Consider the following 120,892-nt stretch of genomic DNA (forward strand, 5'->3'; position numbering starts at 1 on the left):
ATTTTTAAATTGACCTAATATGTTAATATGTTTTTGTCTTATCTTGTCATGGGGCACCAAGTGAGTAGGACATGTACATGACAACTTTTATTTTATGTAATAATAATGCGATTCTTAATTTGGCACTTGTTTTCAAAATTTTCATTGTCCTCAGCTGTAAATAACAAGGGAGTTAAGGGGTTTTCTGCTGTGTGGCATTACACAAGAGAAGTTAAGTTATTGTGAGAGAATAAACACGAAAATCAATAGCAACAAACCAGGCACTTACGAGCTGTCTGGACGAGATGTTTTTCTGATTCATGGACGTGGAGTGTCCCTACGCTTCATAACCGCATTTCGCCGAAGGGGGCAATAGTGTTTATTGATTTTCTGCCTGGGCTGAAGCACGATCCAAACATGAGGAGACTGACCTCAGGTTGTTTTGTGAATGAAAAGGCGGTAAACAGCAGGAACACGGGAGGCATACAGACACTGCTGTGTCAAGTCATGAGCAAGCATCCCTTCATCTTTAGTGTCACGTTGAACGTGAAAATACTATGCCATTACTGTACATAACTTCATAGGTTTTGATTTCAATATTTCTTCACCCTTAATGCTCAGAGCTTGCTCCGGAGAGTCTTTTAGAGACATATAAATGGACAATAACATGCCTCGCTCTGACAATTTGATCTTGAAAGAATCTGACGAGAAATATTTCATGTCGTTCATGTTCATGTTGAAATCTCTGACTTTGGACTGCAAACTTTGATGATGTAATCTTTTCTGAAACTCTGCGGGCTTGTATCAGAAGAGAAAAATGTACACATGATTTTTTCTTTTCCTATAAACAGTATAAGGCAGTTTAAAAGTATTTGCTTTATTTTGTCAAGTCAAATGTCTTCGGACAAATTTAATTTAATTATAGGCATGCAGGAGTATACTGTGAATATATCAATATCACCACGAGTGATTATTTTACCCAAACAAAAGGGACCTGTTTTTATTGACAGCAGGCTTTTCTCTCTGTTGGCAAAATATTGACTGTGATCTTTATTAAAGCAACACACATATTAATGAAAAAAATAAAACATGACCATGGAATACAAAACCAAGTTCTCCTGTTTTTTTTTATAAGCCTCTATTATATCTGTAACAGAGCCTTTGTATTTCATAATGAGAGCTCCTTTTACCCGCCAGGGAGAAATACGTCCCAATTTGCCGTCCCGCCAGACGAGATTACACGAATAATTGTTCTTTAGGTAGCACTCAAAGTCAGGAATAAAACGCACATATGTTTCCAAGTGTGAATGTTGACATTTGCATGGCGAGGAGCCACTCAGGGTCATTGTTTGGTAACAATATTTGAGTATGTCCTCAGGGGTTTTTCTCTTTTGTGCCGAACCATTTTCCACGAAGGCCATTTGGCCACATAATGACACCTCCAATGCACTTTCTCCCTCTAATAACTTTTTTTCACACTTGAAGTCTCAACTACACCCCTTTTGTGCCTGAGAGCCTGTTCATTTTTTATGATAAAAAGCAAGTAAGGTTCACTAATGCCGAGAAAAGTGGCATTTACTGTATTACGCACCCCTCGCTGAATACAAGCCTAGTTTTGATATTAACACCGTGAGGTGTCAATCACCCCATTAAATGAACTAATTCACAACCGGCGAGTTTTGTCATGTGCCATGTGACTAATTCGCGATTAAAGACTTGCTTATAGCCTACATTGCATTAACATAAAATATTCAATAGTGCTTGCATTGCGTTAAATACAAAGTTTGTTATTGTGCAACCTTTTGATGAATCTATACAGTCAGTGGTCGATTAATATTACATGTGATCACCTGCAAATGTTTTTGTACTTCGATATATTATTGTCCTCTTTGTTCTGTAAATTTGTCATGTTTCATTGAATTCTGTACATACTACAACCCCTCCTTCTAAAATGACAGGTGGCACAGGGCTGTAACTGTTCTCTACAATGACCATACAATGACTGAACTATCTCTCTAATAGCTGGTAAGAGCATCTCTGCTCTCCGAATCCAGATGCCCTGAGCTCTATGGCAGACATATCCAGATTGCAAATGCACTTGTGATTCAACACATTTTAAAAATATGCAGTAAGACACGTATCCTTATAATTCTGCTTATAATCCTTTGCTCATTTCTCTCTAATATCACTCAGCTTCTTGAATTTCTATTTACTTTTATAGCTGTACTATAAAATGCATACGAATTGTTATATATTGATTTAATTTACTACTTAAATAACAACTTAAACAAATGCAGATCAATGATGCAATACACATTCTTGGTATGTGGCTGTAAGAGACAAGTTACAAACTAGAATCTATAAGAGCTAAACAGCTGAAGAAAAGAAGCAAAAAAATGCAGCTTTTTAGCTCTTTGCATTCATACGCTGTTTTTGAAAGCTGTCACCGAGCATCAACAGGAGGGGAATTGAAGAGAATAGAGCAAATAGTCAGACAAAGTGAACAATGGCAGCAATGAGGGCTCTTCAGAAATATGGCGAGGAAGAGTTGGCCGCAGTGGCGTGCGTGAGTGGACAGATGTGCTCTAATGTGTTTTGGCTGGAGATCAACCGCATGGCTACACCCAGAAACGAGCTAAAACAAAGATAAAGATGTGGTAATTCTTCTGCAAGCATCATTCAGAGACACTAATAACTCCTGCTACAACAGGGTTATGAGAATATTTTGGACTTAAAAGCGCCACATGTGTTAGCGGCATATTGTACGAGTGACTGGAGATTTTGAGATTTTTACATACTTGTCACATTCTATTTTTGAAGTGAGCGCGTTTGTCTGCGTGTGTATTTGAGCGTCACCGTGTGTAATGATACCAAAAATATGTATATATTTTTTATTTTGGTTTTTACTTGCTTAACTTTTTCCCTTGCACTAAAGCATCAACTCTTCAACTCTCCAAAACAACAACTACCACAATTGTGACAAAAGAACACAATTATTACAATTACAGTGTCTCTTTCATTAGCTCCAGTGTATTCCAGTGTAATTGATGTTGTAGCTGACACACCAGACATGAATATACTCTGCTTTCTTTTGTTTGGGAGTGGGGGGTCTGATTTGCATTCTGCGTGCATTTCGGGTGATGAAGACTTCAGTCTATCAGTCTATTAGACCATTAGAGAGAGAGAGAGAGAGAGAGAAATAGAGAGAGTTAGAGAGGTTGAGAGAAAGTAAGACTGAGAGAGAGCTCCACAATCTGCAACTCGCCGCTTGTTTGAGACTCTGACCCCCTTTAGAAATGCCACTTTGCTTCACACATTAGCTGCTTACAAAGAAAGAAAGCTAATGTATCATCTAATTGGGTGAGCCACTGCATCTGATTCCTCTCAATCAGAGTATTAGTTCGGTAATTACCCATCTGCCTCGGGTGGAAAATGGCAAGGCGAACACCAAGCTAATAACACGCTCAAGGGCTCTCCAGAGCCGACAAGATGAGGCTGATGTTGTGCGATGCAGTCTCAAACTATTTCAGCACCAGGGTGAAAACATTACCTAGACCCAGTTTGCCAACTTTCCCAAATTGAGTTTATTCAATTATTTACTTAAACACAGATTGTTCCATTTCCTGTTCTTTTTTTCCTTTTCTCTCATATATTCTCACTGCTGTAAACCACGTCCACGGTAATAAGTGTAAAAAAGGAAGGTTTATGAAGTGCTTTTAGGATGGAAGAGATGGAATTATCAAATTTTTCATAATTTGGCACATTGTTTTAGCATTTCCCTCCTCTTTTCTGTGATGCCAAAAAGTAGTTAGCATTTTCTTTTATAAATATATTCTTTTCTAAATGTTTTTTTCTTAAAGAAGTTTAAAGAACTCTATTTCCAGCACAGGACTAATTCGACTTAATAACTCGGTGAATCTGTAAAATGTATATATTTTCTCTCATGTTAATCTATCATATTTGCAGTCAACTTTGCCTTAAATGTTTCTCTTAAATTTGCTTAGAAACTGAAAAAAGATACATAATTAGGGTTGTGCAACGATTAATCGCGATTAATCACATACAGAATAAAAGTTTGTGTTTACAAAACATTTGTCTGTCTACTGTGCATATTAATTTTGTATTTACAAAGACATACGTGGACATCTAGGCTATACATGTAAGAAAAAATATAAATCAATAAATGTTTGTTTATCATTTAATTTTATATATAAATATAAATAAATACATGTAAATATATCTGTATGTGTACACGTATGCATTTATAAAAGCAAAATTATTATGCACAGTACACAGACATATATTATGTTAACACAAACTTTTATTCTGGATTATACGCGATTAATCGTTGCACAACCCTTATTGTTTATATACAGATTATGACAATTGCTTAAGCACTTAGCACAGAGTTAAAAAAAATAATGTAGATATTAGGGATGCCATCATGCCACAATACTCAATATAATATTAAACCGTTCGGTACGACCTCCACGGTTCAGTGTAAGTGGATTGCGGTTTTCCAGTTTTGCGTTTAAATTATTTCCGTGCGCTCAATTACACTGTAAACTGGCTCTGTCCGTGTTTGTCTGTATCTAATAGCGAGTGGTGGTCGGGCGGTGAAGTGACACTGCCTGCAATGTGCTGTTGAGAGACGCGGGCTGACTTTATTGTATGCCCGTTGTACGAAAGTGATAATCTCCGAATTTATCACATCAAGAATGTATTTTTACACTGCATACGAAAGCAGCACGCCCGCGTTGCTCTCACCAAGCACATGTAGAAAGAGCGTCTATGCCACCATGCCAAAGTCCATTTATTGAAAGTCATGCCACTCGGAGGTCTTTCGGACAGCTATTTACATCATAGCAAGAGCGCCTCCAGGCAGCTATTTAGCATTGCATTTCTACCAATTTATTGCAATCGCAGTGGCGCACCTTGTCAATATATTATCTTTGGCCTTGCCCATTGAGCGCTGGTGTTTGCAGTGTTACGCGCACCGCACGTTTACTTCCATTACAGCAATCACAAGTTTTGCATTACGTTGTTTTAAATACTCTGATGAGCAAAACCTCTTCAAGAAGCTTATTTTACTGGCATGTTGATGAACAGTAAACCAAAAACTGCTGTGAGCTTGAAGTTGATTTTTGCTTAAAGATAATCAAATAAGTAAAGTTAAATAAAGCGAATTTCAGTAAAATCGTTTTTTTTTCTTCTAAACTTTTTACTGTTCCTGTCACATAAGCATAGAACAATGAAAAAGCACTTTAATGTGCCAAGCCATCAGAACCGAAACGAAAACCGTGGGTGAAAAACCGAGGTTCGTATTGAACCGTGGGTGAGCTGTATTGTTGTATCCCTAGTAGATATCTTATCTGCGATATTTCTTTTTTGGGGGGTACATATGGGATGCATCATTTGTAAGTTGTATGATTTATAAGTCGCTTTGGAAAAAAGCGTCTGCTAAATGACTGAATGTAAATGTTAATAAACCAATAAAAGCGGGCATCACAGAAGTCAAATCTGCCACCATATTTTAATAACAACTATTTTATTGAATTACATTTTGGTCTGTTCCACACATAAAGCTATTGCATGATTGCAGAAGGCAGTAAGTATACATACAAACGCTAACGTCTTTATGGACTACTTCGATGAACTTTTGAATCAGACAGCTCCCTATTCATTTTCTTTGCATGGAAAAAAAGCAACAACAAAATTCTCCTTTTGTCTTCCACAGAATAAAGAAAGTCATACATATTTAAAACGACATTGAAATTGTCCTGTTTGGCTGAACTACTGCATAACTTGAAGCATTATAAATGACCACTCACTGATCTGAGGCAAGTGCTAAATTAGGCTAATTTGTTACTGTACATGCAGAACGAAACAAACAGCTTTGATTTACAAGTTGAGCTAACCTGTGGAAAACATGCACAAACAAACACCCCCAGCACACCCGTAAATCCCACTGGTCATCATAAATGTGACAGTGATGTAAACCAAAATTAGTCTCAGTATTAATTATTTTCAATTAACCACTTGACAAATGTGCAATTAATGTAATAATAGATTATCACCATAAATGAAATTCCCTTCATCATGGTGGTCTCTAGTTTGATGGCACTGGAACAGGCAATATTCTTGCATAATATCATAGGGGCAATTCATAAGTGTTTATTCTATGAATGTATCCACCATAAAGGTGTTTTTAAAAGGCTTGATGAGGGAACCACAAAATCCACTCATAGATAAATTGCAGTCCAACTTGGACAGCACACCGCACACCATCGTAGATCAATATCCACAAATTGCTCAAACAAAGGCCAATAACAAGACCTTTTGGTTACCTTAAATCATGCCTATGTCTTTCTCTTCTATTTGCCCATAATTAACAACAGTGAATTTCAAACGATTAGATCACTCAGATGCAATCTCTTATCGAGGGACACACAATGTCATTTAGTTGTCAATGAAGATATTATCTATTTTCCTCCCTCTCCAAAACAAGTATAGATTTTCTTAAGAATGTCCATGTGAGAGTGAAGTGAAGGAGAAGAGAGGCTGAGGTGAGATGGGAGATCTGAATTAGGTCTCACAACACTGTTTATTAGGTGATGAAGGTGTGTTAAGATAGGATACATACAGCAGTCCTGTCAATGGAACCGGCTCAAAATAAGCAAAGCACTGCACAAAACACTTACTGTATTTGTGGTTAACTGGTGCATTTAGGGGTTAAGAGTGTAAATGTAGCATAGGCACGATATGTACCGATTATAATAACCGACACTGAAATAATTTACTTTGCACAAAGCTCACACAAAATATAAAGCAACTTACATGTGGATTCTAACCAGAATTAGACAGAAACTTATACAACACCGTTTACGTGATCCCGTTCAAGCCTACTCAGCAGTTTTGTCATCGCGTAACTACGTCATCAATATGTAATATAACGTCACATGCATGTTTACACCCTCAAGCATATGTTTAAATTACGAATATAGCAAGTTTTGCATCTTAAGTATCCAATAGACACAACGATAATCAAACACGGATATGTTCATCGCATCTAAACAATATAAGTAAGTTAAATGAGTTTTAAAACTCACCTCATGTCCCTGGTAGACGCATGTCCAGGATCAGCAGCTCCTAGGCCATTTTAAGACTCCTCCACAATCCTAGGCAAAATGTTCGTGTTGCAAACAGTTAATATGGTCATGTTTTGTTGCGACCGAAGAACGGACTTGTAGATTTGACCTTGGGTTCGTTCGTTTCCAACAGGTGCTTTAAATTGGGTTCACCCGGCCTAGTTACCCGTAAGAGCCGCCTGACTGTATGAGCCCAAACCGTAGTTTCGTTTCGAGCGATATTGTTGATTAAGAATGATACTTCTAATACGAACTAATAAAAGCCATATTCAGTGCCACACTTAGCTATACAGATTTCATTAAGCTTAATTCACAAAATACAAAGCTAATACAAAGTTCGATTATGTGAACCGGCTCGACCGGTTCCTTGGGAGTCGGTTCATAAGAACGATTCTTTAAAGAATCGGACATCGCACTTTTTCGGCTACAGTCAGATCCGTGGGCGTGGCTTGTTGGTTTTGACTAAATCCTTGGTGTTTTAAGTCTTACGAAACCTCTTACTCTAACCATCTAAACTACCTGTGATTGTTAAAATCACAAAAAAAAACACTGTTGCGTGATGACGTCAGACTCGAAACACCAAGGATTTAGTGAGATTGTTAAAATCGCCAAAAAAAAAACACTGTTGCGTGATGACGTCAGACTCGAAACACCAAGGATTTAGTGAGAGCCTTTCAAACAGTGAGCTCAGCTTCCGGCTTGACGTATTATCTGCTTGAATGCTCCTTAGACCCTGTCCCAAATGGCGCACTCCGGTCTTGTGGACCTCCTCCGAGTCCACACTTGGTGACGTCAGGAAGTGCAGACCTATAGGGCACTAGGAACGAGTCCATAACGGTACATGGGAGTGCATTTTGGGACAAACTTGACGACATCACGCCGGAAAGAGCAAGCGGTGCGTTCTAATCACTTTCACGGTACTTTTTTGTGATTCGCTGATCAGTCTTGCGCAGCACCGCGTGAAGTCGACCACACTTGTCCCGTTGTTGTTATTTGGGACTGGAGCTGCGGTTTTTATTGTTCTGTATTTCATATGTTGATATGCCTCCCGAGCAATTATAATGCATTCATTTGTCATGACGTAAATGCAACTGCTTATGTATATTTATTTATTTGTATACACTATACTTAATGTGCATAATGGGTTCTTAATATGCATATATGTTGTTATTCAATATTTCTCTATAATACAGAAGCTGTGTTGTTCAGCTTTACAGAGCCCAGAGACAACTAGATATAAATCTACAACAAAACATGGCTTATTACCTTAAAGGCGGGGTGTCCGATTTCTCTTAGCTGTTGTGGATGTTCAAATCACCAAAACAAACACACCCCTACCCCCATCTGTCGCTTTCGTCAGCGTTTGGCTAGGCTAATGTCCGTCCTGTGCACCTTACTGCTGATTGGCTACAAGGTTGTTTTGGTACTCGGCCCGACTCAGTTGTCTAAAGCGTAATTCGGAAATCGGTTACCCCGCCTTTAAGTAAGAAAATGCACTGCATTAAAAGATTTTATTCTTGAATAGCTGGCTTAATAGAAAATAAATAAGCAACAATGCGAATAAGTAACGAAAATAAATTAATTTAGAATTTTATCAAAACATACATTTAAAAACGTATCCGTCATGTTTACATATATGTCTGACATCCACGACAGTCCTCCCATCCGTTCTGTGATTAGGCGTTCGCAAGGATTCCTGGGTAGGGGACTTCAGTGGAGTCTGCATCAATGCAGGCTTCGCCGAAGACCGCACAGAGGGCACAAAGGAGGCACTCGCGAGCAGACTTCTGAGCTCTAAAAAGACAAATGGGACACCCTACGGACTCGTAGACTTGGCGAGCACGAGCAATTTAAGTCCACGAGACCACAAGTCCACATGAAGTGCGTCATTTGGGACAGGGCCTTAGATGCAATAAGAAAATAATCTTAAACCATTGTTATCTCTAAAAAATAAAAAATATAAATCCATAAAATATGCTCACCTTTGGACTAAGTAAAAGGTTGCTCAGCGAAACAGGACACATTATTTATGGCTTGTTATTTCAAAATACAGGTAGGATTTTGTTTGTTTTTCCTCAACATGTTTTGTTGTATGTCCATCGTAGAAATGAATAAATTGCTATTGCTGCCACATTGTTATCATGAAACAGTCCGAAAATATCAAAGGTTAAATGTTATAAGTTTATGTTATGAGTTTATAATCATGTGGAAACAAACAAACCTCCCATGCATGGCTGCAGGTGCTTTAACAGGCTGTATCTTTCACAATTATATTGGCTCAAAATTAGTGTCAACTATACTACCTTTAGTATATAGCAACTAAAAACAGGAGGTAGGATGTAAATCTCCCCTGTCAAACAATGAGCCATCTTGCTTCATTTAAGGTCAAAGCTAATATGTATACTAGCACAAGTGAGTGTGCTTCTTGTGCTGTGCACTAGTATGAGTACAGCTTCCTGTGATTGAGTGCTCAATGCTTACTCAACCTATGGGGGTGTACAGACTCTGGCACCATTATCTGTTAAAATACATGATAAACACTACAGTAAGAGGTTACTAAGGCCCTGGATAGACAGATAATCTGTGCTTGGACGGCATCTTCAGATAACATTTATCAGATTTATCAATATCTATTTAGCATACTTACTGTAATGCTCTGAGACCTCCTGTAGCTCACGTCAATCTGTTGTCTGATTTGTGGGTGGGAAAGAAGGTAGCAGTTCTGGATTAGACAAATCTGAGTTAATCTGATGAAGCTCAAAAGCTTGAGATGTCTAGAGTATGATCTTGTTATTAATTCATTATTTTTAGGAGGTTTGCAGCACAATTAAAGCTGCAGAGACTCAATAGAAAGCACAGATATTGAGGATTGACAAACTGTATTGACAGTATGGAAATAGCATTGAATGGTTCTGTTTTACTGCTCTTTAATAGAGCACATGATTTGACCTCTACAGGTCTTGATGACAGCTATTTGGACCCGATCATTGTCCTTGTCATGCCTGTGTCTACAGAGTATCTTTTTTTAATAGCTAGTCAATTAAAAAAATAAATAACATGAATGCAGAGTTACATTTTGTGTGTTTAGGTTATTATCACAAAAATAACCATATGGATTTAAAAAAGACTGAAATGATTATGTAAAAGTTCTTGGACAGTTATAATAATATCAGTTTGAAGATCATTTAGAAGCTTAAAAAAAATCTTCCGTCAACATCTGACCCATTAGTAAAGTCTTCTACTTCTTTTCTACTTTCCTACCCCCCCAAAAATAAATAAAAAAATTCTTAGCTTCGTATACTGTGATAGGCTGACTGAGACCAGTTTTTACTGCACCTATGCATTGTTGTTCTTTTGTTGCACAAATTGCTTCTATTGTTTTCCCCTACTTTGTACGTCGCTTTGGATAAAAGCGTCTGCTAAATGACTAAATGTAAATGTAAAACAAAAGGCCAAAACAAAGGTAAGTCAATTTGCATGTTTGTGTTTTGTAATAGCCTTAAAACTATGGAGCGATTTTAGTCTCATTAATTATTCACACATAAAACACGATGTACACTTGCGTAGCCAGTTTCACATGCATAAAATCTAATTCACGTGCACAAATTATATATATACATTCACAAAAAACAATTCACGTGCGTAAAATAAAATTATATCCTCATAAAATATGTTTCACAAACGCTTAATACAATTCACAGACGTACAACTGTGCACAAATATTTCGAAAATTTAAAATGTACAAGTTTATCATTGAATGTGAATGTGCAAATTGTCACTCACGTGTGAATCGCCCTGGATTTATATGTGTGAATTTTGAGACTCTATTGGCAACGCTGTCCCTCCCACTTGAGTTGTCATCCTGTTTAGCCAATCAGATACAAGCTTACCATTCAACCAATCATAATCGTGGAGAGCACAGAACTCAAGGAGCACTAGTGTTAGCACTAAAGGCTCATTTGTATAGCTTCGCTACTCTACTCTCTGAGCTGTATTAAAACATAATACAGCCACACAATAAATATGTTTTTATTAACTTATTTTGTAGAAAAAAGTATGAAATAGTGAGTGAACATGACCACTTAAAACTACACAACCAGCAGTCACTTCAACTGAACTACTAAAATCCGTCTGGGTAACAAACTGTGCCTGTTTGAGATGTGTTCATGTTTGTATGTCTATACAATGTATATTTTAAATGAACAAGGGCAAACAAGGACAATAAATGACTAGTTCTTGGAAACATTGTTTTGTATGGGCGCATAGATTTGTAGCTAGCCGCCTTTCGGAAAATATCTGAAAAATCACTAAATTGGCAACACATGAAATGAGTCAAACTGCGCAAAAGGTGCGCAGAGTCGTTTTCCTTGAGTCCTGTGCTCTCCGCGTTTATGATTGGTTGAATGGTAAGGTGGAATCTGATTGGCTAAAGTGTACGACAACCCACGTGGGAGGGGTTGCGCTGCCAGGAGAGTCTCAAAACACACACACACACATCCAAGGCGATTTTCACGTGAGTGACAATTTGCACATTCACATAACACGATAAACGTGTACATTTTAAACTTTCGAAATATTTGTGCACATTCGTATGTTTGCGAAACGTACTTTATGAGAAAATAGTTTTGTTTTACGCACGTGAATAGCTTTTTTTAAATGTATATTTATACTTTGTGCACGTAAATTAGGTTTTATTCATGTGAAACTGTTTACGCATGTGTGTATCTTGTTTCACGCGTGAATAATTAATGAGCCTAAAATCGCTCCATATAAAACAACCAAAGACATTATATTTAGAAGGACAAAACGTGTAATTCCTTCAAAGGAAATAGCAGTGTAAAATGTGAGAATGCTTATGAGATTACAGTTTGGATTAGTAAATGACACTTAATTCACATAAGGATCTTATCCAAAGACCTCGAGCGATACTTTCTGTTGCTTAAGATTTTCTAGCTAAAAGCCTTTTTGAGATGGTTTATAATGAGACTTTTAATGGCATTAGGGGATTGCTAAGGACAGACAATTACTTGCAGGAAGCATTTGAATGGAAGAGAGCATCTTGCTGGAGGCTAAAATATCCTCCTTAGCGTGTCTTAGAGATGCTTACTGAAGAAGCCATTGTGATTTGTTCAAATGGTCCCTGGTGACTTGGGGTTGAGCTGCAACCAAAGGTCTTAGGATGGAGAGAGAAGGGTAATAATGATCGTAAAAGGCCTCTTCATGAACGTAAGAAGTGCTCTGGTTGGGTTGATCTGACTCGTTATATTCATATCTGCAGTCTTTATCCTTTTGCAGTCCAACAACCCCCAACCTGCATAAAGGGGCAAGCCAATGACCCAGAGACAATTGGATTTGCTGTGTCACTCTGTAGCAGTGGTTTATGTTCATTGATGCAAAACCAACCAATTAGGCCATTTAAAGTAAAAGAGGCATTACTTAATTTGCATGAGATGCAAAATACAGTAAATATCGTTTTGCCCATTCTAGGTACTACTGTGGTTAAGACTACATTTAAAGGCAAATGGCCCAAAAAATATTTAGACACATGAGCCGTAATCAACGTGCATAAATGTCAAGCATAAGTTAGCAAAATTAGCATTTGCTACTTATGAACTAGAACATTTCTCATAACTTGCCATTTTTGCAATGACTTTTTTTTGCGGACGCATGTTGTCAGTTCCTCTCAAGTTGACACAGGTGTCCTTGCAAAGTAACCACAGGTTCATTCATCATTCTGACTATGGATATTCCGCTAAAATAGAAAACAACATTTGGATCTAGTTGTCAAACATGTTAAAATCAAGAAGAATCTATCACACAGCAAAATGTGTTACAAGTTACGTAAACACAACAAATCTGTTATTTAATAACAGTTTAATAAATCTGTTTTTAATATTTTGGATTTGTTAAAGCTAAAGAACAAATAACTTCCTACAGAACTCAACAAGAGTGACAACGTGAGGAGTTTTAAGTTTTAAAGGGATATTTCGGCCAAAAAATTCTGTCATCATTTACTCACCCTCAAGTTGTTCCAAACCTGTAAAATTTTCATTTTTCTGCTTAACACAAAGAAAGATATTTGGAAGAATGTTTGTAACCAACAGCTTTGGGGCCCTATTGACCACCATGGTAGGAAATGAAAACTATGGTAGTCAATAGAACTATTTGGTTTTCCTACATTGTTCAAAATATCTACTTTTGTGGTCAACAGAACAAAATTTTAATACTGATTTGGAACAACTTGAGGATGAGTAAATGACAGAATTTCATGACTTTTAACTTCATGGACTTTAACTATAGTAACAGGCTAACTGCCTACTGAATACCATTATACAAATTGTAAAATAGTATAAGGTGTTGTGTTTACAATACTCAAACGTTGTTAAATTCCTCTCTAATTTGTAATCAGTGTTCATTTTTGGTATATCCACACATTTAGTAACACTTAGGCGCCATTGTTTTGTCTCAAGATGCACACCAGTGATGTATTCTTCTGAGGTATTTTTATAAAAGCGACATAAATATCTTAATTCAACTAAGGCATAGTCCTGGTTTATGCTAAGCCATGTCTTTGAAACCGGGCCTTATAGTTTAAAATTGGAAGTACTGTATCAGTATCAGTTATGCCAATTCTGATCCACGATCAATCTTCATGTTTCGTTCCAATCTTGCATCACCTGCATGTAATTTTCAAGTGAACCCAACGATTTTGATTCAAGTGCATTTGATTACAGTTGGAACAAATTTCTGCAGGTTTATCTCAGGAATAGGATTGACAAACTTGTACCATCTACTGGTTCCTTTTTAAATACTTTCTGTTATATTCCGTTTGTTAAAATACTTAAATAAATACTTAAAATACTATTGTCATTATAAATATTTTCACATGCAGCCACTACCACAAATAAAATAAAAATAGATAAAATCTTAGATAAGTTATTAGTTCCATTAAATGTCTTGTCCTCCTGGCTTGCTCACAATGTTGCACTGCTTTAATGCCACTATAAAAATGATTTATGAGGAAATGGAGATAATTAGAAGTGAATTGAGGTGACAGGAGCTCTTATAGGGCATCTGGTTATTATGCTGGGAAAGAAATGAGTTTGTTCATTTGTAAAGGACAAGAGTAATTAGGGTGCAGGCATTGACGCAGTTGAATAACTAAAGTTAATGGGGGAGGGACCAGGTAAAAGCACAATCTCACGCCTCGGTCCTTGGCAGTGTAGATCAGAGCTGATATGGCACGACTGAGCAGAAGCTAAGTTGCTTGTGAATACTAAGGCATGTTTAAGAATGTGACCACCACTGCCTTAACCCCCCCCCCCCACACACACACACACACTTTTTCACTTGTATGTCAAAATAAAGGTGTATGCCTGCAGCTTAATTAATGGAGCATTGTGTTTGCTGTTAAAAGTTGTGGGTTCAATTCTCTGGAATGCAGTGTAAGTCACTTTGGATAAAAGCATCTGCCCACTGAACAAATGTAAATGTTAAGGCTCTTAACCAAATAACTGGCTGCAGATTTTCACCCATATTTAGATGGCTTATAAGATGAGTCTATTCAAAGGCATTTTTATTTGCTTTTGATCTTACTGATATCAATTAATAGAAAATATGTGAAGTATGTAGTCATGTTTTATAATATCACAGTACAGCTCTGATCCGGCATTGAACTTAACAGGCGGAAAGTGAAAGGTCTCTCTTAAAAGCGCTGTTGGTTTGTGATGCAGATGTTTGTGTTGTCTCATAGGGAGTCTCAGTCTCTTGGCCATGCCCTTTGTGGTCCTGACACACAAATCCTATCTTTTATTTACGTGTTGTTCATTGAGGACCTCCTTCAGGCGTTCACAACCCTCAGGCTAGCTGCAGGCAGTCGGCACAGACGGGTCACCGCAGCTGGGGCTGTATCATCAGTCCTGCGGCTCGCACCTTCTCCTCAGCCAGCTGCTACAAGTGCAATCATTCACACTGTATCTTCAACAATAATGTAACAGTCTCATTAAAAAAAGATTTCTTTGCACACTTTAAAACACATCACAATAAGATTCTGGTTTTATTTTTTTACCAAATAGTGCTTGTACTAAGAAATTTGTAAACTTTCAGAACTATTGTAGCATTTTCTTGATATTTGCTAATAGTGCCAACATAGCACAAACGTAATTACAGGAAATGAGAGGCATAAAGAAAATCGGTGACACTAAATGAACATTTCCTGTGCATTAATACCTGTTTAGTGATGCTTAAAATAAAAAAATCAGATATCGCTGATATATCAGCCTATCACTGTTACTATGGTAACCTGCCCACAGTTTAAATAGCAGACATGTTGACTCTATCAGTTAAGTAATTTAAAGTAAATTAATCATTTAATTTAAAGCTACAGTTTGTAAAAGCCGCTAGAGGGCGCACGATCAAAACAACAATGGCATAGCTTGATGACGCTGTGAAGGAATGTGGAATGATGGGATCTGTTGTCTTTAACTCCACCGCTGATGGCCATCAATCAGATGGGAACGAGAAATCATGTTAGCGGATAAATTAAAGTAATAAAGTTTTATAATTGTTGCGTATAATTGTGGTCCATAAATACGTTTCTACGTCAGTAATGGCATTAACAAAGGGTAACGCGGATATGACGCCATTGACAGGCGACTGCACAGCCCCGTGTCACTGTTTAGAATGGTGATTTTCTCACGATTTACAAAAAAACATTTGAGATATTGTAAGTACCCTGTGTACTATATAACACTGGCCTAGTGGTTTTAGGATATTTTACTGCAAAATTGTTACAAACTGTACCTTTAATGTTATTAATGTTCACTTACTGGTTCCAGGTTCAAGACCAGCTGGCCGGTGCAGCTCTGATTTTCTCCAAGCCCAGGCCTTTTCTAGTTCAGAAACGTGCGGATTGCTTTCAGATACCTCCTCGGTGGAAAAGAGGTATGAATTTCTGTTTGTCCTGGCCTTGACACATTTCCTGTGAGATACTGGTTCGGGTTGTGATCAGCGAAGCCTACAATTCCTTCACATGCAGCTGCATCCTTTCTTGAGATGTGACTGCTGTTTTAGGGTGTCAAGTTGTTGACAATGAGGACACAAGTCCCCTGTGATTAAAGAGATGCAGTTAGGCTTGGAACGCTGCCAATGTGGAAGGTTCAGTCCAACTGCTGAAAAGCATTTCCATGAGAAATTTGTGCTGTCCGTTTGGTTCAGCAGACTGTTATGCCTTCAGCATATAAGCACTGATGGTTGTCTAAACTACATTTTTTATGTAGTGGTTAATATGGGATTGTGATCCCATATTCACCTTGTGCAGATAAAACCATCTGCAGAATTTCTGTAACATCTGCAGTTTCTGATGGAATTAAAATGTTACAAATAAAACCCTATTGTTTTATTTCAATTTATTAGATGTTGTGAAGTTACCTCATGTAGAAGGTTCTAATAAATATGGATTTTTTACCTCATTTTTTTCAGATATATTATAGACAAAGAATTGGGCATGTCCATGAGCGCACGCCACACGGTAATTCATCAGCTTTTTTCCAGATGTGTATGTTAATTTTTTCCAGCTTCAGAAAGTATACTTGCAAATAAAAGGCATAACAACAGCAAACAGACATGGAGTACGCAAAACTCCAATTTTGATACAATGGAGCCTTTAATGATGTAGTCTCTCACGTACAATGTGAGTTATACAGATTGTATTTCTATAGATAACAAATGATTGACTCGTGGGATCTTATTTTACACGCAGACCTTTGACACTCATAAAAAAAGGAAAATCATAACTAGGACAAAGACGCACGCTTTCAGCACTAAGCGAATCATGCCAAGCCAATTATTTTAAGTGGAGACTTCATTAGGACATTAATTAAAGAGTGCCCTGATATGTCATTTTAGCTATGGACTCTTTTATTACGACTGAACATTCTGCTGAATTATATTGTACAATAGTGATTATTCCAGTCTGTTCACAGCACTGTTATCGGGTCACTCTTCAGGAAACTATTGCGAGTGGGTATCAGTATAAAATCATTCAAATGTGTTGTTGTGCAGAATGTTAGCCCAACAGTGATTTCTGTTACACACATTAGAAATTACATCTAAATGTCATATGTAAAATGTATTTACTTCCGTTCTGTACCTTATTTTTTTAAATGCACGAAAGAAGCGCAAATTTATATTAAAGGTGCAGTTTCTGATTTACAGCGGCCACTTGCGTTGTATTATAGATTTGCAACAAATCGCTCAGTCCAAACACGACGGTGGCCACCACAGTACAAAAAGATGTCGTTCTTAGATCATGCGGGCATTAGAAAGACTGTAGAAAGAGCTATGTCTTATGTATTACTTAAAATAAAAGGTCTGTGGGTTTTAAGTATAAAAAGAAGGATAAAAGTCAGGCAGGAGCTAGGACCTGTGTTAATATTATAAAGACTTTCCAGCAGAGACGCGTTAGGACCCGCGGTACTAAGGCTTTTAGCAGAGATACTCATAGATATCTATGGAGATACTTTCCAGCAGAGAGTCGTTGGAGAAAAAGATTGTCTTAAAATCACCCCCGAGGAGGTTGCTTTGATTCGGATCAGTATGTGAGTCACATTGTTTTTTCTGTTTGCTAGAACCAAGATATGTTGTTGTTTTTGTTCTAATATTAGCTGTGTGACGGAGCGGTTTTGAGCGTCATTGTTTATCTGGAACCACTGGATACTGGAGAGAGAGCGAGAGCGCGTTGGCGCTAAAACTGGAGAGAGCGCGCGTTTTACTCTCTTACACAATGATGAATAAACTTACATTTAATCCGCGGGTCACATGCGTTCCGAACCGTAGAGTACGATCCGTACGGGTCACGGATCACCCACGATCCATTTCACCACTATACCGCAGGGGAGAGGGAGAGAAATGCCCGTTGTAGAGTTGTTTGTCCGTTTAGGGCTGCTGTACAAAACATGGCGGAGAATTCAATGTATGTAGGGCCGCTCTGTATGTAGATATAAACAGCTTATTCTAAGGTATTAGAAACATAACGGTTCATTATGTAAAGTCTTTATACACCTCTGAAGAAATAGTTTTGTTTATTATATTGCATTTCTGTCAATAGAGCCTCCTAAAAACCCTGTATTGTTTAACGTGTAAAATTTATAACTTTATACTTATACGTCGCTTAGAATCTGTGAAATCCTAATAGTTGGATAACTGTGCCCAAAAGTATCTGAAGGTCATTCTACCTCCACACACGAATAGCCTGTCAAAGATTTTTATAACACCCAAGTCTTTCAACCTCATCTGAGCGAGCTGCTAGCCCTTTCTTTCAAGAGTCATTCAAATCGCCTTTGCACGTTTCTTTCACCAATGTTCCTTAGACCGTGTGCAAGCTTAGAATGTAAATAGACAAATAAGCGCTGTCCAATATCACAGGGTTTGTCAGTGCCCTAGTATAAATATGATGTACGATCTAAGCAATAGATGTGACCTTGTCAAAGGCGGCACCTAAAATGTTGATGAATGAAAGCAGAGGAGGATAAGGCAAAACAGGCAGGTGATGGGAGGGTGACAGTGATGGAGCACGTACTCACAAAACGCTGCTGTTTGGGGTGACAGGTGTTTGAGAGATCCCTCTCATGTGGGTTCCAGCGTGGAAAGGGAAGGAGCCAGATACCTCCAACGGTCATTAAGTTGGTGAGAAGCGGTCAAAAAGTAGCCGGTGGGCTATGAAGTCAATATAAGGGCTGATAGGATATTTCCAAGTCTGGAGATAGTTCTGATAGTTGGGGAGCCACTCAAAGCTTTGTTAATCATCAGTCATAGTAGCAGATTTTATGTTTTCCATTGACATGTCTGGCACATTGCAGCGAAATAGTGCCATCTTTAGCCACAATGCCAAGAGGAAGATGACAAGCTTATTGCATGGTGTTGTCACATACATCAGGAGTAATTTGACCACACTTTAAACAAGTTCCTTAAAGTGATACTATACAAAGTGTATGGGGGGTTTCTATTGCAGTATTACCTCACACCAAGATGCAACCCCAAGCAAGGACTCTGGAAATATCCGTCACATGGAATGAGCAGTCTGGCGTGCGCTCGCTGGAGATAAATCATTTAGCTTGTATAAACTATCAGCGGGTTGGGAAGTTTATGAACTTTGAGGTGCATTGGGCTATTAATCATGGTTATGGGGATAAGGACTTAAGAAGAGACTTTCTCTTGCTCTGTTTCTCTCTCATTCTTTTACTCCTCAGTTCTTAACTCTTGTACTTTCCACCCTGTTGACAGCAGACTTTAAAAAATGATGTCAAAAGGTGATAATGGAGGGAGAGAATGGGGTTGGGATAGATGGATTAGTCTGGTATCTAGAGGTTGGATGTTAACCTCAGAATTCTGGTTTTCCTTACCCTCTTTACACCTGTAATAGAGTGGGCACAAGTAAATGGGGGTCAGTTTTCAACAATACCCACTCCTGTGCCATGGCGGAGAACTTTCACTAGGTTAATATCTGAGCTCATGGAAACAACAGTTGTGCCACTAAGACATGTTTAATCGTCAGTGGTGGTGCGGTAAACAAAGAGGCATAATTTAAAACCGGTTTTGCAGGTTCAGTCTTGCTGCCAATTGCAGTGAAACCAAGTTCCAAAGTGGCAGTTAGTACAGGTGAATGTCGTAAAATGTTAAATTACTGTACATCATTTTTAAATGTAGCTTAGTTTATTAATAAGCATTAAAAGACTGTGAAGCTAGCATCTATTAGCTATTAGCTAAATTCTAGTTGTCAAGCATCTAAAAAAGGATAGTTCACGCCAAAATGCAATTTATTTCAACATGATCCTAATGTCATCCCATACCTGTATGATTTTCTTCTGCAAAACACAAAAGAAGATATTTTTAAGGACGTAAACAACATTTACTTACATTGTTTGTTCCACAGAAGAGTCATGTTTTGAGTGCATGAAGTTGAATAAATGATGACATATTTTTTTTAAGTTTTGGGTAAATAATTTCTTAAATAAAAATATATTTTTATATTAAAAGTTTTTTATTATTGTGATTAAAGCAGAGAGAAACACAGGACAAGTTGAAACAAAATTATTCTTGATGTTACCCATCATCTCACATGAAAATGTAAATATTTCATGAGGCTGCAATTTTTGTATGCATTCATGCAATGTGAATTGTACCAAAGATATTAAAATGAACAAGATGCGCCACTGCCGTTACAAAGAATAGCGAGGAATGCAATGCTCAATATGGCCGCTCTAGCGAAGGAAGTCCCACCTTCCAGAAAAAAAGCCAATTCTCTCGGGCGGGGCTCTCGTGAGGCGCTTGCCAGCCTATGCGCATGCGCAGTAGATGAGGCAAAATCGAAAAAGGTGATTTTTAGCGCAATTTAAGCTTAGCACACCAAAGCTATGATACGGTTGATGTCATGTTTGATTATTGATCGGAAATATGCTGTTTAATTTGTGCTGGATTTTAGAAATATCTGCCTTCCCCCATTCAAGTAGATCGGACTGTGGTCTTGCTATGACATAAATAGCTGCCCAGAGGCGTTGCAAACATGGCTGCCGAGTGGCACGACTTTCGTAAACAGACTTTAATTGTACAAAAGTGAGTCAAAAGTGAGTCATGAGAATTATTATATGAGTCATTCTACAATTAGGGGAACATGTCATGTCCATGGACACTATTATCCATTTTACTTTAATCTGCTGTTTTTGTGCTGTCCAATTTGGTCAATGTGAGGTTTTGCTCTTCAGATCAGCTCTAGAATACATATTCTGTTTCTGTATATATTTCTTACAAGGTGTTTTAAAAAGTATTTTGCTCATGCATCTACATTAAATCATCCATTTACTTACTGTATGTCCGAGAAATTAGTGTCAACACTGTTACTCCCCATATAACCCCCTATAAATCACCAATGGTTTGTCACAAAGTCACATGTCAAACATCACATGATGCCATTTCCTTTTTTGGAGGAAAATTTGAAGACCGTGTGGTAAGTCATAACTTATCCTCTTCAATATTTTATCCGTATTATTGTCTGCACATAGAGTAGATTAATTGACCGTCAACTGTGTTATCAACATGTTCTGTTGAACTTGCGTCACATGTTATATTTATAAATATGTAGAGAAAGAATATAAAAACAAAAGTTAATCAAGGTCATGTACTAACTAGTCCAAGGTCAGCAGTTTGCACAAGGCCCTAAAGTGGCTGAAATGTCAACTGTGTTACCTGTCAACCGTGTTACCATCAACGATTGACAATGTTGGCAATTCAGTGTTAACTTATTATAAAAAAATTAGAGCATAAGCTTGCTATATAATTTATTTTGCACATTAAGGGGATATATTATTCAACCACCTAGTTTATTTATCAAAATAAAAGAATACTGATTTCCTGACTTTTTGGACCTGAAATGTACCCCTAAATATAGAATCACTCATAAAAAGCAAGAATGAAGTTCCACCCCTGAACATAATCGCCACAGGGGCAAAAGCAGATCGTACTAAAATGTTTCTCGGTGGAGAAATTTAGTATCGGTGCATATCTAGTACAAACTCATACTGTACAAATTAACCACCTTGTAAAATAGTTACAAATTACCATGATATTGTGTTGTTCTGGCTAATGTTCATGCATGTGCTCTAAACTGAAATGGAAACTTAAGAAAGACAATGGGATGACAGTTCACATAAGAATGTTCACACCGCTGGGACAATTGGGGCGCTTTAATTAAATATGCTCCATAGTTAGGGTTCAAAGATCCCTGGCTCCTTGGTGGAGACTGTCCATCTGTCCAGCAATCCTTCCAATTCCCACCCAGCACCTTTAATTAGCTGTGGATACCCGCACCTCTTGCTAGCTAATCCCCCTGCACGCGCGGAGAAGAGTGATAGAGTGAAGGAATCCATCTCTCTTCTGCCTATGGTGAAGAATCACAGATTAACACACTTCTGTCTATTGAATGCTGGGAATTCCTCTCCTCGGGTGCGAGCCAGAGGAACCGCAGCTGTTTTGGCTATTAATAAACGTGGCGAGTGCGCCTGTTTGTGTTTGTTTGGACAGTGTGACTGCCAACATGTGGCCTTGAGTGTTAGTCCAATCTTTAGCAAGCGGCAACTTGAGAAATTGAGCACAGAGAAGAGGAGCGTAAACTGTGCTTTGAGCTCTAATCCTTCGTCTCTACTGGGTCTGTGATCTCCAGTAATCACTCCTTCTGTTCACCCTCATCTCATTTGATCATGATATTCTAAATCTCTACAAGAAGGGAAGTACACACTCACACCCAGGGGATATATTGGGATTTTGATGCCGGGGAATCCTAAACTCTCAAGGTGATTCTGGTGGCCTGGGCAAGACCCCAAGCCCACCTCTTAAGAGGATAATAACAGATTTTAACATCCTTGATGTGATGGTGCTATATGCATATATTTTCTACAGGGGGGAAAAAGTAGAATCAATCAATCTTGCAAAACTGCTAGTGGATACAGTACTCGGCAAGTCTCATGCAGGCTAGATCACCAGAAATTAGCTTTTATATGTTTATTTAAATCTTTTTTTCTTGAGGCCTGTTTATTGCCAGTATGAGAAGGTTACAAATCCCAGGCATGTTGTTAAAAAGTAGCCTCTTTAGCGGCTTGTAAAAGTGGAATCTGACATTTGATTTAAGCTTGGACACAGAATTTGAAACATTTCCCCTAACGTTACTTTCCATTAACTTGGATCCAGTAATCTTGATACAAAAAAGACTAAGTTATCCATTTCAATTGTCTTGGGTTTACTTTTAGAAAGCTTTTAGAAACAGAAATTGCAAGGAGGCACTTAGATCTCTAAGGAACTAGTTTAGTTGTAGCACTGGAAGATCATAGGATATGGATTCCGTTGCGTAATTGCAGCTCTATAATAAAGACTATTAAAGAATACATTTTACTATGGTAGTCAATGGTGGTCAAGTTTGGTTACAAACATTCTTCCAAATATCTTGTGTTCATCAGAACAAAGAAATTGATACAGATTTAGAACAACTTGAGGGTGAGTAAATGATGAAAGAATTTTCATGTTTTGGTAAACTGTTACTTTAAGGTTTTTTTTGGCTAGTGTTTCTTGCAAATTTTTGCATACTATAATTAATATGAACCGCTTTATATGTCTGTAAAGTAATTTAAAATAAAATGATTGTCAGACATTAAAGTGGAGGTAACATGCTATTTCATGCATTCTAACTTCTTTACACTGTTAAACGTGCTGGCTTCTCAAGCTTAACATAGTCAACTTGTCAAAAACGAAATGAAGGCATGACGTTGTATTTCTGTGCTCGATTCACTCCGCCAGGGTTCATACAGGTTTCAGAAAGTTTTTTTCGAACATGGATTCCCGTTTTGTAACAAGGGTTCTCAGTCCCTCATTGGACAATTCTCCCAGAAAAGCACGCCCACGCGTCATCCAGCCAGCGTGAAAAAGAGTACGCCCATCAATGCCGCTTCACTCGGCTGACGGAAGTTTAACTGTGTTTGTTTGCTCACTGCATTTCGGTGATGAATGTTATATAAACAGTGGATATAACACTGGATTTGGAGATCGTTTGAAACTGATAGATGGCGAGGTCCCAGCGCTAAAAGATGCCGGACATGAACAGCACGCGGTAAGTCAAACTATGTCATATGTTTGTGTTTTGTTGGCAATCACGTACGTGCAAAATGTAAACACAAACTTAAAGTGAATCAACACTTATGCAGGGATAATGCGATAATGTATTGTGTGCTCGTGCTGTAGTTCTGCCCCCCCTGCAAGCCTCCAGGAGCTCACCTTTTTCCGGAAATAATCGTACAGCTGTATCTGTCTTTTACAAATTTGATCAAACTAATTACTCTTCGAAGATACGAAGTATGCAATACTACTGTATAGGTACTCAAGATTAATAAGAGATTGGCAGAAACTGCATGTGTTACCTCATCTTTAAATGTGACTTCCAAATGCTTTTTTGGTTTCTCCTTTTGGTCTAAAGTATCCTTGGTAAATATGAAGAAGTGTTGTAAAAACCAAATCTAGTCTAAAATGTTAGATATTTCTTGCAGGCCTTCGATGAAGGTCATTAACAAAAAGAATGTGTGGCATGATTCTGAGACAGTGTTAAAACAGAATGCCGTAACTCTCCTAAAATAGAATAAAATTAGAAAATGTTACAAGGTGGCTTTTGCAGAAGGAAAAAAGGCCTCATGCCAGCTGAATGTAAAGCACGAGACAGACTATTCTTTTAGACCCATCGTATATCACAGCGACCATCAAAGAAAGGTCACCCATGCCTCACACCTACAAAACGTTCTTGTATCTAGAACTGAAGGGTAAAGAAGAGCTCTACTTGTTCAGGAAATTTCAAACCATTGTACCTAAAGAAGAAAGAAGCCTTTGAATGAATGCAGATTCCTTTCAAAGCGAAAGAAGGTGTCTTCAGATTTTTGTCCGCGCCATCTTGTGTCCTACACTCAAGTGTTCTATTGTTGAGAGCTCTTATTCTCTTATCATCTGAACGCATACGGAAACTAACACCCTAGTGTGGGCACATGCACAGTACAGAAACACATGCGCACACACACATTCACACCTTGCAGAGCATCATTCAGATGCACTTGTCGGAAAAGTAAATGTCCAATACACACAGGCGTACACACACAAACTCATGGGCAAACATTTTTCTGGCTGTCAGTGGGGACAAACATGTAGAGGGCTATAAAATTTACATATATGCTAAACACTTGAGTGGCAAATGCAATGTGCTAATACTGGGCTGATGAGATAAAGCAAAGGTGGAACTGACACAAGCCCCCTCCCAGCGCGAGTCAAAGTCAAACCTCTCTCTCTCTCGGCTCCTCCACTCATTTGCCTGGCCGGATTAACATTAGTGTATTTACATGGGCATCTCTGCCTTTCTGTCGTCCTCTCGCTTTCTCCCTCCGAAACAGATGCAGCCATTGATTAATGGGCTGATGGTGGTTAAAAAGTCGAAAATGTCAGCGAGTATCTTCTACAGCAGTGTCACTCTCCTCTACAAGAGAACAATGCTTCTAACTGAGGAGCAGGGCCACGTGCCAAGTATTCCTCACAATGGGAGGTCATGTGCCCGATCCCCTACTGCAAGTAGGCAGATATGTATACAGCTACATAAGGACACACTTAGAGGTTGGGGGGTAGCTGATGGGAGGGAGCGTCGGTTCAGGGGTTGGGAGGGTGGTGTGGCTCAATGCGGGCTAATAATAGGGCATCACATGTGTATGTCAAGTCAGTTCGGACAAGTCCTTGCTGGCAGAGGTTAATCAAAGTGTTTAGAATTAAGGACCTTTTTTCGCAGCGTTGCCCGGGTTGTCTGCTAACACTTCCAGTTTAGAACAAGGCTTAGGGGCAATGCACATGTGATGGGAATGACATTGACAATCTGAGGCCCGATGCCCGCAAAACAACCTTCAGATTTCAATAGTATTGATCAGAGGGAGCAACGAGTGCCTTCCGCTCACAAACTCTGCCCAGGCTAATTAAAGAATAGTCGCTGATGGTGAATGGTGTGAAGAGGATGACATGCCAACCGTAGTCCCATCACTCAGCGTTACCCTCTAACGCCGGCCCAGAAGTGATTAGAATGAAGTTTAATGTAGGAGTTTGTCATTGTTTTCTGTGTCGGGCACTGAGGGGGTCGGTGCAGGGAAGTAAGCCGAGGCCATTGCCGGCAGGAAGATTCGAACGATCTTTTTTAATTGCGCATCACATTAGTCTGCATGACTTGAGAAAGAAGAGGACATCGGACTTGGGCGGGAGTGGGGCAGATAGGTTAACAGATATTCACAATCAAAATTGGAGACAGTCACCATGCAAGTGATGGCAGGGACAATACAGTTTACAGTATGTGTTGGCTTCAGTTATACAGTAGTGTAGTATCATAATTGTTTTGGTGTTTTTTATGTGTGAAAGTAGAAGATACTGAATGTATGGGACCTATGAAGTCTTTGGATTGCACTAAAGCACATTTATGTTTTTATAAAATACTGTTCTCAAGAAAGCTGCAAAATGGACCCATAGGTTCCTCTGCAAGAACTCTAAAGACTTTAGATGTTTGGTCCAAATGTTTTGAGGCTCTTGAAATATATACAACCTGATCTCACAGTAATTCATAACTATTTTACGAGGTGGCTAATTGGTATGAATTCGTACGATGAGAGTCATACAAAAACGTACGATTGTTACAAAAAGAAGTTAGAAACCCAACGCCTCAACCTAACGTCTTTTGATCTGAAAGCAGACCATACTAAAACGTTCTAATAAGATTGTACAAATTCATACGAATTAGCAACCTCGTAAAGAGTTTCCCGAGAGATTGTTAAATATACAGCCGCTGAAAAAATCAAGAGACCATTTCAAAGGCCATTTTCAGTTTTTCTCAATGTACTATTTATAGGTATGTCTTGGGGTAAAATGATCATTTTTGTTTAATTCTGTGAACAACTGACAATATTTCTCCCAAAATATAAATAAAAATATAGTTTCGATTTGCATTTATTTGAAGAAAATGAAAACCGGAGAAACAGATCAAAATAACAGAAAAGATGCTCTGTATTTTTTCAGATCTTAAATAATGCAAAGAAAACAAGTTCACATTCACTTTTAAGCAATACAGCAGTCATATTTCTACATAAATTTAGGAAAAGGTCCAAAAAAATTGTTATATGGTAACCTCGTTTGTGATAACCTTTTATGTGATTTTTATCACAGTTTTCATGTGTCTTGCATGCTGTCAGTCTTTCACATTACTGTTGGATGACTTTGTCACTCCTGAGGTTTGATATTGTTGAAATTCAACAGACACTGGACTGGAATGGCCACAATACATCTAGAAATGCTTATTAAATGAAATTTTGGAATGGTCTCTTAATTTGTGTGTGTGTGTGCGTGCGTGTGTGTGTGTGTACTTGTTTTTTTTTACATTGTGAGGTCTAAATGTCCCCACAATTCAAATGGATTATTAAACATACTAAATGATATTTATTTGAAAATGTAAAAATGCAAAAAGTTTTCTGTAATGGTTAGGTTTTGGGGTTGGGTCAAGGGAAGGCGATAGAATATACAGTTTGTCCAGTATGAAAATCATTACGCCTATATGGAAAGTTCCCACAATGTATAGAAACCCAACGTGTGTGTGTGTGTGCGTGTGTGTGTGCGTGTGTGTGTGTGTGTGTGTGTGTGCGTGTGTGTGTGTGTGTTTGTATGTCGGTTAGTGTAAAGCTTTGCGAGAAGGTGGGTGTGAGAACAGAAGTCTGAGCATTAGTGAGCAAATGTGTGTGTCATTTGACCTTGGTCACTGCTAGAGAGGCCTAGTTTCTTGCCAAACTAATCAATAAGCCAAACAGGCAGAAGATGAGTATTTAGAGCATGGGAAGCTAAAGTCAAACACAGATAGGTTATCTACTCAGCCCAGAGCGCGCTCCTGTGCAAATATTTTGCTAACATATTTTTCATGGTAACTTGCTTATAAAACGATGTCACTCTCTTCCTCTTTATCCCTAAGAACCCAGATCTCTACTCTCTCTGTCTCTCTCTTTCTGTCTATCTGTCTTTTCCCCATCTCTCATCATCCAGTGAGTATGGAAAGACTGCTGGAGCCACGTGGCTTAGTGACCGTGTATCACAATGTAACCACAGGGTCAACAACTTGTCTCTAGGGATCAGTCAAACAGACAGAGGGAATTATAGTCATGGAGTAGACATAAGCCTTACATATTCATATGGAAAAACTGGGTGATGTTTTCAAGATACAGGGTTACTGTTTTACCTTTCAGAAGATTTGATTTAAGTGACGAGGTCTGCACTAACCTACCTGAAGTACAGTAACCAAATAACAGGGTTGTACACATGTTCATGCGACATTAGGCAGTTGTCTTTTTAACATACATTAATATGCAGATTTATTGATCTGTTTGGTCAAATGAACTTTTTTGTATGTATTTTCTTTTTGTAAAATAAGAAAATTAACCCAAATGTGCTGTGCTAATCTGCACCACATGACCTCATCATTCATTCTCTGAGAGGTTAAAATAGTGTTCTAAGAACCAGTTTTCCCCTGCTGGGTCTGGTTTTATGCCAGTGTTGTTTAAACGGCATGATGTTCACGGAAGAGTGAGATGAGCTTGCTCAGAATATCTTTGGCAGAAGAAAAGAAAGACCACTGTAAATTCTACATTTAAGCATAATGTTTTACTATTTATACCAGTTTTCATTTGACCATAATCATGATTCTTTAGTACTTATGAGTACTTCCAAAGGCAAGAAGTTGTATTTAATTATGCTTGTTCAAAGCAATAGAAACATATCAGGACATTTGATTGATTGATTTGATTTGAAACCGTTTTATTAGTAAATCAAAATAGTTCTTCTTGTTGTTAACCATATTTTGTAGTTCCTAAACACTTCTTATTAAATAAGTTTAGGGGTCCCTTTAATAGGAACCCGATTGTATTTATACAGATATCTGTTAAAATATGATTATCGCTAAATAAATGTTTAGCTTATTCAATTTACATTGCATAATGTGATACGGTAATCACAAATCTCCTTGCAACTAGTTAACTTTACGTTGTAAATTTGGTAAACTTAATGACACAACCACTTCTCCAGATATAGACAGGCTATTAATAATATACATTTGCATATACAGGACTGTTGTTTGTTAATTCATTTAATTGTTTTTAAACTGGTCATATTTTACACTGGAACAAAGATGAAATTTAAACAAGTTTTTTTTACTTCTCTGTCAGGACTCTGTCCTTCCTGTTACGAGTTCTCATGCTCATTGGACGGAGTCGTGACAGAACCACGTCTTGCGGGTTTATGTTGCGTTTTGTGTGGAGACATGTGGCTTTGTTGTCACTTTCGCCACGTGTCATCCTGTCTTGTCTCTCAGCCCCGCCCTCCTGTCTCCCATAATCTTTCTTTGAGTGTTAATCCCAGTCACCTGCCCGTCACCTCCCGTATGTAATTATCCTTCGTTAGTTTTCCCTCATATAATGCCCCTTTGTTCTCTGTCTTTTGCCGGTTTGTTGTCAACTACTCCATGTCTGTTACCTCGTGTCCATCGGTCTAGTAAGTCTCTAGTTGTTCTTGGTTTCACTGGTTCCCTGTTCTAAGCCTTATTCCTACCCCTTTGTAGAAGGGTATGGTGTTTGTTTATTTTCTACCCCTCAAGTTTATTCCCCCACGTGGGAAGTGTTTATTTTGTGTTGTATTTTTGACTCCTTACCTGTTTTCCCGCTCGTGGGATTTTGTTTTATGTGCTTGTGTTTGTGTTAAATAAAAACATTTTTTTTGTACTCTCCTGTCTGCGACTGGGTTCTGCCAAACCGTTCCGTGACATTCTCATTCAGACATGAGATTAGAATGCTGGACTACATGATACACAAGTCGTTCCGATGATATAAACAGAGTCTGTCCCTCTGTTAATGTGTTTATTTTCTTAAAGCCTGTCATTATGTCTTTAATTGTAAGTCAAAGCTGAGATCATTGCTGATGGCAGACGAGCGCACAGGGTCATTTTGAAGACTACAGCAATTTCTCCTCTCAACTCTTGCCTCGGGGGATAATGTCTTTGAAGCATCTTTTTTTTTTGAGAGGTCAAGAATGTTGTTGCTGAAAAACAGCTCCTCTTTGTGCTGCAAAAACAAATTGTGACCTATTAATGTCTTGTTAGATTAAACAACTGTCCTACTGTCCTGGGAAAAGTCTTGTAGCCTATTAGCAGGATGACTTTCTCATCGCTTGGATGCTTTAGTTTGTTTTTATCATTCGTGTTACATTATTGTGCTGCACTTGCAGATTAATTGTAGTAATATAGTTGCATTCACAAAAGATACACTCTCTAATTAATGAGTGTATTATAAATGTGATTCTTCTTCTCCGTAATCTCTCTCTCTCTGTCTTACTTCCAGCCTCTCGCAGTAAGATCTGTGGCAGTAAAGTATGTAATCCTCGGCACAGGCATCATCTCCTCTAACATATGGGTGTCTCCTGGTCCAAAAGGCTGCTCTGTGGGTCAGGTGGGCATCTGCTCCTTAATATTCACACAGAGGAGGCTTTCATTGCCTTCAGCGGTACAAACAGTCATCTTTACTGATTGAGACCTATTTTATGTAAAGAAAATTAAACAGGCCTTATAGCGTGGCGTTATAGAACATCCAAATATACAAGTTATGCCTGTACAAATAACAGCACAGAATTGATCAGAGTGAGAGCTCGCAGAAGAAACTAAAATATTAAATTGCTTTGACAGAAATAAATAGTGTATAAGGTAATCATTTGACCCCTTACACTTCATTGTAAATGGATAACTGTCAATGCATTTAATTTGCTATAGTTGAAAAGTTTCGTCATTTATAAAAAGAGACTCTTATTTCTATGATTAAGTTGTTTTGGTTCAGAACATTATTTCAAATGTGACAGAATATATGGACTTGGCATTTCTCAGCAAACATGCTCCCTCCGACAATCCATTATCAAATTATTCCACGCTAAACAGCAGTGACACATTTTCACAAGATAAGGGTGAACAGTTCTGATCTGTGTCTCTCACTTCATTAAGTTGTCTTGTGAGCGTTTCACTGTAATCCTACGGCACGTGCTGCCAGAGTTTAATCAAGATGATGGCTGCCATATGTCTCAGCTTGTGTTTCGAGACTTCTTCCCCCGAGCTCTGCATTCTCAAGAGAATTTTACACAGATGAGTACAACAACTCTCTTGCTCTCTGTTTTTTGTCTTCTCACTCTGTATCTCTTGGCTCTCAGTCTATCTCTCGGTTGGCTATCTCTTGTTGCAGTGTTAGAGGAAACACTAAGACTCCAAAGCACAAGCTGGTCAAGCAGACTGTTTTCACTTATTTTCCAAAACTAGAATTGTTATTTGTTTTTCAAGATTGTAGTAATTCTGTAAAGCTGTCACCATAATTATAATATTTTAAAGACTTGGCTTTTATTCCATGTGTGTGAGCTCTGATGCCAGTGTGTGTTCACACCAAACATGAAGCATCAAGCTCCTTGTTCCACAGTATATTACTCACAGGGTTATTTGTTTTTCGCATCACTCGATAAAAATCTCACGTGACAGGGAATGTCTTCACGCATCTGGATGTGTCAAACTGTAGTAGTCAATGCGCTCTTTGCGCAAATATGCTGCTCGAGTTGACAATGTTCAACAAAATGCGTTTCAAGCAAATGCCGCATGTTCACGTCAACTGCGCCACCCAGTTCGCATCATTCACATCGCTCGGCGTGAATTTGCATCTATTCTTGTCTTTGCATTGACTTTGTATGTAATTTACTCGTGCAAATAGTTCAATTCGCCCTAGGTGTGAACACACCATTAGTGTACTCTCAAATGTTGACAAAATTTCCAATTAGTTCCCATTGTTTTCTGGGAGAGCACACCAACAATATTGATGACTCATCCTGCACTATACAGATTTTTGTCCAATCAGATGCTCTTTTGTATATCAGTACGCCTCTCCCATGCCATCTGCAACTGAATGACCCTAACCTTTGTTCATGTTCGCTCTGATATGCTCAAAAGGGTAAAACTTTTAAAACTTCTCAGCAATGAGGAGACAATGTAAAGGACAGTTCAGACATAATATTAAAGCGTTTCTAGTATACTTGGCCACTATAGATAATGCTTTGGACTGTATGTCAGTGATATGTTCAATGAACAAACAAACAGTATAGTGTTTTTTTTTAAAGCAACTTTTTTGTCTATTGAGAGATTCTGTACTCTTATGGGAACTCTTAAATGTCTTTAAAAGTTAAAAACAGCAGATGATCAGGGCCGATATATCCTGTCAATCAAAAGAGGACAGGAAAATGCAATTAATTTGTGTTCTGTATATAGAAAATTTTAAGAAACATCACCAGTTTGATGTTCAATATTAATAGTCAATATATAAACTAATAACATTTAGAAAGTTAAGAAATATTCATTTTAAATTCAGAATCGGTATCGGCAGATATCACTCTAAATAATCGGTATCGGCAGAGAAAATTTATATTGGTGCATCTCTAATATATGAAGAGTTTGGTTCCAAAATGAGATAACTGTTTTTTTTCCAAAAATCATGTTTTTTATTATGTTATCATGTTTTTATTGTGTTTTATTTTAGTTAGCTATGTTTTTAGAGTTATTGTGGCTTAAATCAAAACAAACCAACTGCAGTTTGATTGATATTAATTGGAATGCAAAATAAAAAACATGATTTTTGAAAAATTATCTAATTTTGGAACCAAACTCTTCATATATAGATATATCTTATTGTCTTAAGAATCACAATTATTACAAACTCTTTTTCTGCCTCTGTACATTTGTATTTTGAGTGTGATTTTTTGACCAAATAAAAGACAAAACACAAAATAAAATTCAAGATGAATTTGACTAATAGTATCATTTATTTCATTTAAAAAATATATTTTCCAGGTGTAATTTGTATTCATTTTCCAGGTGTAATTTATTATTTGCCCCATTTTTTAATGTACAGTAAAGACCTTCTTGTGTCTGACAGTGCCGTGTGTGTGTGTGTGTGTGTGTGTGTGCACGTGTGTGCGTGGGTCTTATCTTGCAGTGTCTGCTGAGCTATGAAGGAGGTGTTCCGGACTCTCTGCTCTCTCACAGGATGACAGCTGGTGAGGAGCCGGGCCTCTCCAATGAGGAAACCAGCGACATGCAAGAGGTGAAAAAGTCTCTGTTTCCTCCTTTCTCCTCTTCCTCCATGGCCAGCTCATCTTTTGAGAAGGATTTTCTTTTCACCGCATCTTGTACAGAAGGTCAATGGCGGAGGATGTGCTGCGACAAAAATGTCAAAGACATATTTTTTTTCTCCGTCCATCATCCTTATTGTTTTTCTTTATCCCCCGAGAATCATCACGAAGATATTAAGTATCCGCACACTCTTTTGATAAGTAAAAGAGCACTTGTAAAGTTTGCGACAATGCGTATAAGGAAAAACATGACAAATAGATGTATGTGCATTACGCCACCGTCCTCCGGGTTTATCTTAACCCGCTTATTATAATCACCATAGAATTACATCCACTTAGAAATGTTGCTCCATTCAGGCGAAACCACCCTTGACGGTAGCCGTACGTTTTTTTTATTGCGCTTTCATTCGCTATGTTTTCTTTTTGTAATTTCCCTCTTCGTGGGATCAACGTATCACATTTCAGACTGTGACCAAATGAATTACCGCAAATTAAGGCGAAGCGTGTGAGCCTTCCTCTGTGTGCAAGTGCTGGAGGCAGATAGACACTTATCGTAAGCTCTTTACATCGCCGCATTAATTCCAGCCGTTGAGGAGGGAAAACCGTTCGAAGGCGTTCTTGTCTACAGCAGACAAACTTGATGCGGAGAACCACATTGATCGAAAGCCAGTTGGGCAGCTGTTGTCATGTGATTTTCCTAGCCAAATATCATCCGTCCCGTATTTTTCTTTTTTTCAGGGATAGCATTGTGGGCCACGTTTGTAAGAACCGTTTGGCTTTCTTTTCTGAACAGTACAACGAAAGTGGAAAGAGAAAGGGCCGAGTTGCCGTCTCTCAGAGCTTGAGCGTGGTCTCTACAGGCTCCGCTGGCTCTGGTTGAAGGTGGAGGGGATGTCACACGCGGGCATTGTGTCATGTAAACGTCTCCTCACTAATTAATTTCTCTCCGGGTTGCCGTGTGAAACGGCCCTGGTGTGATTCGGCCCTGTGAGCTTGCGCTTATTATCTACACAACAGCGAGGAAAAAAGCAGTTTTGTTTTAAAGAGAATACTGCGATGTCCCTCTTTGTAAATAACTTGTTTTTATGTGTCTTTCTCTCCCCCCGTCTGTTCTCATAAAACTCAGAGGTTGTTGACACACTTAAGACAGAAGCTCACTTTTCTTATGTTGGCAAACATGACCACCTGCCAATTCGAATTCAATAGGGCAACCTTAACCACAAACGATAATGCATGCAATATAGAGACAATAGATAAAGAACAAATCTGACAAAGGAGCTTTCTGTTCAAGCCCTGTTTTTCTTTACAACTACCTCACTGGAAGACAGAGGATAGTCCATTAGGGACACGTTGATAAGACAATATTTACTCAGGAGGAACAAGTTCAAAGAGACCGTGCTTTTTAACCCTGGTCTTGAAGCCGAGGGCATTGTGACTGGCAGGTGTTTTTTGCTGAGTTGGACCGCGGTGATTCAAAAGCCCTTTTTTGTGTCTGTGTCTGCGTGAGCCATTGCCGTTTTCCTCACTGTTCCTGCGAAGTCTGGCGTTATTTCGTCTCGTTTTATTTGCATATTTGTTTTTATTTTTTCAGCCTCGAGCAGGATTTGCCGGGCTGTTGATGTGATCTATCATATCATATTTCCCGTACGTAGCTTTGTTTTAAACAAATGAAAAGACAACATTGAGGGTGTGACTTTGTCAGGGGCATGGCTCAAAGGAATAGTTCACCTAAAAACTAAAAGAAATTGCGTCGCTTTTTATGGTATTTCAAACCCTATGCTGTTTTTCTTCCTTTGTCTTTTTTACAGTACACAAGGACAATTTATAGTGCATTACAATTCCAACCCATATTCGCTAATAGCATTGAACAGCAGATAAATGTGGCCGTGAACACATAGCTAAAGTCATTTTTTGGTGATTTACTGTTTTCTACATAAAATCATTGAACATAACATTCTGTTTAAATATAACCGTGATGTCTTTAATATTGACTGAGTAAGGCCATGTTAAAGACTGAAATCATAGTGAAATTCATGGCTGAAATGATACATACGATTAATATTCTTATTATTTCAGAATTACATTTTGAGACCTTAGCCTGGTTTTCACAGACTGGGTCTCTTTTGGAGCTTGATAAAGTGGTCAGCAAAATCCTTCGCAGTATGTCAAATATTGTCATAAACATGCTTAAAAATTGGCCTAATATTTGCTTAGAACAGTGGTTTCCAAAACACTTGGGGGGCCCCAAGATAGATCCAGGGGGGCTACAGATTTTGTGTCATTTTATGAATTGTAGAAAATCATCATAAAATTTATGAAATCAAGCATCAGAAAAATAAGCCAAACAACCAAAATAATTGACATTTATATCAAAATAATTGATGTTCTAGCATTGTATAACTTAATATGTTATTCGTTTAATACAAATTCTAAGTTTAAAATAATAAGTATTATTTGGGAGGCCGCAAAGCGATGCACCCTACACAAAGGAGGCCTTACAACGAAAACGTTTGAGAACCACTGGCTTAGAACAACATAAGCCTGAGAAATTATGACATTTTAATTTTCAGCTGAACTTTTCCTTCTATATTAGAAGTTTAAAGTAATGCAACAAGTCCAGCTTTTTTATGGATGACAGAAAATCCAAACCAGACATTCTACTATAAATGAACCATATCAAAAATGTACAGTACATAATGGGTAATGATCATCTGTCATCCTCCGCCGTGGTGATTCTCATCCGAAAGAACATGCGCAGTGTCTTTATGGTGTGGTAATACACTAAAAGCTCCAAGGGCATGGCATCCCTGTGCAGATGTGCTCTTTCTTCCTCATTACCCATCAGTGCTCCAGCGGAGCCCTGATTCGGCCGGCCACAGCAGGCAGGATATCACCCATCCTCCTCCTCCGTTGTGAGCGTGTGTGTGTGTGTTTCAGTGTGTGTCTTATCCATGTTTGTCCCTGGAACCCTTCCAAAAGTGGCTTTGCCACCCTGCTAGCCAAATAAGCAGAAGAAAGTGCAGCGTTTTTCTGCCTGAGCGAAGCCGACCTTTGCTTTTTCTTGTGCAAGCGAGCAAGCAGGTGACCGCTGCCCAAGTTGTTCACCTCCTCCGGTCCGCCTGCATGTTTACCTTCCTCGACGTGGTCTCTCTTACCTCTGGACTTTACCGCCTGTCTCCCTGCCAAAGCCCGGGCGCTGCCAGCGTCCCTTCTCCTGGAATCAAAAAGCAGCTAAAGAGGTTAATGCACTCAAGTAAGGATGAACAACCAGCTGTTAACGTTCTCATATTTAATACCTAACTCATCCAGAAGACATCAGCTATAGAGATGGAAGGGAGAGAGTCTGGAGCTTATGGTAGCCACATCTGCTTTGTACATTTGGGTTCGGACATGGTGTCTTAAACACTTGAGAATGACAATACCCCGAGATCAGCTGGACTTAAGCAGAGATAAAAGCAGATAATGGAGCGTCAGTGTTTGATGACGGGTCAAGAGAGCTGTTCTTTTTTTAAATTTGCTTTCAGTTGATGCAGCTTCTTTTATATAATAGCCATAATAATACGAAAACGGCTCAGCAAAAACAAAATCCGCCTTTAAAATGTCATCAGGTCTTTAATGAAAATAAAGTTCACGGTGGCAAGTCCCATGTCCTGTGTTTTCGTCGAAATCATCTCCGCAAATACGCAGATCTCCAGGCCGAGATGTAGATGGAATAGAGCTGTTTTTCTGGTGGAAAACAGCTCTTGGATGCAGCTGTGTGCCACTGCGACACCTGCCCTTGACCCCCCTCCAACCTGAATGGAAAAAAGGAGATTCTTTTTCCAACTTTCATGTGAGTCCAAACAGGAAATTTTAGGAAGGAGGTAAGAGAGGTGGAAAACAGTTGGCATGTAATTAGGTTTTATTAATTAATTTATTTTTTCCATGAAAAGATTTACGACTTTAGCAACTGATATAACTAATTCCACTTCTTGGCCAGATCATTGTAGATGATTGTGCAATGAGAGAATTATTCCCCTTAAATTTGATAAAGCATTTTATGACACACTGATAAATCAGCCAGATATATTTTCTAGTGCCAACAAATATATATTTTTTATGTAATTAAAAATAATTTTAGTCATTGTTATGGAAAACAAGCAAAGATAAATAAATAAAATTTGCCTTTATATTTCATTAAACATAGCCCTGCCTAAAGGCAATTTTGCAATCGAGTTGTGTGTCAATTTGTCGATAAAAGGACCTGACTGAATTCTTGCTTCACTACATATTTCTGTACATTTCCCCATGAGCATTAAAGGGACAGTTCACCCAAATATAAGAATTCTTTCATCATTTACTCACCCTCGATTTCCAAATCTCTATACATTTCTTTGTTCTGTAAAGAACAAAGTAGTAAAAAGTGCCCCAGAACTGTTTGTCTTCCTACATTCTTCAAAATATCTTCTTTTGTGTTCAACAGAACGAAGAAATGTATAAAGCATTTTTTTCTACTATGGGAGTCAATGTTGGCCAAGAATTGTTTGGTTACAAGCATTCTTCCAAATATCTTTCTCTGTGTTCATCAGAACAAAGAAATTTATACAGATTTGGAACAACTAAAGGTTGAGTATATGAAGACAGAATTTTCAACAAGCAGCCCTATTCAAATCTGTAAGATTTCTAGTCTTTGTTTCTCTTGTAGGGCTGTAAAGAGGATCATTTGCCCTTATCATTGAAAAAATAGCTGTAAAGATCACAAGTTTGTCATGATTTAGGCAGTAAATAGACATGACAGCTGAGTCTGGAAGGGGAAAAGCGCATGCAGATGCAGCCAGCACCATACCTTTAGTGCATGACTGTCAGCTGTTAGCAAATCTGTGATCCTTCATGGGAGTCCTGTCATTTTACATGCGGCATTTAAAGATACTCTTGGCCATTTTTCATTAAGACACATGAGTTCTTGTGCTGTTTTGCTGTGTTTCAAAACCCTTTTTAAGGCGTTTTTTCGTGCAATCCCAAAATGCATCGCAAAATAAAACATCCAAGATGGCGGCAGAAGTGGAAAATATGTTATTAATGTACTGTAGAGGTTGGTTATGTGAAATAGATTATGCACAATATACACAAAAAGACTGGCATGGAAAAGCTAATTCCAATATTGGTAGGCTATATAGATAGTTTCATCTTAACAACATAAAAAAACCGTTACTGCGCATGCGCACTTTTGTGACCCCAACTGAACTTCCGGTACACATTCACAAACAATAGAGCGCCTGTAGAATATTTCTGATAACAATCAAAAGAAACCACGAAAAACTGTTACTTGGCTAAACTCGTCTCTCCAATATTTTGAATTTAGACTGCGATACCAAGCTCGATGTCAATGTATCATACGGTTTGTTTAAATGCGACCGAACTACAGAACCCATTCGACAAATTGTTTATGAACATACAACAAATTGTTTATTTAATATAATTATTATACAGTATAATAATACTACAAATTAATGTTAACATAAATTAATTAAAATATAAATAGTTATATCATTAGACACTAGCCAAACACAAACTGTTAACTGGGGGTCAGGCGCGCGCGCGTCCGATCAAAAGGTCTATAACCATCTTAGTAACTCTGAAAAAAATTTGTAGACTTACTTATAGATCAAAATTTCAGTTTGTCTATTGTACAAAGCACTCTTTATTTCACAGACATGCCTCATCAACTTTTTTTTTACCTGACTTTGTTAACCCATCTGTGCTGTCTTCCAGAAGTTACGTAAAGCCAGCCAATCAAATCAGCACATTGGCATTTCAGCCAGCTCTCCGTTTTTCTGTGCAACATGCATCAGATGTTCAGTAAACAGACTGTGGGCGTGTCGTCTGAGGTCGAGACTACTGTAGATTCGGTTCTTAAGAAAAGAAAAGAAAAGAAAAGAAAAGAAAAGAAGAGGGCCACAAAATGCCAGCGGATGAGGTCATAGCCGTGCCCTTTGAATGTGTATACTCAGACATGTTTTCAGGTGCTTCAGAAGAGTCTTTGTTTGAACTAGGCTTGCAACCTTATAACTCTTATTGTGTGATAATGGCAGATGCAGATGCTCACACACCCACACGCACTGTACAAGGAGCGTTTGCTATTGTGAGAAATATACGGCCAGTTGAGGAGATGAGAAAAATCACCATGACTCTGATTCATACCGCAGTATTTAGTGATATTAATAGAAGCTGTTAAGGGGTGTTTCCTCAGTTCAAACACTTTAAAAATACAGTTATTATGTGCAAGCATACAAATGGGAATACAGTTTTACAGCCATGGCAAAAGTCAGAAAACAATTGATAATGCCTTAGCAATCCGTGAAGAACGTGCATGGGGTCCTTGTACACATATGTACTGTACAGTACAACAGTTATTTTTAAAATATGTAGTTCTAAATGTGGTATTAATATTTATGCATTTTAGAAGGTACAAAGGTTTGTTTATACACTTCTGTTCAAAAGTTTAGGGTCACTTGGGTGAAAAGTTTCTCGCCTTTTCATCTGAAGGTACGCTTAAATACTTGAAATTAGTTTTGTGACATCAAAATAATTGCTCAAACATGTTAGTTTCTTTTATTAAAAAGATAACATTTTATTTAATAGAAATATTTTAAAATAGAATATTTTTAGTCTTATTATAGTTTTATTCTAATAGATGTATTTCAACAAATTCTAGGCAAAGTGTGACTACACTGAGGATGATAAAAGATGAAGTTTTATTCAGTTTAGTTTACTATTATGTAGGGAAAATATTAATAAGTGAGTAACCCTTGACCTTTATTGTAAATATAAATAAAATATACACATACACTATTTTTAAAAGTTTAGGATCACTCGTTCGTTATCTCATTTTTTTTTTAGAATAAAAGTAAACCCATCAAAGTTTAAATGTAAACCCATCAAAACCAGGGAATAACACAATTGTAACTGTGGGAATTGTATTGTGACTAAAAGCATTAAATGAACTCTGTTCAGCAGTCACTTTTTGACTAGAATTTTCAAAATCGTACACTTGCCATTTTATCATTTAGCTTCTTGAGGTCTCAACCTGGGAAGCTTTTCCAACAACACTTAAGAAATGTTTTCTGGCAAAAGAAATTAATACGTTCGCACAATTACAAAAGTAATTTCAAACATTGAAACTTTCAAGTTAAAAGATTTTTGTCAAATGCTCCCATACTTTTGACCGGTAGTATATATATATCCCTGCACAACAATATCCCTTCATTCTTCATGCAACATTTTTGTAGCCCTACCTCTTTTACACATTTAGCCGGTTGGGTTTAGGAATTGGAGGACCGTAGAGGTCATTTTATTGGCTGACCCTCTCTACAGGGAATAAAACAACAGTGAAAACAAGGCGTGTGCCAGGGGAGAGAGGCGAGGTGGTGGGCTGAGCGATCTCAGAGGTGTGACACAAACTTTGGCAGCGAACGGAGCCAGGTGGACACTGCGAGGCCCCCAAATCACCTAACAATTTTGTTACTCTAATACAGCCCCGACACACCCGCGGCATTAACCCCGAGCTGTACACGCTGGTGTCAGACAATAACAGTATCCTGCTCGTGAAATTACATGAGAAAAAAATGACTGCACAACTAGTTCTTTCCCCACCCTTGTAATTGAAATCTACCTCTCGGCAAACAAAGAAAGGGCATTTGCGTTGTCCTCCCAGTGGTTAGAGGAACCACTCAATATGTGTTGTTGGCAGAAGAATGGAATCGTTATATCACAACCTTCAGTATTCTTGGCCCTCAAACAAATAGAGCCATGTGATTTTCTGAAGACACCCCTCATGTGACAGTTGTAAAAGAGGACACTGTGCCGGACAGTGACGGACATCAGCGTCTCTTCTATTTTTTTCTCCTCTGGCTTGTTCTCTCCCTTTCCATTTTCGTTTTTTCTCCTGTGTGTCGAACAGAGCCAGACAAAGGAGACTCGGCTGAGACAGTTTGTGCACGAAGCAGGAAACTTTGCGGTTCAGAAGCATGTCATAACACAAAAGCCAGGGGATCAGAAGGATGTGTTGCTAGGCGCCGTGATTGTGTCAGCACTGCTGGCCAGAACATTTCCTTACAGGTGAACTTTTAAATGGAGACTGACAGATATATGCTTCCTGCTATTTTATAGAACGGCGAAACCCGAAGCAGCCCCAAGATCCTCTGCATCACTCCTCGAGCCAATCATCTCCGTTTGAGGTACGTGACATAGCAACTGGCCTCCTGTAAAATACAGGCCCATGGGATTGCTCTGTTTGACTGTGTTTGGCCAGCTTGGCACGGTTCAAACTGGGTTCAGGAAAGCGAGGGTACGCAAGAACGACAGGAACCCCATCATGTGCCCGGTCTGTGTTAGAAAGTCAAGCTGAAAAAATGCTCCTGACATGAATAATTGTAGCGTGGAGTCCGGTGTCATTATAAACACACTTCAGTTTTGACCCATAAAGTTGAAAGGGCGTCGCCAAATATGGTTAATGACGTATATTCCTGTGTCTGTCAGCACGTGTGTCTTTGCCAAAGTTAAATTTGAAACCCCTTTGAAAACAACTTGTTTCCTGTAGAATTCACATAAAATTTCCCGATTTAGGCTTTGCAAAAAGAGCTTTGAAAGTTGAATGAGGTGTGGAGGAGAAATTTGTGCATTTCATATGTTAAATAAATGTGGTTTTAATTCAATTTGGCGTAAAGGTGCGTGTCTGTGTGTGTGTGTAAATACAAATGTTTCAGTATTGGGGTATTAGATTAATTGATTTAAACAGACACTTCTTTGTCATCTCAACTTGCCCACTTGTTAAGGAATCTGACCTTCAATCTGAATTATAGCCTGATTATTAATTACATGCACATGACATCATAGTAAAATATATTAAATGTACAATACATTATTTGAATTTAATACATATCAATGAATTACAGAAGAGTTTTTTAAGGTTAGGGTGTGCGCTATAGGGTTAGACTATTTAGTGTTGGAGACGGTTTCAAAGCAACAACATAAACAAACGTTACTGCGAATGCACGCTTTTGTGGTCCAAACTTAACTTCTGGCACACACCCGCAAAGAAAAGAGTCCCTGCAGATTATTTCTGATAACAAGCAAAAGAAATAACAAGTTAATTACATTAGCTAGCAAGTTAAAAGTATGTCTAGCCAGTATTGTTTTGGGTTACCAGTAGAAGAACCATTACTTGGCTAAACTTAATGCTCCAAAGTTACACAACCCATCCAACAAATTATTTATTTAATAAACCTAATATGCAATAAAATTCAACAAATTGATTTAATTTAAAAACAAATGTTTATTTAATACAATTACTATACAATAATATATTAATATAAATTTAATTTAATATAAATAGTTAAATTATTAGCCTTAGTTAGTTAACTTCGGGCTAGGCCCGTGCATCTGATGAAACAGTCTATAGACCACAACGCGGGTCCAGAAGAACTTTCTGTTTCAGTTTTTAACGTTTGAACAAAATCCAACAAATGTAACCGATTCAAAATGTTATATCTTTAAGACTTATTTTGTAAGATAAAAACAATAATATTAAATAAATAATTAGTGTTTTGGTCTTGCGAAGTGGTCTATAGTATTTATAACTAGCTGGGCATAAAAACAATAGTTTTAGCCTGTCACCCTTTTTAATTGTTAAACTTAATAAACATGTGTTTGATTTGGGATTTTTGTGCATTGCTTAAAATAGTTTATTACAGTTAACATTTTGTGAATATTTTTATTATGGTTCACTACTTATCATTCATTTAGTTGGACTTGCCTTTTCCCCAATAGTCAGACCAACATTGGACAACCAAAGGGTTAAAAGTACAGCGAGACTTACTAACTTGTTTTCCTGCGGTCGACTGAATGTAGTCTCGAAGTAATTCTTCCCAAAGTAAGGGTGCTGAAAGATAATATGGCAGGGGAAATCCATAACTGTACCCGCGGTTATTTATCCAGGATGTCCTATTCTGACTGACAGTGTCCTTACTGGCGAGACCCCCGAGAGGTGAAGAGGGAGGTGCAAGGAGGTGAAAGGACATGCCAAGGTCAAATGTGTCAGTGGTCCTATTTTCTTCCTCTTTTGTGGGAGGAAAAAGCGCTCCCAACAGATGGCCTCGTGCAGCGAAAAGAAAAGATTGTTACCGTCTTAAAAGTCCTGGGGGCGGGGTTTAGGGTTACCAGATAAATCAGTTGGTCTTGAGAGCGAATACGGATGGTGTTGACAGGTGTTTAGCATTAAAGCAAAAAAACGACTGTGTAACTGTGATTTTTAGTAACCAGCCGGTTAACCGGCGTGTAAAAGCTTTTGATAGCATTGAATTTGGTTCTGTCTGGCTCTTTCTCTTCTAACAGATTCACAGGCACTGCCTGTAACAGCCCCAGAAAAAAAAGAGTCCGTTCCGAGGCATTTGTCTCAACGTTAGACTATTCACTCTTTCCTGTTTGATGTTTCTCCTACCAATAACATCAAACAATCAACAAGCAAAACCTCGCCGAGCGACGGCCGAGCGCATGAAGTATCCGTTTCATTTTTCAGAGGCACTGAAGTGCTAAACATGTTTAAAGAAACCTCCACAATGCTGCCTCCCAGGAGGTATTTCGAGGCTAAACGAGGTTAAAAGGAAGTTTTGTTGTCTCAGACAGTGTTACTATCTGTCTCAATACACGATTTCCCTTTCAGTTTGCTTGTTCTTTCGCCTCCAAACAATTTTCCTTCCCCTTTCATTTTTTCCCTCGCTCAGATCAGCCATAGATGGCTGTTATGTGGCAGTCGAACCAAGGAGCGCCGAGTGCAAAACCACTGTTCGGTTAAATAACCTTGCCAAAGGGTCTTTCCCCCCACCCCTCGCGCACAAAGCTGGCTCCATCTTTGTGTATCGAGTGAGTTAAATCAATGGCAAAATGTTGGCACTTTTCACAGGACAGTGACCAGGAAGCCCTCCCCCGCGTGATTGACACTTGAAACGTGTGCACGGATGGAGCCAGGGGCGCTGCTCCACGCTTGAAGTCTCTGCTGGGGATAACAACTGGTGACATCTGCAGTAGGGGCCGACAGAAAGGCAGTTGAAAGCCATGTTTGTTGCCTTGGCCTGCTCAGATCTTCCTGCTTTTATGAAGCCCCCGTCCCCCCCTCCTATGCTTTAATATTATGATTCAGCACCTGGCTCTTTTGAACCTTGCTTTAAAACTTCAAAAGAGGAGGGAGGCATTAAACAACATGAAATGGGTACGGAAGAGGAGCGACGGTAGGGTGTTGGCAGGTAGCGGGGACACGGGTGGCGGCGAGGGGTTGTGAAAGGAAGCAGGACGCTGGCAGTTTGAATTCGCTCTCATCATCTTAGTTTTTTTTTTTTTGCTAACACACAGTCATCACGCGAACGCTTCTCTGTCATCTTTAGAGTTGCGCGCTATTACCATTTTTGTACCTCGGATGGCGGTGGGGCATAATGAGGGCTTTGAGAATGGAGCTGGTGGGCTAATGCATACACAGTTTTAGGGATAATAAGCACAGAAACTAATAGGGGTGTGTCTGCCTAAAACAACTACAGGATGGATGCATTTGTAAATGGCAGAGGAAAAAAATAATGGAATGATAAAATTTTTGCTTACCGACTGCATCAGTGCTTACAACAGGTGTTGGTATGTGAGCTAGTGTCTGCTGTACTTAAATTTCTGTCTGCAAGTGCTGAATGCTTTTTGGGACAAGTTCACTTTGTTATTGTAAAGCATGTTTTTGTTGTTGTTTATTCTATCAAACTTTTATCAGCTTTTATCACTTAAGTTGGCCTCTTGAACTTTTTAGCAGTAAACTCACAATTCAACATTTACTGTATATTAATATTAAAGGGACAGTTCACCCAAATATGAAAATTCTGTCATCATTTATTCACCCTCGTGTCATTCAAAACCAGGATATGACACACAAAAGCAGATATTTTGAAAAAAATGTCTTAGAAGTCAATGGGGGCCAATGTTGTTTGGTTGTCAGTGTTCTTCAAATGATATTATTTTGTGTTTTGCAGAAGAAACAAGGTCATACATGCTTGGAATGACATCAAATATCCACAACATTATTTTTAATATTTAATATTCTTTTTTATCTAAATATCTAGAATTGTGTTATAATTCACACATGCTTTGTAAATGCTATTTGACCTGGGCTTTAAAACTAATATAGTATTTTCTTTACAGTGAATAAAATAAAAGCACATATTATGCCAGCCTCCATTCAACCAATCTGCAAATTCCACTGCTAACAAACTGCCTATCACACTAATCTTTATTGTAGCAAGACCTGCCAAGTCAAAAGTAATTAGTTTAACTAAGACTCATCGCAGGCAAGTCTTCATATCCGCTGCATCCCTGCACCTTCCTCCCAGACCTGCTGTGCAGCCGTGATGCCCTGAGCTGACCGTAAAGGCCCTGGGTAACATTGAGTCAAGGACGCTTAATGGATGCTAAAGCACAAACAAGAGAGCTCCAAGCATGCCAGAGCAGACCTAACCTGGGGCACAGACATCAAAATGCAGGTTGGAGATTTGACATTCCTGCAGGCGCTAAATGCCTCGCCACTGATTTAAACAAAAAAAGGGGGGAAAGAAAGGAAAAGTCAATATCCCCCTCCTGTTTCTAAACGCTTGCTATCTGATGAGCACGGGCAATGCAGATCTGATTCTGCTATGACAAAAGGGCCGTGCTAAGGACAGCCTGAAATGTCTCTTGCTTTTTTCCATTTGCTCTTATTCACTCACACACTCCCATCCGTCCTCTGTGCGTGTGTGTGTGTGCGTGTGTTCGCGTGTGTTCGCGTGTGTGTGTGTGTGTGTGTGTGTGTGTACGTACACACCCACACACACCCGTCCACCACTCTTTCAGCCCTTTGATAATAATAACGACAGTGGGAAAGATTATCACAGTTGGCCGCTCGTGAACTTCAAGGTTAAAGGAGCACGGCAATTGTGGCTTTGTGTTTACCAAAGAAAGGCTAATGATGAATTAATTAGCTATGGACTACGTTTGCCGTTCTCCGCATCTATCTGAGGACCTTTCACATCCTCTAAGTAGACAAATGATTTCAGTCATAAAGAAACATGGGGCACTTGTACTGTATGTAATACGCTTAATATACGCAAACTCCCTTATGAATATACATTAAATGAATTGCCATGAATCTAATCAAAATGCACTACTTGCGTTCTTGTGCACATTGAGGGTTGACGACATTAAAATGTCATCTTGTTTACTAGGTTTATTTATTTCCCATGTAATAACTAATGGATTTAAGTTATTTTATAAAGTTGAAAGGCATGAAGGATAGTGGAGTCTGTTTATATATGGGCCTACTATTTATATACAATGTTAATTAAAGTAAAGAATGTAGTTTGTTTCATCTTTATACATCAACATTTTAGACATGATACCTATAACAGTATAGAAAATGTTTTAAAGAGGTTCAAAATACTATTGTTATATTTATAGCAAACTTTTATTTGATTCCTGAATCCTGAGTTTATCTTTTTCATGACTTTCTATGACTTTGGTAACAATTTTGAGTTAAAACATGTTGGAGGCTGTGAGAAAATAACAAAAGTTACAGATCTAAAACGCACATAAGAAACAGCGGCAGGTGTTTCGGCCTTCAGTAGACGCGCGACTGGAAATGAGGAGTTCAGGGACACGGGGTGGACAGTTTGATGGATAAATTACACAAGAAGTGAAACTTAAAGCCTGCTGTAACAGACTCATACTGAGCTACGGCGTGCTGGGATGTGAGCTAGAACAATCGCAAAAGCATGATGAACATCGCACTCCCTCTCTGTTTCTCTCTCTCTGGCCGTTCAGCCATCGGCCACAGCTAACCTTCATTTACCTTTGCCTTGGGGGAATCTGGAACAATACAGCAAATTAGAGTTAGAAAAAGGTTTGGGGAGAGAAATCACGATTCCTGTGGTATAAAAGATTGAGGCATTTCAATATTCTGAATAGTATCTTCTGTCTCAATTGAAACCGTGATATTTGTTTTAGAAGTGTCACTATTGAGCTTGAGTATTGAAGATCAGTAAGGCAAAAACTTAAAATGATGAAATGTCTTATCCGAACCACACACAAAACTGTTAATATGAAGTAATTTTTTATTTTTAATAAGCAATCACGTACTTATTATCAACAAAAACAGGAGAATATGAAAGTAAACAGGAATAAAGGAGTTCATTAAAAGTTATGCTATTTAATCAAAATGTGTCATTTCATCTCGGTCCTTTGAGACTGTCCTTGGAATCTTTTATTCTACAAATAAGACGACACTTAAGCACGGCAGATATTAAAACAAAACAGAGATGCTTTTGAAAAAAGTATTTGCATAGATGCATTTCTCAAGTGCCAGTGGTACACAATAATGTTTTGTCTTATAGCCTTGAAGAGAATTTCCATAGAAATCCTTTTTGTTATACCATTAAGTGACTCTTACACAGTATTTCTTAAGCCAACAAGGTAAAAGGAGTGAAAAATGCATCGTCAGGACAGAACGGATAAAAGCATGAGGTTTACAGACATTTTTCTGCATACATCATTTGTGGTACACTTTTTATGTGTAGATCAAACAAACAAGATGTTTGTTTATTGTCAAGGCTTGTGATCAAACGTTTGGTAGACTATGGGGAGGGTTTCCCACACAAGGTTTAAGACTGGTCAAAGACTAAAATAAATGTTAGAGCTGTTTAATAAAAAAATGACATCTTAGATTCACATTTCGTGTCTTTTGCGCGTGCATATTCGTTGTTTTAAATGTACACGCGCGACAAGCGCACTCAAATAGGCAGCGACGCGCAGTGGTGTAATGGTGGATTCACACGGTACGCAGCAGTCACGTTTGTCCAGTTCATTTTCAAAGGGAAACATGCGGTAAGCGGCAAAACGCAGGCGGCTTCGTTGGTGTAGCGGAGGCGGAGCGGTGCTCGTGCATCCAAAATCCTGCAACTTCCACGGGCACGGCTATGAGGATAAAAATATTTTATCTTTTTGTGAACGGCACTTCTTGTGTCATTTCATTTTGTAAAAAAACTATTGGACTACTTGCACGTAGCCTCGTGACGTAGGCTACATCCAACTTCAAATGGTACAGCTCATAGGTTCCGGTTATGTATTTACAATGAGCTGTTGCTGCCTATGCAACCTAAACTATTTGAAAAGATTTGAAGTATAATCTCAACATACAATATCAGCAACATAAGAAGATATATTCTAAACGCCACTAGGTACATCGTCTTTGAAAGAAAAAAAAAGAAAAAGGTTTTAATGCAGCACAAACGATCTGAGAAATCACTGGCTGATGAGACAGCATTTCACCGTTTCTCCTCACACACAGGTCCGTTGCAGACATTTAACCACCAAACGCAAATCACAGAACGATATAAAAAGAGTAAAATACCAGCACAGACTTCAAATAATGAGAATGCAGGGACCTGACAAACACACGCAACACATGCTTTTTTTAAATGTTTGAATCACTATGTTTTGTCATTATTTCATTGACAAATTTATGTACACTGACCAAAATTATAAACGCAACACTTTTGTTTTTGCCCCCATTTTTCATGAGCTGAACTCAAAGATCTAAGACTTTTTCTATGAACACAAAAGGCCTATTTCTCTCAAATATTGTTCACAAATCTGTGTTAGTGAGCACTGCTCCTTTGCCGAGATAATCCATCCACCTCACAGGGATGGAGTATGCTGGCCATGCAAGAACTGGGATGTTTTTAGCTTCCAGGAGTTGTGTACAGATCCTTGCAATATGGGGCCGTGCATTATCATGCTGCAACATGAGGTGATGGTCGTGGATGAATGGCACAACAATGGGCCTCAGGATCTCGTCACGGTATCTCTGTGCATTCAAAATGCCATCAATAAAATGCACCTGTGTTCGTTGTCCATAACATACGCCTGCCCATACCATAACTCCACCGCCACCATGGGCCACTCGATCCACAACGTTGACCTCAGTAAACCGCTCACCCACACGACGTCATACACGTCGTCTGCCATCTGCCCTGTACAGTGAAAACCGGGATTCATCCGTGAAGAGAACACCTCTCCAAAGTGCCAGACACCATCGAATGTGAGCATTTGCCCACTCAAATTGGTTACGACGACGAACTGCAGTCAGGTCGAGACCCCAATGAGGACGACAAGCATGCAGATGAGCTTCCCTGAGACGGTTTCTGACAGTTTGTGCAGAAATTCTTTGGTTATGCAAACTGATTGTTGCAGCAGCTGTCCGGGTGGCTGGTCTCAGACGATCTTGGAGGTGAAGATGCTGGATGTGGAGGTCCTGGGCTGGTGTGGTTACACGTGGTCTGCGGTTGTGAGGCCGGTTGGATGTACTGCCAAATTCTTGAAACGCCTTTGGAGATGGCTTATGGTAGAGAAATGAACATTCAATTCACGGACAACAGCTCTGGTGGACATTCCTGCAGTCAGCTTGCCAATTGCACGCTCCCTCAAAACTTGCGACATCTGTGGCATTGTGCTGTGTGATAAAACTGCACATTTTAGAGTGGCCTTTTATTGTGGCCAGCCTAAGGCGCACCTGTGCAATAATCATGCTGTCTAATCAGCATCTTGATATGCCACACCTGTGAGGTGGATGGATTATCTCGGCAAAGGAGAAGTGCTCACTAACTAGACAGATTTGTGAACAATATTTGAGAGAAATAGGCCTTTTAGAAAATAGTCTTAGATCTTTGAGTTCAGCTCATGAAAAATGGGGGCAAAAACAAAAGTGTTGCGTTTATAATTTTAGTAAGTGTATATATCCATAAGTAAATGCAATTTTTGTCAATAGGCCTATGTAAAAATGGCCTATGTTCATGACAATGTACGCAATAAAGCATCTTACCATTTAGGCATTTTTCGTCTTTCAAAATGTCCATCTAAAGCGTGTGCTGGCTTTCAATGCTAAGAATGGTAAGTTTGGAAAGTCTCTCTGGCTCGTTGCACTTCTCAGACAAGTTTAAATTAGTTTTAATTTAGATATCGACATCTCAATCTCCACTGGTGACAGTGATGGTTAAAAAAACTTCAAGGCATATAGCGTGCCCTGCGTGCCCATCCGTTACGCCACTGGCGACGCGATGCGCATGCTCAGCGACGCTCCCGCTTTTCAAGGCATGTCGGCACCGCATTAAGATGAAAATATTTCAACTTTTCAGAATGCCGCATACGCACGGTCATGTGACATGAACCAACCAGCCAATATAGACAAGTTCAGTGAAGATGGAGACACAGATGATCACAGCATAAATAAATCTAGTAGCAGACCTATTGCAAGGTATTTTCAGCGCATATAATCCATATATCCTTTGTTTAAACCTCCTCGTCTTAACGGCTATTGTGGCATTCTCATCAATTGCGTATAAATAAAACGCGCTGTGTCAATATCGTGTAATACGTACGCCAAAGTTAAATTTTGCATGCATATGATACGCCAATTTTAGCGTGCGTGCATATTAAATGGCAATTTGTCTTAACCTGTCGCCTAACCCTAAACCTAAGTGTAACGAGTTCAATACTGTAGATAGGAAGGAAGAGGACAAGGTTGGCTGGACTGCTACTGGCTTTATTAAGATCAAAATAGAAACAAAACTTAACAGATACGGGTGTTCACTTAGCACCCCCTTTAAATCGGAAGTATATAACACAGTCTTTCGATAGTTGCTTCTTCCAAGATCGCTCCTTCGATTCCTCTGAGTTCCACACAAAGACCAGTAAGCAGTCCGTCTCTCTCTCAATCCCACTCTGTCGTCGCGGACCTTAAATGTGGTCTTTCCACGCCCTTACTGAAACGAGACGCAGGTGTTCGTCATTTGCACTTGACCCACTTACTCAGCGCTTGTCTCCCAGCTCTCTCTCCCGCTGCAGACCTCGCTGAACCACGCCCCACTTGCCACATACCCCCACCGCCCGACTCAGGCTGGGGAGCTATTTCGACTAATATACAGCTCCTCACCCCCCACCTCCTGGGACAGGACGACACCCAGCCCTCTGTCCGATGCGTCAGTCTGCAACAAGAAATGGAGAGAAAAGTCAGGAGAGTGTAAGAGCGGCCCACCACACATAGCAGCCTTCACCTGGGTAAACGCCTGCTGGCACTGCTCCGTCCATTGGACCCGATCTGGTGCTTCCTTTTTAGTGAGATCAGTCAGCGGGCTGGTGAGGTCAGAATAATTAGGCACAAACCATCTGTAATATCCCGCCAGCCCCAGGAACTGTCTCACCTCCTTTTTGGTCTTGGGTCTCGCACATGTCGCAATGGCTGCAGTCTTATTAATTTGGGGATGCACCTGTACGTGACCCAAGTGGAAGCCCAGATACCTGACCTCCACACACGAAACCGCACACATCTTCAGGTTGGCCGTAAGGCCGGCCGCCCTCAGCGTCCCAGGACCGCCCTCAAATGCTGGATATGCTGCTGCTTGCTATAGATGATAATGTCATCTAAGTAGGCAGTGGCATATGCCGTATGGGGCCGGAGGACATGGTCCATGAGTCCCTGAAAGGTGGCCGGCACCCCGAATAAGCCGAACGGAAGTGTTGCGAATTGGTGTAATCTGAACGGCGTTGTGAAGGCTGTTTTTTCTTTAGATACCGGCGATAAGGGGATCTGCCAATATCCTTTCGTTAAATCCAATATCGAGTAAAAGCGAGCCATGCCTAGCCGATCAAGCAATTCGTCAACCCGCGGCATTGGATAGGCGTCGAATTTCGATATTGCATTCACCTTGCGATAATCCACACAAAACCGGAACGAGCCGTCCGTTTTGGGGACCAAAACTATCGGGCTCTCCCAGTCACTGGTGGATTCTTCTATTACCCCCATCTCGAGCATCGCCTCTAATTTCGTCTGAACTACTTTTTTGTTGTGTTCAGGTAAACGATATGGCCGGCTGCGTACTACTATGCCTGGCTCCTTCTCGATATGGTGCTGGATGAGGTTCATTGACCGGGTAGGGGCGAGAACACGTCTGCAAAATCTCAAAGGGGGAAAACCCCGTGGAGGCTTGCGGGACCTCCCGCACAGCGAGAGGGGTTCCAACCATTTATCTCAATTTTTGGCGTCCTCGTGAATGAACTTACGAATCATGGTTTTTAATGTGCGATTAAACCGTTCCACCAGACCGTCTGTTTGTGGGTGAAAGACACTGGTGCGGATCGATTTAATGCCCAACAACTCATAAAGTTCGTGTACCATATGTGAGATGAACGCCGTGCCTTGGTCCGTGAGGATCTCCCTGGGGATCCCCACACGGGAGATTAGGCGAAACAGCGCGTCGGCAACACTCTTAGCAGAAATGCTCCAAAGCAGCACTGCAAACGATGTCCTCTCGCTGATCGTTCTAATGGCCCGATGAGGTCGATACCAATTCGTTCGAAGGGGACCTGCACTAACGGAAGAGGGCGCAATGGCGCTTTTGGGGAGGCCGGTGGGTTTACCAGCTGACATTCGCGACAAGAGGCGCACCACCTGCGCAATCGGGTTATTATATGATTAAGTGTTGTCGTTTGCCCTAAATGTCCCACCATGGGATTATAATGAGCCGCCTGGAACAGCATTTCCCGACGGCTCTGTGGCACCAACAACTGGGTTGTATCTTCCTTTGTTTGAGCATCTTGGGCTACTCGATACAACCGGTCTTTTATAATAGCAAAGTAAGGATAGGAAAGCAGCCGGGCAGGTTGTAGAGGCTGTCCATCAACACACCGGACCTGTTCAAACGCATGTTTTAGCGATGCATCTCGGGAAAGTCATCGCGCTCCGAGAGAATCAGTCTCTCGATTTCACTCTGTTCCCCTGGTTCAGTTTCTCCCGCCTGCACGAATGCCCCCTTCCCCTGCTTCTTTTCCCAAGCAACATCCGCACATAAATATCCCAATAATTCCGTAAAAGCAGGCCAATTGGTCCCCAGAATTAGTGGATGTCGTAGGTGAGGATTAACTGCCACCTCTACTCTATGCTTTTGTCCCCTGAATTGTATAACGGCGGACATTAACGGATACTTCACCACATCCCCGTGCACACACCGCACCTGAACCAGGCAGCTTGTTTCCAATGCCCCGGGCCGAACCAGGCTTTGATGGATTGAGGTTTGGTTACAACCGGAGTCCACCAAAGCATTGTGCCTACCTCCATCACGGGCACCTATCCACGAAATGGTCCGGGTCCCCGCATTCCAGCAGGCCGGCCCAGATCTCCCCGCCGCCCTGGTGGCAGGAAGTGGAGCAAGTGCAGGACGTGGAGAGAGCGCAGAAGCCGCGGTGGTGTTGTTGTCCAGCGTGGTCATCCCCGCCCCCCTCGGCGGAGCTCTTGGTCCCACCGCGTAGTCCGTTGCGTAGCTTGCTGCTAGACTTGAGGAGGACCGGGAGGACGGGACCTAGGGAAAGGGACAGGTCGGGGAGAGAAGAATCCTGAGGGGATGAGAGAGAGACAGATATAGGAGGAGTTCGCCAACCCCGGGGCACACCACCATCTAGTCCTCAGCGAGTTGGATGGCTGAGTCCAGCGAAGTCGGATGGTGGCACTGGACCCACTCGGCTGTCTTCCTGGGTAGCCAAGTGACAAATTGCTCCAGCACCACGCGCTCGATGATGGTGTCCTCCGGGCTTCGGCCGACCCGCTACAGGATGGCCTTCTTGAGATCGTCGAAGACCAGGAGGTTCTGCACAGGCAGCGGTCGGGCAGCCAGCTGCACCTCTCCCGACAGTAATGGCAGCAGACGCATTGCCCATTCCTCCCGTGGCCAGCCAGTGGTCTCCGCGGTCTTTTCGAAAATCTCGAGAAACGCCTCTGGAACGTCCTCCGGCGCCATCTTGTTCATCGGGAGTGGCCTGGTGGTAGCTGCTTGGGCTGCTGTTTCCGCCTGAACCCCCTGGTCTATCCAGCTCCGGAACCTCTCGCGGTCTTCTTGTTGAGCCTGTATGATCGCCTGGAATCGGCGTTCCTGATCGGTCCTCAGGTCCAACAGTGCCTGGTGTTGTTTGCGGTGGAGGACCGCGAGGGATGAGATGACATCCGCAAATGGCGTAGTCGCTGAAGTCTGCATGACGGCGGTAGCCCTCCTACTTCCTTCACGGGTTTCGGCACCAGTGTAGGTGGACTAGGAAGGAAGAGGACGAGGTTGGCTGGACTGCTACTGGCTTTATTAAGATCAAAATAGATACAAAACTTAACAGATACGGGTGTTCACTTAGCACCCCATTTAAATCGGAAGTATATAACACAGTCTTTCGATAGTTGCTTCTTCCAAGATCGCTCCTTCGATTCCTCCGAGTTCCACACAAAGACCAGTAAGCAGTCCGTCTTTCTCTCAATCCCACTCTGTTGTCGCGGTCCTTAAATGCGGTCTCTCCACGCTCTTACTGAAACGAGACGCAGGTGTTCGTCATTTGCACTTGACCCACTTACTCACCGCTCGTCTCCCAGCTCTCTCTCCCGCTGCAGACCTCGCTGAACCATGCCCCCCTCGCCACACTAAGGTTAGCGTGCATGCATATTATAACCTCTACACTAACCCAAACCCTAAACCTAACAGTATTATTTCAGTGTTTCCTCTTCATGTACGTTTAAAAATGGCTGCTCTCCACCAAGGTGCACGCAAACATTGCCGTATCATATACACGCAAAATCAAACTTTGGCGTAGGTATAACACGATATTGCAACAGCGTGTTATTTATACGCAATTGATGAGAACGGGTTGGGCACATGGTTGCTAAGCGACGACAGACACCAGGAGAGCGCAAATTCCTAGGCGCTTTGAAAAAAAGAAGAAAGCAGTGCGGCTCGCATTTTCCACATGGTTTTAGCTAAATGTGAAAAGCCCCTTAAGATGTCTCAGTGCCATTGTTTTGTCTCGAGATGTACACAAGTAATGTTTTTTGTATGGCATGTTTGTAAAAACTATTAAATGTCCTAATTTAACTAAGGCCTAGTCCTGGCTTAATCTGTCCAGGAAACCGCCCCATATGTATCAATTTCTTAATGCTGCATTTTTTTGGTTAAAAACAAAAATCTAGTTTTCAACAAATACGTAAAGAATCGGTACACTCTTAAAAAAGCTGGTTAATTATGATCAAATTATTTGTGCTAGGCTATTTAACATGTGTTATTTTAACACATTTTGTGTTGAATTTGCATGAAATAAATGAAAGGGACAACACAAGTTGTGTTAAAAGTAAGACAAAATTTTGTGTGTTGTGCTTAACTGAACACAAAATGTGTTGTTTTAACACTACTGTTTTTAGAGTGTAAGCTTCTAGATTTATAAATTTGAGCAGTTGGGTACGATTTTGCAGGTGCCAAAACGATTTTTGCTTCATCCCAAGTGAAGTTCACAAAGTAACCTCTATAGAGGTTTATTATATTTATTTATAAATTGGACAGTATAGTAAAGCCAACAAATGTCCAGCATCCATTGGAACTCATTTAATACTGTTTTAAAAACACCAGGATGTGACTTTAAGTTTGTTGGTAGAATGTGCAGAAATAAAAGCATAGGGTTGCTACTTTGAGGAACTTAAAATATAAGATTTAAAAAATATATATTTAGTTCTGATCACATTTCCATTTGTGTTATTTAATATTGTTTATCTCTACTATTATTCTCAAATTATTCTAGAAAAGTCCATACTTTTGATTGGTGGTGTATATGTTAATCTGGTCGACTTGTCAGTGCATTACTTTCATCTGATCTCTTAAAGGGCAACATTACAACAGAGCCGAGGGGGGTAACAAAGTGTTGGTTACAGATGCCCCAACCTCTACTATAATGAAAAGGGGTCACCGGGTCATACCGATAGTGCTGCCCCTCTTGCATAAATATTTTACGCCATGTGAATCCCATCTTTCAGAGCTCAGGACACGCTGACTGAAGGTTTCTTCAGGGCGAGGCCGCAGGTTGACGGACATGCACAAAAAAAACAGGCCCACCAAACAAAGGCCATTCAACCCGAGTGGAAGACAAGTCTGCTCCTTTGGTTTCTTCATGCACCGTCAGAAGTATTAAAACGCATGAAAGCCTGCAGTGACAGAGACTCTGAGCTGCTGATAATGTGAGACATTGTTCTCTTAATCATTGTGGAAAAGATGAGAGAGTGAGAAAGTCGCTGGTGTGGCGCGACTTTCTTTGGAGGAGATGAGGACCGTACAGTAACATGAAACAAGATTTCAAATAAAGATAATCAACAGTTTCTGCTGAGTCGCTATTGTGACGGGACACATAATGTCTCTGCCATCAATAGAGGTGTCAAAAAGCGAAACAATGCGCAAGAAGTGAAGGAGGGAAACAGTAGCTCCTTGTCATTGTTGTGCCGTGTAACGTGAGCTTCTTAGAAGACTTCTTCTTTCATCTGAACTACAGATCTTTTCTCATGCTGTTCTCCCTCCCACGAGGGGCCGAAAGATTCAGAGTTCATGAACGGGAGGAAGACCCTTCAGGTCGGCTGGTAGAATAGACACATTTGCTTGTTTGCGTGATTAAACCGTTGTCTGTTACAATTGTTTTGTTTTTAATATTGACAATATTAATGATATTGCATATTATAGACGGTTTCAGCTTCAACAACATAAACAAACATTATGTGGCCCAAACTTAACTTCTGATAGACCTCCGCCAAGAATCAATAACTGTTGAATAGTTTTGATTTAATTTAATACAATTATATTACAGTAAAATATTCATATAAGTTTACATTTACATTTAGTCATTTAGCAGACACTTTTATCCAAAGCGACTTACAGAGAGTTCAGGGAGCAATAAGCGATATGTCATACAGGAGCAATAATACAATAGGTGCTAATACAAAGTTACTAGTTTCAGCAAAAGCTTGACAAATACCTGTTGAGAGAACGAGAGAGGGTTAGTTTTTTTTCCCTCATATGTCTGTCAAGTATTCACAGAAAAGATGGGTTTTAAGTAGTTTTTTGAATGTTGTGAGAGATGTGGTTGACCGGACTGAGTTAAATACATATTAATATAAATTAAATATAAAATAAATAGTTATATTATAACCAAACACAGACCAGAAGTTAACTTCCGGCAAGGTGCATGTGTCTAATGAAACCGTCATAACTCCACAAAAAAATATTTCATGCACAAATTGCACCTGACTTTTATAAAGTATATAGAACCTTTCAAACCAGAAAAAAAACTCTACTGCTATTGCTTTTTTTCAGCATTTTCCAACTCTAAATAAGTCAAGAACTTTTTCCATTTTATTAAATATATTATATTAGTTAGTATGCGTTGTAATACTTTTGAGGTAGCACTTTACAATAAGGTTGCATTTGTTAATATTAGTTAATGCATTACAGCTACACTGTTAAAAATAAAGGTGCTTAAAAGGTTCCTCACAGCGATGCCATAGAAGAACCATTTTTGGTTCCACAAAGAACCATTCAGTCAAAGGATCTCTTTCTTACCTTTTCATAATCATAAGAACCTTTTTTCGCCACAAAGAAGCTTTTGTGAAACAGAAAGGTTCTTCGGATGTTAAAGGTTCTTTTTAGAACCATTAAGACAAAAAGGTTCTTCTATGGCATCAAAGAACCTTTTGAAGCACCTTTATTTTTAAGAGTGTAACATGAACTAACAATAAACGATTTTTAAAACGTACAACATTTATTAATCTTAGTTTATTTTAATTTCAGCATACTTATACATTTTAAAATCAAATATTGTATCTGTTAACATAAGTTAATACACATTGAACTAACATGAATAATTCTATTGATTTAACCAACATTAACAAAGAGAGAAAATCCTGAAAAACTATATTGCTCATTGTTAGTTCATGTTAGTTAATGCATTTACTACTGTTAACAAATACAACCTTACTGCAAAGTGTTACATTTTTTTGATAATATAAAATATACAAAAAAATCATAATTATTATAATATCATAAAATAATTAATTATTTTTATAATTAACATCATTCATTTTTTTTCTACTTGATAAAACAGTATGTTTGTTTAATAATTGGCATAGCACAAAAGTGTGTAGACCGCATCCAGTGCGACGAATGAAAGGAGGAGTGTATTTGTGAGTGGAATATGTTTTAGACAAGTTATTATCTCAAAGCCTCACTGGTTGAGGTGAGGAAAGCTTTCAGTGTAATTTGCTCTTTCCGCTAGCCAGTTAATGTACCTGCTCTGTGGACAGACAACTGCAGTGTATAATTACCACTGCATGCACTCTGCTTACTAGCATGCCAATTATTTTCACCAGTTAGTCGAGTTCATCTAATCATGTTTTTCCCTTGTTGTTTTTATTTTTTCCCCAACGATCCGGGAACGAAATCTGTTTTTACTCCACCAGCATTTCATCTGTGAGTTTTGCGTTAGGCACCGCTTTCTGGAGATTTTATTGGTTATGGAAAGACATCCCTATCACGTCCCAATTTTAAAACAGACCAGATAAAAAAAGTTTTCAGTGCGTATCGTCGTTGGCTAAACGATAGCACTGATGCTAAGCTAACTAGCACGTCTCTCACTGCCACCTGTTTGATGGAGGAAAAAATAGCTAGTTTCTTTCTAGTTGCCTTGTTAATTGTTCATTTTACATCTGTGACACCAGCAGCTAAGTATTCAAATCTTAGCTACAATTGAGCGGCCGGAAAAAAGAATGCGGTCAGATGTTGCAACAGACGGAAAATGTGCACACGCTAATTCGTCGGGGTCTCCCTTGCCTGGAGCGCTCGGCACCAAGCTGTTTTGGTTCTTTTCGGAAAGGAGCGGGTTAAAAATAAATAAGCATGTTGCAGTATGTCACAACAAACAGATGCGGAGGGGGGCTGAATGCAAGACACATATTTGGCTCAAGAGCTGTTTAGGGGTCTGATCGTTCTTGCGCTAATTTGCGTGAGGGGAGTGTAATCATGACAAACATTTCTATCATTACCAGGTAATACGAGTTAATCGTTTGGTTTACACTCTCCGGCTGACATACCATTAGAGACTGTGCAGACACTGTAACTAGAGCATTAATAAATTCAAAATGTGCCTATTAGGATGACAGCTTTGGAGGTGCAAAGGAATAACAGTTATCACTTGGCAGAAGCTGATCTCGCCCCATCTGCTGAGACTTTGCATATATTTTCAGCTTCCTGAGCAATGATTAGGGCTGTCAGAACCTCTTTAACCTTCTAACTGCTGGTCCCAACTGGCCCTAATTAGAGATTAATGATTTCTAAAGACACAGGCTGTGATGGAAACTGCCTCTGCTGTTTATGTACAAATTAAGCACCAATTACTTCGAGCATCGGCGCCACTATTGACGTACGGATGAAATATCCGACACGAAAAAGGGCAACTGTGAGACCGTGAATGAAACCGCTTCCGATGAAAAAGTTGGGCGAGACCCTTTCGAGACCTCGTCACCCACGCCCGGCTTGTTTGTTTTTGATTTCCTCTCAGAATTCTCTTCCTGCTGGTTGGTCAAGAGCAGGTACCCTCCCATAAACGGCCATCCACGAGTGCCTTCTCCAACGGTCGCAAAAGTCATTAAATCAAACTATGCGCAACTATTTGATCTTGTTCTCAGATTCTCGTCCAAAGGCGCTCTCGAACAATCAACCAAGGTGCTTCTTTCATCTCCCGGCTCTCTCTGACTGCTCTCCACTCGTAAACAGCACTCGCATTTAAAAAATCACGGCGAAAGTTGTGATTAATCTTTCATCAAAATCTGGCTTTTATTCGGCTTTATGATATGCCATGTCTGTCATTCCTTCATTGAGGGAATGTGGAATATCTATGAAATATTTAGAGCGCATTTGCTTCCTTTTTGTGTGCGTCGGGGCTGAAATGTTGGCTGAGCTGCTCGCTCGACTCTTTGAGGCCATCTGGAGAGCCCGCTCACGTGGGAGAAATCCAGTGAGGCTCTCTCTCGCGAGCCGCCCAGCCTGCCCAGATGATGGTAACCCCTGAGATTCGGTGTCGCACTGCATTGTGGGATCAGACAGCTCGCGGGGACGCTGAGGGAAACAAAGAGCCCCCAGCTCTTGCCAGATCAATCCAATAACATCAAAGGGCCTGACAACTACACAGGGCCTATCAAAAGTGCACCACTCTGCCTTGCCTGGCTCACAGGTTAGGTTTTTTTGGGGACGGATCTAGTTTAGTACTTCAACTTAAGCCTCACCCCTGCGAGGATACATGGTCTAATTTACCATGCGTCTATGTTAGCGCTCGTGTGCAGATGTGCCCGTGTGCCACGGCTGAAACCACGTTAACTCGTAATAACTTAATTACGTGGATTCGGGATCATTGGGAACGCTGGTAAAATTGACGTGATCGGCTTGGGGAAAGGGACCTCGTGTGCGGTGATCTCTCCACGGGATCTTTCCTGTTGTATGATCATTATGGACCACAGTGGTTAGCACAGCGTGACTGCAGCTGTGTTATTCTTTCTGAGTGAAACAATGTTTTTGGATAATATGAATCTGATCTGTAGGGTTGTGTCATTCAAATTGTTCTGCTTCAAGTTTAAAAAAGCAAAAAATGTGTTTCAGGTGGTTTTCAGGCATGCCTGAAATAGTATTTTCAATTAGTCTCAATACTCCATCTAATGCCATGCTGTCACTGTAATGAGAAATAAAAAACACAAATTTGCAGCCACTGGAATGGATAGCGTTCAATAGGCTATGTGGATGCTTTTCATCAGAGTAGCACCAATCTTCTCCTCGGCTCTCTCTGTCCAGATCTGCTGATGTCAGGAGGTGTTGGCCCAAGCCTACTTCGCTTGGCATGGTCCAGGAAGTCTCATGAACACACACACGCACACTCGCACACACACACACACACACACACACACACACACACACACACACAAGACAAAGAGGTCTGAAGGCGAGCCAGCATTCGGGCACTTTTGTCATGTGTGCTCATGTGTGACGGGGTGAGATCACCCAAACCACATGCACCTGAGTCCCCTTTCTCCACTATTTATTCACACTAATCTCTTCACTTTGGAGGAGGGAGAGAAATGGTACACACCTTTCACAACCGAAACAAATCCATGAAGAGTGAATTTGCTTCTTGATCTCAGTTTCAATGACATCATCTGTTAGAAGTCTCTGTTGCTCAGTTGGTGACCACAAGATCAGGTGTTCAATTCCCAGGGAACAAACTAACTGAGAGGTGAACCTAAGTATCCTAAGTATCTAAGTGTTTTATTTTGGAAAAATGTAACTTTACTACGAAGCATATATCATACTTTTTATGTCACTGTTTTATGCATACATGTTGTTTTTTACTTTTAATACTTTGTCAATTCAATTAAATATTATACTTTCTTACTTAAATCAAGTAAACTTTTTTAGTAAAAAGTTCTAGATACTTGAGTACTAGATTTTTTTGAGTATTAAAGTATAAGAGGTATAAAAAGCACATAAATAATGTGTTTATGAAATTCATTGGTGCAAAAACTTGGTGTGTGGATTGTAATGTGGTGAAGTAATTTTTTTCCAGATACTTGTACTTAAGTAGTAGAGTAATTTTTTTTAAGTACTATCCACCTCTGTAATTCTCTGTTGACTATGCTGTAAATGTCTTTTCCTGTTGCCATTGAGCAATACAGGTCTCTCTCTGCAGGGAACGTTGTTATTTTATCATACTATTATATAGATATTTTGTGTCCCTAGCCCCACCCATAGCCCTAACCATGGTAGTATAAAAATCAGGCTGATAAATGTATAGCCATGATACATGAATCTAAAATATACCAAAAATGTGTGCATTATATTCCAAGAAATCTGAAGCTGTACAGTATGTAAGCAGTAAGAAGGGCACACTGAAATTCGCTGCAAAGCTTGCAAATGTTATTTAAAAATATATATTCAATCTTGGAGTGTTGTATTTGGTCACAAGACACTTTGCCAAATTGTTTGACGTCACAGAGTGATGCAACTTTAGGCCTCTTGTGTGTTAAATTCCAAGTCGTCTGAAGTTACACAAGTCATTGTTTAGACATTTTAATGGGGATGTTGTCATTTTTTAATCTTGACAGTCAAATATCCTCCATAGTCACACTGTAGAAAAGCTAATACATTCTGATAAAAAGTAAAATAATAATAATTCTTTGGCATTACCCTGAAGCTTTTATGACATAAGAGTGAGTACATGTTAACAGAATTTTTATTTATCTCTAAAAGAAGGGTCTGGTGAAGTATTCGAATCATTCAATGTGACTTCACCCCAATATGACACTAGAATAATGTGGTGGTGGAGGATATAACTCATTGAAGAGATGTTTCCTTATGAGAGCGTGTTGTAGCTCAGAGTGATCAACGATATTTCGATTGATTTGCCCAGACATTTCTAAAGAGCAAAACCATTACGGCACAACATCAAATCCCTGTGACGGACAACCGCTACATTCTTGCAGTTCTTAAATCGCTGATTTTTTAAAAACCCACATCGGTTATAGAATAGAAGATAAGCACTTTAAAAAGACCCTTAAGTGCTGAACGTTTTGAGATTCAGCCTATGAAGAATAAAACACCAACTTAATTGCAGTCAACAAGTCCTGAGTAGCCTTGGCATAACCACGGCACGCTCTCTGTCATTATTATTCCTTACGTCTTTGTTGCAAGGTAAATGTGAAATGTTTTTGCTCATAGTGGGAAATAGTGACCTTCATAATCTAAGGCCATTTATGGTAATTAGATTATGTTTTCAGGCAGAATTCATATGTATGCAGAAAGCAATGGAGGCCTGAACAATGATGGTAAAGTACTGCACATAAGGAGCGGACCCTTAGCAGGACTTCTCTAAATTAAGACTAAAAGCTCAAGTGCCCCCTCTCCTCGTCTTTGTAATAAGACTTTTAAAAGCAGCGTAAACTGTGCTTTTTCTTTTTGTCTCTAATGGATTTTTTATTTCTCTCAAACATGCATAATAATTAAGTTCTTCCTTATTAATTATAGATGCAGTTTTCTTTCATGTGATTTTTCCATCTGAGCTCAAAGCCTGTCCATAACAGCAATGCTCGTCTTTGTTGAGGACTTTGTACCGATGACATGCGCAGTTTCCTGTTGTTTGCACAGAGCCGTTTGCCCAAGTCTTTCAAAACCTTTACTGAGGTTGATCAATTCTGGGTATTAATACGTTGTATGTACCATTTATTTTGGTTTGTTTGGATGGTCTTTTTCAGATCAAGTCGGTTTAAGGTTGAACTTCCCAGAAACATGTGCAGGGTCTTTCTTCCTATAAGTGACTCACCGGCAAGCACTTCCTCGGGTTCAGGTTCATTTGAAGACCGTTGCTAATGGCTGCTGATGGGTCAAGGTCGGGTCAGAAGGCGATGTTTGTTGATTTGACTTCAGCTTCATGCTCTCTATGGCTTGCTTTAAGGTGGTAAAAGGTGAACTAACAGGTGAAACCTGCATGTATTTTCTATAAGAAATCAACGGTTAAATTGTGGGCGAATTGTTTACTTCAAACTAAGTTTTTGATCAAAAGATTAAACGCTTTGTACTCTTATGGCACATCACATGCTTTCAAACCATTAATGCTATATATATTTTTGAAACACATTCCTTTAAGGAATTCATATTCAATTCATACCAATTCCATTCAGATTTTAAGAAAAATATAAATTGTGTCTGTGTAAAATGTAAATTTCTATTGTAAAAAATGTAAATCATGACATATGCAGAGCTGTAGGCAAAGGATACTAAAACATGTAAAGTTTGAAGTTAATATCCAAAATATTAAAATATTGTGTATAATATTTATAATTATATATATAATTGCTGTTTTAGTTTTTTTCTAACTACGCTATTATTCTAAAAATGTGGAAAATATAATAGTAAAAAATTAACTTTTTAACGAGTGATCAATCAAAAGAATTTAAAATACTTCAAAAATACAGTAACTTTTTGTAACAAAGAAGCTTTACCACATAAATCTGTATGTACAGTAAAAAAACAGTGAGCAATGAGCAGACGTTAGCTCTCATTGGCAGTCATGTATGTGAGAATCCTTGGCACAGAAGGCCATCGCAGATCCTTACTCAAGAAGCAGATGCTAACTTACCCCTGACATATTGCCCAAGAGTAAGAGAAGCCACTGCGGAAGATATTAAAGCCATGATCCTCACAGGCAACCCCAGCAAAAGATTTGTAGTAAAAAAAGGCTTTTACTTTCTAATGAATATGCTGAACGACAAGCTCCTTCTCAGAAACAAGAGCAGATGGCCATGAGACGGATTCTGCGAGAGAGGCAGAGATAAGGATTTCAGAAGTGTTTGTAAGCAGGCTTAAGGTCTGACGATAATGTTTACCGTATTTACAGTAAAATACCGCATGCGATCTGAAATCTCTTTGTAGATAGGTTTTATAGTGTCGTCTTGGGTTGTTGTGTATTGTTTTTGTATAATTTCTGTAGTTTGTTCTCAAACAGGAGCGGGGTAAAATGTGTCAGCAGGTAAACTGTCCACAATGTTTAGCACGTGACTATATGCTTAGAAAGGATCTGCCAATAGAGCTGCCTGTGATTGAGATTATACAATTAATTTTATGAGAAAGCAAAATCATTTTTGTCTACAGTAATAATATGTAGAATGTTGGTGTATATAACCCCCTGCTAATTTTATAAATGAATTATTACGTGTTGCGGCACTGGGGTTTTGGTGGGTATTAAATCAGAAAATTATATTTCCTAACTGATTTATGAAAATATAAATTCATAATATGTCATATAATTTATATAAAAAAAATATTTCAATATAAATTAACAATGCAACCTCTTAACATACACCAGGCTCTATATTATATGCAATTTCTACTAATTGCAATTGATAGCACATGTGCTAAGATTTATTTAGGACTAGAACTCATTCCTCCTCATTTACAAAACAACTTGAATTAGAAGTGGCACATCTTACACCAAACTCACATAATATCCAAGCATGTCTCTAAAAATTACTGTAACCCTGTTGCTTTAAACCATTATAAAGCACAAGTGAGAAGCCCTACTTACAGTAAGCAGGCCCTGGGAGTTCATTCTGGTGCATTTTCACAGGCCAGGAAGCAGCCTCCGTCCTGTCCTGAAGGGGCTTTTATCATTGTTTTACTGTATTATCTATAAATTGAATAATGCCTTAATCTGTGGATACGATGAAAGGGATTTCGCCACAACATACAGCCGTGATAAAGTTCTCAGTGAGAGTGGAGAGGGTGGGGGAAGATTATTCGTCTCATATGGGGGGGACTGTGCAATAGGCTACACTTTAACATCTCAGTTCTTGGGCAATCATGCAAGAAATCTGCAGTTTATAAAAAAGCATGCAAGTTGCAAATTGTGACAGATGTCTCAAAGAGTGGAATCCCCCCACCCATCCACCCATCCTATCCCGCTTCTAATATGGGAGAGGACAGTACTTAGACATTCTTGACCTTAGGAGTGCAAATCGTGCTACCATAAAAGACATCAATTTGGAGTGTGTACAAAGTATACATTAATTTATACTTCACCGGATTATCCGATGATAACCTAGAAACAACCGTGACAGATATGCAATATTTGCACGTTGTTTACAAAATGTATTATTTGTTCATTCCTCAAGATTAGGCCGCTTATGTCTGATTCTATAGATTCAGTTAACTAGATCATACAGCCTTTTAATAAAGTATGCAGAGCATTTAATTAACCTTTAATTATGTCTTAAGGACTTAGTTGTTTTGGATGAGGACAGTGTTTCAAGACAATACACTATTTGTATGATATGCAAATGAGGCTTGGAGATTATGGATACAATTTTTAATTAGACTGATATGGAATAACGGCATAAATAAACAAAAAAAAACTATTGTTTAAAGATCAAATTGCAATAAGAAAACCTGTTCACTTTTGTTTAATAATGTATACAACTTCATGTTCATGCAACACTGCGACTGGCTTCATGTTGAAATCTAAATGAATAGCTTTTTTTTGTACAAATGTTGTTTAATAAAAGAGAATCAACATCACTACATTAGATTTAAAATAAAAACATTTTATTGTTTAGAGGAGGTAGCTTTTAAATATAACAACTTTTCTACTTAGAAAACGCATAATAAAAAAGCAGAATGTGTTTTTTGTGAATAAGCACCTCTAAACTATTTAATGATTTTTGTTTGCATTGTATGGATTTTCTCTCGGTTATGTTAAGGTACTAAAGCAACTGGCATTCTTCATTTCCAAAGCATCTGACAAAATGTCTGTGTTCCTGCTTCCTGTGGTCCCGTCTCCTATTAACCCTAATGATGTGGGATTATGGAATTAAAGCCCCGTGTTGCACACACACCTCCCAGTGCCTCAGTAAATACTGTAAACCCATTCCTGCTCCGCAAAAATAAAAAAAGTGAAAGCTCACCGTCTGCTCTTAAGCTCCGCACACAGAAGGGTCGTGATCCAATCCAGAGCCAGGCAGAGTACGAGAGAAGAAAGAGCTCTGACCATTTTTAATCCTTGTCCTTTTCATTTCTCCTACCCCTGGGATTGAAGTGATTTTATTTAAACTGTCGGCTTGAGCCAAGGGATTGAAAATCAGGATTTGAGTGATTATCGTTTTATGAAGAAAAAAAACGTTATGCGTGTATATTGTGTGGCGCTGGTGTGTGCATACATAAGGGCATGAGTGTGGGAAATGGGAAATCTCTATTGTCCGAGAGATTGCACATGTCAGACTAATATATAGAGTGGAAGGGCCCATGACCATCACAAATAGCCCACTTGACCCTTAAACTGTATTTATGAAGTACTTTCAGAAAGCAAAACAGAGAAATGGGGATAACATACAGTAGTACTTTCAGTTCAACATGTAACAACACAATATCGTGGTGCCTACGGCTTTCATTGTTTTGCGTGTAGCTTTTACAAACCGTATTTCTCCTTTAGACAATAGATAAAATCGAAAAGAGGAACCGACTAATTCTCAAATAAGGCCACTAGTATCTTCCACCCACTGCCGATTCTTTTTGGATGGGTGAATCTTCTCGGTTATTTCATCTATTTTAACAAGAATGGGTTTAAAGGTGAAGAATCAAGTATTTGTTTTAATGAGTTAGCCATGACTAATGGTTGGGAAAGATACTCAAAACCACTCTAACCGTTCAATCTCACATGAAACAAGGCAGCTGTTTGAAACAAAAAGGACATCTGGTAAGTGTAGTTCACATACATTAAGAGGACTATTGTGAGGGCTTTTTCAGGCCTTTTAAAACTAATTGACACTTTTTGGCACGATCCATTTACTTTGCTGAGAAGTAACATTTTGGCTCTGCTCAAGAGATCCTTTGCATCCTTGACGCAGTTTTTTCCGGAATGTAAAAAATTATATTTGGACATTAGCATCTAACAAGTAACTTACCTTATGTAGTGTACACTTGGCTGGTATTATATGATTTATGTATTCCAATCTCAAACATATCAAACAAATACAAATAATGTGTCGCCTTGATTTATGTAATGTTTATTTTTTTAATTCAATTACAAATCCAGAATACACGTTTAACATATTCAACATATTTCATATTTCACAACATTTCTTTCATTCACCTTATCATGCACAATCAAACCTTTAATAAATAATTCCCCAGGCATTGTTTTCTAAAAATAATATGAATGACAATTACTGTATCATTATGTAGGGCGTGCTTATTGCTTCATTTAGATGCATAATGTGAAGCATATGCACAGTCCTCCCTGGTGACATTTAATAATTCTGATGTGACAGATGTTTACTTACTATAACAAAACACCACTATTAAAACTAGCTTGTGATTAAACACAAATGTGTAGATGGTGAAATGTGTTCTGTCAGGCTAGGGAGGTCACCCAAATAATGAAAATGATCAGTAAACATTTTGTCTGTTTCCAAAAGTTTAAAAAGAGAGACACTGAGGAAAAATCTTCTATTGTCATTTCTCATGACATCACATTTTACAGTCGTAATTTTTTCTGACGCTAATAGGAAGACACAAGATTCTTTCCCTGTGTAAACTGACCAACACTTCCTCATAAAGGCTTGAACAACGAGGTTATCACTGCACAATCTATCAGCTCTCTTACACCACCACTCAAAATTACCTCGTCCAAAATAAACTAGGTGTCATGCCCATTATACATGACTGACAGAACCCAAAGAAGTCAGTGTCTGTTTGAGTAAGCCGGACCATTATGCCACACATACATAATCCCCTTTAACATCCTTCCTGCCCTGTGTTGATTCCACTTGCGTCCTCCCAACACGATCTTAAAAAGAAGTATTCAACAAAAAAGAGGCTCTCCTTAGTCAAACACATACAATACATTTTAGCTGACGTGCTCACAGAGGCAAAACCAATGAAGTGGGTCAAGATATCGGCCATTCGTGTGTCTTTGTGTGCTGAAAGAGAATGCTGATGCCAAGTTATTTGGAGTGGGGTGATTGTGGCAGATGGGCCAATGCTCCAAAATGATTCCTCTTCCTCTGTTCTATTTCATGAGATATGATCACCAGGGATTATGGCTTGTCACAACTTCAGACGTAAGTGACTGTCCTCAACCCATAGTCAAGGATCAAGGGAAAATCTCCTCTTTGGGGACGATGTGAAATAATCCTCGCTCTCTGGGAAGTTTGATCTGTTCGGTGCTAAAGAATGCATTTTCCTCAAAAGTTACTTGTCCCAAAGCTGGCAGGGAGAGGTTGATCAGTTTTTTTCTGTGGTATTTTTTTTCTAGTTAGCTACTATGTTTGTTCTGCTCGCTGACACCTTATACAGTTTCAGCAGCAACAACATAAACAAAACTATATGTGGCTACAACGTAACTTCCAGTAGACGTCCACAAAGAATCCATAACCGTTAAATAGTTTAAATTTAATTTAATACAGTTAATATACAATAAAATATGAATGTACATTAATATAGTTATCAATTACATATAAAATAAATTGTTATCTTTAAACCAAACACAAACTGGAAGTTAACTGCGGGCCAGGTGCATGCGTCCAGTGAAACCGTATATAATATACAATAGTGTAAATAGGAGGCAGTGACTTTCAGCAAAACACCAATGATAAAAATGTAAAAATAACTATTAAACAGAACTCTGGAATACTTGATTCTGATTGGCCAGTCAATGAGAGATAACATTCCTAGATAACAACAGCCTAAAACTAAATGCACAGCATCATCCAGGTACTGTGAGTCATCTTGACCATACAAATAATTAACTTCCTAATAAATTAACTATAAATATGCCTATATACTAACATATTGATACTGTCTTTCTGAAACCATGTATCTCCATTTTTCGTCATTTTAATATTTTGTCATAAATCATTATTATTAGTCAACCTTTATGTTTGTCATTGTCTCTGGGTTTTGCAAATATCTAGCCAATAAAAGTATTATAAAGTGCTTGTTCACGTTGATAACACAGTATTTAATCATGTAAAAAGTACCGTTTATTCCATTTACTGAAAAACAGCTAATTTGGACGTCCGAGGTTTCTGTAGGACAGCAACGATATGAAATTGTATTTACAAATGATTCAACTAAATTGCTTAACAAACTTAAACATTGTTTTAATGCTGCGTCTTGGCATAAAGACAAAAGGATATTTTAGTCACAGAATGTTTGTATTTAACACAAATGAGCTAATAAAATACTTCAAATCAATCATTTGTGACCAATAATATACTAGTATGGCAAGAAGCCGTGTAATAAGTTTTGTGTTAGGTAGGGTTAGCGATAACAACCGACTGGCAGTACATTATCCCTTACTTATGTAAATAATTGTTCCACCAAGTAATGTATTTCATTTTCCTTAATACAGGCTGCTTGCTTTTGACAAGCTGTTGACAAGCAAAATGGCGCATTTAAATAAAATGTGCGGTTGCAGGTGTGCGTTCATAGTTGTTTAACAAAAGCTTTGAGTGTGGCTTATCCAATCAGAATTCAGAATCATAGCTATCTGTTTAATAACCACGGGTTTACCATATTTAAAGTTTAGTCGTCTTAATGTGTTTTTTAAACATGACCCAACTAATTAAAAAGTGTCCGGACCTGTAAAACGCTTAAAGTACAAACTGCTTGCAGTGATATTTGACTTTAATCTATCAGAAAACTTCACCCTCAGAATGAGACATCATAGAATAGTAATTAGGGAGTCTTCCCATTATTTTCCCTTGCAAAAACACAAGATTTTGCCTGCGGGGACTATTTTGTGGAGCTAAAATTAGTCCCCAGGTACCCGTTCTGCACCAGACAAAGCATTGGCAAAATTAAAGCGAGGGCCATCTTTCTGTTAAATGACCACTTCCCCTATTTAACACTTTAGACAGGAAGTAGTCAGTGGGAGTTAAAAAAACTTCCTCAACACGGCTTAAGTGGACAGACTCATTCAAGACAGAGTTTAGACACGTGCTCCCACGCTCAGACAGACGGAAGTGACCTCTCCTGCCTCTGGCACACAATATGCAGGATGTTATGGTTTACTTAACGCTTTGCGGTGGCGGACAGACAAGGTGCACACTGCCCTTCACTCGCGTACTGCGATGATTTATAGCAGAAATGGGCACTTTTTCCCTTTAGGAAGTCTTTGAGAGCTCCAACGAAGGATGCAGCTTTATGACTTCAGGAGGGGGTCTTCTTTATACCTGAGCAAAACGGGTGTCTGAAAGCCCCTAAATCAGGTGTATGGAAATAGACCAGGAGGATGTCGGAAAAGATCAAGCAGTCACGGTTCAAACGAAATGATAAGATGTAAAACAACTGTAAAAAAAATTGCTCACGGTTCACGTTTATTTCTGTAATAATTTGCTCCACAAAACCCATGCGATGCCAGCAGACAGTACATGACATGAAAGACGCACCTGTTGTTTGTTTTTCTCCAGAAGGAGCGGGTTGAGAAAGTCGATTGGCTCCTCGGAGAGGCTGAGCTCATGGATAATGCATAACTCTCATATGATGTGTGTCATATGTTCAAACACTGGTAACAAGCAGAACAAAACATCACCTTAACATAAGAAACAACATATGCTTAATTTCTCTCTCTCTCCTGCTCTTGATCGTCCATTATCTCTCCAAAATAAAAAACAGATTGACCAACTGTGCCTCTCAAGCAAATCAATCTGTGATGATGGCATGAACCAATGATGTTTTCCTTATATAAAATTGTCACTAAACCATAAAAAAACGTAATGAATTTCTGGACTAGTTTATTTGTTGAACACTGTATAGACGGTTTCATCGGACGTACTCCCTGGACCGAAGTTAACTTCTGATTTGTCTTTGGTTAAAATATAACAATTTATTTTCTATTTAACATATATTAATATTAATGAATATTATATAAATTAAATTAAAACTACTCAACAGTTACAGATTCTTTGCAAAGGTCTACAGGAAGTTAAGTCTGGGCCATATAACGTTTGTTTATGTTGTCTATAAGAAATATGATTTTGCATGCATCCTCGATTTATGTTAAAGGTTCTTGGTTTGCTATTCATAAAAATGTTTCGGAAATAATATTCCTATTAAGATCAACACTGTCGGTTTTGTTACACATATACTGTATATAGACATATTATGCAGATTTACGTACATTTGTATGGCAGCTTTAGGTAGACTTTTGCTTTTTTCAGATGTCAGGTTGATATTATAATTATAGTATAGAAGCAGATCTCCTAGCAGAAATAATCAGTAGTATGTTTAATACACCACCAAAACAAACAAAAAAACTTGTAAACAAACTGGAAAGCACTACAAGAGGTCGAGATTTATAAGTGCATCACCATTCACCTGTACTGTAAAGGTAAATCAAGCATGGGGCATTTCAAAGACTAATTGCCAGGTACATCTCAGCAGAAAGAAGTGTTTATGGGTAATCAACAGCAGGTGGGGTGCTTAATACGGCGGATGGGTGGCCAAAAAACCCTCACCATTTACCAAGCCATAAAAAATGACCGGAATAAATGAAGCATGCATTTCTGTTCTAAGTGAAAACATTGCAGTTGAATGTGTCTGTAGTTTTCCCCATCAATTACTGTTGAGGCTGTGTGCGACATGAGACATTTACATGCTACTGATCGTATAAAATACTAAACATAATCCCATCAAAAGTAAGTGTCTTTCAAAACTTCACTCCAAAATTACATTTATCATATCCCATACAGCTAGAAATAAGATGCCACAGCAGCCTTTCATTTGTTATGAAGTTCATCGTCCAGCTGTGATCTCAAAGAAACGCAAATACGACTTTGGCTTTCACTGTGAATGCAATAAGGCGTGTTAGCGATCTCTATTGTGATGAACGTCTACACCTAACAATCTCTTTCATCTTATTTATACAGGTTCATCATTGTTCAACTCCAAGAACAATAATAGTCTTCCTTTCTAATACAGTATTCTGACCATTCTAAGGGCCACGATTCTCATTTAAGCCATTTCTGAAAACAAATACACATTGTCTCTTACAGCCCTACCTGATGTGCCCCCACCCCCAATCAAAGAGATTACCTCTTGAGTACATTTCACCAGCGTATTATTTCACTCACAAATAGACGTATTAGTGCTTGCATTAACATAATCAGACTTTAACCATTACGTGTGCGGTACGTTAAGGTAACGTGGCTTCCTTCAAGACAGATTTCGTACAGGTAGAGTGAGCATAATACTAATAAGCCATTATTTACACATTTCTGCTTTATTACGCATCCTTGTTACGGTCTAAACAGCCTGGGGCTTTTCCTTACATGCTTATTGGAAGAAAGACACAAAGTGTATTGTGATTTCATAGAGGGAAGAATAAGGATAATCCTAATTGATTTTCATTAAGTGCGCTGCTGTAGAGCCCATGACTGGCCTAGTTTTTCTACGTCTGTATTAATCCCTTAGCCTGGTTTTTATAGGAAAAAATCCTAAGGACTGCCCCGGTAATGATTTATGTGTTCAGCAATTTGATAAAAAGAAAAAATAGAGGATCACTAATTGTCTGTTGTTTTTATGGTTATTCATGTTTTCTATCTTTTTATTTTTACCATTGAACTACAAATATGAATACTATAATGTAAATGTGAATATATTATCATGCAGAATTCTATTGTAAGATCATCATTGTGGTAAATGATGCTCCTGCGATTCCTACGGCAATTATTACACCCAATACTCTTCATATTCGCCTCAATTCTTAAATATTGTTATAAATTCAACCATGACTATATCTTTTTTTATTGGAAGGGCACTATTTAACCAGCAGTTTTTGTCCTTTCTTTCTTTCAGTCACGATAAAAATCCAATCCACTGAGCAACAGATCCTGTGGATCTCTTATCAAATATAGAAGCAAAATCTTTCTTTTCTGCAATTTTCTATACAAGGTAAATAAAGAGATTATACTGTAAGCAAGATGTCATTTGTTGTGTACAGTATGTCTCCATCTTTTACCTCTGCAAATTTGCTCTTTAAAACATTCCATTAAATAGCACCAACGTGTTTATTTTCATTTTATTCACAAGCGCATGCATGAGCTGACAATTTCATCAAGGCTAACGCCATGATGCAACAACCCTTTCAAAAGGTCCTCTCCCCTCGGCGCATTTTAGGGCCATTTCCAGCTTTCCACCGAATTTTTTTCCCCACAGAGTGGGAAACATGTAAAGTAAAAAAACAAACATAAGCCTCCTGACAAACTGGATGCGTTCAGTGAAGTTGCAAAAGAGCTGGAGTGTAGAGGAGGCAGATAGCATTGTTTGCTGTTAAGGCTGCTTCAGTTCAGTGCACTGATGTCTGAAGACCCCTATTCATTCTGGAGGCCAGAGGGCCATGCGGGTCCGGGTAGGGTCCCGCAGGCACTGAGGCACGGGGCCAGGCCTGGTCCTCTCTGCACTGCCAACTCGCCTCAAACCCTGACCTAACGGCCAGACACGTCAGGAGGGAGCGGGAGAGCGAGAGCAATTTAGTCTCAGCGGCTACTCATTCATTCAAAAGCTTATCACAGGCAGGGCTCACGATTGTGTAATTATGTGTTAAGTTTAAGACCTCTGCAGTGAATTTTGGCGAAATCGCAGCGGAGAAACGAATAAATGCGATGTGGAATAAGCAAGCGGTTAAAACGTTGGATTGTTTTTGGAGGTTGCATAAATGAATAATTTTCACGAGTCTTGCTAAATTGTTTTGTGTGCCTTGAGACGGACAGAAACAAAACAATTCAGAGATGGTTGAACAGGGATTTGGACATTTTTTTAGCATTTCAGAAAAACTAAATTACACACACAGCACAAGTTTAGCTGGTATATATTTATGGATCAAATAAATCTACAATTTAATTCTATTCCACTATAGATTATTGTTTACTTTTCGTGACTTTCCGACCATCTTTATTGTTTGTTTTTAATCTCATTTATTTTAACCTGGCCAAATTTGGAGTTAATGCTGTAGAAAGTTACGGTTTAACTTAGGATGTGTTTGCGTTATGGCTTGGCTCCATGGCATGAAACATCATTGATTGTTAGTGTTTACCAGAGACGGTTTTAGTAAACAGTAGGTGTAAATGTGTGGAATTACGCTGGTATCTGATAGCACAGACTGGTGTGCATCAGTCCCATAAGAGCCCTGCTGATTCTGTACTTTGTCTGCATTATAGAGTTCATATCTCAGCTATCTTGCCAACTGGCCACACTTTGAACCCCTGAGATGTTCTGAAGCCATTATATTTAGTTACCTCGCATCTTCTCATCAGAACATTTTTTGTTTTCCTTATTTTTCAGTACAACTAAAGGACGGATCATGGTAATGGTTACGTGTCGAAAAACCGTTTCCACGTCCCAACACCACAGATTCTGTGCTCCAGCAGTCTTGTAAATGAAACCGGCATGTCACATTGTCACATCGAGAGCCTCCCATTTTCGCGGAGTACCGGGGGTCTCTTAAACACTGCCCACTCTTAGTGGCACATCCTTTTTCCTGAAGACCTCCAAGACCCCTTCAAGCATAAGAGCTTTTAGCTAGCCCGCGCTAATGTGTAGAATAATAGCTACTCCCTGAATCTTGATGGCCCCTGGAAGCTGACTGAATTTGTGCACAACAGCATCTACAGTGCAGTAATATTCCCCTTTTTATATCTATTCTTGTGTGCTTCCACCCCTAATCTAGTCTTATTACATCTCTCCCCTTTCTATTCTTTTAGCCTCATATGGCCTTTCAATTTTTGCGTGATTAGCAAGGTGGAGGATATTATCTGTTCTGCTCGGAGACGTGATGGAATATTACGGAACAGGACTAATATTACAATTACGCGGAGCTTTACAACTAGAGACAAAGAAACCAATTTGCCTGCCATATCAGCACAGACTTTGGGTAAACAACATTCAATGGGAATGTACACACATGTGACAATAGGAGGACTTTTTTCTACATTTACAAGGACAGTTTCTCCTGCCGAGGTTAAGGTTAGGGGTCAGGTAGCAGGTCAACATCAGTGTCCACATTAGATACTGTTTATCTGTTGGCAGTCTGTCTCCCTGATCCCCTCTTTACCGTCAGCCCCCAGGACATCTGTAATCCACAGAAGTGACATACGAAGCCAGGTTGATTTCTTTTTTTGGCCTTGTTTGTTGATATTGCATCTGAATTGCTAATTTATTTGGGCCATCAACTTTGGTCCTTTGAATAAATGTATGCTTTGACCGCGGGATGGATTAAAGTTATACAAAGCCTCGCTCAGTCAGTTATGCAAACTGCAGCAGCTTGCTATGGATGACTGACACGTCTTGGAAACGGCACATCCCAAACTTATCCTGAGCCAACCGGCACATCCCAAACTTATCCTGAGCCAACCACATTACGTAGAATAGAAAAGCACCTCTGTGTCAGCTGTCTTTAGGGTAGATGACCTTTAGACAACAGTAGCCACAGAAGACCGCATGCTGCCATAAAAAAGGTCAGTCTGAACTCTTAAAAAACAGTGCAAGTACGTTTGTAATAAGTCATTGTTTTTACAAATATAACTTAAAGTTAAACACCACAAAAAAATATTTTATGTAGGCTACTTTATAAATTTAGCCTACATTAATATTTACATAAATAAAAAAACGAAACTAAACCCTTAAGTTTTACTAAAATTACTCAGACATTTCAGGGTCTGTTAACTAGACAGCTTAATACAGTGCAGAGAAATGTAACAGTGCAATGATAAAACAAGCGAATGCTCAGTGGCACAATATAAGGTAAACTTGCAATACTAAAGGAATTTAACTCGTGTCCCTTTCCAAACGCACAAAATCTGCCCTAATATACAATTCAATTATTAACTCGTGCCGATAATATTCATTTTGTTTTTATGTTCATGATCGTTGTATTTTGAATAAATAATAGACTGGGAGATCAGGTAAGGACGTTTCAAATCGGCGTCTATAGAAATCAGTGTGTCCCTGAGATAAAGTTACATTTTTGCGGAATGTATTGCCCTTCTTTTTCACCCTTCAGATTTTAATACAACAATAGACACCGACATATACTGAATTGTCGCATAAAATCAAATAAAGACATTTCATATTCAATATGATATCCGATATTATATTTGAGGGCGTCCCTCACGAAACACGTGCGAGTCTAAGACATTTAATGAATCCGAGTGTCCAGCAGAAAGGTGAACAAGAGATCAGAGGTGGCAGTGTTAATAAACAGGTTTCCTCTACACCTAAGAGGCGTTTTCCTTCTCCAAACACTGTCGCTGTGATGTTGTCGTGTATTTTTCCACGAAGCTCGCACTCCGAGCGTGCCTTTGGGGAAAGATGCTCACGTAACAAAATAAGTTGGAACACCTGTTTTGGAAAAGAAATTAATTGCAACAAAAATCCTGCCTTCCCAGTCATTTATTCACCCACAATAACATTTGCTTGCGACATGGAAACTGACTGAACAACACGCCTTTCCTTTTGTCCTCGTTTAAGGAAAAGAAAAGGGCTGTTGCTGCGAGAGTGAATCTAAACTTGAAGAAAGTTTTTTTCTCGGTTAAATAAAAAAAAGTATAATTCAGCCAAAGATTGCGCATGGTGTTAAGAGTTTGTCGTATAACAAGTATAAAATACACGCACTCGGGTAATAATCTCAAGGGATACGTGTTTTTAGAAATATGAAGCATAGTAACCTCGTTGAAAAATAAAATATAGAATAATCGATAATAATAATTAATAGCAATAATTTTAAAACAATCATTATAATAACATTATTAATAAGAAATAAGAAATATTTGTGGTCTACAAAGTAGGCTATTATTTTTAATTTATTTGCAAATAAATAGCTTTTCTACCCCAAATTTGATAAATACGTTTTATCAACACTGTTACAGTTAATAATGTCATTAATAGGTCAAACAGATGCGCTGCTTTCATTTGCACTTACACAGTCCAAACATGCTTTGGAATGAGACCACTGAAATGTGCTTTAGAGGATTTTGCAATTGCCTGATTTTCTGAAGGACAAACGCATGGTATCACATAAACTGCTCGGTGTTTTACATAAAATGTTCCATTTTTTTAATTAAATAAAGGTATTTCAATCATTAATAACGAAACTGCAGACTCGCATACCTTTTGTTTGCTGCTAGAACACCAGAGGCAGTGAATTTATGAACCAAAAACGCAAAGGGAGTAAAACGTAACGTTTACAGAGCAAAATGAGGAATATAAAGTGCATGAATTTTGAATTACAACAAACAACAGACAGAAAAGTAGGTTAAGGCTTTGATAAATCTGCTTACATCTGAGGCACCTGATAGGACAGTGAGAATTCAACATTTGATTGGCTAATGGCATTCTAAAAATGTGTCCAAATAACTTAGGTTTGTTTTTCTTTCTTTTATAACTATTTTAGTTTAGTTTAAATCTATGCAAATGAGTGAATTAATAACGTTCACATGTGCTGTATAGCCAGCAATAATCCTAACACTTTTTAAAGTTATCAAACCTACAGAAATTCATCGCATGGACAGTTCTTATTATTCTACTTCGGACAAAATACATTATACAGATATTTATATTGTTAGTTAATATAAACGCGCGTTAATAACTTGCATTAGGGATGTGCTATAATTTAACAGCAAATAAACCATCGCGTTTTGAGATCAATTTCCAGTTTGTCTCTGTAGAAACAATACAGAAGTCTATTCAAACAAGTCAAATTAGGACATGCCAAAGCTTCAGTATATTTCTTCATCAACTGTTGTCTGCGTTGTCCCGTTTCGTAGGAGGAGGGATCTAAAAGCAAGAGCAAGGTCTTAAGTAGAACGAAGCCCTATAACCCGACAACCTTGGCAGGCGAAACTATTTTCACGAACTTAGATTTTTTGCAGGCACGCAGGAGGTCGAGGCTGCTGTCATTTCTCCGGCCCCATGCATACCGCATTTAATTATTGTTGTGAGTTGTCTCTTATTTTTAAACATGGTGTTAAAATAAACCGTGCGCGTTATTTGAAATACATAATGAAATAATATAACAAAGTTATGAAGTAGGTCTAAATTATAGGCCTATTTATTAGGAGAATTTCTTCCATTTAAATTTCTAGAAAAAAAATCTGAAAGCGCATTGCAAAGTTCGTAGAAAATACCACTGAGTTTTAAAACGGTGCACTTGGGTATGAGTTATATTTCAAACGCATCATGCTGAGCTGCTAGACAGACAAGGAGTGTATACATTTCAATCAGCACAAACAACAATATCAGATGACAGTTAAGCCTAAGTGCTTTTGTACATGATATACAGAATAACTGTAATGAACAAAATCCACACAGAGAACACATATCGTTTAAAAAGTGCGTATCCTTACAGACATCCCACATCTTTTCTGATGCCACGAAAGGTTTCCGTATAGTTCTTTTTTGCCTGAGCGGAGTCTTCAACCACGCCGGGCGTTACTTCACTTGTTTTGTATTCCTCTAAATCCAGCGGACTGCTCTTATTGGTAGGTGCGAACGTTACATCACAACGATTATGACGCGCCGTCTTCCTGCTTCCTTCAGCCGCATCTTAAAGTGAATCTTGTTGGTGCGAGCGCGCGCTCTCAGCCTCCTCCTGGCCGCGTGCGCTGAGACACACAGTTTTCATCTACAGAGAGGAGCGGCGCACAAGAGCTCTTTCTCTGTCTCGCTCTCTCCGCTCTCTCCGCTCTCGCTTGTCCTGAGAAATTACAATATTCATCACGGGGCGAACAACCCTCTCTATTCTCCCCGTTACACTTTTGCGAAGAAGCTCCATTCGCTGTCATCTTCAGAGTAAGTAACCTTGTCCTCACGTAGCTCCATATGCGCTCTCGCTGAGTTTTGTTGACTACGGATGACTTTTGATGTGATGCGCTGTTTCGCTTTATGTTTCGTGCCGCACGGTATGTATTGTCAAGCAGATACTAAGGTGAACTTCACCATAAATTCGTGTCATTCTGGAGGAATTGCATCTCTTGGTTTTTCCCAAATCGATGGTAAATGAAGTATTAGTGCGCTTTTGTAATATTGCTTGTTGGGGACGCAACGTAAAACATTTACGCAGTGTTCTGAACTTGGCGTAATTCTTCCGTAAGATGCCTTTCTTTTCAGGTTCATGACGGTTTACATTTTTTGGATCTTTATTAAGTTAATTTGCTTTTCGCTAATCGTCTGTTGTTTTATGCCAATAATACATTTCCTTGCCATTTGCACAGATTCGCTCGCTGAGTTTAACCATAGACTTTTACTGAGCCTTTACTTTTACCCGACAGTCCAGTTTGACGCGTTACTTCATCATCGTTTTATGATGCTAAAGCCGGGTACATCAAAGCGTTGCTCGTGCAGAAGGGTACACGCTTACAGTAAAATCTTATGTTTAAAAAATAACTGCTAGCGTATAGTGCTGCGAAGCGTGTTTAGGATAGTGTCAAAGTTTTCACGCACGTGCTATACTAAAAATAATTTACCTTTGAGGTTCTTTGCATTACACGGTTCCTCTGATAAAAGCGCTTTTCCAACTGTAACTTGCTGGTGAGCACCTAGATATTCTTGCCTATTTAATCTAAGTTCTCCGAATCTTCTGGTCAGATATATATATAGCTGAAGAGCTCTTAACAGTTTAAATGAGTTCCTTTCTTTCCGTGGCAACTTTTGGGGTTAGGCTGAACATGGGTTTAAATTTTAGGAAAGCAGAGGTGCGCATAGACGCATTGGCTGTATAAGGTCAAAGACACCTCAAATGAACAGGTTTTGTGTAATTGTTGTGTTGACTGGTTTAATCAGGGACAGCGAAAACAGCAACTTGTCATATATTATATTTTAAATGTTAACTTCTGGCTTTGTTAATCGTTACGTTTTTTGAACATAAGTTATAGCTATATGCCATGATGTATTCAATATGTATTTTTTAACAAATGCAATAAAATTTGATATGGCCATACTGCTCATTGTGTTTGCCAATGCCAACATTATCACATTACATTAGTTTTTTTCTTTTCTTTATATCATTGAATTTATTTGTTTTGTGGGATTAATTGTGTTCTTTCAATTTAGCCAAATGGAAGTTATGCTTAGCGCGAGATTTACTCGCTACTTTCATTCTGAACAACGTGCATTTTCTTTTCTTTTTTTTAAACATTTTTTAATATAATTATTTCTTATGATAATAAAAGTAATGTTAAATAAGTAAATTACTCTTATAGACCGTGCATTTAATACACACTCCGTATTATCCACAAAAAAAGGTTTAGCCTCGAATTCATTTGACCCAGCACCAAATATTTGGACCCAGTTTGTTTATTGCTGTAGTGTAATAATTTATATAGATTAAAGCATATAAAGGGTGATTTGTGAATTTGCAAATATTAAGATGCTTTTATCTGATGGAAATGGTTACCTAAAAAGTTGCCAAAGTGAAAAAAGACTGCAAGTTGTCTGTGTGAACACAATATGGCAATTCTGGCTAAACACGGCTGTATGATTTTAACTGTTTTTACAGAGGATTAAGATTTTATAAGTGTGCCTTTTTGCATGCATGCATCTGTACATAGACTCAAGTATGATTTAAGTTTTTTATGTTCCATTTCACATAGATTAATTACATTTTTTAATGATGTTTTTGTGCTTTATATGTAAAATTTCTTTCTTAAACTTTTGGTCAGCATACTGTATCTACATACTGTGTAATTATTTAGTACACTGTGTGTTATCTAAGGCATTTGTTTATTTCAAATTGTATTCAGGATTGGGTGCAAAAAACTTGGAGATGTATAAAGAAAATTATTCATTGGTCCTTTTTCTTTGGATAGGTTCCCAGGGTTCTCGAGCTGTGCCCAGCTGACAGGCTTTCAAAGATGGCACAATAACAGTTCCAGTGATGCCTGACCATGACAGCACAGCCCTCTTAAGCAGACAAACCAAGAGAAGAAGAGTTGACATAGGAGTGAAGAGGACTGTTGGGTCGACATCTGTGGTTTTTACCCAAGAAAAAGCAACCTTTTTTAGTGTCATGAATCCCCACGGTTCCGAGCAGGATGTCGAGTGTTCAGTGGTGCAACACGCAGACGGTGAGAAGTCCAATGTGCTTCGCAAGCTACTGAAGAGGGCGAACTCCTACGAAGACTCTATGATGCCCTTTCCGGGGGCGACCATCATCTCTCAGCTTCTGAAAAATAATTTGACCAAAAACGGTGGCAGTGAGCCTATTTTCCAGGGGAGTGGCCTGTCAAGCACCGGTTCAGAGATCCAACAGGAGGATGCTTGCAGCAATTCCTCGCGGGGTAGCCCTCAGGAGTGCCTTTCGCCGTTCAGCAGGCCCTCCATGACCCAATTTGAAATGGAGAGGCTAACGGATGAGCATCTCAGGGCCAAACGAGCCCGGGTGGAGAACATCATCCGCGGGATGAGCCACTCGCCCAGCGTCACGCTCCGCGCCGGCGATAACGAGCGAGAGGGGGTGGCCCAGCCCCCTAGTCCTCGTGAGAACTACCGGGAGAACAAGCGCAAGCAGAAGCTGCCACAGCAGCAGCAGCAGAGTTTCCAGCAGCTGGTCTCGGCCCGCAAAGAGCAGAAGCACGAGGAACGCCGTCAGCTGAAACTGCAGCTGGAGGACATGCAGAAGCAGCTTCGGCAACTGCAGGAGAAGTTCTATCAGATTTACGACAGCACTGACTCGGAGAATGACGAAGATGGAAACATGTCCGAAGACAGCATGCGTTCTGATGGAATGGACAATCGTGCTCACGACTCTGTCCCAGACCGCTCCGACAACGAGATGTCTGACATGGATCCAGGGCACTTCTTGCATCGAGCACGCGCACTCATTCGCGAGCAGACCATGGTGGACGGCGACAAGCCCAAACGCGACGGGTCGCGAGGAAAGAGCCAGGGACCAACCACCATGCACGCAGAGGGTAAACGGTTAGCCGAGACGCTAAAGCAAGAGCTAAACACAGCAATGTCCCAAGTGGTGGACACAGTGGTGAAGGTCTTCGTAAAGCCTCCACGCCCAGTTCCTCAGGTTTTCCCACCCCTGCAGATGCCCCCAGACCGCTACGCAGTCAATGGAGAAAACCCAAACTTCCATACTGCCAACCAGCGCTTGCAATGCTTTGGTGATGTCATCATTCCTAATCCCCTGGACACTTTTGCCAGTATGCAGGTGCCTAATTCAAATGACCAAACAGAAGCCCTGCCTTTGGTAGTGAGAAAGAGCTCCTCAGATCAGACTGGATCTCTGCCCACACCTGGGGGTCACCACCATCCCTCACTGCACCCCTCTCCTTTATCTTCTACAATGGGCTTTAGTCCCCCCTCCTTCCGCCATCCTTTCCCTCTTCCTCTAATGGGTTACCCTTTCCATAGCCCCTTAGGTGCCCCAACAGGGCATTACCCAGGAAAGGACAGATCTTCTCCTGAGTCTCTGGATCTGTCCAGAGAGACCACCAGCCTACGGACCAAGATGTCGTCCAACCACCTCAGTCACCATCGTTCTATCTCGCCAACACACCCGGGCAACGAAGGCTTGTCTTTGTCCCTCATCAAGTCAGAGTGCGGAGACCTTCAGGACATGTCCGATATCTCTCCATATTCAGGAAGTACAATATCCTTTTACAAAAGAGATGTACTTGATGTTTTTATTAATTTAGATGCATGTACATCAGCATGTCATTTCTAGTGAGAGTGCAAATGTTTTATTCTATCTGAATGCCAGACGTCTTGAGAGAAGAAGAAATAACTCAGTTTCATGAATCTCTATTATAATTGGCAGATTTGAAAACCTGTTTTCCTCTAGAAGTCCGAAGATTAAAAAGAACTCGGCCATTGGAGGCTTTTAAGTGTGCACTATACGGAGAAGTGCTAAAAAGGCCCCGCCGTGGCTAAGATACCTCCCATCTTCTCTGTTCTCACACTATCACAGGGAGACGCACAATAAAACCTCCTCTTTCATCACAGCGCATGCAAGACTTTGTACTTAAATGCTCAAAGCAAATCATATTTCAAAGGCGGGAAGTAAAAGGACAAGTGGGATCTTTTGCTTAGAGGCCTTAGAAAGTTGTGGTAAAATATTTGTCATGGTAAAACATCTCTCATTGGAAGAGTGCCTAGTTTAGGAGGATTTGTCTTTATTCAATGTCAAGTTAAGGTAACAAGGGTATCACTCCAGGACAGAATATTCCCATCGTGGTGCTTTATTATTAAAATAATGATTCCCTTTTTATTCCTGATTAATTTACATAATGTGTTAGCAGAGAAAACAACAATGCTTATTTCTTATGGCTATAACCAGCTTCCTGTAGGTGAAGGTAGTTTGTACCTAGCTGTTGCCTGCAGTGTTTGTGTGCGTGTGTGTGTGTGTGCGTGCGTGCGTGCGTGCGTGCGTGCGTGCGTGCGTGCGTGCGTGCGTGCGTGCGTGCGTGCGTGCGTGTGTGTGTGTGTGAACAGGTGTTGGGAGAGAGCTGCTTTTCTTTTTATTCCCATATTTTTTTTGCCAAATGGCTGCTACATGTTTGATAAGATTTCAAATTAAAAGTTAAAATAAAGTTCTAAAGTTAAAACAAGCAAAATAAAAATAATACTTTTAATAAATACATTTTATTTAATAAAAAAATATAAAATAATAATTTTTGAAGTTTGGCAGAATAATCATAATTCATTGAAATCTTACAAAAGAAAACTAAACAAACAGTCTTCGGCGGAGCTTCTGAGGGCGTCTATTATTATAGTATACTTGTGCACCTGCACAGTTGAGACCTGAACAACAACATAAATATTTGCAAAATAGGGTGTTTAATCAAATATGAATTTCTATTCAAATTCTAGAAGAAACAAGCAGCCAATTATCTTCAGCCATGGGCAGAATGATCTTCCTTGTCACATGCTCTCTTTGCATCTCAAGAAAAATAGCCTTGTTCTGTTTCCCCCATCATTTGCATATAGAGAGACCGAACAGCTCTGGCACAGGGTTGTTGTAAGAATGGGGTGGGGGTGGGCGGCAGGTGAAGCCAGTTTGCATGTCTAATATAGTTGACGAGGACAGAGGTTCAGGGTTGTGCGAACTCCATGCTCAAGTGCTGAAGCAGCTATTGCTCGTAGATTCAGGTTTCATCAATTAAATCGAAGCGAGGAGAAAAAGCTCGCACAGATCACTTTTCAAACTTGGTTGCCAAAGTGGTTTAATAAAATACTTTCTCCGTTTCAAAACCACTTTGCTGTTAGAACTGCAAAACTGAGTTTGGTCTCTTTTGATTGATTCGCTTTTGAAGTAAAAAGATTATCGAAGGATTGCTGACAGAAAAACGCTTCCTGTTGTTTTTTCTTAACAAGAGCTCAAGGCTCAGCTGTAGTACATTTGTTGCTCTAATCTTTCATATTGCCGAACAGATGTCTAGCATTAATTTATGGATTTATCATCCCTGTGTCCTTTTTTCCTCCTTTCTCTCCTTACACCTGGCTGTTGGATCACATTTCAGTAGTTATTGTCTACCTTACATGCAACTCGCTTAATACAAAACCAAACCTAAAAAAGCCAGATGATGCACTGCATCTATGGCGCTGTTGTTTATGTAGTATCTCATTTGGCTATAAACCACAGCTGCCCCATATTCCCCTCCCCTGAAATACTTCATATTCATGTTTGCATTATGGCCTTCATTGACGTTGACTGTGGAGCGGCTTGTTTTACACCGAGTGGCCCAGTGTTTACACGGTGTATTTTGTCATTTCGCATATTTACGTATCCTAGAAACGGCTCTGTTTTTCTAGGAAGCCAGCTTTACTTGTAGGAAACATGCGTTCGTGAGTCAAGCCCGTTGAGTCATCCTCGCGCATTGTCCCCAAGATCGGAGAATGTTTGTTTTCTTTAAAAGTGAATGACTTGAATGTTAATGGCTTGGAGTAATGAGATACCTGGGATTTATGAATGTTGTTAACAGAGCGGAGAGAAGGTAGAATAAACCGATATGATCAGCGCTCTGTAAATACTGAGAAGAGATTGCACAGGGGCAGCCACGGATTTGCTGAAGCAGTTCAACGAAGACTTCTTCGCAACTTTTTTTTGCCATGTGATGCCCATTAAAAAGAGCATTTCGATTTAATAAAAATAACGATGAAGGTGTTTACAGGCCTTTTTTAACGGTCTAATTATTTTGCCACACCGCATGTTTTTTTTAAGTGAGCCATGTGCCTCGGTCGTGTTGTGAAAAAGACAGCTTGAATATCTCTATCTCGCTCTGTCATACACTGCTGTTATTTGCTGTATGCATTATGACAGATGGTAGGAAGGAGAGTAATGCTCTTTTGGTCTTCCCTATCAGCCTAATGGAGGTCACCTAGGGTTCTACTCCTCGCCTCCTCTCTTGGCACAAGAACCATGTCAATCTGCATATGCACCGTTATTACAGAGGCTAAACATCACAAATACCACAGACGGGCCCGTATTTGTCTTTTCTTACAAGGAGAAATGTTCATTCTTGTTGTTCTTAAACTACATCTTGCTTTCTCTATGTAAGCAAACTGCACCAGCAGGTAGCGATTACTGTGTATGGACACAGGCTAGTACCTCGTGAGTTGCCATGGTGGTACCATGCTTTATAGGGGGGTGGAGGGAGAGAGAGTGCTGGGTGAGGCTCTTAATTGACCTTGTGGGGGCCCATTGATTTAGCCCCACATGCATCTTCATTTTTGATAAATTATAAAGCCGTTAATTTGCAGAGGAAATGGCTGGGCCAGTCTGGATCGCAGATGTGGCTAAAGCCGGCCTAACTGGCAGAGCGGGGGCCGTGCCAGGAGGCTCAGGGCGGAGGGCTGGGGGGCTAATTGTAATGGGTAGATGGCTCTGGTTAGCCACGATCTCTCCTGGGACTCCCCTCAGCTGCCCTCTGTTTACCAATCTAGAGGGCAATGCCACCTCCAGATAAATAGCTTTTTTATTGGGATAAGCAGACGTTTATTGACTAGTGATGCTACATTGACTCTTTAAGGTGATAGTATGAAAGAGGAAATTGTTAAGGATGGTATATATATGCTGTTTGCTTTGATGTCATAATTTGCCATGTGGTTAATGTAAAAATGTATTACTACTAGGGGCGACAACTGGCTAATCTTGTGGCTTGATTTAATTAGTAGTAATAATTGCTACTAGTTTAATTTGGGGTTTATTTTTTATGAATGTCTATATTTGATGCAGAAATTCATGTATTTCAAAACAATATGTATACACCTTAACTTCCAATTTTCCAAATCCAAGAGGGGCTTTCTCCGAACCATCTGAAGAAGGCCAAGCTGATGTTCTTCTACACGCGCTACCCCAGCTCTAACATGCTGAAGATATTCTTCTCAGACGTGAAGGTGAGCTCACCGTTGACCGTTAACTATGTCGTGAAGTAGCGCCATCCCACTAGTCCAGATGGGTCCCAAACAGACGGCCAACAACCCCCACCCCACCCCCCAATTAAAATAACTGGCCTTAATCTCCTAGAAGAGAACAACACAATTTAGCGCAAGACCCACTTTCCCTTTCACTCACTTACGGTTTCATTTGAAACACAGATCATGAGAAAAAAAAATTCTTGTATGTTTTCCTCTGTTTCAGTGATGTCATTAATATTTAGTGGCCATAAACAATTAACCTAACCTGTTGGGATGATCATTTCTGAAAGTTCACAATTCAAACTGTTGCCGTTTATCTGTGGGAGAGGGCTGAGAAATTAGAGGTTGGGCCGAAAGGAACAAACGAAAGCGGGATTGGGCGTGGGGGGGCAACAAACAAAATGGAGCACAACAACACAAACAAAACAATGGCGCCAATTGTCTTTTATTTACAACTTAATTTGTTGTTGATGCGTCATACAGGGAGCATACGGAGGAGAAATAATGTGACAGATTCAGGCCACATTATTTAAATGAGGAGAGCAGGCTCCTCTCACTCCCAGCTGCCCCTGTGCTGGATCCAGGGTGACCACCTTATCCTCACACACATGCTTCTGTTGCATCCGTCTAAATGTGCCAAAAGCTTAATACTCACGAGAACGCACTCACTGTTAGCGCACTGGGCTCTTAGAGTACTTAATATTTACTGGTATAATTGACTAAAATATAGAAAATAATATCACTTTGGTATTTTGAGAGTGCAGATTTTTTATAGTGGAATAGTTCCCCTTTGAAACCTTTGAGTTCATAATTCAAAAAGCATAGTCAGCTCAGATTTCTTAGAAAAGAAAGCATTTTAAAATGTGTATTCCCGTACGTTAATTTTGAGGCACTTTTGAAAAGAAAAAGTTAATCAAAGCTTTAAATTAAAGACGCCCTAATTACAGTCTCCCTTTAGACAAGGCTGTGAAATTTTCGACACGTTAAATTAACATTTTGCAAAACAAGGTCAGTGTGTTGGAAGAGATGGTTTTAGAGGGCCGCTTAAACAGAAGGGAACTATGGGTGGCATGTGTTTGTTGGATCAACTAGTATGTATGTTACGGAATTAAGCATAAATTACTGACTAATTATGGCTGTATAAGCCTACCAAAGTTACAGGAATTAGTGATTAAGATGTTAATGATGGGATCTAAATAGGAAGGAATAACTGTGGGAAATAGGTTGATTCGACAACTGTTTTACCAAAGTTGTCTATAGTGGGATGATTTTGGAAAAAACTTGTGCCATTTAACTATTGTGACAATATAATGGCCTAATATGACAATAAAGTTTAGAATGACCTCTTTTACTTCCATAACCGTTTTATTTAATTAAATTCAATTTAAAATAAAATGTGAATTATCTGTGATAACAACAAAAATTCCTAAAACTGTGCTATTTTTTAAAATTATTATTTAGGAAATGTATGTGTATATTGGAAACCATAAGGGATTTTAAAAAGCAAATTAGAAAATACTAAAATAGTTTAAGATTACAAATAATAAAAATATTCAAATATTAATGTGTGTGTGTGTGTGTGTGTGTTATGTGACTGTGTTTATATAATACAGTTCTACCGTTTCTTCATTTCGATTGTACATCGTGAAATCAAACTTGAACTATCTCAAATAATAATATCTCATTCAGGAAGAGGAAGGTGTTTCTTACAGGTAGTTCCGACAACAGTGAGAACATTTCCCAGTTGTGACTTCATCAAGTGAGCCAGTGGCCATAAAGAGATTTAGACAGCCTCCTTTCAGAGAAAAGCAACAGGAAACCGTGACAATCCAGTGATTTGTGTTCTTATGTAACGTATAATACCTCAGTCTCTCCTCGACATCTCGTTCACAATCATTTTCTGAACTGTTAAAGTAATCACGACCCGTTATCAAATTTATCATTCAGAGTAGCTCAGAACACAGAGACTGCAGTTGCGAAGGGTCATGATTTTCCCAATGTGATTTATGGCCGAACGTTCATCCTTTAGCTCGTCCCCTGTATTTCTTCACAATTGAATTATCATAAATCTGATATGGCATATTCACATCACCTGGTGGTCTACTGGTCTGGCTACAGTAGCCTTTGAGCTAAATAAGAGAGAGGTGAAAGGTTAAGGGGAGCATTAGCAGCAAGATTGTGTGACGCTGATTATGAGCAGTCAAAGCGGGTGTGAGTCGGGTTACGTCACCCTGTCAGGGTCAAAGCGTATACATTTCAACCGGACAGCTCCAGTAAGGTCAGCCATAGGTCAGGGAAATTATTTTAGCCACCCAGACTTTGTCACCGGGCCGTTTAAACCTACAACATACCGTGTACCATTAACAGCTGAATATCAAGTAACCTACTAAGCACTTAGCTTACTTCCCTCAATAGAGCTAAACTTTTCCCAGCTTCACATTCTAAGTGCCTGCTGTGTGAGGGGAGGGGGACTCAAAATGTATAGACCCGGTATAAGTAGCGTCTCCACCAAAAAGCCCATATTGTCTCCGGATAGAAGAGGAAACATGCAGAGTGACGGGTCAAGTCTTCCCCCCGGTGTCTTGGAAAGAGGGATCTCTGTCACCAGAGGAATAATCTTTCACAGGCCTGTGAGCAAGAGTGTGTGAAACGCTCTGGCCCGTACGTACACCCTTGTTCTCTGAGTCAACTGCTGCCCGGACACATTACAGGCGTCCGACTGATTTGTTTTATGAATCTTTTGAGCGTGCTCAGTGGATATAGAAGGTTTTTTTAGGGGAGTTGAAAATAACAGGATGAGGTGTCCCGCGGGAAGCATTGGGTTTGGTGTTCTTAGAACAGCAAAATGGAAATGATGTCAAGAGTAATATGTTGAAGTATGTTTAAATTTTTTATATAAAAAAGCATTTTACGTGTCAGTTTAGTAAACATTTTTATATAGTGTGTCACTTAGAGTTAACTATTTGATCTAGTTCATCAAGTTTTGTCAGAATGCAAAAACGTATTTTTTGGTTCCACAATTTACGTGTCACGTTCGCACTGGTAGAAATGTTTGTGTTTTTTTCCAACTTTTCATTTGGTGTCTTGTTCTGAGCTTGGGGTGGCTAAAGGCTGATAGAGCTCCACCGGTTATTTTTGTTTGACAAGCAGATGACATGATCCTTAATTGCTGAGTTGTCACGTTCCAGCAACGTGGCTCCATTGTCCCCCGAATCTCTGGTATTTCTATTGGGCAACAATGCTTTTTAAATCTCCCTTTATAAAGTGCTGCCAAACGATGTCATGCGGACTTACTTTTCTGCGCTCTCCATTATGTCATCCACTAGCCATTCTAGAAAAAAATCCCCCCTCTCGCCTTTTATCCAGCCCTTCTGCGAGCCCCGCTCGTATGAGACAATGTCTTATGACAATGGAAGAGCCTAATCTCCATGTCAAAGCAATTTTCATTCCCCAGTGAGCAGCCTGCTATCATTTTGTAATGTTTTGTTTCTTATTCTAAAAGAATTAAGGGGGTGGTGGGGGGCTGGAATAAGTCGTCACAGAGGGCCGGGGGTCCTTATCTCAGTGTCTGGAGATTTGGACAGTGCATTTCGCCCTGCAGATAAAGTGGAAAAAAGAGCCCCCTCGAGTTGAGCAGATCCTAATAGGTTTAACTTCGAATGAAACGGGGGGTAAGCGAGAGATCAGATAGCCTCGCTTCTTTGGTTGTTCTTTTTCCCCTTCTTTTCAAACCTCTGTTCTTGCTTGCTGTTAGGCTGAAAGAAGGCAGAGGCGACTCGGGGGCCAAATGTATAATTCTTGGATAGGTTAAGTACGTCTTTGAACTTCTCCAGACTGATGCCTTCGGATGATGACTTAATCATTTTCTGCTGAATTATGGGAGGAGAACCCTCGTGGCGCTACAGTAATCACGCTCCCGGCCGGCCTTTCGGGCAAACTTGACGACTTGACGGCACTGCGTGTCCCTCTGCGACTCGGGTTCCCCACTATGAAATCTTGTTCATGTCCTAAATTTGCAAGCAAGGAGGCAAGTTTCTACATGGTAATTACATCTACCCTAAGATACACGGTCGCCCTCCCCCATCTTTGTTCGCCGTCCTTCCTTTTTTTCCTCGCTCTCTCTCCTCAGCTGTCATCTAAACAGGGGCCTGCATGTTCTCATGGCCACAGATAGATAAGTGCTCGCTGTTGATTTTTGATTAATGCTCTTTGAGGGAATGGAAGGGGAGGCAGGGGCAATGATGGCTTGATGAACACCCGTAATGACAAAAGGCAGGAGGCTGCATGTCAGAACAGCCAGCAGAAAGCCCGGCGGATTTATAGCTTTAACTTGGCTACATTCAACTCAGCTGTCCTGTACATTCACACCCCTGGCAGCCGATGCTTTCACACACACATGCGCGAACACACGTACAAAGGCTGCCACACAGGTCATTCGCTGAGGTCATGGGGCAAGTACACAGGGCAAACCGAGTACCGTGTATTTATAGGCGCTCGGACGCTCCAAATTTAGCTCCGACAACAGCGTACGAAGGCCAGCCCTGAGCTGCCTGAGCTAAACTTGGGTTTTATTTCATTTTGATATTTTATTTTCACTCCATTTCACCATTTACTTGATCATTTACTTGACTCGATTATTAATGTGGGAAAAAGCCCCGAGGCGTATCGGAATTAACTCAGCTACTTGATATGTAAATTTTCTGTCACTGCATTACGGGCTATTGACACAATTATAATTTCATCTACTCAACCCTGAACTGTTTGCATTTGCGCACAACATCAAATATCCGCACCAGCCGTGTAAGCCTGGTATGAAAAAAGCAACCCCCTGACCGATCTGTCTCAGCTGCGGCTGTGTTTGCTTACCCATCATCCTCAAGGACAATGTGAAGTAAACACGTTTGTAGAAACAAATGTCTTATCTGTTGCTCTGACATTTGAGGGTGTCACTGGATAACCAGATAAGAGGTTAGTCACACTCGATTTTAAGAGTTTTTAGTAAACTGGACAGTCAAAAATGAAATCGAAAGATTATTGCAGACGTTCTAGGGTAACTTTAATAGTTATTTCTGCACCAAAAACATTGTATTGTGAAACGTGTATATACGTTTTCAAAAAGAAAGCATTTTTAGCAGAATCTCACAAATATTTTTAATTCTTTTAATACACACAATACTTAAGCAAGTTTCAACTCTCTATATGTAAAAATAAGCTTTTCATGCTCATTGAATAAACAGCAACAAATTTCAAGTGTCTTTCTGTTTTTCTCTCTTAAAGTTCAACCGCTGCATCACATCTCAGCTGATCAAGTGGTTCAGCAACTTCCGTGAGTTCTACTACATCCAGATGGAGAAGTTCGCACGCCAGGCCATCAACGACGGTGTGACGGGAGTCGAAGAGCTGAGCGTCAGCCGAGAATGCGAACTTTTCCGCGCACTCAACATGCACTACAACAAGGCCAACGATTTTGAGGTGAGCACTCGTCCGATGTTATTCCCTGTGTGCGTGTATCCACCGTGTTTCACTCACGTTGTGAGATTCACGTTAACACAGTTCACAGCATTAAAATGAACGCAGCAAAATGATCTCTTTATATGATTAGACAATGAATGGCAAGCTGTTCGTCCTGTAAATCCCACCCCTGTGCCTCCCGTACTCCAGGGGTAATGCGAACAAGGAATTTATCTTTTTTTTTGCCCGAAACACACTCATGCATCTGTCTGTTTGATGAGGCAAACAGGGGAGCAACGCTTTAGGTCCAAGCGTCCTTGTCAAATACAATTTGCCTAGCTCACATTTACCACTCAGCTCACTATCAATATCTGCCCACTGGGATTCTAGTCATTCAAACACTATCCTTACAACATCATCATCATTTAGCTGACGATTAGCAAAAATCCACCTTCCCCCCGAGTCCCCCTTTCATTTGGGTCAAGTCAAAGTCAAGGTTTATTGAAAATACAGGTGTAGAGAAAGCTGCGCACCACACCTTTGCAACCAGGAACATATTTAGAAGCATGATCCCTATTTTCATACATAAATGCGAGATTTGCATGGCTGTGGAAGAAAACGCAGGGCACCATGAATAAGACTGTTGTTGGTGGAGAAGTAGAACCGAGGGAGAGATTGTTTTGCATATCAAGAGCCACAAAGGCTGCACAGGTGTACAAGCAGGACTATCTGAAAGACTTTCCCAAATGCTCATTTTCCATGCAAGGAAAACTCGAGTTTTAATGCAAATTTCAGAGAGAACGCCAGCCTGGTCGGTTCCCTTTTTCCCTACCGTCTCGTCTAGCGTGTGACAATATCCCACAGTAAGTACGTGCCGCAGAGAGAGGTCGTTTTTTTCACCTTTCGCGGTGCAGAGGGACACTTCATGCCGAGGGTTTTTGTACAAAATTTTCTCTTCTCCACCTGTCACACTGCGAGGCATGAAATTGGAACCCTCGCCGATTCAGCAAGTCGCTCTTTCTGCCAAATTTAGCATCATCAAAGTTCCACCTTGCGAGCTCCTCGTGAATGAATATACCCTCTGTTGTGCTGATCGTTTGATGTTAATCTAGTCTGTCAATGTGCTTCCTTCTCCCTTCTTTTTGTCGTCAGGCCCTGTCGTTTCTTTCTCTCATTCGCTTTCCCACTTTCGCCGCCTTGTGTCTTTCATCCTCTTCGAGTTTACTCACCCCTTTCTTTCCCATTACCAACTTGGTAATGACATAATTGTCACATTCCTCATGGTGGAATGAGCAGAGGCCGTAATTAAAGGAGCTTCATTAGTTGTCTTCAATGCACTTGTGTTGCGCTTGCTGTTTTCTTTCAAGTTGTTTATCCTTCATTCGACTCCTCCTCCAGTTGCACTGTCTCAATATGCCATCATTTTTCTCCTAATTACCGCTCTGTTTTTCTTAGCCGGACAATGCGACGAATGAACACAATCGAGGCCATTTGCATAGACGGCCTGAGATTTCTAAAGCTTAAAAGGTTCCCAGAAAAGACAGGATCACCTCTTCCTCCTGTTGTCTCTCATTGTCCCAGATAGAGCTGCCAGCAAAATGGCAAGTGTTATATTTTAGCCGAAGGTGTTTGTGTGTGTACTAAGCAGACTTGATCACGCCTAACAGGTCTGGTTAACTGCTCTAAGGGAACATCATTTGATTATATTGCATAGCTTAATAAGCACAAGAGAAGGATATTTTCTTAAGGAAATTAAAATCTTGTTCTCTCACGCTCATGTCATTTTTTTTAAGCATTTTTATGCGATAAAAGTTCAAATTATTATACTCCTTTAAAAACTTTACATTGTACTTTCTGAAGCTATACTATAGGGTTGTGTAAGACAAGTGCCAAAATTTATGTCAAATATCATACTCCACTTTGCATATTCAAACTGACATGTCTTATTTGCTTACATAAAAGCGTAAACGTTTTTTTCCTTAGCACAAAAAAGCAACATGAGCGCGAGTAAATATAGTTCCGTTTTTGGGTATCCTGTCCCCTTAAAATCTGTGGCAGAGCATTTAATATTAAAGCGCACACAGAAAGGCGAACACCTGTTAAATCTCGCCGCACAGTTAAGCATTGTTAGCCAAAGTGGCGTTTCCTGGCCTTGTAATTGTGGCATCTGGTTCTCAGGAGCCGTCTTCACACTTACTGTATCACATCACAGGCACCATTGAAGAGTTGTAAGAGGGGTGGGGTCCACGGGCTCCGCTGGGATAAGGAGACATTTTTATGACAGCTCTGGGAAGGTCTCATCTTTCGCCCACAAAATAGTTCAAGGCTCTTCTGTCAAACCCCCCTGAGTGCCTCCCCCCGACTTGCCCCAGACCCGCCTTGACTTCGGTCCTTGTAGCCTCCTCCCATGAACCGGCTGAGGAGAACACAGAGGAGGCTCAGTCTCTCCTTCTCTTTCTTTGCTCCCTGTGATCTCTGAGCCTTTTTGAAAAAGTGTTGGTGGCCATATCCCCACAGCAGAACCAGACAGACCTGCTTTGACTTCAAGAGTTCTCGTATGGGTATCTTCAGGCTATCAGGTGTCCCTGGCTATTGTCGTGATGGATGAAAGAAACTTTGGGACATGAAAATAATTTTTTGTTGTGTTTGTTTGTTTGCATATCTTTCATGCCCAGTAATTCGTTTTGTTTGCGTGCTTAAGATACAAGATACTGTTCTATAAATTATTTGAAGAGAGTGTATAATTTTTGCACCACTTGTATAGTGAATTTGCAAAATAATCATAAAATTAAATAAATAAACAATAATTAAAAATCAATCAATAATAACAATATTATTAATAATAATAATGTTTTAAGCAGGTTTGTCTGAGAGAGTGTATAATTTTTGCACCACTTGTATAATTGATTTGCTAAATAATAATACAATTAAATAAATAAATAATAACAATAATTAAAAATCAATCAATAATAACAATATTATTAATAATAATAATGTTTTAAGCAGGTTTGTCTGCCTTTGTTTTGCAAACAAATAATCCCGCCCCAAACTAATGTCATATAAACAGAGCAATGCTTTAATAGCATATCAGTGTTAACACTTTCGCGAAAAACTACCAAAACGCCCATTTTCAAACAATTTTAACATGGCAAAACTCATTACACTCATCACCTCTAAAATGTCTACAAGACAAGCACAGCGTGTAAAAGATGTAAAGTAAGACGCTCTGATCACACCCATTCTGCACCTCCAAAAAGCTCAATTAGCCAACATTCAACACGTCCCCCTTTTCTCCAGGTTTCTCTTCCCTTTTGTTTCCTCGTCCTCTCATTCGTGTCTTGTCCATGCCTGGTGTGACCTACCCCAAAGGCCTACATTATTAATTGTCCTTTGGAGACAGGGAAAAGTTCAAAGACTGTGCGGATGGTCCCTTTACTGCGACCGTCTATTGTCTAACATTCATCTCCCTTTACCCTTGTTCCAGGAGTGTATTATCTCCCTTGCCTCATGAGAAGAGAAGGTTATCAATAAGCGTGTAGAGAGCTGCCATCATGACTGCCAGGAGGTCCTGGCCTCCCAAGTCCACACATAGCTCCCCCACGGAGGGCTAGTTTACTGTTGTTTATCTTTGCGCTACTAGCTTGAGCCTTGCTACAGTATACATCTTAGGAAAGGGCTCTGGTTTCAGTTCTTCCTCTCTCTGACCTAACACTGACCTGCGCTGTGGTCTGCCAGCTCACGCTCCCATTATAACGCCACTCAAAGCTATGGACAGTGCTTAGAGATAGCGGTGGCCGTTTGAAGGCTAAGTTTGGGATAGCTTTAGTTTTAAATACTGTAGCATGGTGTAGTTTATTAACCAACTAGAATTACTGCTTTTTTATATCTACGCGAGTGAAAACCAAACTAAAGTACAAAAGTAATTTATTTCAAAACAATAAAAAGTTTTAAAACAGGTTTCCCCCAGACAGATCTGAACATTATAAACATTTCCGCCCCACAAATTCGGACTGCATCGGTTAAACCAGCATTGCATCAGCCGACTGGTCAAGACACATAAACAAGTAATATCTTGACCATAAATTCGTAAATGTTTTTTTTTTGCTTTTACATTTCTTTTGTATATTTATCTTTTTTTTTATTTGTTTTTATATTGTCAGGCTTGGGATTCTATAACCGCCACAGTGTTAATAATAATAATAGTGCAATAAGATAAATATGGCTGGCTTATTCTTTTATAAATATTTAATCTCTCATATTAGACTGTAGTAAGTATTTGTACATTAAAATAAATACACACAAGGGAATCACAACAAAGCGGTTTATCACATTGCATGTTGTCTGCAGAAGTACCTCAAGCACCCCATACATACTGTATATAGTGCTACATCATATGTAAATTTCTTCTCATTTCTATTCTATTCTATTTTTATTTTATTAATAACAACGTTAAAAATGTGTTTGTTTATTTTATTTTATTTTTTAAGTCAGTTGTAACATTTAATACACAAAAAATACACATTCAACAAGCAGAATTCCGAAAGTTATTTTGAGCAGCATTCTGTTTGGAGCAAAAGTATTTAACCCCCTCGAATGAAAGTCCTGAATGAAATCGGAGCGAAGTCTCAAGACAAAGTCTGACTTGGTGCCCATTGTATGGCAAGCTCACATGCAGCTGGGATGGCACCCCCTCACAATCAGTGTTTTGTGGTGAACCCTGAGCCCGTCATGTGATATCAAGAGTCATGTGGTCAGATGATGTAGACTATTGTCTTCAAGGGCTCTTGGGTCACGATCATCTTCCTCTCTCTCATTAGATCATACTGTCTGATGGACTGACACTGACAATGACAACACTTATTGTACAGTACAAAACGACACTGCTTTTAGAAGCCTTAGTGTAAAATATTTAGAATATTAAATGAGCAAACTACAAAAAAAGAGCAATTACAATTGATACTACACATATTTAAAAATGCTAATAGTACATAATAATACAAATATAATTTGACATAATTAACAGTACTCTTCATCGGTTTAGTAACGTGCTGTGAATATTTACAGCCTTATGTTGCATGTCCTCAGTGTTGAATCAATTCATCATTGGAGAGCTGATTGATAGGAGACTATAATGTGTTTCCTCTTTCTTCACTACAGCTTCGCTATAAATGTCACGCTCGGCAGCTCGCTGTCACACTGAACTGTCCCCAGCCGAACGTAATAGAGCGCTATGAAAACAAACTCCCGTCATATTAGCTCAGTTATTACCATGTCTCACGTCAGAAGAGCTCCTCTAATCTGGTTATAGGACGACACTTGGCTTCTGTTCCCATTGCGCCTGCTGACAGAATAAGCTTTCATACTTTTTATGTCTTTATTGAATGAACCGTGATGGCCGTTTGGCTAATAATTTGAAATTGGACTGGCAGATGCTGTGTTCTTTACATGAATCATGTTTCCCCGATACCTGGCGGTTAAGGAAATATCAGTTTCTTGTTATCAGGGTTTATTCCTGTCTCTGTTGATGGGATCACAAGCAAGGTCTATGTGATTTCTTCTCATGCTGCTCTTGTGGGAACTGAACTTCCTCAGCGGGTTGGTTAATCATTAGTGGAGGTGACCTGAGAACTCTACAGTACAACACATTATATTCAATGGCCTTCACCGTACTTACCGAGGGACAGTATAATCATCGTGCCATCAAACTTGCATTAAAGGAGACAAATATTCTGTTTGTGAACTACAAAAATACCAACGTCAACAAGGTGTTTAATCATTTCCGATGTTGCTTCCTACCTACTTGAACACCTTGTGGAATCTTACTGTGTACTTATTTTTTAAAGGGGTAGTTCACCCAAAAAATCTGTCATCTTTTTACACACCTTCTAGTCATTTCAAACCTATATGGCTTTCGTTCTCATGCAGTACACAAAAGAGGAAATTTTGTTGGTAACCGAATAACGGCGGTACCTATTGACTTGCACTGGTTTCATGTCTGTATAATAGAAGTGAATGGGTACCGCCGTTGTTCGGTTACCAACATTCTTCAAAATATCTAATTTTGTGTTCTGCGGAAGGAAGAAAGTCATACAGGTTTGAAATGACAAGAGGGTGAGTAAATGATGACAGAATTTAAATTTTTGGGTCAAGTATCACTTTAAATGCATTGAAGCGATGTATATTGTAAAAGGGACTTTGGATGACTAAAATAAATAGGTAAATAAACAAATAATATCTATATATTTAAAATAATTTAAAATAAATAACATGAAATAGGGGACGCAATCAGAGTTATTTTTACCCAGAATGTCTGGTGACGGCGGTTAAAAGGGACTCAATGCCAAACCGCTTTAGGCACACTATATCCCATATTACTCAGAGAGAAAGAGATAGATATTAGATAAGTCTGTGAAGTGCTTTCAGGCGTTTGTGTTTCATCCTGGCAAAATGACTTATTAATGGTCACTGAGTTGTGTGACCCATCCCAACGGTCATGGTGGGCTTTCCAAGCCCTCCAGTCTTCAGTACCAGCCAAAGAAAACTACACATAAATTAGAGATAGTGGTGCACAAGATGAAATATTCCCTTCAAAATATAAATCACAATAAAACGTGACCTAAACAAACATGATGCCATGCGTTTGTCCATAACCACAACTAAGAAGATACTTGATGCCTAACTTACGATTGTGAACAACTAGATTTCGGAGCCGGAGATTTGACAGGGTGAGGTTACAATTGTCACAGCTAGTTGGGAGAAAAACACGGAAGAGTTTTATCACTTGGCACTTTATCGAAGTACGCCTGGTGTAATACGAGTTTGTCTTGACGGCATATCAAACCTACTCAAAGAACACCATGTTGGAAAATAGCATCTAATGGGTATTTTCGTACCGAGTGCACGGAATGAACTTGACCGTGTCTCACCAACAAGCGTCACATGCTTCCTGCCCTAAAGTGTGACATTGTGACGCTGAATATCCACTTTCTTTAATTGCCTCTCAGCGTTAAGTGTTGGCTGCCATGGGCTGGAATTCTGTTGTCATGAAGGGACCTGTGACAGAGCATAAACAGGCCTTTGAGTAGTTTTCAAAGGGCCTTCAAGAACTCCTTCCTCTTAAAGATAAGTTCCCGGTGTGGCACAAACTGAGAATCAAATAAACAACCTTTACGCAACGCTCTAGCAATCGAGCTATGGTAACGCAACTACACGAGCTCCCGTGTTTTCCACGAGCGTCCAGACTCTTTCCGTGTTCTCCCATGTCACCTTGCGTGCAGTCTGCTCAGTGACACCACCGGTGATTATGTCATTATTTTGCTCCAGGGGGTTCGAACACATCTGCAGCACTCGTGCGTGGCTTTCTCCAAACCCTGGCACATCTCCCACACGCCGCCCTGTCTGTCTCTCCCTCCCTCTTCTCTTCATTAGTCTCGGTGCCAGATCCTTTCTTCATCCAGACAAGAAAGACCCAACTCCAAGCTGCCTTTTCTCCTCCTCCTGCCTGCTCCCGTCCTGAGGCCATTCTGTCCTCCCTCTCCCTCCTCCTCCTCCTCCAGATGTCCCTCTTTCTCGCTCACCCTCCCTCGAACGCTCTCTTCTTTCACGGGGTTCGACTGCAATTCGAGACAAATGACTTCATAACCTTTAGCCCAGGCAAGCTTGAACCCGGACCCTCCTCTAGGTCAGAGATCCGCTGCCCCTGAATTTGAAGTGCACATGTCGCTGTGGCATTGTTTGCTTTAGGAAACATATTTCTAAGGTGGAGTTAATAGGATAGTTCACCCAAAAATGAATTTATTTTCATTATTTATTCACCCTCGTGTTGAACCCGTACAGCTTTTTTTTCTTTTAATGGAGCGCAAAAGAGAAATTACGAAGGATGTAGAATATGAAATTAAATGGTAAACGTTTCATGCTTTAAAAAGGACACAAAAAACACCAGAAAAGTGTAATAAAAGTAGTCTATGTGACTTATATTCCACGTTTTAACAGTGTGTTATGAATAGACCAGAAATTCACATTAAAATTAAAATCTTGAAATTTTGAACCTTGAAATTTTTCAGCAGTGGTCACCATTCACTTTAATACTTTAGAAAGAACATTTCTGCTTTGAAAAATTATTTTGTGTTCTACTAAACACAAAGAATCATGCAGGTTTGGCATGACATGACAGAATTTTCCTTTTGTGTGTACTGTTTCTTTAAAACGTTTTCACTATCCTTATAAAAGCATCTAGCCATAATCAAGGCTCTTGTTAATAACGCTTGTTTCAGTGTTGTCTTCAGTGAAAAACAAAACTCAGAATGACCTTATTTAAAGGTGAGAGCAAATATATCCCCACACACACATTTTGTGCCAGCGTGCCTTGAGAAATGGGCATATGGTGCTTGCTCAAAGTTTTCTTAAGTATGAAAAATAGATTTCATCAAGGCCAATGCAGAATCAGCAGCGCCACGCGTATGTTTGTCCAGAGAACCGACGCCGTGCTTCAAGGTTGCCAGGACAGTTTGTGAGGCTCAGTTGCATCACAGTGGCTTTTGAAAGAATCTTTATCAGAGAGGGAAACACGCAATCTGTTTGCTTGATTGACACGCTAGCCAAGAGTTTATCAAACGGCAAGGTTTTGCTTTCTGCGCGCTATCGATTAGCTGGAGCCGAATGTCCAGCGTTCGGTTAAACGTTTCTTGTTCGACGGGATGTTGTTCTTTTGAAGTTCAGACTCTAGACGGGCGGTGATAGAGAGAAATCGAGAGGCAGTGGGCGGGTGGCTGGTGAGTGGGGTGGACTCTTATCCTTTCAGCCCCCTGGCCTTGAGACTTATTTGCTCTGTCAATCCATTATCTCCTGAAAAAACCAAACCTCATGCTCTACTCTTCTGTCTTTTCTAATGCGTCTTTCTCCCTCTCAAAGTTTATTTTAGAATGGCTGGTTTGACAGAAAATTCAACAGCTAGTTCATTATAATATAATTTCGCCGCTGTCTTTCTGAAACCTCGTATCTCCATATTTCGTGATTTTTGATTATTGGCATAAATTTGTCACCCTTTATGTTTCGCAGATATATAACTAATGAAAAAGATTAAAAAGTGCTTGTCAACTTTGAAAACACAGTATTTAATTATTACTATTTGTTTCCTTTTCTTGCGATTATGCACATTTGAGGTTTCGGAAGGACAGCAACTATATTCATTTTAATAATTGTATTTGTAGATTTACGCCTGTTTCAAAGTTAAAATGACACGTACTTAGAGATTTTTTTCCTTAAACAGTCTCTGAGAAATCTTACTGGGCAGCAGGTGAATTTATCACCTTTGACTCAACGGCTCAGACTGAGCAAATACAAGCGGCAGAAACAGAATCGCCAATATCACGGGAGCCGCAATGAAAAGGAAAGTAGACTCTTCCCCTATAATGATTAACTCTGGTGAGGAAACCAGAAACTTCCCCTCAAGCAAAAACTACTAGCAGGCACAGAGAGCGAGCCCGAGCTCTCAGTTCCCCACGCTGTGGCCTTCTGAGACACAAAAGTTTCACAGATCAGGTCTTCATCTGCCGCGCTCTTCCATGACATTTCCCACACATGCCCCTCCTCTGCCCATGCAGTCCTTGATTTGTATGGCAGTTATCAGGAGGTAAGTCTCTCCTCGATCAATATTTGCCCAACAAACAGATTAGATTTGGGGCAGTTTGTTTAGAGGGTCCAAGTGCATGCACACCGGGGTGAATGAATGCTGGTTGAAGTACCGGGGACTGATGATCACAGCTCCTCTACACGTCTCCCACCCCGGCCCCGGCCCCTCCCCTTTCACCTCTTGTCTTGTGTTTCTCAGTGGAGGGGCGATATAATATCCCTCTTTTCATAAGGCGGTCTGTGTGTCCTCTCATCCTTTGCAACGGTAAAGCTGAGGATGCACTGCTGCCAGAAAACTGATCAAGCCGGAGGGCAGGAACCGGTCGCCAGTTACTGTTATTTGTAATGATACTTAAATGAAAAGAAACGTAATTACAAACCTCGTTCTTAAGTGGTTTTGGGTGATCCAGAGAGTGAAGAATAAGCATGGCTAATCCTAATTAGATTTTTGCTTTTATGAATCCATCAATTGTTTTAAAGGGATAGTACAACACAAATGAAAAATCTGACATGAAGGGATAGTTCACCCAAAAATAAAAAAAGATTTCATCATTTATACACATCATGTAATTCCAAACCTGAATGACTTTCTGTCTGTTGCAGAACACAAAGGAAGATATTTTAAAGATTGTTGGTAACCAAACAATTTTAGACTCCATTGACTTCCATTGAATGCACACAAAACCACACATTTCTCAATAGATCTAATTTGGTGTTCCACAGAAAAAAGAATAGTGACAGAATTTTTTATGTCATTCCAAAACGTTTTGGTTTTCTTTCAAAATATGCACCACATAAGAGATTGGCAGGATGTCTCCAAAATTACCAGAAAAGCGAGGAAAGTCTCTATTAAAATTCTGCCCTTTTCAAGTTCAATTTGTACTACTTTAATATGCTTATGCATATTGAAATTGATATTATATACAGTATATTGAAAACACTTACTAAACTTGATGTGTACATAAATAAGTTTGGAGAGCTATGAAAGACAAGAACATTTTCAGTGAACAACCCAATACAATGTCGGTTTATCCTACAAAGAACTTGAAGGCTTCCACTGACCTGGATTATTGTGCAGTCACTGTTTTATTTTTATGTCATTGACAGCCTCTGGTTCACCATTCGTTGTATGTTAAAGAGAAGCATCAAATTCTACTCAACTTCTCTTCTTGTTTACCACAGAAGAAACTCTTAACGGTTTGAAATGACATGGGCTAAATAAAGCACTAACTTTTCCTTTAATGGCTCAAGTTGTTGCCTGTGATATTAAGATATTAAAGTGACACATTACCACAGATCGCAAAGTGACAATCTCAACCCGGAACTGCTGTAAATAATTGAGTAATCACTTACGCTTTCACACTTTCACATCACCCACAGCCAAGAACCAAAACACCATGTGACAGCACACACAAAACACGCCGTACACGTAGCGTTTCCTTTATTAGCATTCATTTTCTCTGAGGGCTCAGCGGGCCATTTAAACAGAGCCCCGTGTATTTTTCCTCTCAACTTCACTGAATCAGGAGTCCTAAAGAGAGCATATGAAATATTGATGTGGAATTGTCTGCCGTGCGATTCAGCTGTGTTTACCGCACAGCAGAGCGGCCTTAGAGGCTTAGCCCACACAATAGCCGTAACAAAAGAACAACAGCTGATCCGTGCACGGCGTGGAGGTGACAAAACAGTTAAAGCATGCTGCCGGCTATGGGCAAGCAGTCAGCAAATGTAGACAAAAGGGTTTGTGACAAGAATAACTCTCTCTCTCTTTCTCTCTCTCTCTCAAATGTGTCTTCGCCTCGCTCTCTCTCTCTCTCTCTCTCTCTCTCTCTCTCTCTCTCTCTCTCTCTCTCTCTCTCTCTCTCTCTCTCTCTCTCTCTCTCTCTCTCTCTCTCTCTCTCTCTCTCTCTCTCTCTCTCTCTCTCTCTCTCTCTCTCTCTCTCTCTCTCTCTCTCTCTCTCTCTCTCTCTCTCTCTCTCTCTCTCTTTCCAAGGCAAGCAGTCAAGAGGATCCAAAATACCAATACCCTTTTCTCCTTGACATTGTCTTCTTCCCCAGTCAGCATTTTACTGCCCTTTTATGGTAAAAAAAAAGAGTTGGAGAAATTCCTCACAGGAATATTCTTAGCTATGCAGCACTCCTGGGCTTTACCCTACGCTAAAGTCAGAGACTACGCAAAGGAATCGCATTTTGATGCCCCAAAGAGAATATGGAAACCTATTAGCTATGAAACCTTCACATTTGCAATAAACAGGTGCGCACACCTGCATCACACAAAGAGGAGTGTTAGAAAGAGATCGAAGTCCCTTTGGAGACCACACAGAGCATCTCTGGGAAAAGATTTTGTCAGAGATGTTTGTTTTATCAGACATGAAGATGATCATGTTCACCTAATCATTTGCTACTAATATGTTTCTCTGGATTAAAACGCAGAGGGCAGATATGACTGAAGCGGTCTGTGTGCCAATTTGACCCCAGCCAAATATAACAAAAGTTTCAATGAAAACAGCCTCAAAAGATTCATAGCGTTTATTTGTGTTGTAAATGTGGGCTCTCAAACATGAGTAATGTATCATTCTTCAAAACAGACATTTAAAGTTTTCTTATGATCGTAGAGAAGTCTCATCTCATTTTTGAGCTATTAAAACAGCCTCAAGGTTTCTCATACCCCAAGCAAAAGGTCTCAAAAAAAGTGGGAAAAAAACAGAGGAGAGGGTTGGTTGCGAGTAGGGGTGCTGGGGAGGTTGGATATCTATAACCTTTGTAATCCCCCCCACCCTCTCTTCTCTTTTTCTTTCTCACCCCCTCCATTCCATGTGACATTCATTCATCAGCCAAGTGCGTTTGGCAAGCCCTTCGCCTACGAGCGCCGTCCCAGTGACCACTAACCTTGGTATGTCCTGACGCTTGTGATGAGTATCTGCAGGACACAGAAGGCAAACAGGCTGCTATGTCAGGCCTTTATTGTGTACTGCCGAGGCTAGGGACAGTCAGCATAATCAAACAAATGACCCCTGAAGGCTGTGCCCCTCGGGGAGAGAAGAGAGAGAAGGAGACACAGTTCTGGCCAAAAGCACTTGGGCAGGATTTTTTTTGTATCTCCTTTTCTCGTCCCCTCCCTTCGTATGATCTTGCCCCAGGAGAAAAAAGGCAGAGGAGGGGGAGAAATGACTGTACTGGAGTGTACTGTACGTAAAAATCTCACCCGCTCGAGACGGACGTCAGCTACGATACTCGATCAAGCCGTCAGCTACACTCCGACGCATCGCACCATGTAGTTTTACTGCCGTTTATAAGTCTTGGTATTTATAGCCACACTATAATTTAATGCTGCATCACGACGAGAAGTCGAGCTCTTATGATTGTGGTGGCGGAGTCAAACATCTTAAGCTAACTCACCGGTCAAGGCCTTCCAGACAAGGGTATGGCTTTGATGACAGGATATTTAACACACTTAATGGAAAAAAGGGAGCTGGGGATGGTGTGGGTCGCATGGATGAGATTCTTTGTCCAGACAACTGCTCACCTGGCAGGGTCTTTGAGGAGCAGTCAGATGGTGATTGATGGCACCCATGCCAAACTAAGCGCTCATCCTCGTCCACGGGAGAGGACTGTGCTGATAAAACCTTGCAGGGGATAGTGTGTAATATGGTGTCGTGCAATTTTTTTGAGTTAGCGCGTCTAAACGCTACGGTTTACACTGTGTCAGAGAAAAATCGCAAGGACGTAGAGAAAAAACGTAGAGTTTGTGCCATTTACTGTCCTTCTGAAACCTTGTATCTCCATATTTCGTGATTTTTATAAATCATTATTATTAGTCACCCTTGAGGTCACTGGGTCTTTCAAATATCGGACCAATAAAAAGTATTAAAAAGGGATTATCAACTTTAACAACACAAAAGTACAGTGTTTTTCCCGAAAAACAGCAAATTTGGACACACAAGGTTTCGGAAGAACAGCGACTATATACATATTTGGCCAACATACAACGCTTTCATAAATCCATGTGAATTATACACATCGTCTGCTCTCCTCTTTCTCTAAACATTAACATTTGTAGACGTTTGGGTCCTTATTTGGTCCTCAACCTTTGTGTTTTTTGTTGTTGTTGTTGTTTTTTGCGCCTGCATGCTACTTCCCCATCTGTGTTTGACCGCGTGGGTGTTAGCGAGCGTGTGTGTGGCACAGTATGCACCATGTCTGGGAAGCGTCTTGTCTAGCTGTAGGGGAGGTGACTTAGTTCTTTGCCTGGCTAATCATCGCCATAGTGTTAGCGTAGAGCGACTGTCACTGGTGCTAAAGAGATCACAGGGCCAGTCTACAGTACGCCCCCGGTCTTGGCCCTCTCGCACGAACAACAGACTCTCTGTGGCTCATGCTGGAGAGGATGTGTTCTGGTTGTAGGAAGCAAACTCCTTGGTTGTGTCCTTCTGGCTGTTATTGTTGTTGTTGAAAGAGCTGCGCTGTGGGGTTTAGAGGTTTGCACAGACCTTGTGCAAGAGCACTTACGGACAATATAGCCAGCCTAATGTAGCCCGTATTCTATACATTTAAGTACATTCATCTCGTATCCTTGAATTCCTTCTCTTATTAGGTGTTAAGGCTAAAACTATATTTCAGTGCGCAAGCAATAAAACCGTGTGTCAGTAAAAGTTGATAAGCAGTAATGTTTTATTGGCCACTGTCAGCGGCAAGATGATCTTCTTCCTTGCAGAAGTGGAAGCGTATTGAAACAAAGACATTTTATGAGACTTTGCTTACAATCTTATGTCAAATAAGGGGAAGTCAACAAATTATGTTTCGTTCCCTCTAGGAAGTAATCTCGAAAAGAGGAACGGCTCAAGTAATGTTTAACCCAATGAGTTCCTCTTGGTTACAACCTCATGAATTTTTCCAAGTTCTGAAATCCAACCGCTGCGTGTGATGGTTTGCCTAAGTCCAATGAAAAATGCTTTGTTTCTTGTTACATGTAAAAGAAATGTTTTAGTCAAGTCGTACAATGTTACAGTTAGACAAAACACTCAATGATAATTGATAGAAAAGACCTAAAATAATTTACTTTTATGATGAATGTTGAAGTGTACCACCCCAGCGCACGTATTCAGGTTAGCTGAATACGTGCTAACGAGTTACAGCAACTGAAACAAAAAGGAATTCATGTAGCGATGATGTTTGGGGCTTTTCTACACGTCCCTTTGGACTTGGCAGCCTACACGGATTCTGGCAGAAGGGCTTTGGGTTCCTGAAGTGTCTGCATCCCCGTCTCTTCTGATCCTCTACGCAAACCCTCATTTGACCCTTTTCTTTAGTTTTCTTGTGTTTTCTTCCTCGAATCAGAGACTTGGGATTGAAACGTAATCCGTTTATTAATGTCATTGTCTCCTTGTGTATCAGCAGGTTCCGGAGCGATTCCTGGAAGTGGCACAGATCACATTACGGGAGTTTTTCAATGCCATTGTGGCAGGCAAAGATGTTGATCCTTCCTGGAAGAAGGCCATATACAAGGTCATCTGCAAGCTGGACAGCGAGGTCCCAGAGATTTTCAAATCTCCCAATTGTCTGCAGGAGCTTCTTAATGAGTAGTGATTTCAATTGCTTACCAAGTATAAGCCCTTCTTTTCCCGAATCTTTATGAAGTAAGAGGTAGCATTCCTATTTTTAAACCCCAGCTACTTTTGAATGACTTAGCTGTTAATTTTTTTGTGTTTTTTGGGGGGGAGTCTATCAAATTGATTGTTTTGACTGTATTCGATCCCCCTCCTATCCTTGCCTTTGATATGGGCATTACAATGTTTACCACATGATGGTTAACAAACGGAACTGACGCCCTGATTTTTCTCTCTTTTATTGGTCGTTTTGTTGAGAGTTTTGTTTTACCCTAGGATGTTTGCCATGTGTGATGGTTTTACTATTGCTGAATACGACTTGCATTTGTAGCTTGTATAGATGTAATTATTATTTATGATTAATATAATTATTACCATTAATGTTATTAATGCTTGCTGCAAAAAAAGGAAGGAAAAACAAAAAATCGACATGTGATATTCTTGTTTCTCATGGCAATGCTACATAAAATAAATTATTCTTTGGACAAAAAAATAATACTAATAAAAAGGGGTATACATTTTCTATGTGGGGAAATTCATATATATGATATAAATATATATTATATTTGTTGTTATTCTTGAAAGAAACACCATTAAGTGTTTTTTTTGTTTGTTTAGCCATTCAAGCCATTCTGTCTTGGCTAGGGTCCAATGTTCGTGTGTTTTGTGTCCACATTGATAGCACTGGCTCTAGGGAGGGAGGCCTAGTCGTAGGTTTTTCCTTGACGGAGCAGCCTCTCCTGTAACTAAGCAACATGGCCATTTCATACTGGGGCAAGCCAGTGCGGCACAAAAAGATGGACGCCTTCCCACTGAGAAACCATTCTCGCTCATAAAAAGCACACTGTCAAAATTGCTAACATAAACACACGCGCATACAAACAAATACCAAAATACACATCCCTCTCATGCGTATAACACTCAGAATTGTTGGGGTTGATTTTCTCCACCTGCTAGCCTGGAACACCTCTATAATTGGACTGTAAATTCTGTAGATTATTTTGAATTTGGTGCACAATACAGAGAATAATTTGAGCGTGGCACAAACTGAAACTTTATTTTTTCTTTCTACTTACTGGATTGTACATAATTTGTTAGACATGTACAGGTTTGCTTAATATTCACAATCATGAATGGAGCTATGGCAGTGTACAGTTTATCAGTAGTAAAATTTTCATGCGAGTTTCATGCTAGAGAGACTTTGTTTGAGGAGTTGTACATTTATATGACATAAATTCACTGAAGTTGTCTTTTTAAAAACATTTACACTAGTAAACCATTTCCATGACATGTCCCTAATAGCAAAGAAAAACTGTTTGTTAAAACAGTGTCCACTAAAGAAAATGAAGCCTTTAGACACAGAAATAAGAGTTGGCTGTAGAGGGCAAGAGCCGGATATGTGATCTGCTCTGGAAGAACCCGTGCCGTTTGCATTGGGCAAATCCAGCTGATGAATTGAAACGCAGGCCGGCAATTATTGTCAGCACAATGCCTTAAAAAACCTGCTGACTTCTAGATTAATGGGCACAAAAGAGCATGAGGTGCTGTCATACTGTCGCCAGGGCTGGCATCATCCACAGCCCCCGGACTAGCAAAAACGGCAAGCTTTTCACTATGCATTGTTAAGAGGAGGAAAACAAATCCTAAACAATGTTAGGAGTTGATCAAAGGAAGTGTTTGACCCTGTTCTATTCTCTAGTCTCTTTTACGTGCATGGTGAGATGAATAAACAGTTCTTTAAACTTGTAAGAGATTTTGTGTGTGTGGTATAGTGAGAGGCCCTAATTTTTATTTCATTGATGACATTTTGCAACATTTCTCAGCCGGTTGTGTCATGAGAGATTTGAAGTTATGCAAAAAATGTTGCTTAGTTATATTCGGCTGATGCTGAGTAAACCTCTGTACAAGCAGGCGTTGTGTATACTTTACACACTTAATGAAGCGTATAATTGCCTGTACCTGGATAACACCAGCTTTTCATACAAATTGTTATAAATAAATAAACATATAATGTTACTAAAACAATACAGTTTATGTAGTGCCATAGGCCATTATAAAATGTAAACTTTAGCACAAATTGAAATGAAGCGTTATATTTTCCTAATTTGAAACAAGATGCACTCAGCGAGCTTTTGGAAAATAACAGTACTTACTTTCATGGCCCCACTGTGTACCCAATTTCATTGGATGTTTAATACTTGTAAGACTTTTAACACGGCACAGAGACGGTGTGCAGAATAGGTGTGAGTGTGTGAGAGCGAGTGTTCGGTTTTGCATGTTTGTGTGAATACACAAATGATAGGATGTTAGTTTTAGTTCCCATAAGAAGTAAAAAAATATCTTATTTATTGTTTCTTTTTAATGTTTTGTTTTATTTGTATTTATCACTGTACTACATTATTGACCAGACCAGAGGCAGGTTACATTCAACATCTCAACTCTTTACTTGATGTAATTGTTATTGTATTTTTAGAAGTGTTATGATATTTTCAATGTTTTGAAGTTTGGTTGGCTGTCAGTCTGATGGTTTATTCATATTTTGCTCCCCTTCTTCTCAGCTCTACTTCAGGGTTGCAGTCAATATATTAATCCGCTAACAGAAATGAGACGGATCTGTTGTTACACATGGTCATTTGCTGTGTTGCTATGTGTTAGTCTAAAATCCTACAGTAAATGTTGCAGTTTAAGTGTACATTTCGCACTCCATTAAGGTCAATTGTTCTGGCAACCCTACACGCCAGCTCTCTGAAACATTTTATTTAGGTTGAGGTATACAGTACACATTCATCTCACCATTGGTCATTTATCATAATTTTAGCTATTTTGATGAAATTGAAAATCCGTCATGTGATCACAAATCTGTAAAGATCTGAATCAATTGCCAAACATGGTATGGGACTGTTTTTTATTACACTGAAAGAGAAGTTACAAAGAGAAAGAAAGAAACTTTGCATATGACTATATTTCTGGGATGGGAACACTTATTTGTATTGAATGCAATGTGTTGTACAAGAATCTTGACTCTTTGTAGATTTGATGCTGTATTTATGAGGTGTGTGCTCTCTGTAGGGTTTTGAACATGGTTTCACTGGCTTAAAGATGTGTGTAAATACAGACAAAAAATGAAACACTGCCTTTCTATGATTTAGCAATATGATGTAAATAGCATTGTTATGCTTTTTTGTATGAGATAATTCTTTGATTCTAGTGTAATTCCAGCTGAAACTGTTACGATTTTTATTTCCTACATTTTGAAGGATGCTCACAATGACTTATTTGATCTGTACACATACATTGTCAGCGGAATAGCATTATGGATTTTGTTGTCAATTTGTCATGCAGAAGTTTCATAATTTATTGGTTTAATTTATCATAATTTATTTGGTGATGGTGTACAATTTTGGTTTTTCTGGGGATGTATTGTAATATTATTTGGTAGAATGACACAACATAACGCCCTCCTAAGGTCCTTAACTCTGTTGAGACATAAAGAGACACTTATGTCCAGGTAGCCATTGTAATTTCAGACACTATAGTCAAAGACACTTGATGATGAAAAAAAGACAAAAAAATGAGAGAAAAAGAAAAATATGTACAACAAAACTTTTCATCTCTTGTTTGGAAGGTGGAACAAATGTGTATTTTGAAGTTTTTATTTCTAGTCACTTAATCAGACTTTTACCTTTTGCTTTTTACCACCTACAATACAGTAGTCAAAGTGCCTCGTGTGCCTTCCATCTCCTCGGAAACTGAATGTATGTGCAGTATATATGCAAGCTTGTGCAAAATAAAATCCAAGTCCTAGATCAGGTGTTTCCTTTTGCCGTTTATTAACATTTAGGTCAGCATGTTATATTTGGAAGATTTACAGCAACAAAGCGTATCCAAATTGACTGAGTTTGTTTCCTGTGATGCTAGAAGGAATCACTGGTAGATTCACGTGCGATATCTCATTGGTGATATGATTTTTAATAAACATATAGCCTAGTAGTGGTCAAAAGTAATGCCCGGAGGCCATATTTGCAGAATATTTGCTTTACCTTCAAGTTTGATTAAACTAATAAAACAGGAGGTGTATGGTACAAAATGCAGAAAACACCAAAAATTTGTCAGAAAGGCTGAAAATATGGAAATAAAGCACATTGCCTACAATTTGATCTGTAATTAATATTTTGGTGATCGTATGTTTTTTTAAATGAGTCATTCTCCATAAGCTTTACGCATGTCATTTATATGAACCCACATTTCTTACCAAAGCTGAGCTATAGCTGTTTTATACTCCGAGCACAACTACGCAACATGCACACAACATTATTAATATGTTTTTGAATATATAGGCCTATGTGTGTGAACAAAGGGTGAAGTCATAAGTTTTCCATCACTTTTGGCTAGCCTACATTGATATTAAATTGTATATGGCGTGTCATATATCCAGGACTTTTTTCTATGAGAATCATAAAAATTCCTACTCAAGCCTGTTATTTGTATATTTACTCTTTCCTTGATTCGGGCTTAATAGACTCACTAGCCGGTGTTCACTTCATCAGATATCACTGCAGTCGCATCTCTATTAAGTTGTCTTTGACAAAAGACCAGAATGGTGTCATTTTCCACTTGCTTAATATCGACTGTCTAAAGCCTGGATTTAAAAAATGCTTGAAATACGCACGTCGACGTCCAATCTTAATTGCAAAGAAAGGAGGCGGAAAGAGATGCGCGTGGGGAGCTGCGGGAGAAAAGAGCAGCGCGCAAGCTATTGTGGCTCGTGGAGGGAAGCGGGGCGGACGCTGCTGTAATTTATAGGCTGATACAAAGAGGCACTTTAGTGGGCCCGGACTGCTCCAGCGGCTCCGCTGAACAGGAGGTGGGGTCAGCCCTCCCCACCACCACCCTACGTGCCATAATGACGAGCGGAGCTGCTCGCCGCTTCCCTTCTGTTTGATTTCATCATCGCGCCTTTGAAAAGCACATCTTAACAGCTCAACAATAAAACAGCTGTGTTTGTGTTGGCCCATTCATTGTCGAAAATTTTACCACCATCCCCTCTTCTCTCCCCTCCCTAAAGAGATAACACAAGAATAATGTCGCTACCGCGAAAAGAGAAAAGAGCGATCGCTGTTATTAATTGGTTGTTATTAAAGCGGAGCGGATAAAGGTTTTGTTCAGCATTCTCGCTAAGCCCATCCTTGTGATAATATGAATTTGCATTACCTTACCGACAACATACTGACACTTACCATGTGAACAATTTGTGTGAATAAAAGCAAATCATTTTAAAATGGGAAAGAATACAAGTTTTTGGTTATTGTTTGAGCTTGAATGAATGCGGTCTCGTATCACACCGGCTGACCTCTGTCAGATCATGGCACGTTGTTTTGATTATTTAAAACTGGGACTAACAGGCGTGTATGACCTTGCCTTTATGTGAAAAGACAATCATTCCTTCTGGCATCATACTTCTGCAGCGGTCTGCATCCAGATCTCCTCGCTGAACCCAGACAACTCCGGACTGATTCGGCTGAACGTGCCAAGCTCGTTTCTTCAGGCTTCCCCCCCCCCTTGTTTTTTACAAGATGTCCATTTGTCCCTCCTCCTCCTCGTGGAAGGAGAACCTCTGGGGCCTCAGCTGAGAGCCGACAGGCTCCTTACAGCAGGGCTGAAGCAGCATCCTTGCATTACACGAACAGTCTGCTTCATAATCAAATACCATCTGTCGCTACATCTGAACCTGTTTTTAACATCTGTGCTTTCTGGTCTTAACAAAGCTTTAAAAACCAATTCACAACTTTCACAGCTCACTGGGCTGGGTGTGTATATTTACTACCTTTAATACCTCTTTCTGCTACTTTTATGAGGGCTCTGCTCTCTCGCAGCTGGGGGGCCGTTACGAGAGCTGCTGGTGGGGCGATACTGCCTTGCTCAAGTACCCAACTGGCCTGCCGCGGGCAGCCAAGTGCAGAGCACCGCCGCACACCGAGGTGCAGAGGAAAAAGTGAGGAAAGGATGAGAGACACTGAGAGAGGGATGGAGGAAGCGAGCGAAAGCGGGTAAAATGTGCCCCGATGAGAGAATCCACACCTTTTGCCAAAACAAGTTTTGTCCATTTGCCCCTCTGATGAGGAGGCTTGGAGTTGATCGCGCTTGAAGCCATATTACTGGAAATGACAGTGCAGGCCGAATGGCAACCAAGGGGAGAATCAGGAGCGTGGAGCGGAAGTGTGTTCGGGGTAAATGGGTAAGTGAAAGGTCCCTCCGAGGACAGATGGGTCTGTCACCTCACACATGCCGAGGAATCTGCTGAGTGTCTTCTACAACTTCGAACCCATTCACTGGCAGATGTTGGCAGGGAGGGTTCCAGAATCCGTGATTTTATATTCGGCATAGCCAAAAGTGTCCAAGTAGATGATAGGTCAGTGTTTTCTATTCGCTTTGTCTCATCTCCACCAATAAGCTGGTGTGTGGAGGGTGTTCTGGCGCAATATAGCTGCCGTCGCATCATCCAGGTGGATGCTGCACATTGGAGGTGGTTGAGGAGATTCCCCCCTTCCATGTAAAAGCGCTTTGAGTGCCCAGAAAAGCGCTATATAAATGTAATGAATTACATGTCTCACAGGTTGAACAAAAGAGCAATCTGTCAAGATTATAGGTGTTATGTTATAATGAAATTGTGCTTAAACGAACATTCTTTTGTCATTTAATCTACCTCGAGTCATTTAAAACCTGTATGATTTTCTGTCTTCTGCGGAACACAAAAGAAGATATTTTGAAGAATGTTGGTAACCAAACAACACCGAACCTCATTGACTTACATTATATGGACACAAAACAACAGAGACATTTCTCAAAATATCTTCTTTTGTGTTTCACATAAGAAAGAGTCATATACAGGATTTGCACAACATGAGGTTGAACAAATGATGACATGATTTTCATTTTTGGTTGAACTATCCCTTTAACAACACCACACTATGCCATACACCTCTAATTTCTCACAAAAACTAAAATCTCCCACAATGGTGTAAATGTGTTTTCCTTGCCATTTTGTTTTAAATTAATAAAGAAGAATGTCTCACTTAGATTAGAATTTGACGTCTCAAAAAATTCACATAGTACCTAAAAAGTCATCTTGGAGATGTTAATAAATGTGACTGGTCAGACAGAATGTGATGTGACTTCCTCAAAATACATTTCTGGGAAAGTTCCTCTAAATTTGCTACTGACCTGTATGTTCACGTACACGTTGATGATACTTAAGTGTATTTATTTCATACATCACACAACACACCATTCTCTCTTGAGTCTCTCCGTTTCGGTCAATGTTTCAGATGACTTAGTGACACCTGCTGGTAGATGAACTACCCTGATCTCTAATAGTCTAATAGTCTGTTCTTGCTTTAACAATGTTGTGGAGAGGACAGACCACAAGCCAGTCATTAATTAAGAGCCACATAAGATCATTAAAAAGTCAATAGGGCCTTTCAAGTCAGCGAGCGTTTGCAGCATGCCAACTCAAAGCTGGACCTTTTAAATCAGAGAGGGAGAATCGCCACGAGCATTTCACTTTCAACTGGCTTCTGTTATACTTCCAAGTGCTTCTCTATTAGCATGTTCAGAGCTGCCGAGTGAGTTATCTTATGCAAAGACCGTCTCATATTTGATAATGTGCCTCGGTATTCTCTAAGGGTGAATCTCTTTTCTTGATATGAATGATGTGTGTGTGCACAGTGCACATACCCAGAGCGTACCAATGGCTAGTTACTTGTGTTGTTTCATTTCAGCAGGACCTTCTGATGTAAAGACTTCTGTACAAACCTTCTTTATTTCGTGTTTTGTGTTGTGTGCTTTGATTAAATCAAAGAGATTTGCACCGAGTTAAAAGTCAAAGTATGTTCAAATGATATGTTGAAGTGCTTTGCACAGAGGAATAACCTTGCTCAAAGATAAGCGTCAGCATATAAGGCCACTTAACAGATAAGTTTTGTGGAATAATGGAGGAGACAAACCATTTGTGTGTATGTGAATGTATAGTTGCCACGCAGGCCTACTTGAAGAGATAGATTTTCCAAAAATAAATATTATTTGATTATTTACTAAACCTCATGTCATTATGAAGCTGTATGAGTTTCAATCTTTACCGTAACCCAAAAGAAGATATTTAGAAGAACGTTGGTAACCGAACAACACTGTCCCCCATTGACTTCCATTGGATGGACACAAAAAGTCAGATTCATGTTTAAAATGACATGAGGGTAAATAAATGATGATAGAATTTCTGTTTTGGGGCGAACTGTCTCTTTAAATGGTTTTGTATTATTATAATATTACTTTAATTATTATATAAAGTATTAAACATATGCAAGCATTGAACCTACTAATTTAAACTTCGATTTAATCAGGTGTATTTCATTTACATAGAATCAGTTTAAAAACATAAAAACTATTTTTGATTTTATTCAGGAACAGAATGTAAAAAAACTGCAGTTCTTCCAAAGCACAAGGTGTCAGAAAACAAACGGCCAAGGACTGCATGCCAAGCAAATCTGAAAGAACCATCAACTGTTATCCCTGCTAATTGTCATGCCAGGCATTGAGTTTCTCAAACAATGGCTAACTAAGATGCAGGCAGTCTCTGAAGATGCGAAGGAATGGAATGCCTGCTATGCGTCTAAGGAGTGTGCATTTTATTTTCATCTTTTACAAGCTTGTTCTGGTCCTTCTGAGGAACAACCTTGCCCCGCTTGTGTCAAGGCAAGGCATGCCTTAGAAGGAGATCTCCTCTTGACAAAGGAGGCCTTCCATTCCACAAACACTCCATGGCACTCGTTCACTGCTTGGATTACAGTCTCTTAATCAGAGCTTGTGATTGATATGGCTTATATTTATACATGTTAGACAATGACAGGCTCGGGCTACGTCACATTGAAACATATTCCTTAAAGGTTTAGTGTGTCGTTTTTTAGATGATTTATTGACCGAAGAAATGCAATAATAATTTGTCTTCAGAGGTGTATAAAGACCTAACATAATGAAGCGTTATGTTTTTATTACCTTAGAATGAGCTATTTCTATCCCCTTACATGGAATTCACCATGTTGTTTCTAGCCCTAAACGGCCAAACTGCTCTACAGAACGTGTTTCGTAAATACATTATCTCCTTCGGCACAGAAGCGAATATGCGCAGACATCTTAGTTCTGTGCAGCCACCGTGCTTCGAAAAGGAGGGGTGGAGTGAGCCTTTGGTTGCAATTTGCAAACTCACCACTAGATACAACTAAAATCTCTACATTGCTCTTTTAATAGTGCACCAATAATTGTAATAAAAAAGATGAAAAAATGGATAGCGAATGTAGTGTGTAGTACATCTTCTCGGGAGGTTTCTGAATATTAAAATGTTGCTATTAAATCTTAAAGAGATAAAAGACCCAAAGTGCCTGTAATGTTATAATATACACTTTCCAGTCAACCTCAATAACTCTAGATCATTTCAGAATTTACCTACTGGAGATTAAATGATCATAAAGTATTAATGTAGGGACATTTCATTAGGGTCTATGATAGTCAGATTAAATCGATTTAGAGAGTAAGTGGATATTCACTATCAATTCAGACCCAGTTTATTTTATAGTGAATCTATATCAAGAGCTGCTTGCAGTGTGTGTTCCTATTCCCCTCTTAAAAAACCAAGCCAAATTCATCTGGATGTACAGACAAATTGCAATGATGTGTGGTGACTACGCTAAAATGTCTAGAGATTATCCGCTGTATAAAAAAACCAATGGCATCATGGTACCGAACCCACCCTGACTTTACCAATCTCCTTCAGCATTTGAAATGCCACAATCAAATCTATTTGAAATCTACTTATGAGTAAGCTAAAAAGATTAATATCTATCTTTTTAACCTTGTGGGTTATTACTTACCTTACCGAAGAGGGATTATTGCAAACCTGTCTTCTTCTCAGCAACTATTTCTGGGTATGATTATTATTCTAATATAAGCTGAAGGGAGAAGTTAAACTTGGCGTAACAAATTACCCTGTGTCACTGGTGATACTGTGATTTACAACCCTGTTTGTGCAAGACAAACTTATGGTTATCAAACAGGTCAACGTAAAGGAGAAACAAAAAAACTTTATTCACTCTCATGTTGTTGTTCCAAAATCAGAATGTTTCCATTTGTGCTACACATGCAAAGCCAGGTTTGGACTAACATGAAGGGAGTGGAAGACTTTCAATTTTTGGATAACCAAACCTTGTAAATTCTTCAAGTACTGTTTCCAGCTCACGTAAGTAAAATACGGTCACCGGTCTCTATTAGTTTTCCAGTTTAATGGCACAGCCGCTCCTGACAGAATGAAATAGACGCCAAAGAAAGTATGAACGTAACTCCTTTTCCAGCTCACATGTCACCACGTTTGACAAAAGGTCTTTGAGGTGGCCGACGTCGACTATCTGGGCTCTTTGTAACCTTTGTTTGTGGGATAAATGTGTGAAGGCTGAGGTGTCATAAGACAAGGGATGACAAACCGGACAGCTGCAGCCTGCAAACTCTCATCTTTAAGCTGTCTGGCTCTCTCAGCCCAATTGTTGCGGGCATGGCCAAGGAATTTCATTTATCATGAAACAGACACCCCTCCAAGAACTCTCCTCCTCTGTACTTCGCTATAAATAACCTTTCTTTTTTTCCAGCAGTAGAAATTCTGCACGTAACACATCAGAGACAAAGCATTCCGCTGGTCCAGAGACAAAGGTATAGGGATGATGGGTGAAAGGGCGGTCCGGGGGTGTTGAAGTACTAATTGGCCTAAAGAGATGGCAATGATCTCAAATCTTCACTTCTCAAATGATATTTGAGAAGTGAAGAGTGACGGTCCGAGTGACGGACACGCCATCTGTCATTGTTTAATCGTATTTTCGAGGATCACCGGAGGTAATAATTGTATAAACACAGAGGATCTCGGTAATACGTTAATGCTAGGGGTGAACCGGGGCTCCTTGGATCAAAGCGTCCACGGGAGAAAGGATCAGCTGCAGTGAGGACATCAGACGTAAATGTTATCTTTGAGAAGACTAATGGCATCCGTGGCTTGTGTTCCTCGACAACTGTTGCCAACCTTGTTTGAAGAGACAATGCAGATCAAGTCCAGGTATCCGACAGCTGTTCGCCGACAATAAATGGGAGAGGAGAGGCGGCTATGGAAGAAGTTACAGCATATAGCATTTAGTCAGCCCACTGTGCAGTTGTCGCTTGGGCTATGTCCATCAAAGTCCAATTTTGGATGGCTATTGATGGAGATGGACAATGCGGTGCTTTTTCCTCCTTGATTCTTGGGATGCCAGGAAGATGTTGCCCCATGACACACGCTGGCGCACGCGCTCACACGCCATAAATAAGACAATGACACATTGTTCCCTTGAAACCCTTAACGTCTGGACTATGAGAAGGTCAGGGGAAGGAGAGCTCTTGTTGTGGAGGCATAAGCAACATGGAAAGAACACAAGAGCATGCCAACTGGCACTGCAGCAAAGCGCATTCTCAATCGCTATCTGCATGTTGACATGACATGATATGTTCACAAGAATCCGCTAGAGGAAGTCAGATCAGTGTCATGTGACTTCTCCATGCATTTAATTCCGTACCTGTTCAACAAACTGTGTACGTCGTGCCATTAGGTTATTCTTGGCGACCTAACACTTCTCAATTATTTATGTCCTCATTGGGCCTTTTTCAAGTAGCTCTTATCAGAAAGATGTCTAGGGACATAACAAAGCAGTACAATACTTTCCATTGTAGTTGTGTCTGTGATACCTTATTAGAGACACGCGATACCATATTAAGTAACTGACTGTACAGTATACAGTGTCTGCATGTTGTAAAACATTATTTCATGAGTTCTATCTCGTGTATCTTATGAACCCAAAATCAATGAGCTTTATTACGAAAATAGTTTTTGTTATTTTAAGAACTTTTAGTACAAAAATGATTTTGTGGTTTGTGCTCCCAGCATGCATCAGGGCATGAAAATGAATATGGTTGGGGTTGTTTGACTTTTTGCCAGTTTTATTTACTTGTCACTCTGCATGACAAATGTCTTGTGATGTCAGGAGTTTATTTTTCTACCTAAAGTGATCAGTTAGTTGACCCTTGTTGTGTTTTGTGTATCAAGAGTTTCATACTCCATTCTCTATTATATTTCTCTTAGAAAAACACAAATATTTAATAATGTCAAAAATTGATGTCTAAATTGATATTTGATTATTGACCTTATCTGCATGTGATGGCAGATTTTTTTAATGGGGACATTTTTAAATTCAAGACATTTACTTAAATGTCAGGTGTGTAGTTTTTTGGAGGGTCTATTGACAGAAATGCAATACAATATACATATGTCTTCAGAGGTGTATAAAGACCTTACGTAATTTGTTTTTATTACCTTAGAATGAACTATTTCGATCTACGGACACCACTGGACCCCTTGCATGGAAACAAACCTGTTTCCCCTGCATGGTGATTAAAAATGGAGGGAAACACACCTACAAACATCCCGCTCTTTGGGAATTACACACTCAAGTTTGGTATCTATGTAAAGCTTAGAATTTCCGCTTTTCGGTTCATCTACTCTCCACAACGTTATTACAGCGGTAAGCCAATAGAGAGCATTAAAACAAACCTATTTCTTCTTAGCAATGGCCTGCTACAGTGCCTCTCATGGACAACTTTTTCAATGTTTTGATTTTTTGGCACCCTACGATTCCAGATTTTCAAATAGTTGTATCTCAGTCATATCCTTACAAACCATATATCAATGGAAAGCTTATTTATTGAGTTTTCAGACAATGTATAAATCTCGCTGAAAAAATGTGACCCTTGTGATCGGTTTTGTGGTCCAGCGTCCCAAATTTGTATAATTTTAAAAAGCCCACCGACCCAACCCACCGTCGGGTCAAAAAGGGATATATTTGACCCATAAACAACCTAAACATTTTTAAACAACCCAGCATTTTAGATTTAAAACAACCCATCATAGGTTAGATTTGTACCTTTTTGTCCCAACGCTGGGTTGAAAATAAAAGTGTAAAAGTATATGTATCTACCCTTTAATAACTGTTTTCCTTCGTTCAAGCTATTTTGTCTAAGAATCTAGGACAAACTATGATTCAAAAAACGAAACAGTAAACAGTTGAGCAACAATTTTTGATCAACAGTACGTAAGGGGTTACACAGCCTTGCCTTATAAACATCACCTCTGCCGGGAGAACCTGAAAGGATTTTGTCATATAACAGCAATAAACTAAATGAAATCTTACCCGGACATTATGAAGACATTTGGTGAAATGTAATGTTTTCTGGCGAGGCTGCTTCGGCCTTTGTGTTTAATCCACAAAGAAGCCTCCCCCCTCCTCAGACAATCTCATCC

General features: G+C 39.6%; 1 protein-coding gene across 5 annotated transcripts; it reads left to right on the plus strand.

The window, feature by feature from the left end:
- The first annotated feature begins 67,035 nt into the window (after positions 1–67,035).
- prox1a (prospero homeobox 1a) lies at positions 67,036–111,281 on the plus strand. 5 transcript variants are annotated; one of them, XM_057343617.1, is made up of 5 exons: positions 67,036–67,121; positions 81,229–83,020; positions 86,659–86,767; positions 92,066–92,260; positions 107,264–111,281. In XM_057343617.1, exons 2-5 carry the CDS (start codon positions 81,297–81,299, stop codon positions 107,450–107,452), a joined length of 2,217 nt encoding a protein of 738 aa, XP_057199600.1. In that variant the 5' UTR covers positions 67,036–67,121; positions 81,229–81,296; the 3' UTR covers positions 107,453–111,281. The 5 variants fall into 5 exon arrangements, with proteins under 5 accessions (XP_057199600.1, XP_057199599.1, XP_057199596.1 ...); XM_057343616.1 differs by lacking the exon at positions 67,036–67,121 and adding an exon at positions 77,225–78,359; XM_057343613.1 differs by lacking the exon at positions 67,036–67,121 and adding an exon at positions 78,400–79,213.
- The last annotated feature ends 9,611 nt before the right edge of the window (positions 111,282–120,892 follow it).

The sequence above is a fragment of the Triplophysa rosa genome, linkage group LG10 (genome assembly GCF_024868665.1).
Source record: "Triplophysa rosa linkage group LG10, Trosa_1v2, whole genome shotgun sequence".
In the NCBI taxonomy this organism is placed as follows: Eukaryota; Metazoa; Chordata; class Actinopteri; order Cypriniformes; family Nemacheilidae; genus Triplophysa; species Triplophysa rosa.

What these genes read in the sequence shown, in the direction of transcription:
- prox1a (XM_057343617.1), top strand. Translation starts at nt 81,297, where the DNA reads ATGCCTGACCATGACAGCACAGCCCTCTTAAGCAGACAAACCAAGAGA. An exon ending in TCTCCATATTCAGGAAGTAC is followed by an intron (nt 83,021 to 86,658) that starts AATATCCTTTTA and finishes TCCAATTTTCCA; the next exon opens with AATCCAAGAGGGGCTTTCTC. An exon ending in TATTCTTCTCAGACGTGAAG is followed by an intron (nt 86,768 to 92,065) that starts GTGAGCTCACCG and finishes TCTCTCTTAAAG; the next exon opens with TTCAACCGCTGCATCACATC.